The sequence below is a fragment of the Ursus arctos genome, unplaced genomic scaffold (genome assembly GCF_023065955.2).
Source record: "Ursus arctos isolate Adak ecotype North America unplaced genomic scaffold, UrsArc2.0 scaffold_19, whole genome shotgun sequence".
Taxonomy (NCBI): domain Eukaryota; kingdom Metazoa; phylum Chordata; class Mammalia; order Carnivora; family Ursidae; genus Ursus; species Ursus arctos.
Genome location: NW_026622863.1, coordinates 36,212,718 through 36,355,473, shown reverse-complemented (window position 1 = coordinate 36,355,473; position 142,756 = coordinate 36,212,718). Strand labels below are relative to the sequence as shown.

Here is a 142,756-nt window from a genome sequence, read left to right as displayed (position 1 = left end):
TCCGCTCTCTGCTTTACAAGGAGAGCGTGTGGGAAGCAGGAAACCCGCAGGCCCTGGAGAAGATTTCCGTTAGCACAGCTGTGCGGCGGGAGAGTCTTCGCGCTGCATCTGTGAGTGCAGAGCTCAGGGAAGGCACGTTGGGGTTCAATATCTGAGCCAAATGAAGACCCCATAAACCCTTGCCCCCCCACAAGGTGGGGTGGAGCGGGCACAAAGCCGAGCCGGTTCTGGCCCAAGCATGAATGTGCCCACTCGTCACGGCGGTGGACGTGCTCCCAGCAAGAGCACTAATCGAACCAACTAACTGAACCTTCCTTGTTTTCTAGGGGGGGCTGTCGGGGGTCTGTTAGGTGCATGGATGACAAGCGGGCAGTTCAAGCCGATTCCTCAGATCATAATGGAGCTGCCGCCCGCTGAACAGCAAAAGCTCTTTAATGAAGTCACCGCCATCGTCAGGCACCTGGAGTGGACAGACGCTGTGCAGCTGACCACGCTGGTCATGGGCAGCGAGGCCCTGAAGCAGCAGCTGCTGGCCATGCTGGTGAACTACGTCACCAAGGAGCTCCGGGCCGAAGTTCAGTATGATGACTAGGTGGCCCCCCCGGGAAGTGGGGGTGTCACTGAGATGATTCTCCAGACTCACAGAAGGGGACACAGGAGTGGGGGAAGCCCCACATCCTCAGTGCATTACCTTAAATGGCGTGAAAGCTGCCGAAGAGGCTACTACTGGGCTGTATCATGTTCTGGAAATTATTTATGAAGACGCTGTGTTTGGGGTCGTGTGCGCTAATAACGCGCAGTGACAACACTTTCGCTGGGAGGCTGGTGAAAAGCGAAGCTGTGCCTGCCGCAGACATGGGGTGACAGCTTGCTGAACCCACCGTCACTCGTATGGGACCCAAGCGGGAGGCCCTCGTGTTCCGTCTCCTCACCGTGAAGATGAGCCCTGTCCCAAGCACCTGTTACAGGACTGGTTCCCCGCCTGGGGCCCAGGGTCTCAGGACCTGAGAGCTGGCCCGTGCCGGAATCATGTTTACCTCATGTGCCCCTTCCCTGACCAGTGACTCTGAGCGGCCGCATGGAGGGGCAATCAGTCGCCTGTCGAGTGAAGCCACAAACATCCAGGCCCCCAGCCCTCCTGTACTCAGCACACCTGGGCTCTCACCTTCCCAGGTGTTCCTCTCCCCGTTGGACAAGTCGTGGTAGTTCTTGAGTTTTGCTTTTTAAATTAAATACTTCCAGCGAAGGAATTGCTCTTTGTGAAGTGGTAGGATCTAAGCAATGTGTCCACCCCAAATTTCCCCAATACTGTATTCACTTTGCTTTCGGAACCGTAACTGGACTAGCTGTCATCAAATTGCAATAAATGTTTTGTGAACAGGACTTTTCTCACATGTTTTGCGTTAAAGCATCTCTGACACCCAGGGTCGTACACACAGCGCACAACGGAGGGTTCTGGATTTGTGGCTTTCAAGAATGACAGAAGCCTCCCAAGACCAGTGTCTGTCCAGGTTTCCTGCTGTGGCCCCTCTGTGCTGCCAGTGTGTGCACGCCGCCCCAAGCCTCCCCTAGCACCCAGGAGGGCCCTCCGGTCCCCAGGCCCTGGGGCAGGGCAACAACTTAGGGCTCTCACTGATGGAAAACAGCACAGGTCTCCCTGGGGGTATGGAAGGAGAGTAGGTATTCTGACAGCTCTATGTATGTAACGAAAACTTGAGGACGAATTAGAACCCACGCTGATTAAGGCCAGGGGAGGGACTTCAGTGGACATCAGGGCAGGACCTCCGAACTAGGACCCCGTGTCCGCTGGGTCTGGGAGAATTGGGCCCAACACATGAACAATGAATGGATGAGCCTTCCCCCAACTCCCCGGTCACCTTCTATGAGAACTCATGGACACTGGGTCCTAGTTCAGAGGTCCTGCAGTGATGTCCCCTGAAGTCCCTCCCCTCGCCTGCCTGCCTGCCTTTATTCCTGGGAAAAACCCTGATCCAACTCCTGACCAGTTTCAGGTCAGACGGAGCAGGCCTTGCTCTGAGTGAAACCACCCTGGACCAGCTGGGTCCTGGAGTGACTGTGATGGGCGCTGGGCCCGAGAGGGCAGGCCAGACCTGGAGTCCTGTCTCCTCCAGCAGGAGAAAGCACGTTCCTAGTTTTCCCCTCGGTTCTCCTCTTGCCTCCTGTGGTTTTAGTATTCTTACTTCTGGGTCTCCTTGGCAAAAATCTTCGTTTATTTATTTTTGAATAGGTAATACCAGCCTGGTACTTAGAAGCCTCCAGAGGACACAATGGAAAGGCAGGGCTTTCTCCAGCATGAACTCTGCCCCAGGCCCCTCCCCAGAGACAGCCACTGTACCAATTTCATGTGCATTCCTAAACTCGGTTTTTTAAATAGTCTTTGAAAACAATTCATTTCCTTTTATTTCTCAGTGTGTATTGATGAAAGCATAGAAAAATCCAGAAAAGGATAGTGAAACCACAATAAATATTATCACCCAGAAAATCACACTTAACACATTTGGTATGTTTTGTGCAAACATTTAATGCAATGTAGGTGCATTTCCAATATATTTTCATTCTTCCTGTTTAGACCTCTTTGAACGCTTTTACCAATTAACATTAAATAACATTTGTGAGTTAATTTAAAATTCCTTGTAAACATGTGTCATGGCTGTATACTATTCCACCCTACTTAGCCCTTTCCCTGCTGCGGTTTTCATTGCTGCAGTGAACAGTTTTGTGCTAACATTCTTTTCGTATTTTAGACTCTCATAGACTTTTGGATAGACTCCTCAAAGAGAAATTGCTGGATTAAAAAGTATGCAGTATTTTTCAAGGTTGTTATATTCAGTCAGAATTCATTCTAGACAGTGATGTCGATAACTCACTCTCCCTGCCACGGGGTTTGGGGTACACATCTCACTGCACCCTCACCAAGAAATAGGATGATAGTGTCTTAAGCCTTTGTGGATTTGATGGGTGACTACCGACATCTTGGTTTGGTTAGTTTTTCTTTGCCAATGGGGGTGACAAGACCAAGGTCACCTGCTGATCGCCATCTTCCCAGGTGGTGTTGAAAGCCCCCCAGGCCCCCGGGGGCTGATTCCCAGCAGAGGGGGAGGGGGCCCTGGCCTGAGCAGAGGGCTAGCTGTGGGCTGGCCCCCTGTGGCTGGCAGGACGGTGGCTGGCTGGGCGGTGGCAGCGGGGTGGCCAGGAAACAGCAGGGGGCTGCCAGCAGGGCAAGGCGGCAGCTGAGGGGGAAGCCTTGGTGGGGGGACCCGGTAATTATAGAAAGAAGCCATCTGTTCTGGGCCGGTTATTAACCTGCTTTGGGTGTTGATGCGACAGCGACGAGCAAAGATGTTTCCAGGCAGATGGTGTATTTTCAGCTGGAATGAACTTTCTTATTTTTCTGTTTTTTGAGATGTCTGGCTTGGAAGTAAGCATGACTGGGGTGTGTTGCAATGCGGGGGTTGTCAGGACTGGGGCTCCAGGTTAATATCCAGGCAGCATCTGTTACGTAACAATTACTTGGCAAAACTAAATACAAATGCTGGAACCTATAAGTGGTAGGGCCTGAGGAAGAAGACACCGCACTGGCACGCAGAGCATATGCACACACACCCACGGCACGCGCACACATACGCACGCGGAGCACGCGCACACGGAGCTCGCACACGCGCACAGGGAGCACGCGCACACGGAGCACGCGCACACGGAGCTCGCACACGCACCCACAGCACGCGCGCACACAGAGCACGCGTACCCGCACGCACGTGCACACATACGCGCACAGGGCACGCGCACACGGAGCTCGCACACGCGCACAGGGAGCAGTGGAGAACGTACATGGTGATGCCGTCCGCCGGGAGGGTGATTTGAAGAAAAAAGTCACAGGAACCATAACTTTGTATATACTTTGCAGGCAACACATTTCACTGCAGGGAAAACACTGCCATAAAAGAAGATAAGGATACTCACAGCACGGCTGTTCACGGCAGCAGGAGAGAACGGAGCCGGCCTGGTGTGAGCAGCGGGGACAGAGTGACACCGCCTTTGTGCCGATGTCATAGCCAATCTAATAAGTAGTACACGGGATTGTATATGAACTTCGGTAGACTGCGCCACACCCATTATTCACCTCACAGCAATTTCACACGTACGTCCATGCGATGGGGGAATAAAGAGAAAGACCGATTGTAGCAGGTGCTGGGGACCCTACTGCTTCCAGGGCAATGAGATCAAGGCTCGGAGGAGGCAGTGCAGGCAGCAGAGAATCTCCAGGTGCGGGCATCTTGTACCTGGGGATTCCAGGGCTGAAAAATGGGCATTATTTACGTGTCCCTACACCAAACAAGACCCAGCCTGGTCCCCAGCTCCCAGGGGCTGCCTCCCCAGGACTGTCAGGCCGCCTGGACTGGGCTCCAGGCTGTGTCCTCATGGGCTGTGTCCTCACGAGCCTACCTCGGGGGCCCTAACTCCCCTGGGACACAGCCCCGCTGTAACACGCACCTGTGAGGCTCATCCCCAGACGGCGGCACAGGTGCCCATGGACCGTAGCAGGAGGGCCTGCCATGCTGGGGCCGCTTTGGATGTGGGGTCCTCTCACTAGCGTCTCTCCAACAGAATCTCATACAAGCCACAAATGTCAGCCACATGAACAATTTTAGATTTTCTAGTAACCACATTTTTAAAAAGTAAGAAGAAACAGATGAAATTCATTTAATAATATAATTTAACCCCAAATCCCAAAATATTATCATTTCAACATGTAATTGATATAAATGATTATTGAGGCATTTTCCTTTTTATAAATATTAGGTCATTGAAACCTGGTGCTTATGTTTTTACACATGCAGCACATCTCCATTCTCACCAGCCACGTGTCAAGCCACGTGTGGCCAGTGGCAATTGTATCAGGCCTCACAACTCTGTAAGATACATGATAGAAAATGTAAAGATGAAAGATTTTTCTTTTCCACATGGGTTGCCAGTGATGTGGACATCTCCCCGTAAGGGCCGGGAACCTCTTTCTGTCCCTTCTCTGTTCTGAAATTCAGCATCTGGGCTTCTTGGAGGTCAAGAGCCGCTTGGATGGTGTTGGAGAACAGAATTCTGTGTGCCCCAAATTCATATGTGAAGCCCTAACCCCCGGTGTGATGGCATTTAGAGGTGGGGCCTTTGGGAGGTGATGAGGGTAAATGAGGCCGTGCTGGGGACCCCCAAGAAGGGATTAGTGCCCTTATGAGAAGAGACACCAGAGATCTCACTCACCACCTCTCTGCCCTGTGAGGACAAAGTGGGAGAACAGCTGCCTGCAAGCAAGAGCTCCCATCAGAACCCAACCTTGCTGGCAACGTCTTCTGGGGCTTCCAGCCTCCAGACTGTAAGCTATCAATGTCCATTATTTAGTTAAGTACAAGTCCATTGTCAGGTTAAGTACCCAGTCCTTAGTACTTTGTTGTGGCTGCACAAGCCACTGAGACAGAGGGGGCACTGGGAGAGTCCAGGACTTACTGGTGACTCCCTCCCCACCCTCTCTAATTAGACTGAGGGGCAATGGCATTGTCTTCCTGTCCTGAGAGGACAGGCTGGCCTCTGCATGGCTGAAGACCTCCCCCCTGGATGACTGTGGCCATCCTCAGGAGAGGGCGGCTTGCTGCAGCCACTAGGAGCCAGCCTTGTCCTTCTGCCCCAGCGCAGGGAGCCCTCCGAGGACTCGGATCCCTCCACTCTCTCCCTCTGCACCTGTTCCAGGTCATCATCGCTAAGCTCAGAGGGGGCTGCAATGTAGCCGGCAAATATCCTGCATCTTCCCAGCCCACGTCCTCTCCGGCTCACCGCTTCTGCCAGCTCCCAACCCTCGTCTGCCGCTTCTCTGCAGTGCTGACTTGGTGCCTGTGTCACTGTGGAAAGCAGAGAAAGTTCACTGCTGATACCTGTGCCCATCTCTCCTCCTGGTACTACACACTGACCTTGACCTTGACTTGTGCCAGCCCCTCCACTCGGGACCCCTCTCCCTCTGGAGGCCAGTGCTCCAGTCATTCTCCTCCTTCCCTTTCATCACCATTCCCAGCTCTCTGCAGGGTGTGCCCAGCTGCAAGCACACCTGAGTTATTTCTCCCAGAGGAGAAAACAAGAAAAATTTCAACAGGTTATCAGGACAATTACACGGGGAGAAATTGTCTTTTCAACAGATGGTTCTGGGACAGGAGTATAACCACGTGGAAAAAAGTGAAGTTGGACAACCCCCTGTCTTATACCATATAAAAAATTAACTCAGAACAGATCGTTTCTTAGATGAAAACATGAGAATAACTCTTTATGACCTTGTATGAAGCAATGGTTTCTTAGATAGACACAAAAATACAAATGACAAGAAAATAGATAAATGGGATTTCATCCAATTAAAAACTTCTGTGCTTCGAAGGACACCATTCAAGAAAGTGGGGGGAAAAAAAAACGCAGGATAGGAGAAAATTACAAATCAGTATCTTATAAGGGACTAGTATCTAGAATACATAATGAACTCTCACACTCAACAATAAAGAGACAAACAACCCAGTTCAAAAATGGGCGAAGGATTTGCATAGACATTTCTCCGAAAATGATATTCAGATGGCCAATAAGCACACGAGAAGGTGCTCAACATCATTAGTCATGAAAACCACAGTGAGATGCTGCTTTTTTTCCTACTCTGATGGCAAAATATAAAAGGCAATGACAAGCGTTGATGAGGTTGGGAGGAAGTCCGGAACCTTTATATGTTGCTGGTGGAACGTGAAATGGTGCTGTTGGAAAACAGTTTGGCAGCTCCTCAGAATATTAAGCATAGAGTGACCATACGAGCCAGCATTTCCTGTCCTAGGTACGTACCCCAGAGGACCAAAAACATGTCCACCCAAACCGTGCATATGATTGCCCATTAGCAGCATTTTTGTAACAGCCAAAAAGTGTTCACAACCTGGATATCTATCATCTATACATTGTATACATTGTATAAAACATGCAAGGGGATATTATACAGCAATAAAAAGGAATTATATTCGGATACACGCTACAACATGAACCAACTTGGAAAGATGCTAAGTGGACGGAGCCAGTCACAAGAGAGCACATGGTAAAGGACTGCACTTGTGTGAAATGTCAGAACAGGCAAATCCGTAGAGACTGAAGGGACATGGCTGGTGGTCAGGGACTGGGGGAGGGGAGAACGGGCAGTGAGCTCTCACGGGTGTGGGGTTTCTGTCTGGGGTGGTGAAAAGCCCCTGCAGTTAGGTAGTGGGATGGTGCACAGTGTTGCGAATACACTAGCGATGGCCGAATGGCAAACTTTAAAGGGTGGATGGATTTTATGGGATGTGAATTTTATCCCAATGACGCTGTTTCAAAAGCAACTTTTCCATCTCTAGCCCTCGCTCCATGTCTGTCTTGCCCTTTGCAGTGACATTCCTCGGCTGATTCGCCATGCGGCTCCTGTTCTCTGGGTGCTTTCCAGCAGCCCCTGCTCCCACCGCCCCACTACATGGTCTCCGATCACGGTGGCCTCCTTGTAGGCGACCACTGCACCTGACGTCCGCATTACTGGTTCTCGGTCCTCCTGCCACCTGACCACCCCCTGGGCGGCGTCTGGCAGGCTGCTCCCTTATGCTCACCCCTGCTACTGCCCTGGCCGGGCCCTCCTCCGCCTGGCTGGCTGCTCCTCCTTCTCCACCACTGCTGCTCCCACGTCCAGTCTCTCTCGTCCCTCAGCCCAGACTTCCCTCCTGGCTCCAGTCCCTCCCACACCACCGCCTGCTTGGTCTCCAACTTCACACTCAGAAACTGAGCTCCTGGTACCCACACTGCCCACTCAAAACCACAACCAACAACCAACCACCACAACAAACCGGGCCCCGCTTCCTCTCCCCTGCCTCTGGGTCATCTCCGGCCACTGTCCCCCGCCCTCGCTCTGCCAGCCACACTGGCTCCTCCCAGCTCCGTCACCAGGCTGGGGCCACAGCCACCCCAGGGCATTTGCACTTGTTGCTTCCTCTGCCTTGGATGCTCTTCTCCCAAATATCTGCCTCATTTCCTGCAGGGCTTGACTCAAGTTCACCTTTTCAGGGACACCTGGCCACTCAATCTGGGATTGCAGCCACCCAGCCCTCACCGAGCCCCTCCCTGCATTGTTGTTATCTGTAGCCCTCAGTCCTTCTAACATCCTCCGTTATATACTTGTTCCCACCCCACCCCCACGGAGAGGATCCACACCAAGGAGAGCGATGAGATCATCTCTTCAGAAAACAAATAACAGACGAATGAATAAATAAGATGTGGTGTATATATATATACAATGCTATGTTACTCAGCCATCAAAACAATGAAATCGCCATTTACAATGATGTGGATGGAACTAGAGGGTATTATGCTAAGCAAAATAAGTCAATCAGAGAAAGACAATTATCATATGAGTTCACTCACATTTGGAATTTAAGAAACAAAACAGGGATCATAGGGGAAGGGAGGGAAAAGTAAAATAAGATGAAATCAGAGAGGGAGACAAAGCGTAAGAGACTCTTAACTCTAGGAAACAATCTGAGGGGTACTAGAGGGGAGGGAGATGGGGGGATGGGGCAACTGGGGGAGGGGCATTAAGGAGGACAGGTGGTGTAATGAGCACTGGGTGTCACATGCAACTGATGAATCACTGAGCTCTACCTCTGAAACTAATAATATACTATATGTTAATTCATTGAATTTACATAAAATACACTTTAAAAAAAGGGAAAAAATGGATAAAGGCACATCGAGGGAGCTGAGCTAACGAGGGGTAGGCACGAGTGTTGCCACTGTGCGCCCCTCTGGGTTGGGCATCTTCCTAGAGCTGGAAAAGACCCCAGAGATGGGAGAGACTACACTACCCTTTTCAGTTGTGTCTGTGGTCTGTCTCTCTTCACCAGCACGAGCTCCATGAGGGGAGGGATCTTTGTCTGTCTGCTTCATAGCTGTGGCCGCAGTGCTGCAGGTGCTCAGCAAACACCCGTGGAAGGAAGGAAGAAAAGTAAAGGGGGCGGGCAGGTTTCCTGGGGTTTCATTTTCCATCTCACCTGTGTGCGGGGCACCAGCTCAGTCTCCCACCCCTGGCTCTCCCAGCGCTGCAGGAAAGGCTGCCTCCCACCCGCCCGGGGAGGGGAGCTCCGAAGTCAGGCTGGTGTCTGAGCCCTTGTCCGCGTGGCCCTCCAGAGTCAGTGCAGTGAGAGCCCTACCGTAGCAGCTGCTGCTGGGGAGGGGAGCAGCTGCGGGCTCCTCTGCTGAGGGGTGCGAACTGGTGTAACTGCTGCAGGGAACGACCAGGAAGCACCCGCTAAAGCAAACGTGTGTCTGTCCTGTGGACACAATAGTGCCACCCCTACCATGCACCTGGAGGACTGAGAGCTTCGTCCACCAAAGACCTCTACGGGCACGGCCCCAGCAGCTTTCTTCGTGCCAGCTCCCGACTGGAAACAACCCAAATGCCCGCCCACAGTAGAGCGGACCCCCAGTTGTGGAGGGCTCCCTCAATAGAATATTCCACCCCTTGAAAAACACCAAGTACAGATGCTCACGGCAACATGGGGGCATCTGACACACATAATTTGAACAAAGAAGTCTGGGAAAAAATGCATACAATAGGATTCTATTCATAGGAATTAAAAAAAAACCAACAACAACAACAAGGGAAAACTTTGGTGAACACCAGTCACCCTCGAAGGCAAGACCCTTGGGGAGAGCCCGAGGGAGCTATCTTGCCCTAGGAGGTGCCCATGTGCTTGCACACTTCTGTGCGTGCGTGTGTGTGTGTGTGTGTGTGTGTGTGAGTGAAGTCTCACTAAGCTGAAGTCTCACTGACTTAAGATTCGTGCACTTTACTGGATATAGGTTAGACCTCAATAAAAAACCCCGAAGTCCCAGGGGGTGCCCCAGATGGCTGACTGCCCCCACTTATGAACTATGTGTCCCCCATGCTAATTTCGTCCTCCTAGTGCTCTGAAGACTTATTGATTTTCCTAACTGCTCACTCCTTGACCTTTGGAGAGGAGATCAATGTGCGAAAGACCTTGCACCGAACAGTGGAGGACCTGGGCGCTCTCAGGAAGCCCCTCCTCGCAGAGCTCGGTGTTTCTGCACCATTGTTGTCCTAACTGGACGACTGGATGGGCTTTGTTTCCCCAAATCAGGTTTGCATCTGAATTATGTTTGTTCCTCAGAGTTTTGACTCATGTGATAATCAGCTTGTGCCTGAGTGAGATGTCGCATTGTTTCTGACTTGAATAAAGGAAACAATCACTGTGGTCCATTGTGCTTTTGAATGCTCTGTTTTCATATCTTGGAGCCGTTCATCATTGGGTGGGTTTCTCCCTAATTGAATTGAAAGCTGCACAGTGTCTTTGCGACAGCCTCTGTCTGGGATGAAGGTAGGGCGCCCGAGCCCCTTCCCAGGACCCTCCTGAGAGCCAGGCTGTGACCCACTGCCACGTGACTCTGGACCACTCCTCTCTGCACAGGTGGGAGAAGTGAACATGGACCCTTACAGCCCTCAGTACGTCCCCTCAGTCCTACCAACTAGGCGGGTTGTTCTGATCCAGATCCTGTCCTCATGTCTAGAGCCAGGATGTGGATGGCTTAGCTGCGTGGGAGGAACAGTCCTGTGCTTGCCTTTATCCCCCCCCCCACCACTACCACATTCACACACTCCGACACCGCATGTGGGGGGCTCCCCCCACCAAGCAATTCTCCGCAGCCCCAGCTCGGGGTCCTACAGTCCAGTCTGGTTCTGACACAATCTCCCTGATGTTAGTGCAGATGCCACACACAAGACTGCCCCCACTTCAGACAGCAAGCGCAGTCCAGGGTGTCACCTGTCCTTGTCACTGACCAGCTATAAATCAGGGTTCCCGTGATGCCCTCCTTGGGCTTGATGATTTGTTTAAAGAGCTCACAGCACTCAGTGAGATACGCTGAGCAGTTTATCGTAAAGGATGGGATAAAGGCTACAGAGGAGCGGCCGGGTGAAGAGACACGTTGGGCAAGTTATGCCGGAAGGCTGTGAGCTCCCCCCCAGGTGCACCACCCTCCCAGCACCTCCCCGTGTTTGCCAACCCAGAAGCTCTCTGAAGCTTGTACTCCTGGGGTTTTTATGGAACCTTCATCATGTCTGATCATTAGCTCAGTTTCTGGTCACCCTCCCCTTTCAGGAGAATGAGGGTGGGACCGAAAGTTCCAAGCTTCTCATCATGGCTTGGTCTTTCTGGTGCCCACTACGTTCTGCCTCATTACGACACAAGGCACTCCAGTCACCCGGGAAATTCAGAGGTACTTGGGAGCTCTGTGCCAGGAATTGGGAGTAGAGACCACTGCTTTTTTTTTTCTTTTGTATTATTTCACGCCAGGGAGTACCAGGGTGTGAGTACCCGAAGGAAGAACATACAGAGAAGCCACAGGTGCCCAGCACCCCGTGAGCCCCCTCCAGCAGCAGGGGGCAAGGAGCTGGGAGCTGGGCTCTGTTTCAAGGTGAGCACATGAGTGCGGAACAGAAGGGCGTGGGGGGCCTGGGCCTGTCCTGGGGGTGATGACTACATCCTGGCCCCCAGCCAGACTCCCTCTCCCTGAGAGCCTCTGCCTAGACTCCATCTCTTAGACCAGCTCTAGCTCAAGCCTGGGGGAAAGAGCTAAGCAAGTGGCTAGCTTGGCCCACAGCTGAGAGGGTTCCAGACGTTCTGGGTGGGGGTGGGGACTCCAGGAGGCTTGGTTGGGATACAAAGGAAGGCATTTTGGCATTTTAAGAATGTTGGCAATTTGCAACTGCATAAAGTTTTCTTTTGCACAGACAAAGGGAAAATTGTGTGTGTGTGTGTGTGTGTGTGTGTGTGGTTTCAGAAGCCTGGAAGCCTGTTCCCACACCCCGGGTGTTGCTGTGGGCAGCGAGGGGTCGCAGTAAGCCCCAGAGAAACAGCAGGCAGCAGCACCGGTGATGGGCTCCAGGCACCCAACTCCCCTCCTCCTAGCTTGGGCACTTCTCTGAGCAGAACCGCTCTCCAGAAAGGCTGTGTTTTGGGGTCAGAACATCTGGCAGGACCCCCTAAAGTGACACTCCAGGGATTGAAATTTCCCCTTGTTTTTGCCCAGAAATGTCTGGCTTGGTCTTCCCTCCAGCCCCCTTCTCTCCCTCCCTGCCCGCCTGCCAGCCTTTCTGTTTTCAGCATTGGAACATTCCAGTCAGAGCTGGGCTCTGTGGTGGTGAGGGGAGCCAGCAGGACATAGGACTCTGGGAGGACACGGGACAGGGCTCTGGCACTGCCCCTGACTCGTGAGTGTCAGGGGTGCACCTGCCCCGGGGGCCACGGCTTCCCAGCCCCAACAGTGAAGGAAATGGGGAGAAGCACCTGAGAGCTTCCTGGATGTTCACTCTCCCTTCCTGACTGTGAGCCCCCTCCCTCACTCTCGATTCCTCCCTTCTAGACTTCTCCAAAAGCTAGTCTGATACCGTGACGGGGGGAGTCTGGGAGGGCAAAGTAGGAGGCAGGCTGAGAGAGGCGGGAGGGGTGTGTGCACGCGTGTATGCACAGGGCTCGCTGTCCGTTGGGATAAGGACTCTACCTCGCAGCCCTTGGCCCGGGCCCATCTCTGTGGTCTTGCCTGAACCACTCCCTCCAGGGCCCTACAGAAGCTCCTTCAGGGCCCCAGTGCTCCACAGTCTCCCCCAGGTTGGGCCTGGGTGGTCTAGGAAGGCGCAAGAGGGTGGGGGACAGGCAAGGGTCAGGAGAGCCCCCCGCCCCAATGCTGGGCTCAAAGGCATGGGTACAGGCACCAATGGAGGCAGGACTAGCTGGTTAGGGGAAGCTGATGGGGTCAGTTTGGACGCAGTGGCTTTGAGGTTCCGTGACCCCAGCATCTTGCCAACACCCCCCAGGAGCTGGGGAAGTCCCAAGGCCACCTTCCAAGAAAGGCATCTGCGGAACCCAGCTGAGAGTTGTGGGGGCTGCAGGTGAACGATGAATGAGTGGCCCCTGCCCTCGAGCAGCCCAGACTTGAAGGCCCACTCAGGCACCTCATGACGGAGGGAGGGTGGGAGCCAGAGCTGGAGCTGCAGATGCTCCAGGAGCACAGACGGGACAGCCACGCTGCCCTGGGCCAACCGGGAAGGCTGCAGAGGGGCGGTAGCGGCAGCACTGGGGCCGCAGGGAGGGCCGAAGTTCATGCACAGAGGGGGATGCTGCGTTCAGAGTCAGCAAGTAGCCCAGAGAAGCCCAGGGTCTGGCTATGTCCGCCTTAAATCCCTCCTCTTGCCCCAAGTTCTGTTCTCTGGGCCCAGGTCTCTCGCTAAGTCTGCCCAGGGCTAAGGCCGCGCACACACGTGGAGGCCGTGCGCCCCTTCACGGAAGGAGCCTGGCTGCAGACAGAGGCAGGGAGACAGCTGGCAAGCACTGAGGGAGGCTTCGGGCAGCCCAGAGTCTGCTGGCGCTCAGTGTGAAAAGCCTCAGACTCGGAGGCGGCCTCTCCCCTGCCCACAGGCCTCGGAGGGTTACTTCCTGCAGGCCTGGGTCAGAGGCCGGCCAGCGGAAGTGGCTGCCTTGGTTTGCGAGAGTGGCCTGAGAGCCCCAGGATCCTGGCTGAGAATTGGGTCAGTCTTGCAGTCACTCCCCACCTGCCCGGTAGCTGAGCCCGGCAGGGGCCCTGACTTCCCCTGCAGACTCCTTCTGGCTAAGTCCCCAAGAACAGGCTGGGGCTGGACAGAGGCCAGGCCAGCTGACATCCTCTAAGGCCAACCTGGATGATGTCCCCCTACAAACAGGTCTGACGTCACGTCTCCATAAAGCTCTGCCTGGGAGGGGGTGGATGGGCGCTTCCTGTCCCTGCTGACAGGGCAGCGGTCAGAGTCTGGGGGAAGGGGCTGCTCCCCAACCCTCCAGAAAGCCAGGGCCGCCAGTTCCTCATGCAGCACTTGACCAGAGGCTCCAGAGTTGAGGCTCAATTGCCATCTCATTATCATCTCTTCTGCCCCAAGGCCCCCAACCTCATTTCTTATTCGATTCATTTATTCAATTCACAAACGTTCAGTGTCAGGGGCAGGAGGGGATAGTGATCAAAAGACCCAGAGTCCCAGTCCTGGCGGAGACCACCGTCCTCTTTGACAAAGTCGTGCCTCCCTGGGGCTCAGCCAAACATCACCTTCTCCAGGAAGCCCTCCCTAATCACACTACTATTCTGGGAGCTCTGGCCATTGGCTTCGTCTATCCCTCTCTCAGGACTCAGGCCACATCCCCTTCAGACTCAGGATGGCCTTGTGTGTAACCTGGCTCTGCCTTCCTGGGACCAGCAGCCAACGGTCTCAGTAAGAGGCAGTCAGTGTCACCATCAGCATCACTGCCCCCCCCCCCCAAATCGTCATCAAGGAAGGATAAGATTCCTCCAGTCCCGTCAACCCCTTGTCTGGCTCCCTGCCTCTGACAGTGCCCAGTTGTGAGCAGCGCCCATGCCAGCCGGCCCTATTTAAGAAAACTCAGCATCAAAAAGTCCCAACAGTCAGAACTCCCAGGTAGGGGTCACTGGCTTAGTGCCTGCAGAGGCCTCCCTCAGTATCCGAGTCCCGCAGGACCACTGCAGCCCTGCCCTGCAGGGGCAGGTCAAACTCTAAAGGGAGGCCTGCCAGTCAGTCCATCCCCGAATGTCCTGAGGTCACTGCTGAGACTTCCCTTTCCACCTGGAGAGACTTCAGTCAGGACTGATGCCACAGGGGTGCTTCTGGCAATGCTGAGGTGGTAGGGGGCTCCAGTGCCCCTCAAATGCACGGGCCCCATCCTTGGACCCTCCCCGTGGACCCTCCCCTGGCTGGTCTCTACCTCCTAGGATGAGGGGCAGGGCAGGCCCCTCCCAGGGCTGGAGGTTCAGCCTCTGGCAGGAACACGGAGTCCGTGCACAGCTGGGAGGAAGGATCCCTGGGCTGTGGAAGGGAGCACTTGGCTGCCAGGACAGTGGGTTCCCGGTCCTTGCCAGGCCTTGTAAGCAAAGCCCCAGGAGAGAGCGAAGGCTGGGACATAGGCCCAGCAGACCCAGCCCTGCAGCCAGACCTCAAGCTTCATTCTGGGAAGAGGGAACATCACGAAGAGCAGAGGCATGACTCAGCTGAGAACTCGCGACCTCCAAGCGCAGGGGCGGCGTGGTGGCCAAGGGCAGGGGTCAACTGTGTGGCCTCAACTAGGGGCAGCTCTGGAGCCTCGCAGGACCACACCTGCTGGGGAAGTAGATGAGAGAAAGCAGAACCCCCAGCAGCCTGGCGGGCGGCCAGCCCCTTCTCAGAACAGCCTGGGGGGCGGCTGGAGGCAGGGCCTAGCCTGACCCATGACCCAAGCCAGGCTGACGAAGCTGTCCCTGAAGGGGACCAGACCTAAAGGAGTCGGAGATGGGGTCTCCTGAGGCAGCACCTTCCCTTCTCGGGCCCACATCTTCTTTTCTGTGAGGTCTTGCTTCCTCCCAACCCACTCCCCTCTGGGCTTCAGTGGCCGGGGGCGCTGACCATCACCGACCTCACACACGGGCCCAGGGCAAATGTTTAGCCCGTGGCATTTATCTTGCTTCCCGGCACACCATCTGCTGTCATCCAGAACAGGGGAGGGGCCAGCCCTTTAGGAGGAGATGGGGACAGCCAAGGCTTGCCATCCGCCACCCACCACCGCAGGCAGACGTGGCCTCAGTGGAGCCTAGCTCCCCTTTCAGGGATCCTAGGAGTCTAGGGAGGTTGTCCAGCCACTCTCCCTGCCTCAGCCATCTGCCCACAGCAGTCAGGCCAAGCTCTGGAAAGCAAAGAGCACACTTGCCGCCTTGTGGAAGGTTCCAGTGGCTCCCGGCTCATCTGAGCTGGCCCCACCACCTGTCTGGCCTCAGTCCAGCCATGCTGCTCGAGAACGCCTCCTCTCCTCAGGGCCTTTGCACTTGCCATTCCCTCTGTCTGGAACGCCACCTCCCCAGCTGGCATTGCTCGCTCTTTCTCACCATTTGCGGGGAGCTCACCTCCGTGGAGTGCTGCCTTCCACCTGCCCACCATGTCATGCCTCAGTCCCTGTCCCCAGGACTGACACCACCTGCTCCCATGCCTATTTGTCTCCTCGGCTAGAGGAGAAACCTTGAGTGGGGACCTTGTGTGTCTCACCCACGGCTGTGTCCCCAGCACCTGGCATGGCACAAAGCAATGCATCCGCATGAATGAAGGCCCCCCAAAGCTTGTTGCCACTCAAGCCCTTGAGTCCTTGCAGGCCCTAATAGGTGGGGGGTACAGGGGAAGCAGGCCTAAGGGTCCCGGGCTGAGGGCTGAGCCAGCAGCTGCCCAGTCCTGGTGAGGAGGGCATGGCTCTCCGCCACCTGCCCCACACGCCTAGGGTCTAGTCTGTGCCCCTGTGGCAGGCCCCTGCAGAGAAGGCTGGCAGGGCCCAGCTGCAGGCAGTCCTCCTTCCTGTCCACAAGAATGCTGCCCGGTGCTTCCTCTCCCACTTCACCAGGCACGGGAGGCTCCAGGGGAGTGGGGCTGTGACCAGGAGGCCAGGGGTTGGAGCTGGGCACTCCCTGCCCCAGCACCGGCCCTGGGGGGAAGGGATGGCACTGCCTGGCCCGGCTATGAGAGGGTATCTGATCCGTCTTCAGGAAGTTGCCCCTCACCCCGTGACCTGTCCTGCCCTGAGCCCTCTGCCCAGGCAGAACCAGCCTCGACCAGTTTGTGTGGCTCAGGGAGGCCAAGGGCTTGAAAACCAACCAGTTGTTCTTGGAAGCACCTCTGACCCTCCCCCGCCCGCTCCCTCTGCCCTTGCAGGAAGGCCACAGGCAGGCCCTGATGCCTGGCGCTTTACCCCTTCTGCCCTCCCTCACAGGGGTGGCTCCCCTAGCTGCCCCTGGGAGCCAGAGACCAGCTGAATCGGAGGTGGTCCTCTAACCAGAGCCTCAGGGTTCTGTCTGTACAAGAGGACTTGAGAACTGGCCAGAGGGCGATTCTTCCCCCAGGGCCTGGAGCCTGGTGAAGGGGTTTTGGGCATGGTGCCATGTGAGCCAGGGGAGGCTTTCCTGGTCCCAGAGTCACTACTTTCAGCTGACAGTGACTTCCCCCTCCGCCACGGTGGGCTCTGGCCAAGGTCAGCCCTGCAACAGGGAAAAACCAGAGCAGAAGCAAATCGGGAGACCATCAAAGGACCCACGACCATGTTGCCAGCTGTGGGCCAGGCCTCAGGAGGCTGGCATTCCAGCTCTAGCCCCAACACACTGGCTCTGAGCAAGGCCACTAACTGCCCTTGGGGCTTCCCCACTCAGCGACACCGTCCCCAGGGGCAGGCCAGGCAGGAGGCCGCCTGGGAGAGCTTTAAACCGGGAAGGCCCAGGCAGAGCCGGACAGGCGGCTGTGTGTGTACTCGCTGCCCATCCGTTTAGATGACTCACACCAAGGGAACAGGGTTACAGGTGCCGGGCCATGGGCAGAGCACGCAGGTGGACGGGGACGTGTCCTCGGGAAGCAGCCCAGGTGTGGCATGAATGTCTGACCCCACTGTGCTGCCAGTGTTCCTGGGACACCCAGTGTGGGGGACAGCTGTGGACATCTGCCACCTTGCATGGTTTCAGCCCCTGATGAGCTGTGTCTGAAGCAAGACACTCCTGAACTTTTTGACCACGTGAGTCAGTAAACGTTCTTTTTATTGTTAAATCAGTCTGGGTAGGGTTTCTGTCACTCTCAATGAAGGGTTCTAACAGAAAACACTGCTTTCCCCTGCCACAGGGCGAGACAAGGACAGGACCGAGGGGCATCAGACACCTTGAGAGAGGGGAGATGGGGCCAGAGGTCCGGGCACGTGCCCTGGACCCCGGGGAGCCAGGCTGCAGTCCCACGCCTGGCGGGCACGGCAGTCTCTTGCCTGGCTCAGGGCGAGCCCACATGCCTGGCCTGAGAAGGCCCAGCCAGCCGGGCAGGTGGGTGCCAGCAAGGTGCATGGGCAGACCTGATTTCCAGCACTCCCAGTCTTCGCTGGGGGTGTGCTTCTCTGGCAGGCAGGTGCTGGGGTGCACGGCCTCTGGCGACCTCCCCCAGTCCTGTCTTCCCTCTGGTCCTGAAAGGTGCCCGGGTTGTTTATTTCAAGGCATCCTCTGGGACCACAGCTCCTAGGGCCAAGAAAAGGCATTTATTGGCTCCTCAGAGGCCAAAGTGTTTGGAGTTTGCGAAGTGGAAAGAGAATTACCTGAAGTGAAAAGATGGGTGCCAAAGTCCAGCACAAAGGCACCCGGGTAGGAGAGAAAGAGCCATTCCCACGGCCCCTGCCACCCGCGGGGCCGGGTCCTCGGGGTGGAGTGGGGGGCAGCCCGGGAACTCCGCCCTCGCAGGGGCCTGGGCCATGGAGGCCGCTCGGGCACCCAAGGGACCGGGAGGCCCTGCCCCACAGCCACGGAGCCCGGTCAGCTGTGGAAGGCTGACCAGGAGACGCCCGAGGAGTAGAACTCCACGCGGCTGGGCCAGTCGCCGTCCCCACTGCCCTCCCTGTCCTCGTCAGAGTCCTCATCGTCCCCGCTGGACGCCCCACAGACGGCCCCCGTGAGGTAGGCGGGCTGCCCGGGGGACCCCACGCCCGGCTCCTCCTCCTCCTCCTGCCGCTTCTGGGCGGCCAGCTCACGGTAGCAGAGGCTGCAGACGCGCAGGGGCTTGGGCGACAGGCGCGGCAGGAGGAAGCGCTGGCGGGAGCACTCGGCACAGACCACGAAGCCACACTTGCGGCAGTGGTGGCGCCGCGTGAGCGCCGAGAAGCGCGTCTGCGTGCAGCGCATGCAGATGTCCGTGGCCTTGTCCGGGATCCAGGGCGCCGCGTGCTCCGTGCTGGGCTGGCGGCCCGTGGCCAGCAGCTGCCGCCGCACGCACTCCTCGATGTGGCTGATCCACTCCTGGCGCTCGGTGGTGGAGGCGGCTGACACCACGAAGGACTTCTTGGCCGTCTTGATCATCCAGCGGTTCTTGGCCTGCAGGGTCTCGGGCAGCGGCTCGAGCGTCACCTCCTCCAGCGGGATGATGTGCTGGCTGCGGTACTTGCGCTTGCTGAGCACGATGCTGCCGTACACCAGGATGTCGTTGAACAGGAAGAAGATGCGTGGCTTGGCCTTCTTGCGGCACTCCTTGGTCAGCACGCCCTCGCCCAGCAGCACCCGGCCTGGCAGGGCCAGCGGCTGCCCCGACGCCCCGAAGCAGCTCTCCACGGCCGCGATGCGCTGGCTGTTGATCTCCGTGTTGGCCAGGTAATCCACCATCTTCTCCGGCAGCCCGGCTGTGGGAGGAGCGGCAGGTGAGGGTCCAGCGGGGGGGGGGGGGGGGGGGGGCCCGGACCACACGGCCCACGACCCCCGCCCCAGCTCACTGTCTCTCCCCGCCTCCCCAGCCAGACAAACCACTCATTATCCCACTGTAACCCACAGGGCCCAGATGGCTAGCCAACCACACAAACTCGCTGCCCCAGAAGCCACGAGCCAACTCTTCTTCGACAAGGAGCAGCCAGAGATGAAGGGGGAGTCCCCGGTGAGGGGCACCTCGAGGATGGGGGGCGGCAGAGAAGACGTGTGACTGAGCCAGGCCACCACTGTGGCCAGTGTGGGCTCAACTCCCTGGGCAGCCTTGGGAGCCAGAGGAGAACACACCTCAACGCTGTCCACCCAAGGGGCAAGGCTACTGAGCCCCAGCTGCCATCCGGGGCTCCCAGGAGCACGAGAGACCGGGCACTTTGGGCCTGCCCCAGGGGGAACGGGCAGGTGCAGGTGAACGTACCGGGGCAGCGAGTGCCGGGCACCAGGTGTCTGCAACCCTAACCCATCACGGACTCCACCACCCACCAAGCCAAACCATCGCAGACCAGCAGCCTGCTCCCTCGGCCTGTGGCTCAGTGGTCACCACTGCCTGCGTCGCAGATACCACCTGCTGAGTGCTTCCTCCATGTCGAGCACGACTATCTTATTTAGTCCCCACACCAACTCGAGGACGCAGAATCCCCCAATGACGGGGGAGACTGAGGCTCTGTGAGTAAGCTCCCAGAACTTGTTCCTCGGGAGACAGCGCCTTCCTCATGGAGTGTGAGGCCCACTCTGTCCTCCTCTGCCAGGCACGAAATGTCAGTGGCCCAGATCTCATCCAGCACCCCCCCATTCTATCCACACACTCCCTTCGACCCTCTGGAAGACCACCCAAATACTGCTGACTCCCCAGGTCAAGCCTCCAGCCGTGGACGTCCACCTGCCCACGTGATTTCCCACCTGCTCATCTAAGAAGGTCCTCAAATTCAACAGGCCCAACACAAACCCAGCTTTTCCCTCCCATTCTTCTTTTCCATAAACAGAACCACCATTCACCCGTTTGTTTGAGCCCCAAATCTAGGACTCATCCTTGAATCTCCTCTTTCCTGTACCCCCCAACAGTCACCTCATGAGCAAGCGCCACCATTTTTGTCTCTCACAACTGGCCAGAGTTTGCCCACTTCTCCCCACACAGGTGTACTGCTGAATCACAGCAAGGCATCATCATGTCTTGCCTAAAATAGGCTGTCCCGTGCTGGCTCCATCCTGCGACTGGGCTCTCAGTTCTCACCTCCCTTCGGAAAGGGTCTCTGACAACGCCATCTCAAGTACAGGCTTGGCAAACTATGGCCTGAGGGTCAAATCCGGCCCGCAGCCTGTTTTTGTAAATAAAGTTTTATTGGAACACAGCCACGCTCATGCACTTAAAATTGTCTGTGGCTGCTTTCATGCTACAATGGCAGAGATGACTAGTGGTGACAGACACCATGGGCTGTAAAGCCTAAAATATTGACTACCTGGCCCTTTACACAAAAAGTTTGCTGTCCCTTCCTCTAAGATGTTACCTATTTTGTTTTTTCTTCCAGGACTTATCAGGGCCTACTATTTTCTTGTCTATCGATCATTTGCTTACATGTTTTCCATTTCCCTCACAGGGTTCTAAGCTCCATGAGAAAGGAGCCTTTTCTTGCTCACTACGGTATCCCCAGTGCTTGGAACAGTGCCGAGCACACAGTAGGTGTTCTGTAAGTCGCTAGCGAATGAAGGAACCTTTCCAAAGCTCCCCGAGGGCCTGCTGTGCATGAGTCAGCCTTACATCCAAGGAGGAAGCAGGTGAGTGAGAGCTGACCTCACGGCCACCGCCATGTGCACACGTGTGCACAGGCATACACAGCATGACCCTGGCCAAGCCAATCACGCACGTGGTATTTCTGGGTCACCACACTGCAGTTCTGTAAGTCAGACCACTTGTGGGAAGCCAGAGCGGGGCCCAGGGTGGGGGCGGGACACATTGCACAAGAGGGGTGCTCGGCCCCCTGAGTCACAGACCGCTTGCCCCCTTCAGACCACAAGGCATCCTGAGAATTGCTGCCCACACTACCTTATGTAAGAACCACTATTTTTAGGTTGCTAATCTTGGCTGTGTGTTGCAAACCTCGCTGATTATTGGTGACAGACCTGGGCTGTCCTGCTAGAACTGATCACGGGGTCCCTGCTGTGGACAATCTGGCAAAATTCCAGAGGCCCCAGCTGGGCTGAGTGCTGGGATGGGCCGGCTGAGGGCTCCGCAGGAGGGGCTCAGAGCGCGGCAGACCGAGACCCCCAAGAGCCGTTGAGTTTGTGACGTGCAGCGGAGACGACAGAGATGCCTAGCGGCGGGGGAGCGGGTCCCACACCCGGGCCACTCACACGCGGGAGGACTGCCGGCAGCTACGACGATTCACCCAATCTCTGTGGGTCAACGTGGAGTGACAACAGACATCAGACACTGTGGGGAAAAAGCAACCTGCCGGACGGTATGTGACAGCTTACGTGTACACATGACACAACGTTGCAAACGTGTTTAAGAACTAGATCTACGAATAAAGATGGAGAGGATGCAATTTCGCACTCAAGAGGGTAGCTACTATTAAAAACTAAATAAAAACCTAAAAGACCCAGGCCATAACAAGTGTCGGCAAGGACTTGGAGAAGCTGAAACCCTGGTGCACTGTTGGGGGAAATGTCAACGGGTGTAGCACTAACAAAAAGAGTATGGAGGCTCCTCGAGAGATCAAATTTAGAAATCCCATATGACCCAGGAATTCCATTCCTGGGTGTCTCCCCACCGGAAAGCAGGGTCTCCACGTGGTACAGCCCACCCACGTTCACAGCGGCATTATTCGCGGTAGCTGCGAGGCAGAAGGAACCCAAATGTCCATCGGTGGGTGAACAGCTGAACAAATGTGCAACAGAAGATTATTCAGCCATAAAAGGAAGGAAACTCTGACCCCTGCTACCACGTGGATGAACCCTGAAGACGTTTATGCTCCATGAAATAAGCCAGAAAAACGACAAGTACAGTATGGTTCCACTCACATGCGGCACTGCAAGTAGTCAAATTCACAGAGACAGAAAGTAGAAAGGTGGTTGCCCAGGTTGGGGGCCGGCGGAAGGAGGAAGAGCTGTTATTTAATGGGTACACAGTTTCGGTTTTGCAAGATGAAAAGAATTCTAGAGATGATTCACAACAATGGAGATTTACTTACTACCACGGGACTGCACACTCAAAACTGCTTAAGACGGGTTCAAAACCAATGATGGACCCCAGCCGAAGTCAGGAGAAAGTGGCCTGGAGACAGGGCACCTGGATGTAACCAGCTATGGGCGCGGGGAGTGGATCAAGGAGGACTTCACCTTTATCTAGAACATTCTTTCTTTTATTTAAAAAAAAGCAGCAGCAACGTGTTAAAATCACAATACCAGTCAATTGCCGGAAGTGGGAATGTGAGCTTCTTTTTAATTCTCTCTAAATGTAAGGTCCTCAAAAAGACAAGAGTCACAGGACAGAGTCTGCACCCAGAGCCCTGAGCTCCACTGGCTGGGAGCTCCACCCTGCAGGGCTCGCGGCGGGTCACCTGGCAGGGCCTCCCCTGACCGCACGGTGTCGGGGCTCAGGGACACAGGTGATGCTGGGAGGGAGCAATGAGGAAGGATGCCACTTGTTCCCTCCGAGCTGTGTGTCACCCAATCTGGCGGCCACGGACCGAAGCTTAACACATTTGGCTGCTCAGGCAGACAGACTATGTGCTGAGACGGAAGAGAGCAGACGGCCCCCATCTGGCCCTGGGGGGTGTGGTGAGCTCTAGAGGCCAGCTTGCCCAGGTCCCCCTCTGACCCGACGCTACCCAGGTGGGCAGCATGGAGGAAGTGAAGAGCAGAACCCAGGGAGGGGAGAGGTTTAGGCAAGAGAGGGCCTACAACACTGTCCCCTTGTCCCTTGTAGGGGGTACCGGGATACCCCATGCAAGACCCCCATGCTGCCTGGCCCCAGCCAATGATTTTCAGACCCTTTCCAGGCCCTAACTGCCCCCGCCCAGTTGCCGGCAGCAACAGGTGACCCAGGAAGGGTGGGGTATTTGTGAAAGGGGTCTGGGCTCTGAGCTGATCCCACACACGGACTGCGGTATCCAGAAGGCTCTCACGCCCCTCTCCTCCATGAGCCTATACTGGGTCCCAGGCTGGGTGAGGGCTGGGCAGACAGCATTCTCCCAGGGTTCCCCCCAAGTCTCCCCACCCTTCCCACAACCATAACTTCACACCTGGTTTGACACGGCCTGGAGATTTCTCTTGGTAAATACGGCATCCCTTCACCCAAGCAGTTATTGTTCTCACCAAAGAAGTGAACCTCCCTCCTTTAGGACAGGGGAGGAGAGAGCTGACCCGTTTCTCTTGGGACCGGCCTGCCTCAGGACAGCCTCCAGCCTTGGGACAGTGCCTGTGCTGCTTCCGGTGTGGTACCCAGCACCCGGGCTGCTGACAGACGGTGGACACTTGAGAAGCGTCAGTGTCTGGCAGCAGGGAAATGAATAGAGCTGCTTTTTGGGAAGGGTTTGGGGGGCTGCCAGGCTCCTGGGCTGGCCCTCCTGAACACAAGTGATCCCACCACCCGAGTGGGCTGAAGGTACTCGGTCAGCACTGGGGTGTGGGGAGCCATGCCGCAAGTGTTGCTGGATGGCCAGGGTTCTGTACGTGACAGCTGAGGGGTCACACGTGACCTACACCAGGGCTGGCCAATCCGCATCAGGTCGGACCCAGTGCCGGCTTTTCTAAATCCAATTCATTGGAACACGGCAACAGACACTGGCTTGCAAAGCCTCAAACACTGACCATTTGGCTCCTTACAGAAGTTTGCAGACCCCTGATCTGCATCTCATCTATACCACCCCATGCTGTCAAATGCAGAACGCACCTACTCCGGGACCACCTGACACAGGGCTGTGTCCCGAGGGAGCTTGCTCTCTCCTCCACTCAGAAACAGGCTGTGTGATTTGAGAGAGATGTCTGGGGCCCCACCCTGGGAACCCTGGAAAGTAGGACCTAGGAGGGGAATCCAGGTCCACCTTTCTGGGAGAGCTACAGTCGGGGACACTGCTTATCAGAGAGGGAGGTACCTGGCCAAGATCACAGAGGCGGGGAGTCAGGATGCTGGCCCCTAGTACTGTCCTTTGGCTTCTTCTGACTGGGGGCAGGCTGATTGATCGCCGCCCCTCCTTCCCTCCAGCCCCAACCAGGCCCACTGTGCCCCCATGCCTGCTGGATTTCACCTTCCAAATGTGTAGTGTAAGTCCCGTCATGTGCTAGACACGGTCCTCCTGCGCTTGGCACCAGGTGACAGCAAAGACGTAGGGACCAGGCCCTTTAGCAACAGACTCCCTGGTGAGACAGTCAGACTAGGAAGTAAATCAACAAGGTAATTTCTGATGGTGCGTGCTAAGTGCCGTGAAGCAAAAGGCCGATCTGCCTGGCAGAGCTGGGGTGGGGGTGGGGGTCAGGCAAGGCCTGGTGAGGAAGTAACCTTGCACCAAGCTTAACACTGGGAAAGAGCCAGTCATGCAAAGGCCGGAGGAAAGACTGTTCTGGGCCTTGGGAACAGCTCAGGAATCTGACCTGTGGAGGCCATAGAGGAAGGAGTGAGGGGTAAGAGGTAAGGTCAAAGGGGCCAGCAAAGGCCAGTCTTGAAGGTTCAGAGGCCAAGATGAGGATTTGAGGTTTTCTCCAAGTACCCTGAGGAGAGTGCCATGATCCAAGTGTCCTTTCCTTCCAGAGGGGCTGCCCCTCAGCCTTGTCTAACCCTGTGCTTCCTGGAGGCCCTTCTCCATGAAAAAAAAAAATAGTAATAAGGAAAATAAACCTGAGGTGCTATTAACTGGAGCTTACAGCTCGCCAGTTACAATAGTAAGCACATTGTAAGTATTCTCTCACTTAATCCTCCAGAAAGCCCCACGGGGGAAGTACCACCCCCATCATCAAAATAACCGCCCAAGGGCTCCGTGCAGTGATGGGGGAGCCCAGCTCCAAGAAGGCGTTCTTGACCAAAGACAGAATCAGAAATCCTCAAGTCCAAAGGGCGGGGCCGCTCTCCAAATGCCTGATCCCCTGCCCCACCCCCAACCCCATCCCAACCCAGGAATCCCTTCAGGTGGCCTGGGCAGGTCCCTTAGCTAAGCTGGGCTGCCTCACCTCCTGTCTTGGCAGCCCTTTGGGCTGACGTGTGCAGAGACACAGGCCTAAGTCAGAGTCATCTCTCGGCCCGCACAGACCCCAGTGGAAATCATGTGCCCAGGAACAGCCCAGTACTAAGTGGAAACTCTGTGCCAAAAATGGCCCCAGCAATGATCCTCACCTCCTGGCTGGCTTCTGACCCTCTGGGGTGAGATAAGAGCTTTGTTTAAATTGCAAACCAATATTTTCCTTGCACTGTGGAGATCAAGTTTCAGAGTGCCTCAGAACTTTGGAACCTTTGGAACCAACCTTCTCCCCCCTGTAAAGGGGGCTGAAGACACGGCTCCCCTGCTTAACTCTTTCGTGTTCAGGAAGAGAAAGGGAAGGAGATTCCAGCTGATTCCAGGTTGGGAAGGAACTGCCATCCCTAGGGGCCTGCCTTAGTGACTTCCTCTGTGAAATCGGAGATGAAGCCCAGCTTTGACAACTCCTACCAAAAATCACAAACTCCAACCCTTGGGGGCCAGGCTATTTCACAGTGAGAGAGGCCAGAGAGGACCACGGCTACCCAGAAAGCACGGCCACCCTCCCCGGGTACACTGGGGCTGCTGACTTGGCTCACTTGTGCAGACCCCGAAAACTGGGAGCAAGGAGTGAGGCCCCCCCGATGGCGGCGGCAGGCCAGGACTCTCCACCAAGGGACTACAAGTGTGCGGAGATCCCTGCCACCCCGGGGGGCAGCACCCGCGGGCGCCTCCAGATGTCCTCCGCGCACAAGGTGCACATCCCCGGGGATCCGGCTTCGACCCCCAAGCTCCCTTACCTGTGCTCACCCCGCTCTCCCTGGAGCCCCTGCAGTCTCCACCTCGCCTCCAGCACCCCCAACCAGCAGTAAGTGCCCTTCTCCGCGCCTCCGCTCCGCGTCAGAGTCCGAGGTGGCTCTTGCTGCGCGCCTGTCCCGCCCGAGCCCCGGAGCCACCTCGGAAGGGCGGCCAGGGGAGACCGGAGGCGGCGGGCAGGTAACCTCCTTTCCCCGCGCACCCCTGCCTGGCCGGAGGCCCTTACCTCCTCCGCCGGGTCCCGACGCGCCTGCGCCCCGCCCGGCACCCCTCAGCGAGTCTGTCCTGGGCCGCGGCTTTCCGGTCAGGCTCTAGGCTACCCTGGCGCCGCCCGCGCGGCCGCGTTCCCACTCTCGCCGGACACGCCCCCCGCGGCGGCTCCGCCAATCGCAGCCCCGGCGCACGGGCGGGGGCGGAGCCTGAGCTCCAGGCTCCCGGGGTCTGAGTGCCTGGGAAGTGTGCGCGGGCGGGCGGAGCCGCCCCAGTTAGAATGGGCTGGCGGTGGGCGGTCGCCGCAGGCAGGACCTGGACCGAGTTACTTTTCTGAAACTCCCGGGGCTGATTCTCCAGTCTGACTCCCCCAGGCCCCTGCCCAGTTTCCCCTGCCGCCCGCTGCAGCCCCGCACCCTTCCTGCTCGCACCTCACTGGAGACCATCCTTGCAGGACTCTGAAGGGAGGCCCTGGAATTAGTAGTGTGCCTTGTGCTGCCTGTGGCTGGCCTCCCTGCTGCTCGCTGACCGTCATCTCCTCTAGGCAGCCGGATATTAAAAATCAGCAGCATTTAATCCTTTTTATGTTTTAAACTTTTTCTAGTGGAAACTTTCAAACCTGCATCGAAGGAGAGCCCAGTTCAGTTGGGGTCCACTGAATGTACTCCCTGTGCTGCAACATTCCCAGCAGGTTATGCTGCCCCCCATGGGGGCCCTCCTCTGCCTCCTGGGACACTGGAATGAAATTCCAGGCCTCACCACTCCAGGAGGCCCGTCCCAGCCTCCCTGTGGTCCCCTCCCCGCATTTCATCTCACACTGGCTTCTTCCTGTTCCTCAAAACCCCAAGGTTGTTCCCACTTCTGGGCCTTTGCACATCCCGTCTCCAGATTTTCCCACGGCTGCATTTTTGACATTGAAGAGTCAAACTGCCATGTCCTCAGAGGCTTCCCTGACCACCCAAAGCAGCTCGCCGCCTCCACCCCAGCACCCTCAACTACCTCACCCAGTTTTATGATTTTGTCAAGTATTTCTCCAACCTGAAGTCATCTTATTCAGTCTCTTGTTTACGTGTTCACGGCTTGTCTCCCCCACCCAGGCAGTGAGTCCCATGGACTGGACGATATTGATCGTGTGCCTTTCTGAATCTCCAGTGCTGAGAATGGAGTTCAGCACTTAGTAGAAACGCGGTCACCGTCTGTCCCACAGAGGCAGTTTGTCTTGCTAAATACGGCAGACACTGGGCACTTTAGAGAGGAGCCGGCTCGGGCCAGTGCGGTGTCTGCTGGCCAGGACCGAGGCAAGAGACAGCAGCAGGAGCAAGAGCTGATGCGGCCTGGAGGCTGGAGGAGGAGGCCTGAGCTGAGCAGTGGTGACCTGCCCTCCTGGGCGCTGTGGGCAGAGCCTGGGAGATGGGGCGGTGCCTCTCCCAGCCCAGGCAGAGTGAGGCCAGGATGGGCTAAGAAGGGAAGGGGATGAGGCAAGGGAGGAGAAGGCAGGGAGAGGCCCTGAGAAACAAGGGGGGGGAGGTGGTAGGTGAGTGAGAGGGCCACCCATTGTGGCCTTGGAGAGCCCACCTCCCCACCACCGCCACGTGCCCCCTCCACCTTGTCTGCTGTTACCTCCGCAGCAGGACAGACAGTGCTTACTGAGTGTCCCACAGAAGCCACGGCCTCATCAAAGTAAACACGTATAAAATGCGTTCCCGAACTTCATATGGAGAGCTTTCACATCAAAATCAGGTTTTTTACCTTCTCGTAAATCAGAGGATTTGAAAACACGGTCCCCCCTCTCCTCGTGGAACTGTCCCTTTCAGACTGGGCACATGACCCCATTCGTGACAGTCCCACTTCTCTCTGTGGTTTCCCTCTTCCCCGCTTGACCCATTTATGTGCTTCCAGCTGACCGCGCCGAGTCCTGATGGTACGGCCGGGCCTCTACACCATCAGAGGAGAAGGAGACAAGGCCCAGGCATCCCAGAGGCTGACGGAGAACGCTGGGACACCGAGACGCCGGGAAATGCCATCCCCGGGTACACACTGCTTGTTCCCCGGGGGGCGGGGGTGCTGGAGGGGGACACCGAGCTGAGCCTTCAAGGCCGTGTTCCACGATTGCTCCAGGGCCAGGTCCCCCACCTCCCTAGCAAGAGGGGCTTCGTAGGGAAGGTAGGCGACGCCTGCGGTGAGCGTGCCACGGAAGGGAGCCAGAAAGCCTTTGAAGGCAGGGCTGTCGGGTTTGAGACAGCACCTTGCCTTTTCCATGGTTCTGGGAAACCAGAGGGAGGCGGCACAGCCCGTGGGCCTGGAGGTGGGAGACCCCAACTAGCCTTGTCTCTCTGCTGGTCCAGGACCCACTGAGGCCTCCGTCTCCTCCTCTGTCCTTGGTTCCAGCGCTGACATTCTGTGCCGTGGGTGCAGCTCTGGGAAATCCCTTGGAGGCCGCAGAGACGCTGCTTCTCTAGCTGTCCGCCCCTTCCCAACAGGGACCGGCTGTGGGTGGAGGAGACCTGGGCGGAGGGCCTGCTCCTCCAAAGAAGAGGAAAAACTCGTGACTCAGGGAACGGCAGAAGTTGACTCAGCCAAGCCACAAACCGTGGAAAAAATGAGCTCTCGCTGAGGCTTTTCTTTGCTCCTGGGGTAAGAAGCCCTTTCTGAGGGAAAGCTGGCTTCCAGACTTCAGGAACCAGGCTTTCAGGAAACTGCCAAGGCTCACGATTGTCAAGCTAGGAGTTGCGGCAAACAGCTCGGGGGACGGCGCCAGAAATGTGTATTGGATCTGTTTCTTAAGTTTTGTCTAAGTGCCAAGCGTTGTGTTAAATGCTTCATGTTATCATATGTCTCCTCAGCCTTGCCTGTCGTTCCCCGCCTTGGGCTTAAGAAAAGCGAGGCAGACGCAGAGCGTGGAGGGAGAAAGATCGAGACCAGCACAAACGTTGCAGCAAGAGGGAGGGAAAACAAATGGGCAAAGGAGTAACAGCGCCTGACTCTAGGTCAGAGGTCGGCAGACTTTCTGTAAAGGGTCCAATAGTCAACAGTGTGGTCTCTGTGAGCCTGGAGCCCTGGCAACCCTGCAGCTCTGGTTGTGCCCAGGGCAGCCCTCGACGGGGCGCCAGCCCCGGAGCGAGCTTCACTTAGCGACGCTGACGTCTGACTGTCCCATCAGGTTCGTGGGTTATGAAACATGATTCTCCTTTGCATTTTTTTTCCAGCCACTTAAAAGTATAAAAGCCATTGTGAGCTCAGGGGTCATGCCAAAACAGGCCAGGGGCTGGAGTTTGCTGACCCCTGACCTACAGATGTCCGTCATCCCTTTCTTACAACTCTTCCGCTCAGCCGAAAATATTCAAAACAGAAAGTTGGGCAAACAAGTAAGGGGAAAAAAAAGGAAACAGTGGTTGTCCTACTTATCACGGGCGGGTCGTGAACTCGACTTCAAGTTGGCTCGCTTCCCACGACTCTGCAGGCTGCTTTCTTTATCAGCGATACCGCTGAGGCTGAGTGTGCAAGCCGTGGAAATGTGGACATTAGGGAAAGGTCTCTCGTGCAATGGTTATGAAGATTAATTTTAAAGGAGGAGCCCCTGAGACGTTTGGAAACTGATTTCACAACAAAATCTCCCAAGATTGTTGAATTTTTTTTTATTTTAAAGGATTGTTGGATTTTGGATCGCTGATGTATCCGATTAGAAACCGAGAGGAAACCTGCCCTCTGTGCAGCCACGGAACAGCAGTGGCTTCCCCTCCCCCCGCCCCACTCCTGCCTCTGCAGTGTCAATATTGACTTCTTCCTGTGCGTGTGTTTGCCCGTGCTCGTCGTTCCAAGTCTGCACATCCTTGTCACGTTTGCGGGCAGTAGAGGGCCTGTTTTCCATGGGAGTCCCCATGAGGCTGTGACCAGGCCAAAGGGGAAAACAAGAAACACGAGAAGAGAAACACTGCCCTTTGAAAAATGCTTCAGATGGGTGAATAAATGTTGCGTCCAAAGATGATCTTCAGAATGATTTAGATACACCTACTTTCTGGAAAAGGGTAGAGCCAAGAGGCCTCTGACAGCCCTGGATTGACGAAGTTCCATCCGGGTCATTCATTCATTCAATAGTTACTGTTCACGGTGCCTTGGGAGGCACACCGTCGAGCAGGGGGCAGACCTGGGAGAACATATTCACCCATAAGGAGCCAGAACCGCTCACCCAGAGCAGAGGGCCGAGGCCACCTCCGATGAGAACTGTCTGGGTTGGATACCACGTCTTGGAGCACAGTTGTGGCCCCCAAAAATCAGCCTTTGGGGCCTGGCTGGCAAAGAACTCTTCACCTGCTGCGTGTAAGGCAAGAACAGGAATTTTAGGGACCAGGAAGATGCAAGCTAGAGGGAGAGAAAGGCCCCGCACGCGGTGTGGGAGAGGGCCAGGGGAGGCTTTCTGGCTGAGGAGTGGGGCTGGGGCAGCCGAGAAAGGGCTTCCAAGGACAGGGATGGGTGATGTTCCATTTGAATTACGTGCTGGGCTGCCCGAGATGCCCCATGTTTTTGGCCACGACCCCTCAAAGCGTCATGAAATCCACACGTTTGCTGGCAAGGATGCAAATTATTATATCCAGCTTCCACGGCGGGCAATGTGGCAACATCTGTCACCTTGAGAAAGGCACGGGCCCTTCTGTCCAGCTAGTCCCCTCCTAGAAACTTAGTTTTAGACATTATTTATTTGTGCAAAAGGATATACAGGTATCTATTCACTACAGCTTCAGTTACAACAGGGAAATAATGGGACAACCCAAATTGCAATGGGCAGGGGGCTAGTTAAATCACGGAACCCATCCTGTGGCAGGGCTTACGGCAGTTAAAGGGAGGAAGGCAGGTCTCTATATCCTGATGTGGAAGGATTTCCAAGATCTATTGAGAGAAAAAAGTAAGGTGCAAAAGTGTGTGTATACGTGTGACTTCCTGGATGAGTATGTGTGAAAATTATTGCAGACACAGTTCGTGAGAAACTGGTCCCAGCGGTTGCCTCCAGGAGGGCAAATGGGTGGTGTGGACCCGTGGCAGAGGGACTCACATCTTACACCCTTGTCTAGTTCCCTCCCACACCGCACAGATGAACCTGTGTAATGGGCGGAGATTGTGGAAATGACAGCGTGGGACTGTCCACGCTTCTGCCTTGCTGTCTTGGATCACTGGCTCTAGGGGAAGACATGTCGCTCCTCCGTCCTGAGGCTGGTTGAGCAGCCCTGTGGAGACGGCCGCGGAGAGAGAAGCTGAGGCCCTCTGCCAACACCAGCACCAGCTTGCCGGCCCAGGGAAACCCCGAGGTGACTGCCGCCCAGACTAACATCTTAACGGCAACCTTCTGAGCCATCTTGAGACAGAAGCATCCAGCTAAGCCCCTCCCCAACTCCTGACCCACAGAAACCATGTGACATGGCAGATGTTTATTTTCTCAAGCCAGCAAATGCTGAGATAACCTGTGATGCAACAATTTGTTGTACATCCTTTTATTTCTTCTAGACTTTGTACTTTGTGCATTTGCACATGTCCGAGTAGTGGTGGTGATGGTGAGGGGCCTCATAACCCTCCACACGGCATGGACTGCGGGCAGTACTGCGGGCTATCTGCGCTGGGTAGTTGTGGGGTGGAGAGGCGGGAACCAGCGCAGGGTAAGGAGCCCTGCCTAAGTAGGACTCCTCGAGAGTGCTCGGAGAAGGGGAGGAGGAGCCTGACTTCCAGGTGTGTGTGTGTGTGTGTGTGTGTGTGCGGCACATATGCAGAACGTGAACAACCCTCAGGTGCAAAAGTTTCACACCAGCTGCCTTTCCGTTTGGCCCGCACACTGAACTTTAAAATATGAACTGGACACCACCAAAATTGTGAAAATTAACAATGTTGACAATGTCAAGTGTTGGCAAAGATATAGAGCAAGTGGGTTCTCCTTAGGTTGCTGGAGGGATCGTAAATGGTTACAAGTTCTTTGGAAAACCATTTGACAAAGTCTACTGAACTCCACATGTGCTATCCTAGGGCCCAGAAAGTCTACTCCCAAGTGTATACCCAAGAGGAAAGAGGGCATGTGTCCACCAAAGTCAATGTAAGAATGTTATTCATAACAGTAAATTAATCAAAGCCAAAGAGGGGCTCATTGAAACCTCTGATCTATAACCAATCAGCCAGCACAGGTGACAACCTGAGTTTGTGACTGGTGTCTGAAGTGGGACGGGGTCAGACTTCTGGGACTGAGTCCTTAACATGTGGGACCTGATGCTCCCTCCAGGCAGATGGTGTGAGAACGGAGTAGAATTGTAGGACACCCAGCTAGTGTCGGAGAATTGCTTGCGTGTATGTGTGTTGGGGGGAAATCCATATATCGGAACTGGTGCAGAAGCTTCCTCCTGCTGCAGGGAGCATGGTGGAAGGATGGTCCAGAAGTTCCTTCCAGGCCAAGCCCCTACTTGATCCAGGCTGCTCCCAGCCCATGTCTCAGCATGCAGGGTGCTGATACTGGTCCGTTCCTGTAAGATGCAGGACCTTGGGCAATGTCTTAGTTTGGGCTGCTATCGCAAGTTATAGACAGGGGAGCTTAAAAAGTAAAAATTATTTCTGACCCTCCTGGAGGCTGGAAGTCTGAGTCAGGGCACCGGCATGGTTGGGCTCTGGCGAGAGCCCTCGTCTGGGTTGTAGGCAGTCATCTTTGCCTTGTACCCTCACATGGGGGAAAGAGAGAGCTCGCTAGCTGTCTGGCCTCTCCTCGTGGGGGCACTAAACCCTTTCATGAGGGCCCCACCCTCATGACCTGTGTCGCTCCCAAAGGACCAAATCTTGTCACACTGGCATTAGGTTTCGACATATGAATTTTAGAGGGGACACACTCAGTTTGTGTCAGGCTCCCTTGGCTCAAGGATTCCCCATTGGCCTGGCGAAGCTTTCCTGGAACTGCTCTGTGGTGTGAGACTCTTTTTACCCAAGTCTTCCTTCTCCGTCTCTTTCCGGGTGTCCCACCAGCGGAGTAGTAAGCAGGCTCTCCCCACCTTTCCTGGAAACCTCTTCTTTATCCTTCACGGGTCTTCCCTCCAATTCGTGGCCCGCATGTCTGCTTCTGTCTTGGTGTCTGCTTATTGGAAGACCCCAACTAGACACGGACGTACCAGTGGTGCTCCCACCACCCAAGACCCCAACCTCCACACACTTTAACGTCTCCAGACTCCCTGCCTCTGCTCTGCCCTCCCTTTACCTCCTGTTTCCCCAAACCCTCATCTCTCTCCTCCTTCCCACCTGAGGTGATGAAGAGCTTTATTTCACCCTCTCTTCACATCTTACGGAAACTTCTTTTTCTTTTTTTAATTAGAAATTTTTTAAAAATATAGTTTTTTATTTTATTTTTTAATTGAGATATCATTGACATGTAACATTGTTAGTTTCAGGTGTACCACATAATGATTCAATATTTGTATCTATTGTGATCAACACACTAAGTCCCACCTGTTTATTTTTGCTTTTGTTGCCTTTGCTTTTGGTGTCTGATTCAAAAAATCATCAGCAAGACTGATGTCAAGGAGCTTAGCACCTATGTTTCCTTCTAGGAATTTCATGGTTTCAGGACTTACAGTCTAGTCCTTAATCCATTTTGAGTTAATTTTTGTTTATAGTGTAACATAGTGGTCCAGTTTCAGTCTTTGGCATGTGCCTGTCAATTTTTCCAACACCATTTATTAAAGAGACTGTCTTTTCCCCATTGTATGTTCTTGGCTCCTTCATCATAAAATAAGTGATCGTATATGCATGGGTTAATTTCTGCACTCTCGATTCCGTTCCACTGATCTATATGTCTGTTTTTATGCTACGGCCATACTCTTTTGATGACTGTGGTTTTGTAATATAGTTTGAAATCAGGGAGTGTGATGCCCCAGCTTTGTTCTTCCTTCCCAAGATTTCTTTGGTTATTGGAAGTTTCCTGAAACAGAAAAATCATCACCTTTTTCATGATGCATTCTATTCCTGTTTTTTGAGACAAACTCCAGCAGCATCCTCAAAAATGCCCCATCAAACTTCTGTGCTTAGACTCCATAAGGAGGATGAGGAAGGACAGTGTTTTAACAAATGGTGCTGAAATAACTAGATGTCCAAATGCAAAAACCTCAACTTCCAGCTCTCATATCTTATACAAAAGTTTACTAATGATGAATTGGTGATCTAAATATAAAACATCAAACTACAAAACTTTTAGAAGAAAACTTTGGGGAAGATCTTTGAGCTTGGGTTAAGCAAAGAGTCCTCGATAGATACCAAAAACATGATCCAGAAAGACAAAAAAATGAAAAATTGGACTTTATCAAAAATTAAACTTTTGTTCTGTGAGATATGCTTTTTAATTATAAAGAAAAGCCACAGGCTAGGGGCATGTATTTGCAAATCACATATCTGACAAACAGATATAGATTCAGAGTATATAAAAAATTCCCAAAACTGAGCAAAAAGGGAACAAACTGTCAAATGGTCAAATATTTCAGTAGATGCTTACCAAAGAAGGTATATGGATGGCAAACAAGCATGTAAGAAATGACCAATATCATTAGACATTAGGGAAATGCAAATTAAAACCATAACGAGATGCCACTACACACCTAGTCGAAGGGCTATAAAAACCAAACCAAGGGGCGTCTGGGTGGCTCCCTCAGTTGGGCGTCTGCCTTCAGCTCAGGTCATGATCCCAGAGTCCTGGGACGGAGCCCCGCGTCAGGCTTCCTGCTTGGTGGAGACCCTGCTTCTCCCTCTCCCTCTGCTGCTCCCTCTGTTGTGCTCTCTCTCTCTCACCAGCCCCCCTCCGTCAAATAAATAAATAAATAAATAAAATCTTAAAAACAAAACAAACAATGATAATACCGGGTGCTGGGGAAGATGTAAATCAACTGATTCTCTCGTTCTTGCTACTAGGATTGCAAAATGGTACAACCATGTGAGAGAGAGTTTGACGATGTCTGGAGAAGTTAAACCTACTCTCACCCTATGGCCCAGCGATCTCACTCGTGCTTACGCAGGAGAAAGAAAGACACCAAACCTGTTAACAAATGCATATTGCAGCTTTATTCATAAAAACCAAAAATTGGAGGGGCGCCTGGGTAGCGCAGTCGTTAAGCGTCTGCCTGCGGCTCGGGGTGTGATCCCGGTGTTCCGGGATTGAGTCCCACATTGGGCTCCTCCGCTGGGAGCCTGCTTCTTTCCCTCCCACTCCCCTGCTGTGTTCTCTCTCTCGCTGGCTGTCTGTCACATAAATAAATAAAATCTTTAAAAAAAAAAAAAACCAAAAATTGGAAATGGCCCAAATGTCCTTCAAGTGGTGAGTGGATGAACAAAGTATGGCATATTCGTGCAGTGGAATGAAAACGAGCTCGGTCCTACTAAGGCGCAAACCGCTACAGACCCAGCCACAAGGCTGGATTGCAAATGGGTTGTGCTGGAACCCCCCCAGACTCAGTGGCTCCATGCTGCACGTTTCCACTGATAGGACTCCTGAAAGGCAAAGCTGTAGAGATGAAGACCAGACCGGCGGCGTCTCTGGTTGGTGTGGGCTGACTGCAAAGCAGCAGCATGAGGGTAACTTGGGGCTTTGGAAGCGCTTTGGGGTTCTGATTGGGGTCGTGGTTGCAATGTGTACATTTGCTGGACCACGTGACACTGCAACTTAGCAGAACGACACTTAGTGTCATTTAAAAAATACAAACGAGTATTAGTAAAATACGTAATTATGTAATCTGTGATTTAGACTCTCCTAGCACATAGAGCATTTCCCACATTTGTTCTTCACATGGTTGCCAATTACACCGGAATTTGCGAGCGTGTTTCAAAAAATGTATCAGATTTAAAAAAAAAAAAAAAAGGCGAAGTCTGGGAGTTGGGGTTTGGTGGCTATCTAGGTATTAAAGAAAATCATGCTGGGTAACTTCCAAGTTATGTATGGTTAGAGAGGAAAACAAACAAACAAACAAAGCAAGCCAGGTCTTCCACTGTCAGGAACTTCTTACTTTCAGCTAGGAATTCTTCAGCTGTTTCCTGGTGGGGAGGCCAGGGTAGGAACTAGCCCTCCCCTTCCCAAAGCCCCAGGGGAATTTCCCAAGGAAAGCACCCAACTCTAACGTGCAGAACTCAGAATAAATCAAAATAAATCAGCAAAACCAAGGACATATGACAGCAACAAAAACAACCAGCAAAACCTTGGACACCAAAGGAAAGAAAATACAACTAGGAAGAAACAACAAAGCAAAACAATACAAAACCAATCTAGGCACAGAACCGGCCTTACACAGGCCTGGGCCAAGGAGCACGCCGGAACTCCTTCTGAGAGTTATGAGAAACAAGATTTCAGAAATGAGCCTGGCTCTTAATGCTGCCCTGACCCCTCACCCCAACCCCCAAAGCTGTAAGGGGGAAGATGGGGGGCAGGATCCTGCTGGGACAGTAATACCTTCCCATCAGAGACAGATAGACTGAGGTCCTGAGCGGCTCTGGGAAGAGCTGTGGAAATTATTCGTGGCCTCCACGCCCCCATGGTCTCCAGGGTCTTATGGGGGCAGGTCGGACCACCTGGCCTTGCGTCGATTTTTCCTGGCTGGGGAGCACAGCTAGAGACGGAAGACAGAACAATCATGTCACATCGCTCTAATTTTCTCCAGCCGCAAATTCCACAGGGACTCGGGAAACGGAAGGCTGCTTCTGGGTGTGACCAAACCTCAGAACGTCTTCCCCTCTAGAACTGTCGAGTATTCTGATTTCCTTTGATTGCAATGAAAAAAAAATTTCTAGACCCCAGAGGCAAAAACTGTTTCTATTTCCCATCAAAGTCAGCTAAGCTGTACGCAGAACCTGCGTGCCCTTGTCCTGCCCACGTGTCGATGGTGCATATCTCACCATCCCACCTGCTTTGCCAGCCAGAGCAGACATTGACAATTTGGTACCCAGGGGTTTTGCCTGGAGCCTATGGCCAGGCCCCTGCAGGAACTATGGGGTATTCAAGTGTCCCCCAAATGGAGAGACATTAACCCCTCCCCTAAACCCCCTCTCCCCAGGCTGTAAGAGCTCACAGGGCTGTCCTGACAGTCTGGCATTAATAGAAGAAAGTACAGAGAACGTACAACAGCCAGTGTCAGGATTGGCCTTTGCGTTATAAAGGACCCTTTAAATCCTGTGTGTGTGTGTGTGTGTGTGTGTGTGTGTGTGTGTGTGTGTGTTAACAAAACTTTAAAAGATTTACTGTAAAACAAACAGATAAAAAAAAATAGCAAAAAAAAAACTCCCAAATGCTTCATCAAATTAAATCTCAAGGTTTAAAAAAGCAAACAGAACAGCACCCGGAGGCTTACCTTGAAGTCCCTCCCCCATCTCCTGTCCTCCCCCAGCCAACCACTGGATCTCTTTTGGCTGATTTGTCTGCACCATGCAGGCTTGTTAAAGCCTTGTCGTCAGTCTCCACCAGAGCTGGGGGTTCCTGAGCCCCTCGAGCCCAGGGGACTGTGCGTGAAGTTAACAACTGAATTGACAGCTTCTTCGCAGAAGAGATCAGCCCCCCGCAGAGTGTGTGGACTCTTGCAGCAGAAGCGTCTAAGGCCGGGCAGGCACACAGCAGCTCTCTGCATCGCGACCGCGAGTGATTTTGGAGTATCTATTTTCTGTTTAAGAACGTGGGTCCCTTCTGGTTTTCATACTCTGGTGTTAAAACTGCCCTGAACCCCCTGCACCCTTGCCCCCAACCTCCCTGACAGGAGCATTGTTCACATGGGCCTCTGGCTACAGTCAGGGTCACTTAGGGACAGGGTTTCACCTGGCCAAAGGGTGTTTGACTACCTAGAGTCTAAACCTTGCTTGGTTTACATTTTTCCTGAATGCATCCTTTAGAGCATAGAACGGACTTTCCCAATGGGCTGTGCTGTATCTAACTAAAACCTGGAATGTATTTATTTGCCTTTGGTTTGGAATATTTCCCAGTTCTGAGCCCAGAAGGCAGTTTTCCTTTCAAGGTCATAGCATACAGTTGAGTAAGTTGTTCACTGCACAAAGATGATCAGCAGAGATGAGAGAAAGCCAACATGCAACCTTCACTCCACTTTACTGGCTGTGTCCTATAGACTATTCCAGCCCAGGGGGGACACCCTTTCTAAGTTGTTGGTCTAGAAAGGGAACTTGCAGAGGATGGAGATTCTTTTTCTCTCCACTGCCCACAGTACAACCCCCTTTGCATTCTTACAGGCTTTCTCATTCCAACCCTTGATGCTTCTGTGGGCGGGTCAGTCTCCTGGGTCTCTTGGAGAACAGCCTGGAGATGGTCTTCATGAAATCCATCTTTAGCATCAGTGGTTCTCGACTGTAGGCAGTTTCTCTCCCAAGGGACATTGCCCAATGTCTGGAGACGTTTCTGGTTGTCACAACTTGGGGTACTCCCGGCTTCTAGTGCGTGGAGGCCAGGGACGCAGCTAAACCTCCCACAATGCACAAGATGGCCCCCCATAACCTAAAATCGTGCAGCCCCAATGTCAACAGTGCCACTGTTGAGACACTCCATCCAAAATGAACATAACAGAGCCGTCAACTAAAGCAGATTGTCCTGTTGCCATTCCGGGAGTGCCTGGCTCATTGCCAGCTGCAGCCACAATGGCAGCTGTCCCCACGCCTGCGTCTCTGCTTAGTTCCCATGTGCTCCTGCCCAGCTCTTGGGAAGGTCTCACCCCAGTGTTGGAGCCTCAGCCTGTGTCCTTTCTCAGGTCAGAGCTCAGGGGTGACCAGGGCCCTTCCTTACTTCCATCGCCGGCAGAGAGGGGCTGCAGGAGACAGTGAGGCCCCGCAGAAGGAGGGGAGCCCCAGGGCACGGGCCCTGCATCCACCTTGCGTCTCCCGGGTCGGGCAGTCAGGGGGAGCTGTGGTTTCCACACGTACCTGTAGACCCGCAGGCTGCCTCTTCCTGAGCCCTCAGAGGCTTGGAAGCCCAGAAGCCTGATGCTGGATGTTGGAGGGGTCCTTTGTCATTAGTGTCAACATCCAGGTCATCCTTCTGTCTCAGTGTGCAGGCTGGCCGCTCCCTGGGGCAGGTGGTCTCTCTCTGTCTCATATCTGAACTTCCGCTGTTTTCTGGAACACTCTTCCCTTTGAATTTCACCTGGGAAATCCAGTCTTCAGGCCTCAGGTGGACTGTCCCCCCACCGCAAGTCTTCTCTGACCCCCAGAGTGAGATGCAGGCCCTTCACACTTTTCTTTTCCTCCCACAGCACCCCTGATGGTCCCTGATCCTGCTCTGTGGCTCAGCATCCCGAGTCTTTCTGTGACCCTGCCTCCCTGGAGACTAAGGCCTGAGGACAAAGGCCTTGGCCTCAGTCCCCATGTGCACACCCACAGTAATTGCTCAATACTGGTTTTTGTTGATTTGAGTTTCCCCTCAGAAGTACAATTAGAGTCAGAACATAATGGAGATGTTCTGAGGCCAAGTGCCTCATGTTCAGCCACACTCCAAACATGCAGAAGCTGTTTTCTCTGAGAGCGATCCCTTTGGACTCTGGACATCACAGCTGTATTTGAAAGCACTGGCGTGTGTCGGCTATTTTGGGGACCTGCCTCCCTTTGAGGTCTTCTGCTGGAGAAAGAAACCTCACATCCACACCTCGGTTCATGGTATGTGCAGATGGTCCTTCTTATCTGAGGACAACAAGTCTCAGAGAAAAATCCCTTCACGTGAGTCAACTCACAATCAGAGAGAAAATTTAAAAAAAGGAAAAAGTGACTTGACCTTCAAAAATGAAATAAAATTAGGAAAGTGTTTATCTTCCATTTAACAAAACATAGGTTATGCTTGCAACTGCCGAACATTCTTAGAATGAACAAAGCTTGAGTCATGTGGGTTTGGACAAGGCACACATTTCAGACACAACGTGTGATCGCTTGATGTGATAGCCTTTGCTTGATGTGTGACTCTTGCTTCTTAGTCATAAGAGTCAGCTTTGCAAAAACATTTAATTATTTTATCAATTTTTTTAACCCCTCGAAATTCAAATCATTCTCTTTTGAAGCACCTGTCATATCATTAACCTAGTTGATGTTCTCCAACTGGTATCCGGTATATTATATTTTTCTTGATGAATGAGACATTTTTTTAAAAAGCATTTTACCTTGAATTCTATTTTTTAATGCTAATAGCATTATACTCCTCCCCTCACATTCTTAGTGTTTGCTCAACAATCTCTAGGGACACAAATATTGCCAAAACAATCTTATCTGTTGCTTTTACGTTTTTTCCTCGCATGAAAAGGTACAGTGAATTCCTCATGGAAAAGCCGCCTTCTCCATCCCCGTTCTCCACCCTGGTACCACAGAGCACAGCACCAAGGGAAAAAGACTCTTCCTAAACCCATCCATCTTCAGGGGAGTCCCAAACAGGTCTCATGGCCTTAGAGGTCACATAAGTGTGACCTCTGACTTGCAGGTCTGAGTTTGGGGCCCCTTAAAAATGGTGTTTGAGCTGAGCAGCTCTAAGTTAACAATAGTAACAGCCCCGAGCACTTGCTGGGCGTTGTCTGTGCTCTAGGCCCTGTGCTGAGCGCCCTAGGCCGTGTGCTGAGCACCCTAGGCCGTGTGCTGAGCACCCTAGGCTGTGTGCTGAGCGCCCTAAGCCGTGTTATGAGCGCCCTAAGCCCTGTGCTGAGTGCCCCCTCAGAGAGTCACTCGAGCCTGGCAACATCCCAAGGAGGGTGGTCCCATGATCGACCCCATATTTAATCTCATTTTGCATGTGGGAAAAGGGAGGCTCAGAGTTTACAGGACTTTGCAAAGCCACCGTGCTAGAAAGTGGCAGGATGGACGCTCTCATCCAGGGCTGTCTGACTCCAGAACTCTTGTTCTTGGCCATTTACACGTACAGAGGAGCCCTTGCCTTCCCTGGGTCTGCCTCTGCTTCTTTCTGACCATTCGTGTCTGACTTTGTATGGAAGCCCATCCTAACCCTTGTCCTAGGGATTCCTGTGGCCGGCCCTGCAGTCCCTAGGTCTTCCCATTCTGCCTTCATCCTTGTTCGTGGAACCCAAAGGTAAGTGGGGTCCCACGTGGCTGAGTCTGTGTGTGTGTGTGGGGGGGCGGTCACAGAAAGACAGAACCACAGTCACAAAGTACTTCAGAGAACTTCCAAATCTAGGCTCAGTCTCCGGAGGAAATGCCGCAGGAGAAAACAGTCTCACGGGCCAGCAAGGGTTCAACACTCCTTCTCCCCAGCAGCTCTCCTGTCTGCCTCCTAGCCGACAGTGACAGCTCTCCGAGACTCCCTTTCTGCCCCACTCCTGTCTCCTGGCCCTCCAGACCCTCCCTGACACTCAGCCAGGCCGCGGCTCTTCCTTTTCTTCCTCATCTTTTCCCATTTCAGCTCTTCTCCTGGGGACCAACCTCACCTCTCTGGTGTCTTTAGTTTTCTGTTTTCCTTTGTCTACTGTCCAGATCCAGCATGTCCAATGATAGGTCTTTGTAGGACTCAGAAAGTGAGAATCCTTTCCCCTGGGAAGCGAGAGAGAGAGAGAGAGAGAGAGAGAGAGAGAGATATGGAGGAAGGTGAAAATACTTTCCATCTCCGTGGCATTAGTGAGATGCATTGAGCTGGCCTGGGAGTGAGGACGATGGCAAGTTGCTTTCGCAGGAGAAAGCGTCTCAAAGTCAGATTTCCTCGCATCCTTCCTCTGGCTTCTCTGTTGAGACATCCAGCTCCCCGTGTACAGGGACCCACTTATTTTGAAGGATGCTAGCATCCACCCAGCCTGGCGGGCCACCCGTGGGTTCCACCGTGAGCAGGTGCGGCGGGGGTGGGACGCTCAGGCCCCACGGCTGCCCTGACAGCGTTTACATCTTCTCGAAGCAGCAAAGCTCCCCTCCTGCCGGCAGACTTTTTATAATGGCAATAAGACAACTCTGGGGAAGATCATCTTGTACGAGCTCCGGGGAGTAATCATCTAATCACATTCCGGGCTGATTTGAGGCACTCATCTGGACCAAATGCCTCCCCACACCCCGGGAGCGGCTTTATGAGGCAGCAGCCAGGCCCCATCGAGCCTTATTGCTTAATTAAAAACAAATTCCTGAGTAATTTATTTTTCTGTTTTTTATTATTTTTTTATTTTTTGTCTTCCCATAAAACCACCAGCCGCACAAGGGTGAGGGAGAGGCCCAGGAGTTGGGAGAGGAAGCTGAGATTTACAGCCCTGGCTGCTGAGCTGGCCATCTCGTCGTCACTCGCACGGGGTTGACGTTAAATGGAAAACCATGCTGTGGGGCTGGGCCTCCAGGGTCTTAGCGAGTGAAGGGCACAGCAGCAGGCCCCTGGGCGGGACCCCTGGGGTTCTTAAGTGATATCATCCCTCAACCCCTGTCTCGGGTGTTGGTACGGCTGCTCTGGACTGTTCCAGACCCTCCAAAGGGCCACCACCTAACTGGGCCTTCATCTGCTGGTCTAGGGCCATTGGAGAAGCCGGTGGTGCCGCCCAGGCCCTGCTTTGGACCCTACAGAGGCAGTCTGCACCCTAGGAGAGCCTGCCCACCACTGCTGAGATGACTCCGGCCTTGCTTCCCTGCCCTGAACTGGGGGGACACACCCCACCTGCATCCCAAGGTCATGGGGGGATCCGAGTGGACGGTGGGGCCAGAGAAGCTGGTGTTCCCTCCCACTTGCAGGGGATGAGGAAGACCTTTTTGGTGCAGTTTTGGTTTTAAACAAGGAGACGAGAGTCCCAGCTTCCCCAGAGAGGCTTCGAGAAGGGAGATATTCTCTCGCTTCTTTGCACCAGGACTCGCAGGGGTGCAGAGCCTCGGGGAGAGCCAGCACATAGGACCGTGTGTGCTTATGCGTGCAGGAGTGCTGGGAGCGGGTGTGCATGTGTGCAGGTGGGGGGGTCAGTGTATGTTTGCAGAGGCCCAAGGGTCTCTGTGCCACATACTCGGGGCCAAGCTGCAGGGGTTCAAATCCCAGCTCCACTCGTGCAAGTGACAACCTCTCTGGGCCTCAATTTTCTTATCTGCTAAATGGGAATAACGACAGCATTGACCTTACCAGGTTGTTGGGAGGATGAAATTAGTTGATATGTGCAAAAGGCTCAAAATAGTGCCTGACAAGTGCTTCCTAAGTGTTCCTACACCTATGAGCATGTGCACGTGACTTCTTAAAAATTACATATATAGAAACTTCTCCAACTCAATTCACATTTCCCATAGACTTTAATTTCAAAAATTAGGGGTGAGACTTCTAGAAAGAATTTTGTCCCTATGTTAAACCAATATCACCAAGAAACAGGGGCAGATCTTTATATGACAAGTCAGGACTTATGCAGGAATGAGGGTGGCTTATACTGGGGTACAAAGCAGGGATCCATTGTGCTTAGAGCTGAAAAGAAAATAGAGTTCTTTTGTCTATTCCAGTTCTGATAGCCGAACCCCTGCCTCTGGAATCACGGTGTCTATAGGAGAGCTGAGCCCCGAATGCACCCCTGCTCACTCTCCTCTCCTCCCACGTCCATCAACACTTCAGAAATAAGAGCCAAGTGGCCAAAATCAGCTCTGGGAAGATTGCAATCAAGATCGGAGATCTTAAGCCACTTCAGAAGGAGGGAGCCTTTCTGGGAAATGTAAGGGTCATTCATTAGCGTCTGCAGAAAAACATGCCTGAGAAGAAAGTCTGCAAGAATCTGGGGTCTCAGAAGGGAAGGCCTGCCTGTTGATCCCAGAGGGGACCCCACAGAGTGACCATCAGCAAAGGGGGGCTGCTGGAGGGTCACCAAAGTGGCCGCTTGCTTTCCTCGTCTGGGAAGCCACAGGGACTGGTGGTGGCCTACAATACCTTGCTGGATCTGTGGAGGTTGGTGGAGAAAGCGAAGCCTCAGAGCCAGTCTTCTGGGGTCCAAATCCCTGCCCTTTCATCTTGCCAGCTGCAGGCCACTGCCTGGGGCTCCTCGGGCAATTGGGAGGTTGAGAGATGCCAGACGTGCCAGAGAATCAACCTGCTGGGATGGTTCACCAGCTGGCCTTGGTGCGTAAATACCCCGACTCCCTCACCCTTCAGTGGGACGCGCCGAGGTGGGCTCCCCCGCGCTGCCCCCCGCTGTCCTCCTGTGAGAGATGGAGCTGGGTACTCCGAGCTCCACATGCCCCATGGCACACCCTTTGTTGGCTGCCTTCCCTTTCCTGTCTCACCCCCAGCCTCCACCCCATCGCCAGTGTTTAGCTTCACCTCCCAAATCAACTACTTGCATTGAGATCCCAGTTTCTGGCCTTTACCCGGGTGAACCCAAACAATGACCGTTCCTCCCCCTGGTCTTATCCCTCCGCTCCCGGCTGCTGGATTGGTGAGGACTGGACAGAACCATCACATCACCTCTCCCAAGCCCAGCCTTTTCATTGAAACCAGGCACCCCAGGCCTGCCTATGCTTACACATCTTTATCTCCTATTTTTGTCAGCCTGGGAATCTTTCTCCCTTCTGCCAGAAATACCTGTTATTTTGGGGGAACTACCCTTTTCTTTCTCTCCAGTCTTTTGATTCAGGGAGGACTGAACCCAGTGATAGACATGAACAGAGTCTGGCCAACCAGAACACCATGTTCTCTAGTCACGGTGGTACAGGGATGTATGCATGATCTGGGCTAGGCCAATGGCAATGACATATCCTTGCACCGGAAAGTTCAGGCTGCTCACATGGGAACCAAATACACCATCAGTTGGTGGGAGGCTGAGTGAGAGTAAAGCAGACATGGAAGAAAATATATCTGAGAAGGAGAAAGGCAGATTCCTGACAACACCTTTGAGTCCCTGAAACCAGCCATGTCTGAAGTTACAATTGCCCCCACCCTTTCCAGTTGCAGGGACGAATATCCACCCCTTCCCCCCACCGTTTCTTCATAAGCCAATTTTGAGTTTGGTTTCTGCCCTTCAACTGATGAATGCAGTTGACCCCCGAGCAATGTGGGGATTAGGGCCGCCAAATACCTGTGCAGTTGAAAATGTGTATAATATTGATTTCTCCAAACTTAGCTACTAATGGCCTGCTGTTGACCGGAAGTCTTACATAACATAAATAATTGAGTAGTACATATTTTGTATGTTTTATGTATTTTATGCTGTATTTTCATAATAAAGTAAGCTAGAGAAAAGAAAATGTTATTAAGAAAACATAAGGAAGAGAAAATACATTTACAGTGTCGTACCATATTGATGGACAAAATCCACATGTAAGTTGACCCACGCAGTTCAAACCCATGTTGGTCAAGTGTCAACCTACATAATTCAATCCTGCTTCAGTTTCTGATTTGGAGGAGAGAATGTGTATCTTTGTCTCCGGAGTGTAGGTGCTTCATGGGCAAAGTTGGTTTAAAACCCTCCAGGGGTTGCCTGAGGAAGAAATGTGTCCATAACGTTTATCAGTTAAGATGTTTTCAGCTGCAAGTAGCAAAAACTCAAACAAAATTGGCTTAGACAAGAAGGAATTTGATTTCATATACCAGGAAGTCAAGAAGTAAAAAAGTTTGCAGGGTTGTTGACTCAGGAGTTTGGCCATATCTTCAAGGATCCTGGTTCTCTCCAATCCCCTGCCTGGGGTCTTCAGGGTGGGAGCTTTCCCTCAGACTGGCTTCTGGTCTCAAGATGGCGGCTGAGCTCCAGCCTGTACAGCACCGTCTAGAGGAGGAAAAGGGATTGCTTGGCTGTCTTTCTCTGCTTCATTCCTAAAACAAATGGCTCCCTTACCACCAGGAAAATTTTGTGACAGCATAAATGAGGTTACACAGCCGTAACAAGAAAATCTCAGTGTCTCAGTGACTTTAAACAACAGAGGTTCACGGACGCTACAGGCCGTAGCAGGTCAGTCAGGGACTCTGTTCCCAAACTCACTCAGGAACACAGACTGAGGCATCAGGTGCCATCTTGAATACTGTAGGTGATTGTGTCCAAGGGAAGGAGGTCTGGAGGGTCTCACACCCGCAGTTAGACACTCTGGCTGAGAATGACACACATGGCTTCCGCTTATGACTCATTGGCTTGGGTTAGTTTTATGGCCTCGCCTGACCACAAGGAGACCAGGAAATAAATATTTCGCTGCCCAAAGTGGGGAGAACTGGAAATACTGGGCAGACAAGCACGGACAATCACAACAACTGCTCTCATGGTCTGGGATGGGGCCACATGCCCCTTTCTACACCAATGCCTGGCCAGGACAGCAGGATGACCGTGCTTGGCTCAGAGCAGCTGTGGGGACGGGGCACGGAGGCTGGCCAGGCAACACAGAGGCCTCGACAGCCTGTGACCGCATCTGTAACTAGTGAGATACACACGATGAGGGTATTTCGTTGGTAGAAGCCAGAGAGGGGCTGTGGGGAAGATGGCGTTAGCCTACATGACCTGTGTCCCGATGGGGGCGACTCTACTCCAGGCTTTCAATGAGGGGGAAAGCTACTTCCAAAATGCAGTCGGGGGCCTGGCTGAAGTCGACCCCCTGATGGCGCCTGGGGTGGTCCTGGGAGTGCCCACAGCAGGGGGAGCAAGGCTGCTCCTGCCATCAGTCTACAGGTCACGCCTGTGCTCGCCAGGAGGTTTCAGAACAGGAAGCTCAGGGACTGTTTCTGTCAGGCTTCCATCAGAGCAGCAGAGCTGCTAGGAGACTTTATGTCCTAAAGGATCCATTACAGGGATTCGACCTTATCCCATTGTGGAAGCTGGTTGAACAGTCTACACGAAGCCACTGCTTCTGTCCCTGGTCCTGGAACCCGCAGCCTGAGGGGCAAGAATTAGAGAAGGGACAATGGGTGTGGAGGACACAAGGACAGCCGGGACCTGAGAGGCTGGCATTGCATCAGCCCCTCCCTGTCTCCCAGCCTCTGAATTCACCCACGACAGTGTCCTCCAGGAGGGGCTGGCACTCTTCTTCATGGCCCAGGACCAGAGAAGCTGAGGGAGGCTGCAGCCAGGGCTGGAGGTGCTGGGGGCCTGGCTGCTGCCCACACCAGTCCGGTGAGCCAGCAGATCTGCTCGATGGGAGCAGCAACAGCACCTTGAACTCTGTACTGACCTCCAGAGTCCCGAGAAGGAGCCAGCTGCCGCTGCACTTCCATCTCCCAAATCTCAGGTCAAGGGTCCCTAATGGCCCACCCATGCTAACTGGGAACTGGGCATGGGAGGGAATGCTGGTAAGTGTAGTTCCAGCTCAGGTGAGTTGCCATGATGTCAGTGCATCCTGGGAACCCTTTGCTACATTGCACTTGTTCCCTCCTTTGAGACCTCAGTGCAGTAGACATCTATTGTTATTATTATTATTATTATTGCCACCATGATCCATCCTCCCTTCTTTAAAAAATAGCACCTTGGTGCCTTTGGAGGAACGATCTTTTTCCCACAGTCAATTCATGTGTTATCAGGGCAGAAGCATGTGATCCAGTCCTGGCCAATCAGCCCCTTGGACACCTCAGCCACAGTCTGATCAAAGGGTCAAATGAGGGTGAAGGAATTCTGGGAGCGAAGGAAGGGTACCAGGAAGAAACATTTTTCCTTCCAGCTAGACTTCAGCTAGACTCCAGCTAAATAGTGTGAGTCTTGAACACGCACCTTGCTGCTATGAAGGGAGAGAGCCTGTCTGAGCAAGGTGGCAACACAGAGCAAAGATACAGCAAGAAATATCCTGAAGACATTGCTTTGTCCTCTGGATCAAGCCATTCCTGAAGGCAGCCTACTCTGACCCTTCAATTATAGAGGCCAAAAAATTCTGCCCCCATCTTAACCAGTTTGCATTGGGTTTTCTGTTACTTGCAACCAAAGTAGTCCCAACTGATGCATTTAAAGGCTATAGGTAAACACAATGTCTCTCGGAGTGACAGCTGAGAGACCTGAGTTCATGGGACCACAGTGGAGAAGAAACACCCACCACAGTGCTCCTGAGCCAGAGAAGATCATAGGCTTCTGTATAGAGGTAGATGAATCAGGAACTGGGGAATGGAGAAAGAAACCAGGCTGGAGTCCAGCTCTAAGCCTGATGATCCGTGACACCTTGGCCAGGTCCCCTCACTCCTCTGAGCACTGTTTCCTTATGCATACACCTGTCATCATCTCTTATGCCAGGTGTTGGTACAGAGCTCCCTAGCGTAGACCCAATCTAGTGCTCCTTGTGTCTAGAGAGGCCCATTTCTACAGATAGCCGCAATAAAACAAGGAAATAAAATGACCTGACATGTGCCATCGCTTTGGTATTTTATTCTACAGGCCCTTTTACTTCATTAAAAAAGAGAGAGAGAGCGCGTCGATCACCACCTGCTATGACTGCAAGACTCACTGAAGTTGTTTGGAAATGACTTTTTGGAAACAGCCCCATGGACCCTCTGCAAGGCATGCTGGGAGGGGCTCCAGCCTGCGGAAGGGCCACCAGGTAGGTGTGTCAAGAGAAACCCCTTAGGAGCACAGTCCTGCCACAGAGGCGGCCCCGAAATGACCACGCCAGCCGTGGGCACATTCACTGCTTCACTTACTCATTCTCTAGACACCGGCATTGAGCCTGCCTTTGTGCTGAGCCTGGGACTCAGGGGTGGGTTTCTTGGATCCCTGGTCGAGGGGACAGGTGTGTGTTTGCAGCGAAGTAGGAAGGGTGTGACAAACCGAGGCGCCCGGTATCTGGGCTCTGGGCTGGCCCTTGCCCAGCCTCAAAGACTGGGGCCACATGTCTGCGATGGCAAGGCACTAATGTTGGCAAAGCCCAAGCTCTCAGGCTGGTTCTTGGAGCTCACGAACTATCCGTTCAGCAACAGAAAGAGCCAGGACAGAGCATATCCTAATGAGACTTACTCTATGCCTGGCCCTCTGGGCTTCTTACAACATGGGATAGACATTCCTATTTTACAACAAGGAAGCTTGGACCCCAAGAGGATGACTGACTAGCCCAGGGCCATGCAGTGTCTGAGCTGGGATTTGAACTACGATTTTTCTACCACTGATTAAAAACCTACAGACACCTGGGTCCCACCCCCAGGGATGCTGGTGTGATTTTAGGGGAAGAGGTCTGAGCTTTGGTACTATTTGCAAAACTTGCTACCTGGTTCTACTATGCAGCCAGGGTTGAGCAGCAGGAGGGGACTAAGACGGGCGGCCTGGGAAGGACTGAGAAGGTGGCATTTAGTGTGCTCCTTGTCCCCCCCCCCCCCCCGCCCAGGGGCTAAAAGGAGCTGGATATTGAACCAGAAAGACCATCCTAGTAGGGCTGGGGGAGGATGGCCAACTGCCCCGCTTTGCCTGGGACGGTGCTAAAACCTGAGTGGTCCCGGGCAAACCTGGCCTACAGCTCCAGGACCGGAGGGAGGCTGGAGCTGGGGCTGGAGGGAGGGGGCCGGGCCATGCAGGCCTCAGAGGATTGCATTCCATGCAGGGGACCGACAGATGGGGGACCTACAGACATGCTCCTTTGCCTCCCTGCCGGAAGGCCTAGGATCTCTTGCCACTTGGGTTTCAGGGAGCGGCTAAGGCTTTGGGTCTGAGAAAAGCTGCAAGGGAACACCTCTGATTCAGGGACTGGAGCCTAAGCTGCCTGACTTCTGGGGGCCCATTAGCACTCCGTCTTCATTATTTAGGGCCGTGACTTACCTGTAACTCAACCAAGCCAGAATGGGGCTGCCACCATAAACGGCCCGGGAATGGGGCCCGGGTGGCTGGCAGGGCCTCCTCGGAGAAGCATCAGCCTCGGTGAGCGGACGGTAACTCTCATTTACATTAATTAGGCAGCCGGGTAATAGGGTGTTCAATAGTTATTGTGGTCTTTAAATTCCGCAGCAAGCGCCGCTAGGAGCCAGCAGCTGGCAGGGGTTCCTGCCTTGCAAAACAGAGACCTGTCCTCACCCTGGCAGGCAGCAGGCTTGAAATTCTGGGGGAAAGGGAGCCTTCCTCGGGCTCTAATTTGGGGAGGGGGCCCTAGCCACAAGATCCAGCCTTGGCTGGGTGAACCTGGGCCAGGTGATCTCTGTGTCCTCGGCCAGCGCACAGGCCACCAGGGCTGACTTCTTGAGGATATTCTGAGGTTCCACCAAGAGTGTGGCCTTGGAGGGGACAGCTTTGACAAGCGACAGGTCCCATGTGTTTGGAAGATGAGACCATACACTGTCCAACTCCAAGTTTTCAGGTGAGACCACACAGTAACTCTTGTTCCTTGTGCTGTATTCAGGACACTTATTTAAGAGATGAGAACACTGAGGCACTGGGACGTGGCGCCTAAGCTCGCAGAGCCAGGCCACGTAAGGACAGCCCGGGGACGTGCCCCCACCACCCCCCGTCCCTGGCCCGGCTTTGTTCACCTTCCTCATTTCTGACCCTGGACCCAGGGCTCCTTCTTCCTCTCCCACCTGCCCATCTGTCCACCTGCCCCCTCTTCCTTTCTCTGAGGAGACCTCGGCAGCTGCCCCCACCTCCCCGGCCCTGCCGGCCTTGCTCCCACCCCCTCCGTTCACCAGCCTGGCCAGCTGGGGCTTCAGCCTCACAGGCCACTTGGCTGTGGGTGGAGGCTCAGGTGGAGATCTGGGGGGAGGCTTGTGAACCCAAGATCTTGTTTGTGGGGTGGTATGTGCACTCCTCAAGCCTCTTTCTGCGTATCCCTGAGGCCGACACCCCTGGTCAGGCCACAGACGGCCCTCGCAAGCCTCGGCCTCCTTGCTGGTCTCCAGCCCTCACTCTGGCCCCTCCCGCCCTGGCTTCCAGTCACCCCGCACAGTGCCCCAGGCGCTGGCTGCCAGTGCCAGCTCTCCCCTCCAGGCTCTACTCCTCACCTCAGGTTTCTTTGCAGGGGTCCCTTTCCTGCCTGAAGCCCGCTCAGCTCTCTGGCCTCAGCTTAAGGTCACTTCCCGAGGGAAGCCTGCTCCACTTCCAGACCAGCCAGGTGCCCCTGGCGTGGGCCCTGTGTCCCTCCCCAGCCCACCCTGCACACCCGATGGCCGCTGTCATCACAGTTCGTTGGGAGCCTGGTGGGCACCAGGTCTGTGGCAACCGCTCCTTTGTGACGGATTGCTGACGTCATGGTCCCCGGAGGTCCAGGGCAGAGAGGTGGGACATGTTCAGATGGTGAATTTGGTGACATACCGCCCCTGTGAGCACTTTGGGTGACCTTGCTTGAAACCCCTGATTCCGGGGCAAGAGCCGTGAGGGTAACGGGCACGGCCATCCGGAGGAGGACGCCAGGGCAGGGAGATGCTTCACTTTCAGATGCTTAGTAAGCACCCACACCGTGGACTCAGGGGTTCCTTGACAAGCACATTTTTAATAGAAGTATAACATACACAGAAAGATCGTGGATCCTGAACTTAACAGCCGGATGAGCTCTCCGCCAGGGAAGGGCTTGTGCTCACAGCCCCCAGCCGTGGGGCCACCTTCCCAGCGCTGCGTGCCCCGAGGCAACCCTCGGGCTCAGGTGGCACCCAGCGACAAACACCCCTCCCCACTGCCCCCATGCTGCGGAGGTCTCGCTCCCAGGGCTGGAACTTGGCTCAGTGTTTCTCCCGAACAGCGGGGCTGACATGCGTTCGGGGCTGGGGGTGCTGGTCCGTGTTGGACAAGCCCGGATTCCCAGCGTGGTGTGAAAACTCCCACCATGGCCAGTTTCCAGCTGCCCCCAGGAGTAAGAGGCAGGAAGAGGGACACACACTTGCTCTCCTGAGCCCTCACCACACCACTGGTTTAGGGGCTGTGTAACTAGGAACGGCATTACGGTTACACATTTTGGGGAGACGAAGAGCAAGTAGGGGTGCTTTTCCCCCTCTCGGCCAGCACAAGGTAAATGTCTACGGAACGGGGGCGGGGGGGGGGCACCAGCAGCTCCCTCTCTCCCTCCCTCGTGGCAGGGGCTGCTGTTTAATTGGTGTAGATTAAATGAATCTACCATAAACACCACACTCCCTTCATCATGTCATTTGTGGTTGAAAATGAAGGTCAAGAGTAAGCTGGGCCTTGAACTGGATTTCCTGACTGAGCGCCAGGCTCTTCACCGAGCTCAGCCTCTCCAGGCCGGGTGGCCCAGCACCAGCCACGCCTGCACCCCCCCGGCACCCTGGGTCCAGTGGTGAAGCTGGAGAGGACAGAGAGGTGCCTGCCACGCCCGCTGCTGGGCACAGTGGCTCGTGGCCTGTAAGCTCACGTGGCTGGGAAGCCGGAGGGGCAGGGCCACCACAGCACCCGGGCACCGCTGCTGTCTGGGGCGCCTGCCCGCCTAAAATGCTGAGGTGGCCCGGGGGTCTCAGGACGCGGTGCCGCTCCGCTGTGGAAAGCCGCAGTGGGGCAGGCGTCTGCCGGGGCCAGACGAGGGTCACCGCGGCTGTGTGCGGCCACCCTTACCCACCGTGGGGCCCCACCCTTGGCGCACTGTGTTCAGTCAGACAACAAGCATCTAAGGGAACGCTTAGTACGTGGAGGGCAGTGCTCTGGACGGCACTGAGGTTACAGCGGTCACAGTGCTGGACAAGCCAGGCCACGTCCTGGCGCGCACGGCGCTTACGTTCTGGTGGAAGAAAACGACAATGAACCACCAGGGAAGGTTACGGACAAGTGCTGCGTACACTGTGAAATGAGGTCCCATGCTAAGGGCCCGCTGGGGTGCTGCTGAGAGGGAGGCCAGCCAGCAGCAGAAAGCTGAGTGCAGGGGAAGGCGCTGCCTTGGGGTCGGAGGTCCCAGAAAGGTGCCAATGGTCTGAGTGGGACAGAGCTATGTAGAGAAGGCACGGGGGAAGGACACTGGGGAGCTGGGAGAAGCGGGCTGGGGTTAGGTCTTGGGGGGCCCTTAATGACCCTGGTGAGATGCCGCGTTTAATTCTAAGCATACTGGGAAAGCACGTGTGGGTTTTGAGCAGAAAAGTGACACGATCTGAGCTACGCTTCGCAAAGGTCACCTGGGCTGTGGTGGGGCCACACATGGGGGCAGGGAGGCCGCCAGGGGCTGTGGGTGGGTGGCTGAGAGCAGCAGCAGAGAAGACGAGGGAGAGCTACCAGGACTTCATGAGAGGTCGGATGGGGGGCAGGTGTGAACACCAGGCAGGGGTGAAGGAGGGCTCCTGTGTTTCTGACCCAAGTAAGCAGAGAGACAGAGGCTGTTCACCGAGGTAGGGGTGGAGGCGGAGCGCACTTGTGGGGAGTCCATGATTCTTTCCCAGCCACGGCAGGTCAGGATGCTGTTGCATATCCATGTGGAGAGGTCAACGAGCAGTGGTTTCCATTCCCCCAACGAATGTTCACCGAGCACCCATTCCAGGTCAGTGAGTGCTTCTAGATCACCGGGGACACATCGGCATCAAAACAGTCATCGTGAACTCAAAGGAGCTCCCACTGGAGGCAGACGATAATGTTCCAGATTCTGGAGAGGGCTTGGGGAGAAGCAGGGCTGCCAACAGGATCTCCTGAGTCGAGTGTGTTGGACGTGTGTTGGACGTTGTGGGTGAGACCGGCTAAGGGGAGAGGGGAGCAGTCCAAGGATCGAGTTCAGGGCATGCCAACATGTACCAGCTTAGAAGAGGAGGAGGGTCCATGAAAGGACAGAGAGGGAGTGGCCAGGAGGCAGGGGACCGCCAGGGGGTGTGGGGACACAGAAGTGCCTCAGGAGGGAGGGAACGGTCAACCGTGTCAGGCGCCCTGAGAGGCCACCTGAGATGTGGAGATGGGGAGCCGAGCCGGGGCTTTGGTAGTATAGTTCACCTGAGTGAGACTGCTCCGAGGAGTGGTAGGGGCAAAATGGGCATGCTCCCCACTTCCTCCCCTCACCCCACTCCACCCCCCAGCCCTGCCCATCCTGCCCCATCCTCCTCCGTCCAGTCTCACGTCTGCCCCGTCTCAACGCGAGCCATGCGGCGAGCTGGGATTTAGGCCCATCTTCCTCCCTCGCCACCCTCTCCTCACCCAGAGCTCGGTCTAACGGACCAGGCCAGCAAGCATCGTGTGTGGGAGGCACACAAAGGGGAGGCCAGGACGCAGAATGGCTGAAACGCACCTGGGGCTTGCTGGGGACGCCGGGCCCCCACACGCCTCTGTGCAGCCCATGTTTGCGTCTGTCTACTTAGCAACGCTAGTCCTTCACAGCTCAGGAAAAATTACCAAGAATGTTATTGACTCTAATTTTAATTTGTCTAGCACTCTTGTTAATGATGTCTATTTAAGACATCCATTAAAGGCCCACGAGGTTAATTAAATGGACATTTCCAATACAGTTCTATTAGAACCCCCCTATTAAATTAATATTATAGACATTTAACAGATGTCTTAATTAGGCATTATAGCTAAGAAATGCAAACTAAATTAAAACAAAAGCCATTGTCCAGAAAGCAAGCTTTTTACCATAATTTATGGCTTGTGGGGGGAATGTTCATGTTTACTCTTCAGAACCTGAGAGATCAGTCATCTGACAATCTTTTCCAGCATCCGGAAAACACCATCCCGAGAGTCCCAAATCTTAAATCACAGTCCAGACGTCAGAGCTGGAAGACACTTTAGACACCATCTGGAGTCCGTGAACCTCACACTTCAGCGATTGGAGGAGCCAGCTGGGGTCTGAGAGACACACGAAGCTGTCTGGGCCCCAGCCCTGGAGTCTGACTGCAGCCCAGGAGCTGGCGGCTTTTAGCAGGTGTCCTGCTGATGCCAGTGCAGATGCACGAAGTTCCAGGAGCCCCCTTCAGGAAACCCTCATCTGGCCTCACGGCCCCACTTTGCCAGATGGTGATACGGAGGCCCCCAGATGTCAGCACTGGGCGACCGGGTCAGCAGGATTCCGCACCCTGACCCGTGGCTTAAAACCTCTAGCGCCGCTCTCCTCCCACTGAACTGGGCAGGACCTGACGCACCTCCTATGGGTTTGGGAGTGGCAGCCAGAGCCCTGCCACCCCTTCTCACCTTCCTTCCTGCTGGCCCTGAGTCTCACGGGCAGCTGATGTCCTGGGGCCTCCACGACTGGTCCGCTGGGCCGGTCCTGAGCCTCAGCGTCACTCTTCACATCCCACAGCTGCCTGGATCGAGCCCCCTCCTCCAGGGAGCCTCCCTGTCCACCCTGCCACCTGTGTGCGGTTTCCTCTCCCACCACTGTGCCTGGCCCCGATGGGAGGGTAAGGGAGGAGCTCAGTGGTTCACAGAAGTGAAGGGGAAGCTGGCAATGGAGGGGCCGCGGGACCTACATTCCTGCCTGAGCCAGTCATGGAACCCAGTGGTGAGGGGAGCTCAGCGTCCAGCAGCGGGGCTGACTGAACCGGCTAGTGGCGCAAGCACCCTGAGCAGGGGTGTGGCCAGGCCCGTGTCGGCGGATGGGAGCCGGTGGGTCTTGCAGCCTTTCTGAGGGGCTCCAACAGGGGGTTCCTGTCCTGGGTGGGGCAGCTCCATGGCGATTATGGACGGAATTATGTCCCCACGAACTCCTGTCAAAGTCCTCATCCCCAATGTGACTGCACTGAGAAGGAGAGCCTTTAGGGGGTAATTAAGGTGAAATGAGGTCATCCAGATGGAGCCCTAACCACACGACTGGTGTCCTGATAAGAGGAGGAAGAGTCACATCTCTCTCCGCAGGTGTGCACTGAGGAAGGCCACGTGGGGACACAGCAAGAAGGTGGCCAAGGAGAACGCTCTCACCATGCTCCAACCTTGAGGGCACCTTACTCTTGGACTTCCAGCCTCTGGAGCGGTGGGTAGAACGTTCTGTTGTTTGGACTGCCCATCTGCAGTGTGTTACGGCAGCCCACGCTAAAACACGGTGGCCATGGCCCGTGCCGCCCCTCACCTTCCCCACCAGCTGCTTCGTCCTTTTCTTCCCCTGGAGAGGCTCTGGCCTGTCCCCGGCGGGCCCTGCACTAAGGCCCCGTCCTCCACATGGAGTCGGCTCTGGGGAATAATGCTTTTTGGAGAACAGCGGGTCCCCGGGCTGCTGTCTGCTGGCCCTGCGGCTCCTGAGTCTCGTCCTGAGCTGGTCACCACTCTGCTGCTGCGTGGGCCTCTCTGGTTTCTCCGGTGCGGGAAGACTGACACGTGAGGCCAATGCAGCTGTGTCTCCCACGAGCCAACAGCCCCAAGGCCGCAGCTCTACTGGGGTCCTGGACTGCAAACTACCACAGCGCCGTCCACAAGCGGCCCTAAGCCACAGCCGCGGGAACGTGGCCAGCCCCGGGGCACCTCCGGAGGCCTCGGCCTGGTTCTGGGGAGTAGTGAGTGCCACTTCATCAGGACGCTCACCGAGAGCCGGCGTCCTGCCGGGCCTGGGCCCTCAGAGGATGGCACGTCCTCAGGGCACAGACCCAGTGGCCCCGGGTGGGCTGTGGGGACAACAGGGCATCCTGGACACAGGAAGGAACAGTGGCAGCTTCATGGCAGGTGAGTGTTCTTGTCAAGTGTCCTCAGGCAAGGGGGGAGAGAAGGCTACCAATGAAACAGCCATCCACACAGAAACGTGAGTCTGTGCCATGAAAAACAGATTTCACGAGCCAAGTGGCACCAACAGCGTTTCTGGAAAGCAGCTGTATATTTACACACTGGCCGCCTTTTCCATTACAGGGGGTGGGCACGAGCAGCATGGTTCAGGGAACTACAGCACCCCGGCCGTTACCGGAGAGGCACATTCAGATGGTTGGAAGAATGAGCCACTCCACGTAGAAGGCAGTGACCTCCTCAGTGGGAGCCCAGTGCTAAAGGGACCACGTTACACACTTAGAGCAGAATCTTCTCATCCCGTGGTCAAAAGCACGGCTCTGCAGCCAGACCATGGCGGTCAAATCCCAGCTCAACCCTCTCAGGTGGTGAGACCCTAGGCGAGCGAGCACTGAGGCTGTCCACTGTGGCAAAACCAGGCTGTCAGAGCACAGGGCTCAGTGGCCGGGCCCGCTGCCCTGTCCCCGGTGGGGCTGGGATCTGAGACCTGCAGCACAGGCCGTGACGGCGGCAGCAGGAGCGCATCCGAGCCGGCCCTGGACCAACCTGACGAGCCATGGAGCCCGCACGGAGGGACGCGGGTGCAGCCCCAGGCTCTGGGAGGCGCAGCGGCACCCAGCGCGGCCTTCCTGTGCCCCCGTCAGAGTCAGAGTTTACATTCCTGGCCCAGGGCTCCTCTCCTCCAGTGCGGGCCAGCGGGACACACGGACAGAGGCCAGTGTCCTGCGCTGCTGCTTCTCCTGGAGCAAAAGAAAAAGCTCACGGATTTGCAGCCGGTTTGTTCCCAGCAGCGTTTCTGCCTCACCTGGCCGGTAGGCAGACGCTGACTTCTCAAAGGAACAGAGCCGTCGGTCCCTCTGAGCCATGCGGCTTTCCAACCACCACAGACTGGAAGCCCCGTCCCCATTCAGGGCTGCTTGCGAGCCCCTCCCCTAGTGGCCCGTAGGCACATGCCACGTGGGCTGACTCAGACCCAAGAGCCAAGGCTTCTGGCAGCAGGGGGCAGTAGGGACCAGCGGAGCTGCCACTGCTGGGAACTCGGGCTCTCCTAGGATGTGAGCGCTTGGAAAGAGCTGCAGTCTCGTTCCCCGTCAGCTGACCTGCCCTGGAGCCCAAGAGCCACGGGATCAAGAAGGCTCCGTCGTCCAAGCTCCGCGTACCGAACGCCCACGGGGAGCAGCACCTGACCGGGCAGCCTGCCTCCAGGCCCGTCCCAGTGCTCATTCCAGAGCCCATGAGCCCAAAGCCCCTCTGCGACCTCACCGCTCACTCCGCACTTTCCTGCGACAGCACAGAAGACCGCCGTTCGGTCCCAGAGTTCCACAGGGGGCGTGATGTAAAGCAACACCTCAGATGGGCCGAGCCCCTGCCCTCGGGAAGTTCTGTCTACAGGGCAGAAGTGGGGCCCCTGCCAGGCTCAGCCTCGGGCCACTTCCCTTCCGGCTTGGCTCTGTCGCAGGGCTCGGGCCTTCGCCAGGAGCCTCTTACACCGACACGTGTGTTTTATTATTACATAAGCCACGGATTCATCACAGAACATTCAGGAGACACAGAGGAGGATGAGGAAGAAATAAAAACCTCACACTGGCACCAGTCAGGGCAACCTGTGCGGGTCCTGCCAGAGTTTCCTCTCACGGGAGCAGAACATGCCTGTCATCACCTAGAAACATATATCCCTCTGTTCCCGGCCTTCTTTGCTCAATACGGATGATGAATTGTTCCTAACTCTGGTGTTAATGGGCTGGGGGGGGGGGGGCTCTAGAACCAGAACCGACCCGGCCATCTGTTTGCTGACATGTGGGCACTCAGGTGTTCCTGATGCTTGGGGTCAAAACAGTTGGGTCCACGGCAAACAGCTCACAGGTCAACTGTTCCCTTGGCTTTGAACTTCTTGACAGATCACTCACTTGACCGAACCTGGAATTTGCTTCCATAAATGTAGGAAATGAAGCCATCGATTTCTACTGTGAACACACAGTTTAGCTTGGGGATAATTATTAAAAAAAACCCAGGAGAAAAAAGACCACGAAAAGAGAAATCAATGCAGTTAAGTTCACATTAATGCATAATACTATTCCTAGAATATCTGTATTAGAACGGAAGGAAGCAGCAAGAAAAACCAAACTCCAAAACTAAAGGAACAAAAACCTCCCACTGTGGTTTTGCAATCTCAGATTTGCGAGCAAGGGGTGTGGAAATCTCGACAGACCGGCTGCGTACGCTCGTCTCTGCTAGAACAATGAGCTCTGGCCCACCCAGAGGGTGAGCCCGCGCTTGCGTTCCTGGAACCCCAAGGGTCAGCAGAAAGGGCAAGATCCTGGAACTCCAGGGACAGGCACTACCCTAGCTCCCTTGTCTGTCCTGTCCACTGCTCTGGGGGGCAGCGGCTTTGGGGCAAGGGAGGGCCTCAGGCATGGAAACAGACCCAAGTATCTGCAAGCGTAGCCGGGCAGCCCTTCCTCCTGTCGTATCTGGCTGTGGCTGCTGGCTGGGCTCCACGCTGCCTTTGGGAGAGCTGTGGGGGCAGAGGGTATTCTGGGCAGGCATGGAATGTACGGTCAGCAGGCATCTGCAATCTCTGCTGATGTGAGAGACCAACCTGAGCCGCTGAAGCCACGAGAAGAGGGCTGACGAAGCCGGGTAGGCTGCAGGCCACGACACCGAGACACAGTTACACACCTTTCAGGTGGTCTTCTTTGGTGACGATTTTGAAGACGTGCTTACTTTCCTGTAGAAGGATTCCTGTAACACCCACATAGGAGGGGCATTTGGATTTTGTGACTGCAAAGGAAAAGGGCATTCAAGGCCTCAGCCTCAGTGGTGCTGGGGGCCGCACAGCTAGCTAGGTGGGGGCAGGGGGGAGGGGCTCCTCAGCTGGCCAGGGACCAAAGTGCATGAGAACTCAAGGTCCCAATCCCCTGCCTGTGGCTTTATAGCCTCTGGGCTGCTCTGACAAGGTGTCCTTTGGAGGGCCTGCAGCCACGGGGGTCTTGGGAAGGACTACGGAGCCAAGATCACGTGTATATCCAGCACCACCAAGACCCACAAGTTGCTGGCACGGGGCCAAGTCTCACGGATGGGATCTGAAGGAACACCTGTCCACCATGGCCTTCCCATGACCTCCCAAACTCTGGCCAGAATGAAATCTTCCTACAGGCTGTGGAGCAGTGAGTGGGGCGAACGGCCCCTCAGCTCTCCTGACCCATGCCCCCGTGTGTCCTGTAGACATTCACTGAGCACCTGCTATGTGCCTGGCACTGTCCGAGATTGGTGCCAGGCACGGGAGTGAACAAGACTGTTCTAGGTTCTGCTCTCAAGGAGCTGATGTTCTAACGGTAGGAGGGGAATGTGTACCAAATCAGATGATTGCATTTTCTGATAGTGGTAACTGTTAAGAAGAAAAAACACAAGGTAATGGGGGGGAAGGTCACTTTCAGTGATGGCAGGCCCTCGGGGGAAGTGACATCTGAGTAGGGACCTGAATACTGAGAAGCCGTCAGTCTGTGAACACACAGAACTCTGGGCAGAGGGAAGGAATAAATCAAAGGCCCCGAGGTGGGTTCAAGCCTGATGTGCGAGAAGCAGAAAGCAGGCCGATGTGGTCAGACCTGGTGCTCAGCAGAGTCGGAGAGGCCTTCTGATCACAGTAAGGAAGCAGAAGACAAACATGGCCCTAGGTTTGGTATAAGACCTTCCCTCTGGCTGGCCGGTTGGGGGATAAGCAGTGCGTCAGCAGGGAGAGGGTTAGGCAGCTTCTCCAGGAATCCAGGGGAGATGGTGGTGACTTGGATTCGGGGGCGTGCACGTGCTGACAGACTGGGAAGAAGAAACGTGATCCCACCCAGGTTTTTGGCCTGAACGACCAGGGTAAACGCTGGTACCACGAACGGAGCTGGGGAACACAGGGCAGGGGCTGAAGTGAGGAGGTGGACTGGTTTTGGATATGGAAAGGTTGTGACACCTACTGGACGTGTGGGCGGCTGTGTGCAGTGGCAGCTGGATGAATGAAGATGTTCAGGGGAAGGTCTGCCCTGGAGAGGACACTGGGAGCTGGGAGTCCACAGCTGAGATTGAAACTATGGGGAAATGGATGGAAGGGACTTTCTGTTCAGGGCTGGGGGCGCGTGCCAGCAGCTTCTGTGCCCCTGGGGAGAGCAGCAGGGGTCCCTGTGTGGAAAGGCACACAAAGACCATTTAGGGTGTATCCAAAAAGGGGCCAGAACTGGCTCGGGTAGCTACTCCATCTCCCACCCCAAAAAGGGGCCAGAACTGGCTCGGGTAGCTACTCCATCTCCCACCCTCAATGTCAGTGATCTGGAAATATCCACGTGACCAGGAGTGTGTCTAGCCCTGTAGCACAGAGACACCTGCCACTGAGGGACGGTGCGGGCGTTCGCGTGACCGCGGGCTCCTAGGCGAGTTACCTGAAACAACAGCCCCATGAAGATCTGCCTTTAACAGCTTGGCCTGAACCATCTGTGGCTGCCTAGGAAGTAAACAGAAGCCCTCAGTGTTGACCACGATCAAGATTCTGAAGGGAGCACACAGGTCTACAAACTCCTGCAGCCGGCTGGCTCCGAAGGCTGCATTTACAGTGATTGTAAGACTTGGGTTCTGCCCCGAGGGGCAAGGCTTCAGAAATGCAACTCACGTGTCTGGCTTGACTCCCCCGCACAGGTCCTGGATGTACTGTTTCCAGAGTTTATGCAGAGGGAGAAAAAGACTGTATCTGTGGCAAAGGTAGAAAGAAGTAAAAAGTGAGACGACATGAGCATGGGATTATAATGTCAGCAGAGCACAGAGCGAGGCCTGGTGCCAAGGACCCCGACCTGGGTCACTAGGGACTGGATGCGGATCCTGATTCTACAGCCAATAACCCGACTGACGACAGTCAAGTGCTTCCACCTCCTGAGGCTCGGTTTCCACTGCTAGAACCCTCCTGAGGCTAAGGTGGGGAGGAAGGAGGTGCCCTCCATTGCCCTCCATCCTTCCCGCTGGCTATATGCAGCCTGGATGGCTGGTGCCCCAGCAGGCCCTCAGACTGTGAGGCAGCAGGCACAGGGAGCAGCCAGGGAGCTGCCAGGGAACTCCGGGGGCGGCGCTGCCCGAGGCTCTGCCCCACCAGCCCGGGGCCGGGGTGGGGGGGGGGTTGCTCATCTGGTCTTTTCAAGCAATAAACTTCAGTCTTGCTGAACCACTGCTCTCTGCAGACTCCTGCTACAAGAGCTGACCCTGGGGAGGGGCGTGAACAGGAGACGCTGGCTGCCGTGCATGTCCCCACGTATGGGAACAGTCTGAGAGAGCAAGTGGTGGGACAAAGAGGAGGGACCAGGTGAGGGCGGGGCTCAGAGGCTTTCCTCTGCGGTCAGTATTACTGCGCTGGTGCCTCACCGGCAACCTGTTACAGGAAACGGCAGGTCAGACTAAGGAGAACCTCAGGCTTGAACTCGAAGTGGGCTCCACTGGTGCAGACACCAGCGAGGGAAACTGGGCACCAGCCGCCCCTTGCTGCACTCAACGCCCAGCCTTTTTGCAAGCGGGGTCACGGACAAAGCGACTGACTTTGTCCTGTGGGATGTGGGAGGCTATTCAGCTACAGATCTTGGAGCAGAAGTCTACAAACAGTCCGAACATGAGCATATGCAGAACTGTGGCCAAGGCAGGATGCAGTGTCCGCTGGAGGGAGGAACATGTCCTCCCACGTAGTGATGCGTCCCTTTCAGAAACTTCTGAAACACGGGGACAGCACACTCTTTGGCAATAAAACTCCCGTGGATGATCTGTCTAGTGCTATTCAAAACTATAAAGAGCATATATTAAGATATACCAGCTCCTCTTTCTCTAGGAAAGCTGAAAGACAAACAGCCTGTTGCCATGGGTAACAGACTGGCTTGTGGTACAGATCTCATTAGTTCAGGACAGAAGCCAGACAATAACACAGCAAGAGCCTCAGGGTGCCCTGCTTTAAAAGCCAAGTGCAAACCTAGCCTGAATTGGTAACGGAAGGCTGCCCCCTTGTGGCAGCAGTGGGAGAAGCTCCCTTAGCTTCAGGGAAAAGGGGCTCCCATACCTGCTGCTGGGCTTCCCAAATCCACACCCATTCCAGGAAGATGAAGCTGCCTTAGGTAGAAAGGCAGGAAAGGCTTGGCTTACCTCTGCTGCTCCGGCTTAGTGTCAAAGAGGCGCAGCTCCCTCCTCTGTCTGGCAGAGAGGCTTTTGGATTTTTTTTTCTTCTCTTTTCACTTCCGGCAAGTGGAGTACTCCAGGACCACAGCCTTGAGCTGCAGCTGGTGCTTGCAGGCTTGCTCGCTCACGAGGGGCGTGCTTCGCTTCAGGAAGGCCCTCATGAAGGCCTCGGCCTGCTGGGCTCCCGGAAGCTGCATGGGGACAAGGTGGCACAGGGCCCACTGCTCTGGTGGGGGGCGCTCCAGACCCCAGGTCCTCCTACACACCACAGAGGGGATGCCTTCACTGACCCATCTGTCTCCCGACTGAGCCTCACACAGCCTCTCACTGCTGAATGTCGGCTACCCACAGCTGTCCAGATGTGAAAGTCACGTTCAAATACCAATTCGTGACTGCCACACAAAACAGCCACGTCCAAATTCAACTCCCTACTCTATTTCGCTGAGGTTATTTTGAGGAGGATTGTTAAAAAACCCCAAAACCCTTTACATGAGGAAGCAAAGACTTCTCTGCTCCTTGGCAGGGAGGAAAGCCTGAGAAATGCATGACAACAATATTTAGTCAGTTGTGACCAGATGAAGGGAAGCTCGCAGTAGAACCAAGCGATGGCCTTGAAGGACATGCTCCTCACACTTGGGTAATGGTACCACCTGGTGCCCCAGGATGGACCACACCTTGCGGGGTAGGAATTTTGACACGGTGCCCATGTTGCAATCCTCTTTCCTTGGGTTTGGCCCCGAGGATGCGTCACGGCTACTTGCTAGGTCTGCTCCCGCAGCGCGTGGGGAAGGAACGTGCCAGTGCGTCTCAGCCTCCTGTGCTCACTCTCTCCCACACAGAGCAGAACAGCATTTGACCGTGACTTAGCACAGACTCCTAGGACGTGGGGGCAAAAGAACTGTCCTAACTGTGTGTAATTCCTGAGAGAACTCCAATGTCACGGCCTCTCACGTTGGGAGCTCCACCGGGCTGCTCCGCATACAGCTGCCCGTGTCCTAGGTCGGCCACAGCCCAGGCGGCACTGTCTACACAGATCATTCCTCTTGACTGGGGATTTCCTGAACCCCTGTTATGCTAACCAGGCTGCCAACGCTGTGAAGCTAATGTGTCAATACTCCCGCTCCCTTATGGAGAAGCGGGGCTGGAGGGGGTGTGATGGGATACACTCAATCTTCAAGGCAGCTCCCAGTAAGGATGGCAGTCAGCGTCAGCCTTGCCCCTTTAGATACTCACTAAAGATCCATTATCATCACTATTACTACTGTGACAGGACAACTAGCTGCTTCTTTTAAATTCCTAAGTGGCCCTTCTTCATGAAGAAACCACATAACGGTGTACCAGTCTCTTAAAATCTTGATTTCAGGTGAACTCGCTCATTAGCAGCCCCCAGTGGAGCTTCTGCCCAGCTGAGAAAGCATGTTTGGCAGCACCAGATATAATCCATACATTCCCCTGAGGAAATGTGACTGCCTGCCCTCTTTAAGAGGCAAGGGGGCACAGTGACAAAGACAAATGACAGTGCTCACCAGGGCAGGTGGGCACAGCCCAGCGTCCCCTACACAGTGGGAGACGACACAGGATCAAGAGGTCCCAGTTAACCGAATGAGGAAAACAGCGGCCGGCATATGGAAAGAGGCCATTAGAACAGCAGATCGTGACTGAGCTGAACCCACCTACTGGAAGGATGAGGAGTGAGATGTGGGAAAGGACATCTAAAGCAGGACTGGGGTATCGAGCCATCTTTGCCATCACCTCCGCTGCTCCCAGACTTCCTGCCATGCACTGTACCTCTGCATCCAACTCCTTGGCCTCTTTCTGAGAAAAGGCATGGGAGACCACACCCAGGGATTCAAACAAACAACAGGAAATGATCGATTCCTGTTGGGCATGACTCTAAGACCCACGACCTTTCTAACTGTGAAACTAACTATGCTTATTTAGAGATAGGAGAAGATGGGCTGCTACAAAGAGCACAGGCTTCTCAGCTTTCTTGGATGCCTCTTACTCTACCCTCTGGCCACCCGTCCTAGAAGGTCCAAGAGTGTGCTTTCAAACAGTGCTTCTCGGGGTGCCTGGGTGGCTCAGGCAGTTGAGTGTCCGACTCTTGATTTTGGCTCAGGTCATGATCTTGGGGTCCTGGGATCGAGCCCTGTGTCTGGCGCATTGCTGAGCGGAGAGCCTGCTTGAGAATCTCTCTCTGTCTCTCTCTGTCCCTCCCCTCTGAGTGCGCGCGCTCTCAATTAAATAAATAAATCTTTAATAAAAGTTATATGATAGAGCTTCCCTGGTTGCAGTTGGTTAGAAATATTATTTTGTTTACTATAAGATGTTTTAAGGCGGATTTTTCAGATATTTATATCTATGAAATTAGGGTCTATCATACAACAGGTGGTGTCCCACACTGATAAAACATAGTAGGTCTTTCTTCAAGCACAAGATATATATATATCGATCAATGTAGTTTCAACCTTAAAAACCTCCACACTCCTCTGTTCCTTACTTAACTTTCTGATGAAGAAAAATATGGCTTTTGGGGACAGAATATGGGTGTAAATGGAATAAGTGTAAGACAAAGGCCTGGTTTAAGGGTCAAAAGACTAGAAAATGTGGTTCACACAGCACTGCAAATTCCACCCTAGCTCCTTTGTGTTTCCCTGAGTGCTCGTGAACAAGCAAACCAAAGTGTTTATATTATACAATATATTATATTATAATATATTATATTATATTCAGAGTCTGGTTCTCCTTGAAATGCAAGAATGGCATTAAAACCTGTTGCTAAAGAGCAACCCCAGGAATGACTGTGCTTCAACTGTCACAGGTGTGTCCACTAGACTTGAAAGTCTTTTCTGGAACAATACACATCTAACAGTTATTGAGCACTCATTACTTATGTACCTGGCTAAAAGCTGCACATTTTATCTCATTGTATTTCCTGAGCAATCCTTTAAAGTAGATATTATTCCTATAACCCACGTGAGAAAACTGAAGCTCAGATATGCTGAGACACATAACTTGATCACAGAGATAGGAGTGGCAGAGGTGGAAATGAACATACTGGTCCAAAAACCAGTTTTAACAGTGTCTACCGTTACTCCCTAGCTTATAACCGCCCTGGGTGCTTGCTCCCTTCCTTGGCATAGCTATTCTCCGCTCAACTCCCAAAGTCCTGGATATCATTCCTCAGCACGCTCCCAGCATTCCTCAGCACGCTCCCAGCGCTTTCCACCAGACAAGGGCCCTTCCCAAAACAGCAGGCTGGGCAGGCAGCACTATCAGTAACCTCACAGAATGGAAACCAGGTTGTAGAGAGGCTCAGGGCCTTAACCACTGTCACCAGGTAGTGGCCAAGTCGGCCCCAGGCCGTAGGCCCTCCTTTAGCACCGCTAAGCAGGCCCCTTGGAGACCTGTCTCCAGCTCTGACATCCTTCCATCTCTAGGTCAGGGACTCAGCCAGGCCACCGAGACTCTGGGCCTCGGGTTCACTTATGTACTGCGGGACAATGCCCCCAGCAGTTTCATTCGGACTCCGCTGCGACCCTGTTCACCTACCAGCACCAAGTCCCCGACCCTTTACATCCCACCCCTCCAAAGGTTTGAGACCTTCAACCCCGCTTACTCTTCATCCTCGAGCCGCTTCCGGTGCGCTGTGATGACGTTTCCCGCAGGCGACACTCACTCTTTACCTCTTTTCACTTTCTTCAGCAGCCCTCGGCCATGAGAACATCTCTCTTCAAAGTTTGGGCTGAAGAGACTTCTTGCGCCCGAGCTGGCGCGCCACGCTACGTCGCCAGACTGACGCTCCAACTCTCAGCTGGGGTCGCGGGCGCGCGGGCTCGCAGATGGCGCCCTTGTGACGTCACTGACGCGCGCGGACATACGGTGGCGCATGCGCCTGGAAGGCGGCTTTGCTACACCCGCGAATGTGTCGCTAGTCTTGAGGGTGTCTCTGCGTGGTGGGGCTTTCTCAGCTTGCGTGTTCTGTAGACGCCGGGAAGGCCAGAAACCGTGGGGATGCGGTTAGGGCGTGTGGACTGCTTGTGGAGAGCTGGAGTAGAGCGGGGCGAGCCGACCTGAAGAGGACCGCGGGGACCTTGGGTATCAGGGGAGGACAGAAAGGGGTCTCGGATGGTGGGAATGAGGTACGTGGGGTCTCCAATCAGCATTCTCTACAGATTGGCCAGGGCACTGACGTTGGGATGGAAGGTTTAGGCTCTAGTTTTGACCTCGCTTAAGGCACTTCCCATCACCAGGCCTCCCTTTTCCCGCCAGCTGTGAGTGGGTTGGGCCTGATCGTCTGAACGTTTTCTTGAGACCCAGAACGTTAGTTTCTGTCAGGCAGTTAAAAGGCAAGGAATTGATGCTCATGGTTCTGGGGAAGGGTCCAAGAATTGTGGCTGGGAGGCCTGGTGCAGACCTCTCAGAACTGGCCTGGTGTGCAGCACTGTGCAGCCTTCCTTTCTGCGGAGTGCGGTTCAGGAGAGCAGTATAGCCCCCCCACTTTAAGTCAGTGGGTCTCAATTTCCAGTAAGGTATAGAAACCTTTTAAAGGAACAGAAATTCTCTAGGAGCCCTGAGGTTTTATGGACACAGATCCTAGTTCGGGTAACATTGATTAAGTTTTGGGTGGTGACCTTGTGTCATTTCATCGTAAACATAGGACTGCAGGCCCTGTAATTCAGTGGCTATACCGTGGCTTGTCCAGGTGAACGTGAATGTATGTATATTACCATCAAAGTGGAATTACAACATTTAAATGTATTGCGCTTCAAGATGCCTGAAAATAGTCAGGAGTTATGGGACTAAGCTTGAGAAACTGCTTTTGGGGATCCATACCATGTAAACTACCAATGTGAATTTAAAAATAGCAACGTGAGACAGCAGAAGATAGTAAGAGCCAATTTCAGTGCTATAGTCTCAAGGGGACCCTTTTGAGCAGGACCTTTGTGTTTATGGTGACAAGGGAGAAGGCAGACCTCTGTCTCTGAGAGCTGCTTTTTTTAGGGTTGCATGCACTCTCTGTCTCCCAGTTGATGCCTTCTGAAGTAGCCGTGTCCCCTCAGATGACTGCCAGTCTTCCATGGAGTTGCCTGCTTTTGTTGGGGTGAGCACTGAGAACTGCAGTTACTTTGTAATTCCCTGATCACTACATGGTTTTTTAAAAAACAAACCACTTTATTATCCTCAGGAAACAAATGTCTGTGTATGCAGAGTGGCACTTGTCCTTACAAATATCCGTATTATTGTGATTGTTGTTTATAATAGTAAAAACTTGGAAACCACTCTATATTCAACAATAGTGGATTAAATAAATGAAGTATGTGTGAATTAAGTACGTAGGTTAATTCAATTGCATTGCAGTCAAAGGGTAAGCTTCAAAAATTTAGGTTCCTTAGCATCCCTGGAGATTCTTATTTAGTATGTGGGTCTTAAGAATCTGTATTAAAAAAAAAAAAAATGTTCCCAGATGAGTTTGTGAGTAATTAGTTTTGGGAACTATAGTATGGTACATTTATAGAACATAATATGATAGAGCACCATACAGCCATTACACAAATTATAATTTATATTATAACAAATTAAAAGGTTACAATATTTAAAAGGTTATAATGTTTTAAAAATTATAAATTTTTATAAGGTTTAAAAGGTTTAAAATATTAACACAAAACTAAATGTATACACAAAAAGGATTGAAAAGACAGACTAATATAGAGGAAGTTTTTAACGGCTGCATAAGTGAGCTTATGAGGGATTCTTTCTTCCTTTTTTCTATTTTCTAAATTTTGTTCAGAGAAAATGAGACTTTGTTAATTTTTTTTTTAAATCTATAAATGATAAGCTTTCAAACATGGCTACACATGTGTTTTCCCACTAGTGGCTTTGTGAAAGTTCCGTAGGAAGTCAAAGTTTGAGAGCATCACTGCAAATGATCATCCCCCTCAGCCTGAACAACTTGCGAAAAGCTTCAAAAGTGCAGAAACATGGTAAGAATTCTACAGTGAACACCCACATGCTTTTAAGTTCTACAGTTCATATTTTGCTCTCTTCAGACAGGTTTCTTTTGATTGCTGCTTTAAGACATTCAGGCTGTTAGGTTGAGTATGCAAAAGTTTCATGCCTCAACTACTGTTAAATAAGTGCATTTCTATGAAAGTCAGGACTTGCCTTATAAATAAATGTACAGATATGGCCTAGAGTGAGCTGATGCCTCTGTTAAAGCAGAGCCTGGCACAGACGACACAGTTGGACAGGACAGCCATCATTATCTGCAGTCTCATAAAACTGGCACAGTCCCTGAGGCTCAAGATTAAGAATGTCTCTCGTCCCTTGATCTGTATGCTGGTCCAAACGTGTCATATTGATTGACAAGGGAGCTGGGAGTGTTGGTGGCGGGGGATGTGGACACAGTGGCACCAGCAATCATTCCTCAGGCTTGACAATGCTGTAGGAGACTCCCTGTGTGACAGAGAGTGAGGAGAGTAGGCAGTAAGGTTCCGGTCCTAACACTGGACTTCCCTGCCAGACAAGCCCTTTCCTGCTGGGCGATTGGGTGTTCTGGCTACAAGAATCGAAAAGCTGACGCTCACAAGAGGAAGACATACCACCCCTCTGGTCAAGACACAGCACTGAGCTCTAAGTCAGTTAAATCCGATCATTAGGATTCCAAGCAGCACGAGGGGGTACAACACTTAGCATGTGTGGCCAAATATCAGTTTCTGAAATCGAGGTTTGTCAGTCTTTCAAAATCGAAAAGTCATTCTTCAAGGCTAACTTGATCCCCGATGTCTAAAATGCAACATTATAGATTCTTCCAGTTCCCTGAAGAAGTTTCCCTCTCAGCTGAACGCACCGAGGAAAGCTCATTCTTGCTTTTCGTGATCAAGTGTCTAAGAGGAGGCTCTTTGGGATCCTGAGATCTCCTTCACGGGACTTAAGGGGCAATTCCTGCAGCATCTGAAGGATTTGCAGGGAAATCACCGCAGGCTTCATGGAGCGTGTGTGCATGCGGCTCACACTTCCCCTCCCCTGTTGTGATCTGTGCTCAGTGTTGGGGAAGCAGCCCAAAGCTATGTGTTAACATATCTATGAATCCTTCTGGGCCAAAATATGGGAAGGTGGGTGGGAAAACGGAGCTGATATAAAATCACCCCAAACTGGAATTGGGGTAAGACCAGAAAGCAAAGAGACCTGGGTTTCGTGCTTTTTGAGTCCCAAGGACCTGCTGGAAGTTGGGGACAGACTTCCCTTTCAAGATATTTGAAGCCAGAAGGGCACCTGAAACTGTTTAAAAATCCAATTTAGTGAAGAGGTCAGGCCCTCAGCATAGCTGCCTGAGAGGAAAAAGTGTGACCTTTCTGAGAGATGGTGCTACTTCTTAGTTTCCTTCAGTCTCTGTTCTTTAATACACAACATACAGCTTAAAATTTGAAAAGCAGTATATCTGACATGGAAAGAAGCAGGAACTGTCACCCGTAATCAGGACAAGAAATGTCACCAGAATAGAACCATAGATGACCCAGATGTTCGAATTGGAAGACAATACTTTAAAATACTTTTATAATACTTTAAAACTTCTACAATGCTATTACAGGAGGTGGCGTCCTCGGGGGCAGCATAGGACGATCCTGAACTCACCTTTTCCCATGCACACACTGAATCCATACCTACACATAGAAAAATTCTTCCTGAAGAAGCACCTGAGGGCTGATGGAACAGTTGTTACATGACACAGGATAGAGGGACCACATAGGAAATGGCAGGAGAAATGGAGACACATTAATGTTGGGCACCCCACTCCTGATGCTGTGAACTATGATAGGGAGAGACAGCACTGAGGGACCCAGGTGCAGATTCGCCTAATCTGCAGCAAAGCAACCCCCCCCCCAACACCCCAGTGGTTTAAAGGGCAACTAGACTATGAGTAAGGAAACCCATTTATTAACACTAGAGGGTCCACCAATATTGGGGGGAAACTTCTGGAACTCTCTGTGGGTTCAGAGGCACTGGCAAGCACCATTGTTTATGTTTCCTCCGTGTCTTGGTGGCACAGATGGGAGCAGGGCCCAGGCATTCTGCCTGGCACACCATCTTAGTGAACGTTGGCCCTTAGCCTACACTGGCTCTAGCCATTCCCCCTAAGAGGCCTGCCTGCCCATGCTCTGGCCAGTTCCAGCCATCCCACCAGGGTGGCTGAGGCATGGAGCACCCTGAGGCCCACTGGCCCATGCCTGCTTCAGCTGCCGTGGTCCCAACAGTGTACCCCCTGCATGGAGAGTCCCAGCCTGCACCCACCCCAGCTCTAGCCATACTGCCAGGGTGGCACCAGCCTGGAGTGTCCTAGGACCACCTGGGCCATGCTTGCTCCACTTTCAGCTGTTTTGCCAAAGTGGCTTCAGTATGGAGTACCTTGGAACTCCTACCAGCCCACATCCTAGCTCCAGATGTTCTGCCAGCATGGCCCCATGGAGCATCACAGGAGTACCTGGCCTGTGCTTACTCCCATCTCCGGCTGTCCTGCCAGGGTGGCTCTGCTCTAGAGCCCCGGAACCTTTTGGCTCATATCTATCTCAGCTCCAGCCGTCTCACCAGGGTGACCCTGGATGAAGTGCCCTGAAACCTCCAGCCTCTGCCTGTTCCAGCTCCAACCAGCCAGCCAATGTTGCCAAGCAAATGAAATCTACACAGGGGACATTCCTACACAAGGCTACTCCTTCAAAACTGGTAGGTTAGCTGTTCTGCTTAATTCACAGAAACAAAATGAGGAGACAGAGGAATATGCTGCAAATGAAAGAATAAGACAAAACTTCAGAAAAAGAACGAAATGATACAGAGATAAGCAATCTACCTAATAAAGAGTTCAAAGTAATGGTCACAATGATGCTCACCAGACTTGAGAGAAGAGTGGATGAACTCAGTGAGGACTTCAACAAAGAAAGAGATACACAATATAAAATAAAATCAATCAGAATTGAAGAATACAATAATGGAAATGAAAAATACACTAGAGGGAGGGCACCTGGGTGGCTCATTCAGTTAAGCATCTGCCTTCAGCTCAGGTCATGATCCCAGGATCCTGGGATTGAGCCCCACTTGTGACTCCATGCTCAGTGGGGTGTCTGTTTCTTCGTCTCCCTTTTCCACTTCCCCTCACCCTGCTTGTGTGTGCTCTTTCTCAAATAAATAATCTTAAAATAATAAAAATAAAAGAAAAATAAACTAGAGGAAATCAATAGTAGAATAGAGAATGCAAAAATGGATCAGAGGCCTGGAAGACAGGGAAGGCCACCCAAGCTGAACAGCAAAAAGAAAAAAGAATTTTAAAAGTGAGGATAGGTAAAGAGACCCCTGGGACACCATCAGGCATACTAAAATTCACATTAGAGGAGTCCCAGAAGAAAAAGAGAGAGAAAGGGACAGAAAACTTATTTGAAGAAATAATAGCTGAAAATTTCCCTAACCTAGGGAGTGAAACCAATGTCTAGGTACCGGAATCCTAGAAAGCTTCAAACAGAACGAACCCAGGAAGGGCTGCACCATGACACATAGTAATAAAAATGGCAAAATTAATGATAAAGAGAGAATCTTAAAAGCAACAAGAGGAAAGCAAACAGTTATGTACAAGGGAAACCCCATAAGGCTTTCAGCTGATTTTTCAGCAGAAACCTTGTAGGCCATATGGCAGTGGCAAGATACATTCAAAGTGCCGATGGGAAAAATCCTGCAACCAGGAATACTCTACCCAGTAAGGTTATCATTCAGAATTAAAAGAGAGATGAAGTTTCTGAGGCAGACAGAAGTTTAAGGAGATTTAACCACTATACCAGCCTTACAAGAAATGTTAAAGAGACTTCTTTATTCAGAAAAGGAAAGGCCATATGTAGAAATAAGAAAATTATGAAAGGGAAAAAAAAACTTCACTGGGAAAAGTTAACAGAAAGGTAGTAGATCAATCACTTATAAAGCTTGTATGAAGGTTAAAAGACAAAAGTAGTAAAATCAGTTATTCCTAAAAAGATTTAGCTAAGGAATTCACAAAATAAAAAGATGTAAAATATGATATAATCTAAACAATGGGGGGGGGGACGTAGTGCTTTTAGAATGTGTTTGAACTTCAGTGAGTATCGGCTTAATACAGGCTACTATATACTTAGCATGTTCTATATGAACCCCGTGGTAAAACCCAGAACCTATAATACATAAGCAAAAAGGGGAAGGAAAAGAATCCAAAAATAACACTAAAAGTCATCAAACCACAAGGGAAATAGTAAGAAGAAAGCAACTCCAAAAACAACTGTAAAATAATTAACAAAATGGTAGTAAGTACACGCCAATCAATAAATAAATGGACTAGATGCTCCAATCTAATGACATAGGATGACTGAATGGATAAAAATGCAAGATCCATCCATATGTTGCCCACCAGAGACTGACTTCAGAACTAAAGACACAGATTGAAAGTCAAAGGGATGGAAAAATATATTCCATGAAAATGGAAATGAAAAAAGCTGGGGTAGCAATACTTATATCAGGCTAAATAGACTTTGAAAGAAAGACTGCAACAAGAGACAGGGCATTACATAATGATAAAGGGTTCAATCCAACAAGAGGATATAACAATAGTAAATACCTGTGCATCCAACAGGGAAGCATCCAGATACATAATGCAAAAATTAATATAAAGAGAAAATTGACAGTAATAAAATAATAAAGTTCCCAAAAAGAAAAGTAAAATAACGTTTAACACCACCCTATGTACATCAATGGATAGATTATGTAGACAGAAATTCAATGAGTAAGGAAACAGGGGCTTTGGACAACACCATTAGTCAGATGAATTTAACAGATATATATACAGAATATTCCATTCAGGGTGCCTGGGTTGGGCGTCTGCCTTTGGCTCAGGTCATGATCCCTGGGTCCTGGGTTCTTGTTCCACATCGGGCTTCTTCCTCAGTAGGGAATATGCTTCTCCCTCTCCCTCTGCCCCCCCCCCAACATGTGCTCTCTTGCATGATCTCTGTCTTTCAGATTAATAAATAAAATCTTAAAAAAAAAATTCCATCCCAAACCAGTGGAATACACATGGAATATTCTCTAGGATAGATCACATCTTAGGCCACAAAACAAGTCCCAGGACGTTCAAGTGGAAGGAAATCATACTATCTTTTCTGATCACAATGTTATTAAACTAGAAATCAATTATATGAAAAAAATGGAAAAACACAATCACATGGAGGCTAAATAGCATGCTACTAAGCAACCAATGGGTCTATGAAGAAATCAAAGAGAAAATTAAAAAAATACTGTGAGACAAACGAAAATGGAAATGCAATAGTTCAAAAATCTTTGGGATACAGAAAAGGATTTCTAAGAGGGACGTTTATAGCAATACATGCCTACCAAAAAAAAACAAAAATCTCAAACAATGTAACCTTACACCTAAAGGAATTAGAAAAAGAAGAACAAACAAAGCCAAAGGTCAGCAGATAAAAAGAAATAATACAGATCAGAGTGGAAATAAATGAAAAAATAATAGAAAAGATCAGTAAAACTAAGAACTAGTTCTTTGAAAAGAAAATTTATGAAGCTTTAGCCAGACTCATAAAAAAAGAGAGAGGACCTAAATAAATAAGACCAGAAATGAAAGAGCAGTTACAACTGACACCACAGAAATACAAATAATTATGAGACTACTATGAAAAATTATATACCAACAAATTGGACAACCTAGAAATAATGGGTAACTAGAAACATATAATCCCACAAGACTGAATCAGGAAGAAATAGAAAATGTGAACAAATCCATCACTAGTACCAACATTGAATTAATAATGAAAAATCTGCGAACAAACAAAAGTCTAGGGCCAGATGGCTTCACAGGTGAATTCCTTTTTTCCCAAAAATTTTTATTTAAATTCAGTTTATTAACATATAATGTATTAATAGTTTCAGAGGTAGAATTTAGTGATTCATCAGTTGCATACAACACCCAGTGCTCATAACTTCAAGGGCCCTCTTTAATGCCCATCACCCAGTTACCACATCCCCCCACCCACCTCCCCTCCAGCAACCCTCAGGTTGTTTCCTATAGTTAAGAGTCTCTTATGGTTTGTCTCCCTCTGTTTTCGTCTTACTTTATTTTTCCTTCCCATCCACTATGTTCAATTGTTTTCTTCCTTAAATTCCACATATTAGTGAAATCATATGGTATTTGTCTTTCCCTACTGACTTATTTTGCTTAGCATAATACCCTCTAGTTCCATCCACATCATTGTAAATGGCAAGATTTCATTGTTTTTGATGGCTGAGGAATATTCCATTGTATATATATACACACATATATATGGAATGTATATGGGATAATGGAATATTTCCGTTATCTTTATCTCTACCTATGAATGAATGAATAACATATACATACAAGCACACCACATCTTCTTTATTCATTCATCTGTCAGTGCACATCTGGACTCTTTCCATATTTTGGCTATTTCACAGGTGAAATCTACCATTTAACGAAGTGTTAATACCTATTCTTCTCAAACTATTCCAAAAAATAGAAGAGGAAAGAAAACTACCAAAGTTATTGTAGGAGGCAAGCATTACCCTGATTTCAAAACCAGATAAGGACACCACACACACACACACACACACACACACACACACAAACAACAAAACAACAAAACAAAGCAAAGCAAAATTACAGGGCACATCTGTGATGAACATAGATGCAAAAATCCTCAACAAAATTTTAGCAAACTGAATTCAACAATGCATTAAAAGGATCATCTGCCATGAATTAACGGGATTTATTCCAGGAATGCAAGGATGGTTCAATATCCAGAAAACAAACACTGTGATACACCACATTAATAAAATGAAGGATAGCAATCACTGAACATCTCAGTAGATGCAGAAAAGCATTTGACAAAATTCAACATCTGTTAATAAAAAAAATAAAAACTCAACAAAATGAGTTTAGAGGGAACATACCTCAACAAAATAAAGCCATATATGACAAAGCAGCTGCTAACATTCAATGGTGAAAAGCTGAAAGATTTTCCTTTAAGATCAGGAGTAAGACAAGAATGTGCACTCTTGCCACTTTTACCCAACAGAGTACTGGGACTCTTAGCCACAACAATCAGACAAGAAAAAGAAATAAAAGGAATCCAGTTTGATAAGCAAGAAGTAAAATTGTTACTATTTGCAGACGATATGAAACTATATATAGGAAACTAAAGACTCCACCAAAAAACTATTAGAGATAATATTTAGAGATAATAAAGATTTCAATAAAGTTTCAGGATACAAAATTAAAGTACAGAAATCTGTTGCACTTTGACACACTAATAAAGTAGCAAGAAGAGAAATTTTAAAAATCCTATTTATAGTTGCATAAAGAAGAATAAAATACCTAAGAATAAATATAACTAAGGAGAGGGTAAAGACCTTTGCTCTGAAAACTATAAGCCTTTCATGAAAGAAATTGAAGGTGACACAAACAAATGGAAAGATATACCATGCTCATGGATTAGAAGAATTAATATTGTTCAAATGTCCACACTACACCAAGCAACCTACAAATTCAATATGCTGCCTATCAAAATACCAGTAGTATTTTTCACAGAACTAAACAAAGAATCCTAAGGTTTGTATGGAACCACACAAGACACTGAATAGCCAAAGTAATCTTGGGAAAGAAGACAACACTGGAGGTATCACCATCGCAAATTTCAAACTTTATTATTAAACTACAGTATGCAGTAATCAAAACAGTATGATACTGGCACAAAAATAGACACATAGGGGTGCCTGGGTGGCTCAGTCGTTAAGCATCTGCCTTCAGCTCAGGGCGTGATCCCAGAGTCTTGGGATCGAGCCCCACATTGGGCTCCTCCACTGGGAGCCTGCTTGTGTTCCCTCTCTCACTGGCTGTCTCTCTCTGTCAAATAAATAAATAATCTTAAAAAAAAAAGACACATAGATAAATGGAACAGAATCGGGAGTCCAGAAATAAATCCACACTTACATGGTCAATCTACAACAAAAGGGGCAAGAATATACAATCGGGAAAAGGCCTCTTTTCAATAAACGGTGCATATTTGTGTTTGTAAGCCATACACAAAAATAAATTCAAAATGGATTCCAGATCTAAAGGTAAGACCTGGAACCTTGAAAGTCCTAAAAGAAAACATAGGCAGTAATCTCATAGCTATTGGTCATGGCAATATTTTTCTAGATCTGTCTCCTCAGACAAGGGAAACAGAAGCAAAAATAAACTATTGGGATTACATCAAAGTAAAAAGCTTTTGCATAGCAAAGGAAACAATCAACAAAATGGAAAGGCAACCTATTGAATGGGAGATGTTTGCAAATGATCTATCTCATAAGGGCTTAATATCCAAAATGTATAAAGAACTCATACAACTCAACACCAAAAACAAATAATCCAAGTAAAAATGGGCAGAATTCCTGAATAGGCATTTTTGCAACAAGACATACAGGTAACAAAAAGAATGATACATGGAAAATGCTCAACATCATTAATCATCACTGAACTGCATGCACCTCAAAACCACAATGCAATGTCACCTCACACTAGTAGGAATGGCTAAAATTAAAAATACAAGAAGAAACAAGTGTTGGCAACCATGTGGAGAAAAGGGAACCCTCATGGATTGTTGGTGGGAATGAAAAATTTTGCATCCATTATGCAAAACCACTATGGAGTTTCCTCAAAAAATTAAAAATGGAAATACCATAGGAATAAAATTAAAAATTAAAAAAAAGAAAAGAAAAAGGGGAGGGACAGAAGGACTATAATCTCTTAGTGTGGACAAAGCAGGGTGTTCCACCTGTTCATGGGTGAATTTTGGTCTGTGTGTTAGAAGACACTACATCCCAAAATTGCAAGGAAAGTAAAATTTATAAAAAATAATATATAAATACATATAAACACACATACACATATAAAGATAATATTGAGTAGAGTGAAAAAAGGACTAAAATAAAGCATACATTGTGAAAAATACAAGTTAAAAAGCAACTATGAGATGTGAGCTGATATAATAAACATCTGGTTGAAATGGGAAAAGGTAAAAAGAATAAAAAAGAAAAAGCATAAGAAAAAGAAAAGGATAACTTTATCTGAAAAATAAACAAGTTGTGAGATGACACCTGGAGCTCAATATACTATTTTCCCCTGGCGTTGAAATTTTACAGTCTTATGGGATCCATAGGGTTGTCATCCCCCTGTTCTTCCAGACTCGCTTCTGGGGGAGGGGCCTGCCGTGCTGTTTCTCAGGTATCTCTGCCTGGGTGGAGTTGCCCCACCCCCTTTCATGGAAATGGGCTCAGTCAAGCAACATGATAGATCACATTAACAAAAAGAAGAGATGAGAACCACATGATCCTCTCAATGCAGAAAAACCATTTCACAAAACACAGCATCTGTTCCTGATTAAAACTCTTCAAAGTAGAGGGGTAGAGGGAACATGCCTCAATATCATAAAAGCCATCTAAGAAAAGCCCACAGCGAATATCATTCTCAATGGCGAAGAACTGAGAGCTTTTCCCATAAGGTCAGGAACACAACAAGGATGCTTACTCTCATCACTATTGTTCAACATAGTACTTGAAGTCCTAGCCTCAGCAGTCAGACATCAAAAAGAAAAGGCATTCACATAAGCAAAGAAGAAGTTAAACTCTATTTTCACAGATGACATGATACTTTATATGGAAAACCCAAAAGACTCCAACCCCAAATTACTACTCATACAACAATTCAGCAATGTGGCAGGATACAAAATCAATGCACAGAAATCAGTTGCTTTTCTATACACTAACAATGAGCCTGAAGAAAGAGAAATTAAGGAATCAATTCCATTTATATTAGCACCTAAAACCATAAGATACCAAGGAATAAACCTAACCAAAGAGGTTAATGATCTGTACTCTAGAAACTACAGAACATCTATGAAAGAAATCGAGGAAGACACAAAGATATGGAAAAACATTCCATGCTCATGGATTGGAAGAATAAACATTGTGAAAATGTCTATGCTGCCCAGAGCAATCTACACTTTCAGTGCAATCCCTATCAAAATACCACTGACGTTTTTCACAGAGCTGGAACAAACAATCCTAAAATTTGTTTGTAACCAGAAAAGACCCTGAATCACCAGGGGGATGTTGAAAAGGAAAACCAAAGCTGGGAGCATCACAATGCCTGACTTCAAGCTAGATTACAAAACTGTGCTCATCAAGACAGCATGGAACAGACACAAAAACAGACGCATAGATCAATGGAACAGAATAGAGACCCCAGAAATGGACCCTCAACTCTATGGAAACTAATCTTAACAAAGCAGGAAGGATTATCTAATGGAAAAATAAAAGTCTCTTCAAAAAATGCTGGTGGGAAAATTGGACAGCTACAGGTGGAAGAATGAAACTGGACCATTCTCTTACACCAATCACAAAGATAAACTCAAAATGGATGAGGGACCTAAATCTGAGACGGGAATCCATCAAAATCCTAGAGGAGAACACAGGCAGTAACCTCTTTGAACATCACCCATAGCAACTTCTTTCAAGACACGTCTCTATAGGCAAGGGAAGCAAAAGCATAAATGAACTTTTGGGACTTCACAAGATAAGGAGCTTCTGCACAGCAAAGGAAACAGTAAAAAAACAAAACAAAACTAAGAGGCAGCCCATGGAATGGGAGAAGATATTTGCAAATGACACTACAGGTAAAGGGCTTGTATCCAAGATCTATAAAGAACTTCTCAAACTTAACACCCAAAAATGCAGGAAATAACTAATGTTGGCGAGGATGTGGAGAAAGGGGAACCCTCCTACACTGTTGGTGGGAATGCATTTGGCACAGCCACTCCAGAAAACGGTATGAGGTTCCTCAAGATGTTAAAAATAGAGCTACCCTTCAACCCAGCAATTGCACTACTGCATATTTACCCCAAAGATACAGATGTAGTGAGAAGAAGGGGCACATGCACCCCAATGTTCATAGTAGCAATGTCCACAATAGCCAAACCGTGGAAGGAGCCAAGGTGTCCTTCAACAGATGAATGGGTAAAGAAGATGAGGTTCATATATACAATGGAATATTACTCAGCCATCAGACAGGATGAATACCTATCATTTGCATCGACATGGATAGAACTGAAGGGAATTACGCTAAGTGAAAAAGCCAAGCAGAGAAAGACAATTATACTGTTTCACTCATATAGGAATAGTGGAACAGAAGGAATAGTGCAGAGGACCACAGGGGAAGGGAGGGAAAACTGAAGGGGGTGACAGCAGAGAGCGAGACAAACCATGAGAGACTCTGGACTCCAGGAAACAAACTGAGGATTTCAGAAGGGATGGGGATGGGAGGATGGGTTAACCGGGTGATGGGTATTAAGGAGGGCATGCGTTGTGATGAGCACTGGGTGTTATATGCAACTGGTGAATCATTGAACAGTACATCAAAAACAAATGATGTACTATATGTTAGCTAATTGAACATAATAATAAGAATAAATACCATAGGACACAGTATTCCACTTTTGCATATTTACCTAAAGAAAACAAAAACACTAATTGAAAAAAAGTCATACACACTCCTATGTTTATTACAGCATTATTTACAATAGCTAAGAAATGGAAGCAACCTAAGCGTCCGTCAGTAGGTGAATGGATAAAGAATATGTTCAAGTTGACCCTTGAACAATGTAGGGGGTTAGAGAGGCTGACCCTCTGCACAGTAGAAGATCTGCACATAACTCTTTGCAACCCCAAAACTTAAATACTGAAGTCCACTGTTGTCTGGAAGCCTTACTGATAAAATAAACAAAGTCAGTTAACACATATTTTACATGTTATGTATAGTGTATACTATCTTCTTACAATAAAGTAAGCTAGAGGAAAGAAAATGTTATTTAAAAATTAAGGAGTAGAAAATACATTTACAGTACTTCATTGTATTTATTGAAAAAAAATCCATGTATAAATGAATCCATGAAGTTCAACTCTGTGTTGTTCAAGAATCAACTGTGTATACAAAGGAATATTACTCAGTTATAAAAAAGGATGAAATATTATCATTCTCAACAAGATGGGTGGATCCTAGGGTACAAAGGTAAGTGAAATGACTGAAAAGAAAAAGAAAAATGCTGTGTGATTTCACTTATATGTAGACTCTAAAAAACAAAGCAAACAAACGAACAACAACAACAAAAAAAGCAGAATTAGCCTCTTAAATATAGAGAACAAACTGGTGGTTCCCAGAGGGAAGAGGATGTGGGGAGGAATGGGCAAAATAGATGAAGGAATTTTAAGAGGTACATCCTTTTTTTTTTTTTAAGATTATTTATTTATTTATTTATTTATTTATTTATTTATTTATTTATTTGATAGAGAGACAGCCAGTGAGAGAGGGAACACAGGCAGAGGGAGTGGGAGAGGAAGAAGCAGGCTCCCAGTGGAGAAGCCTGATGTGGGGCTCAATCCCAGAACGCTGGGATCACGCACTGAGCCGAAGGCAGACGCTTAACCACTGAGCCACCCAGGCGCCCCCTAAGAGGTACATCCTTCTCATTATAAAATGAATAAGTTATGAAGATGGAAAGTACAAAGTAGGAAATATACCCAATAATACAATAACTTTGTATGATTACAGATGGTGACTACACATATCATGGTGAGCATTTTGTAATGTATGGAATTGTTGAATCACCATGTTGTACACCTGAAACTAGTATCATATTGTATGTCAAGTATACTTCAATAAAAACACCATTATAAGTACATTGAATAACTTAGAAGAAAAGAGGGACAAAATGGGTAAAAAGAGGAGGAATTTCAGCAGAGAAATTCTGTAGCTGAAAAATGTTTTCAGGGCTTCCTCTAATGGTAGTGACCTACATGTGCATACTTAAACTTTTTATAACTACTGAGAATATTTCCCAAGATCACACACACTTTCCTTTTTATTCATCTGATAAACATATATTTATCTGTCAAGTGCTCTCTGGGCCCCTGTGTCTTGCTTATTAAATGAGAGGTGCCCTGGGGACTCTTAGCCGCCCCCCTGAAGCCTCTATTGCCCTACTGGAGAGGGGTCATGTCCTGGGAAAGGTTCTCTGTGAGCTCTGGGCCCTGAGGGCTGCGTCCCAGAGCCTCAAGCATGTGGGGAGCTGAGATGTGGAGCTTGTCAGCTGGAGAATGGCTTCGGGGCTAGACTGGACTCAGTCATTTTCCATCTTCGCAGTAGCCAAGTCAGACCTCGTTAATGAGGGTCCGTTCCCGCTTGTCAGTGAAGTTATATGGAACACTGGCTCCACTTTATCCCAGGTGCTGGCCTAGAGGAGTCAGGGCCTGGCTGGGGACAGCAGGGAAAGGGCTAAGGTAGGATGGAATAGTATACAGCCATGACACGTTTACAAGGAACTTTAAATCACAAATGTTATATAATGTTAATTGATAAAAGCATTCAAAGAGGCCTAAACATGAAGAATGTAAATATGCTGGAAATGTGCAGACATAGCATTAAAATGTTTATAGGATACATACCAAATGTGTAAAGAACGACTTCCTAGGTGTTAACATTTGTAGTATCATTATCCATTACTAGATTGTTCTAAGCTCTCATCAGTAAATGCTGGCAATTGGAAATGTTTTTCAAAGACTATTTAAAAACCAAGTTGAGGCTGCCTCTGGCGAGGTGCCTGGGGCAGAATTCATGCTGGAGGAAGCCTTGCTTTTCCATTTGTACCATCCTGAGTCTTCTAAGTTTTGTTCCAGGCTGTTGTTACCTATTCAAAAATGAATAAATAAATAGTTTGCAAAGGACACACAGAGTAAAAATACTAAAACCACAGAAGCCGAGAGGAGAGCCTGAGGGGAAAGCCAGAAAGTGCTTTCACCTCCTGGGGGAGACAGGACTCCAGGTCTGGCCTGCCCTATTGGGCCCAGCGCCCATCACAGTCACCCCAGGACCCAGCTGGTCCAGGGTGACTTCACTCAGCAAGGCCTATTCCATCTGACCCGAAACTAGTCAGGAGTTGGGTCAGGGTTTTTCCCAGGAATAAAGGCAGGCAGGGCAGGGGAGGGACTTCAGGGGACATCAGGGCAGGACCTCTGAACTAGGACCCCATATCCCCTGGGTCTGGAACATTTGGGCTCAATTCATGAGCAATGAATGCGTGAGGCTTCCCCCAAGTCCCCAGTCACCTTCTGTGAGTTGGGAGAACCGTCTGAACGGCCCGCCACCATGTAGGTCAGCAGAATCCTCTAAATGAGACCCCCGCTTCTCCGGAGAACCTTCATAGTCAATGTACTGAACCTTAGCCTTTGAGGAACTTTACCAGCAGGGCCAGCAGCTGCTCCTTCAGGCTCTCATTGTCCATGACCTGCTTGGTCAGCTCCACAGTGTCCTTCCACTTCAGGTCCCTGAGGATGGCGGTGGCTTCATTATAGAGCTTTTGCTTCTTATCAGGCGGCAGCTCCATTATGATCTGAGGAATCGGTTTAAACTGTCCGCTTGTCATCCATGTATCTAATAGATCCCCAACAACCCCCCCTAGAAAACAAGGAAGGTTCAATTAGTTGGGCCTTATTCATAAATCATGGCCTCAGGCTCTTGCTGAAAGCACATCCACCGCCATGACGAGTGGGCACATTCCCGCGTGGGCCGGACCGGGCTCAGCTTGGTGCCCACTCCACCCCATGGTATGGGGGGCAGGGGATTATGGGGTCTTCAGTTCATTTGCCTTAGATAATTGACACCCCAATGTGCCTTCCCTAATGCAGAGAGCGGAGACGCAAGTGTGTTTTCAACAGGTATCATCTCAGTGGTGAGGCTGAGTTGTCTCCATAGTATGCTTTTTGCCCCTGAACTTTGGAAATTTCCAGGGAAATCGTTTGGCTAAAGGACCCTGGGGACAGAGGAGGAGACCTTCACTCTGAAGCAACGGTTTCTCATGCCAGCCCTCCAGAGCTGTATGATGGTAACTACCAAATACAACTTCCTCAACTACTTCTCTTCCTGTGACCCTGAAAAGGCATAACCATTATTATTAAAGGTAAAATTTATGATCAAATGTAAGGTGCATGATGTTGGGACTTGAAGCCCTTATGTCAATGGAAAGTTCTATGTGACCAGGTGGGTCCAGGTCGGCTACAGGAAGGTGCCCTGGGGCAGGGGTCTCAAACTTAAGTGCTTTCAGGGGAAGCTGGTACTTGAGAGGAGTGAAGAGGGTTGAGTGGGCCTGTGAGTGATGGAGAACTGGGTCGTTGTCTAAACAGGTGGTGGCACTGTTGTTCAACAGAGTACTAGAAATCCTAGCCTTAGCGATCAGATAACAAAAAGAAATAAAAGACATGCAAATTGGCAAAGAAGAAGTCAAACTTTCCCTCTTTCAAGATGTCATGATACTTTATGTGGCAAACCCAAAGACTGAACCCCAAAATTGCTAGAACTCATACAATTCAGCAACATGGCAGAATACAAAATCAATGTATGGAAATCAGTTGCATTTCTATACATTAACAACAAGCCTGAAGAAAGAGAAATTAAGGAATTGATCCCATTTACAATTGCACCAAAACCATAAGATACACAAGAATAAACCAAACCAAGGAGGTAAAGGATCTGTACTCTAAAAAGTATAGAACACTTATGAAAGAAATTGAAGAAGACACCAAGAGGTGGAAAAACATTCCATGCTCATGGATTAGAAGAATAAATGTTGTTTAGATGTCTATGCTACCCAGAGCAATCTACACATTCAATGCAATCCCTATCAAAATACCACCAACATTTTTCAAAGAGCTGGAACAAAAAAGTCCCATGATTTTAAAATATTGATGATCAGATATTAAAAGAGGCAGCCCGGCTGGAGTTAGTGACTCTCTCCGAAAGAGCAGAGTATGGAAAGGGGGACACTAACTTCACAGTGGGGAAAGCTGGCACAGACCACCTTAACCAGGTGATCAAGGTGGACATCGCCAGGGTGGCCTGTGGATGTCTCACGTCCCCGGAATGGTGCTATGAGACAGGCGTCCACCTCTGTCCTCGGTAAGCTTTCCAAAGGTCCCCAACCCCGGGCTAAGCACGAGAAAGCCCTCATGCAGACCCAAACAGAGAGGCATCCTACAAATACCCGCCCAGTACTCCTCAAGGCCATGAAAGAAAAGTCCAAGAAACGGTCACAGACCCAGGGAGACGAAGCAGGCATGAGGATTAAATGCACTGTGATAGCTTGAGCTGGTTTCTGGGACAGGAACACATCAGTAATGCAAAAACTGGCAAAGTACAAATAAAGCCTGGAGACCAGTTAGTAGTGATGCATCAGTGTTGGTTTCTTACTTTGACAAGGGCACCTGGTAACAAGATGGTAGCGTCAGGGGAACAGAAGCGGCAAGGGATACACAGGAGTTCTCTACACGGTCTCACCAGCTTGTCTGTAATTCTACTATTCCGGAATAAAAGGTTTATCTGAGAGAACAGAGCCCCAGCAGAGAGAACCCGGGTGTGGGCTGGAACCCGCCGACAGGCAGTAAAGCCTGCACCCTCTCCGGAAGCCGAGTGTGGAGGCATCTGAGCACACAGCTCCCCTGGGGCTGAGCCCAGGCCAGCATCGGGCCCTGGAGGCTGAACACCGCCCCTGGCCACACTTCCCCTCCGCTCCAAAAGCAGGGAGGATTCAGGGAGGGAAAACCAGTGTTTTGAAGTTTTACTGAACTTTTCCTCATGACACCCGTGAAGCGCTTAGAGCCCAGAGTTGCCCTCATCTGCACTAAACCGTTAGGAGAACATCAAGATTTGATTTAGAGCAGCACTTAATGCAAGAAGTCACCAGGAATATCAACCAGCAAATTACTAACAGTTTGGAGAAGAGAAAATTCCTTGGTTTTCTGGGTAAAATGATGTTCCCGCCCACAACTAGGGGCTGCAAGTAGCGAGTCCCCTGGTTCTCCTGGCAGACATCGTGTTCTCCACCAGCGCTGACACAACCCAGATAAAATAGATGCTCCCACAATGGCATCTGGGAACAGCTATATGATAAAGGACCCATCAGGCCCTCCCCTGAGCACCTTAATGGGGGGGACAAAGATGTAGACTGTCACTGAGTAAGGAGGAAATGGCCTTGTCTCCTACCCTACTGGCTGGTGCTTGGATGGTGAGAATTGAGGTCAGGACTCACTCATTCACAGACTGCAAAGGGACACGGACAGGTGGACGGTCTGGGGCCCCCCCACATGCTGACTTACTCCCCAGTGTGACCTCAGCGTCATGGAATGTCCCTGTGTGCCAGTCCTGCCACAGAAACACAGAGCAGAGCAGGAAGCCATGCCAGGAGCTGGAAACAGAAGCCAACCTGGGCAGATAGGCCATCACCGCTCCAGCCTGTATGGTGGGAGTACTGCAGGCCGGACTGGGAGCTCTCCCCTGTCGCCAGCACAGACTGCCCGCACAGAGCAGCATCCAGTGATGCATCTGAGCCCAGTGCGTCCGAACACGTGGCAAAGCTCCCTGTGTTGCAGGGTCCATCTGAGGCACCTCCCGGGAGAACTAATCCAGCCCCTCTTCAAGTGAGGTCCATGCAGCAGCCCTGACCCATGGTCAGACTACACAGGAACCCTTCCTGCTCCCAAGCCAGAGGAAGTAACCCTTCCTGGCTCCAAGAATGATGGGAAAGTCAGCCAAACCTCCATTCATTGCTGGAAACTGGCTGTCAAGGAGGAGCAGGTGGCAAAAGCGGGAGGCAGGAACGACCCCTCTAGGATATTTGTGCTTTTTCTGCCTGAGACTGTTTGCTTTCAGAATGGGGAGTCGCTCTGAATGAGCTCATGTAAAATGGCCAGACAGCGTCTGCTCCTAGAGGTTGCTCAGCAAACCCAGCTTCCTCCCGGGTTCCCTTCTGCAGTGACCTGTAATGGGGACGGGGAAGGAGACCATCCAAGGGACCCAGGACACCCTTTAGTCTTCAGATGCCCGGACACATCTCTGAGAGGAAAGGCGCCCTCCAGGTCTGCATGACACGGATGCCATTTCGGGAAAACCCTGCATTTCCGAGACCTTCACACTCAGAAGCCTGTGTTTTCAGTAGGAGGAATTAGGGACACAAATCATGTCACCGAAGCAACCTCAACTCAACCAACATCTCCCACAGGACAGAGACTTCTGTGAGGTCTCTGTGGTTTCGTAGGTCTTTGTGACAACACCCCCGAGGCTGACCGTCTCTCCGAGCCTCACCAGCAATTGCTCCAGTTACGCCTCCGAGAAGACCACCAATGAAGCTCCCAGAATGCTTGAAGCCCCCCTTCATTTTCCTCTCCTCAGCGATGGAAATGAGCAGCTTCATGACGTCATCCACCGAGAGGGGCTTCTTTTTGAACCTCAAAGGAAGCATTTCAAAGGGAGAGTTTTAATGAGCGTCAGAGTATCTGCACCCAAATGTTACTCTGGCTGGTGTTCCGAGGAACAGTCCTCATGTAGAGAACGGGAGCTCTGCCGTACGCGGGACAGACGGCACCAGCCCTGTGGTTGGGTCCTTATCACGGACGAAGCCAGGAAGCATTTAGTTCATATGCAACACAGTCCGCAGAAGGGACAAAAGGTCTTCCTTGCCCTCTGCCTCGCTTCTGATTTGTGCCGGGTTACGGAGCAGGCCCGGCCCCTGGCTCCCACGGGTCATCACTAGTGAGGCAAGCGAGCCCTCTCTTGAGTCTGCGCCCTTCCTGCTGCCTCAGGCCTCCCCAGGGCACAGAGCCTGGCGGAGAGCAGGACGTCCCAGCCTCCACTCCTCTGTCGTGGGATAGGGAACGGAGCTCATGCCAAGCCAGAAAGGGGGCAAGTACTGACTCCATGACCACACTGGCCTTGTGCCCACCCCTGCCCGCCTGTGACCCTGAGCAGAGCGTCAGAGTCCTCACCTGTAAAATGAGACAACCCACCTACAAGCTGGATTTTGGAAAGGTCTGGGCAGAATGGATGCAAGTACCTGGTATGAGTGTGGAACACTGCGGCCCGCAGACATGTTGGCTCTAAATGAATATTCTGTTGCTGAGACAACCACTGGCTTTTCCATCAGCAGCCACTCCTAAAGCCTGTCCAGTTCTGCATGGGGGATGGTAACAGCAGGACAGGTTGACCCTAAGGAGGACCAGTAAGATGGGACAACCAGAGAATAAACCAAACCACGGTATTCCAGGGCTTTGCATCTGTTCGGATAGAGAGACAGATGGACCTTTGGACTAATGACCTTAGAACAATTCTCTGAGGTCACAAACTGTTTGCTGCACTGGTGGGAAACTGGCAGGCAGGCAGGGCTGGGGCAGGGTGGACTCTGCCCCAGGGTCAGTGGGCATGGAGACCCACAACACGGACGGGCCACCTGACAGGCCCCGGAAGTAAAATCAAAGTGGCCACGAGCTGATGCTTCTCCTTCTGGCCTCAGCTGGACCCAAGACTCTAAGGGCACTTCCTTCCATCACTCCGCTTTTCATACGTGCAGTCCCTAAAGGAACTTAACAAAGCTTGGGGCAGACCTTGTTGCTCAGTAACTCTTGGATACATTTCTTTCTGACCCAAGGAGAATCCAGAACCAGCCTCTCATGTAAAATCATCCTCCCAGTCCTGAGAGAGACTTCTGAGCCCCTAGAATGAATCTCTGGGTTGCAGGATCACCACAGTCAGGGTTCAGGACCTCTCTGCCATCCCAGCAGAGGTAAGGGGTGTCCTGTGCTCTGGCCCCTGCCGTGTTCTGAGATCCGTGGTTCTCCACAAGTGCACAGAATCACTGATGACCTTGGGAAATGCAGCCCGCGTGCGTGGGCTGAGATTCTGCGTGGGGACAAGCTCCAGCTGGTCTCTAACCCCACCTCGGACAGCAAGACTCTACGAGAGCATGACCCAGACATCAGACATCTGCTGCTTGGTGCTCGAGTTCAGAAAGTGCAAACAAGCCTCCCCCAATGTGTCTCTTTGACCAAGTGGGGTGTAGAGGCGATGGAGGGACAGGCCCTGCAGGGGTGCTCAAGGGACGAAGAAGGAGGAGTCAGGGGTGCCTGCCCCCTCCTCTGGCCCCATGTGTCCTGGACCTGCCAATACACCTCCAGCTTCCAGCACCTTTGCTCACTACCAGCAGCCCCTCACAGACAGAGTCCATGCTGCCCCTCCACCCTGGAAGAGAGCCCACGTGAATGTCAAGACTCATCCACAAAGGTCACAATAATCAGATAGCATTACAACAGCAAAGGGACTGCACATGGCAGAAGTCACTAAGAAATGAGGGGATGGAGGGTGTGACTTGATTTACCCAGTAGCCATGGTGCTGTGAAGCTACGTAAATGAGTTTTCTTTCAGATACTAATGTATTTCAAATATTGATAACCAAAGGCGTTACTATCATAATTAAACCTTTCAAAAAGCTAATAATCCTCTTGTAAAACATCTATTCGTGGCATAGTTTATATATGGTTTATATGCAGCTTTCTATCTGCCAGTTATGCTGGGAAAAGGGGAGTCGAAGCTCGATCCTGGAAGGCCTATCTGGAGGCTACAGTGAGCTCCCCATAACCAGGCACATGAAGACCCCAAGCATGGTCTGCAAGGCGGGCTTCCTGGCCAGGGCACTCTGCCCAGACACCACTCCTAATACAGGGTTTCTGCAGGATTATGGACCTGCACCCTGGAAACACTTTCTGCGTAACAAGAAAATGCATGGCCAGGAGGCAGGACACAGCCACTTCATACTCTATTGTGCATCTAAAAACCTAGCTTCCCACGGGCTCTGAATGACTTCCTATAAACCCACAGGGGCTAATAAGGCATCATCGTGCAAAGGCTACTCCTAACCTCCACTCAGCCCAGGCAGCCCAGCACAAGGCAGGAGCCCAGGGCTCTGCAGAACTGGAGGGCCAGCAGGGGTCACGGTGTGTGGGAGGGCAGGGGATGACGTGGCCCACCTCTGGCCGGGTTTAACAGCTCCACACCACAGGAAGAGGTGGCATTGTGGCTGCCTCACTCCAAGACAAACCTGGTTTAATTTCCTTGTGAGAATCATTTTAGACGTTAGAGCATCAGTAGACTCTTGTGGAAGGAAGGTTTGTCACCCCATCTCCTGAGTCCTTGCTAAAAACCCTGGCCTCCTGACTTCTCCGGGCTTGCCAGAGTGAGCAAGGAAGCCAGTCCTGCTTCTCCTCCCACTGCAAGCTTGCCTTTGTCTGTAAGCAACGAGCACGCCAGTAAGGAGGGAGGAGGGAGGAAATACTCTGATGGGGACAGACTTCAGAGGGTGGGAACGGGGCCTCCCCTCCCCATATCACACCTATTTCACAATCAGATTTGTCCACAACACGGGCTCTGGTCACAGCAAGCCCATCGCCAGCCACAGAGAAGGCAAATACCAACTTGCAGCCCTGGTTTCTTGCACCACCAGGCTGGTCTGCTGATGACAGCAAGGTTCTGGGGAAGAGGGAGGTGTGCCCATCCCTGAGAGTGCAGCCCGGCTTTTTGAGATGGACCAGATTGTGAGAGAGCTGGGAAAGGAAGGCTTCAGAGCTAAGACAGACCCCCATGCACCCTTAAAAAAAAAAAGAATGAAAAAAGAAAAACAAAAGCAGAGCCTCTGAAGGAGTCAGGGTGATCTTGCTCACCTGCCATCTTTCTGCTTCTCTGCTGGAATTTATAAAATCCCACTGTGTGGCCTGGCTCTTGTAAGCCTTGTCTTCCCAGCTCTGTAGGCCCCAGTGCGAAGGTCTCACGTGGACCCCACCAGCACTGTCAGATGAGCCCACAGATTTTAAGACTGAACTGTTGCTAGTATTTGAAAATCAGATTTCACATACATCTGATTTCTTGATTTCTCTTGAAAACTCAAAAGAGCGAGCCCCCCTGGACCACCTTCCCGTAGCCACAGAGGCAAAGCTAAGCCAGTACTGCCTTCTCTCTGCCATAGGCCCTGGCTGGGCGACCTTCCCCACCCACGGGCCCATAAACAGGTCACTCTGCAGCCTCTCAGAGTCTCCCTGCTTCGTTTTCTAAAGGTAAAGAAGCTACCAGTCCCCAGCAGAGGAATGCTACCCTCCGAGATCCTTAACCCCCATTCCTGGTCATCTCTAACTTACCCCGCAAGGCCAGGCCGGGGGTGCTGACTCACCGGGCATCCTTCCAGGACTTTGTCCTGCATATGTAACCCCTGCCGCCCTACCCACGCGCCTGGGACCCAGAGGAGGGTGACGCACACCTAAGGTTACTGAGGAGGGTGCACACATGTGGGTACCTGGGGAGGTCATACACACACCCAGGGTCACTATGCAGCGCGGCGCTGGGTGCAGGGCCCTGAGCGCGGCTGCAGGTTCTGACCCCAGCTGGGCCGCTGCCGCTTATTTCTGGCGTGATGTCAGCCTCTCCGTGCCACAGTGTCTTCATGTGGCAAATGAATACCCTTGAGGCCTGGGGTAGATCTGCAGCCTGCAGGTCTCCCTGCACTCCAGCCCCGGCAGGGGCCTCACCCCTGCAGTGCGGCGCACTGAGCCCTTCACCTGCTGGGACAGGGCCAGCAGAGCTGGGGAGACCCAGGCCCACGCTTCTCCGGCCCCGCCCCACCCAGGGTGTCCCCGCCCTCCAGCCGCCCCACCCCGCACAGACCCCGCCCCCTGCCACCTTCTGATCAGTCACCTGCCAGTGCACGCCCCCATAGCCGGTGCCCCTGCCTTGGCTGCCACCTGGGCTGCCACGTCTACTGGCACTGGAGCCACGAAGTGCTCCACTGGTTTCCGATGTCTGGCGGGAACGAGAACGCGGGGTCCTAGCCCAAGGAATCAGCCGGAGTGTCTTCTCTTGGTCGGAGTCTAGGCCTGGCTCTTGAGTCTGGAGTAAAGTCCCCGCGGCCCTCAGGCTGCGCTCCTTCGTGCCCACCGCCAGCGCTCTACCGCCGCCCGCACACGCTCTGGACGGGATTCCCTTGCACCTTCCTCAACCCCGAGAGACCTCTCCCTTTGGCCTTTGATTCAGGATCTCTGACCCTGAGGCCTGTACACCTTCCTCCTTCCCCTCAGTGGGCAGGGAAGGGAGCCCAGCAACCTGGAGAAGTCCCAGGTGCAAAGTTCATGTTTGCTGAATGTATGGGCCCAAGGCCAACACAGGCTGTCCCCCAAGGTACCGGCACCAGGGGCCTCTGGGTCAGGCAGGGTGTTTGAAAGGCTCAGCACTGGCTTTACTGCTGGGGTTCCAAGGGAAGGGGGAGTCCAGCTTCCAGGACAAAGCTGAGGTTGGGAAGCATCCTAGGAGGGGGCAGAGGTGGAGGAGTGACGTCCAAGGAATATTTTACAGGGAACACCCCCCACCCTGACACACACAGACACACACAGACACACACCCACACACGGGTTGGCCTTGAGCCATCTCAAATCTGAAAAGGGCTCTGGGGGCTTTCCATGGCGTAGCCCACTAATCCTGACAGCGTCCTCCCACCTCGGCATGGCGGCCACTGCCGTGTTACACATAGGAGCAGTGAGGTGCAGAGAGGTTGGTCTGCCTGAGGCCACCCAGGTAGGGAGTGTCAGGGTCCAGACTCTAATCTGGGTCCACCGGGCTCAAAGCCGTCCCTGTAACCAGCCCTCTGCCTGGCTTTCCAGGAAGCCAGACACACCCAGACGATGGGCCTCTTTCACACTGCCAGAGTCCTTTTGTTTTGTTTTCTTCTTTCTCCTCTCTTGAATGGGAAAGTACTTGGGAGGTATATATGCCATATATACTCACACATACACATCGTATACATACAACACATAAATATGCACACACATTGCTGAATTCCTGTATCAGTTTTAGCAATTCTGGGGTAGAGTCTTTTGGGTTTTCTACATAGAGATCATGTCATCTGCAAAGAGTGAGAGTTTGACTTTCTTTGCCTATTTGGATGCATTTTATTTCTTTTTGTTGTTGATTGCCGAGGGTAGGACTTCTAGTACTATGTTGAACAATAGTAGTGAGAGCGGGCATCCCTGTTGTGTTCGTGACCTTAGGGGGAAAGCTCTCAGTCTTTCCCCACTGAGAATGATATTGGCTGGGGAATTTTCTATATGGCTTTTATGATATTGAGGTTTCTTCCCTCTATCCCTACACTGTGGAGACTTTAAATCAAGAAAGGATACTGTGATTTTTCAAGTGCTTTCTTTTGCATCAATTGAGAGGATCCTGTGGTTCTTGTCCTTTCTTTTATAAATGTGATGTATCACATCGATTTGCAAATGTTGAACCACCCTCGCAGCCCAGGATTAAATTCCACTTTGTTGTGGTGAATCATCCTTTTAATGTACTGTTGGATCCTATTGGCTAGTATCTTGGTGAGAATTTTTGCATCCGTGTTCATCAGAATATTGGTGTGTCATTGTCCTTTTTGATAGGGTCCTTTTTTTGGCGTTGGGATCAAGGTAATCCTGGCCTCATAGAACGAGTTTGGAAGTTTTCATTCTTTTTTTTTTTTTACCAGCTTCAGAAGAATAGGTTTTCATTCTTCTTTAAATGTTTGGTAGAATTACTCTGGGAAGTCATCCAGCACTGGTCTGTTGTTTGTTGCAAGATTTTTGATTACTGCTTCAATTTCCATGCTGATCGTGGGTCTGTCCAAGTTTTCTATTTCTTCCTGTTTCAGTTTTGCTGGTTTATAAGTTTCTAGAAATGCATCCATTTCTTCCAGATTACTTAAATTGTTGGCATATAATTGCTCATGATATGTTCTTAAAATCGTTTGTATTAACTTGGTATTAGTCGTGATCTCTTCTTTTTCATTCATGATTTTATTAATCTGGGTCCTTTCTCTTTTGAATAAGTCTGGCTAGGGGTTTATCAATCTTATTAATTCTTTCGAAGAACCAGCTTCTAGTTTCATTGATACTGTTCTACTGGTTTCTATTTCGTTGATTTCTGCTCTAATCTTTATTATTTCTCTTCTCCTGCTTGGCTTAGGCTTTGTGTGCTGTTCTTTCTCAGATCCTTTAGGTTCAAGGTTAGCTTGTGTTTTTGAGATTTTTCTAATTTTTTGAGAGAGGCTTGTATTGCAGTGTACTTCGTAGGACCACCTTTACTGCATCCCAAAGTTTTTGAAGGGCTTTGCTTTAATTTTCATTAGTTTCCATGAATTTTCTTAATTCTTCTTTAATTTCCTGGTTGACACATTCATTCTTTAGTAGGATGCTCTTTAACTTCCATGTGTTTGAGTTCCTTCCAAATTTCCTCTTGCGATTGGGTTCACTTTCAAAGCATTGTCCTCTCAAAATATGCAGGGAGTAATCCCAGTCTTTTGATGCCAGTTGAGACCTACATGACTTGTGACCCATATGTGCTCTATTCTGGAGAATGTTCCATGTGCACTGGAGAAGAACGTGTATTCTGTTGCTTTAGGATGGAATACTCTGTGTGTATCTGTGAAGTCCATCTGGTCCAGTGTTTCATTCAAAGCCCTTGTTCCTATTATATGTCCAGGGGTTGGTCTATTTTTATTGATTTAGGAATGGACCTCTCTAACTCTTGGACATGAATGCCTGTTTCCTTCCCCAGATTATGGAAGTTCTCAGCTATGATTTGCTCAAATACACCTTCAGGTGCTTGCGTGCTCACTCTCTCTCTCTCCCTCTCGCTTTTCACCCTCAAGGACCCCAATAATTGTGATGTTGGTTTGTTTTATGTCATCACGGATTTCTCAAAGCCTCTCCTCATGGTCTATTAGTTGTTTTTCTCTCTTTTCCTCAGCTACCTTCCTTTCCATCAACTTGTCTTCATTGTCACTGACTCTCTCTTCTGCCTCATTCACCCAAGCTGTTAGAGCACCCAATTTAGAGTGCATCTCAGAGCATTTTTAATTTTGGCCTGGTTAGATCTCATTTCTATACTAAGAGGTTCTCTAGTGTCTTTTATGCTTTTTCAAGTCCAGGTAGTAACTTTTTCATTGTTATCCTGAATTCCAGCTCTGACATTTTCTTTATATCCATATTGATTAGATCTGTGGCAGAGAACATTACCTCTGGTTCTTTCTTTTGTTGTAAATTCCTTCTTCTAGTCATTTTGCACAGAGAAGAATAGATGAATGAGTGAACAAAACCAAAAATATTGGCCACAACTAAGCAAAATACACACTAGACAAATCCAAAGAGATCAAGAACCAAAAATAAAGGAAAAAGAAAAAAAAAGAAAAAGGTAAATAAAAAAGTGAAATTAAAAAGGGGGAGGAGGGAATATAATCTCACAGGGTGGACAAAACAGGGTGATCCACTTGGTCTTGAGTGTATTTTGGTCTCTGTGTTAGAAGACACTGAATCCCAAAATTGTAAAGAAAGCAAATTTATATATATACAAAGCCCTTGTTTGCTTGTTGATCTGCTTAGATGATCTGTCCATTGCTATGGGGGGGGGTGTTGAAGTCCCCTACTATTCTTGTATTATTATCAGTTTGTTTCTTTATTTATTAATTGGTTGATTTATGGCTGTTCCCAAATTAGGAGCATAAATATTTATAATTGTTAGATATATATATATAGCCTGGGTTCCCTGCCTCCCTAAGACAGCCTGAGTGAGTCAGTTCAGCAGCCTGGACATCGGAGCCCCTGGAAGATCAAAGTCCGCTAGCAAGGACCTCTGGGGAAGGCACAAGGCATATGCTTCAATAAGGTCCAGGCCATAAAAGAAGTCTCAGTACATTTAAGTAGAAGGAAATCATACTATCTTTTCTGACCACAATGTTATTAAACTAGAAATCAATTATATGAAAAAAGATGGAAAAACACAATCACATGGAGGCTAAATAGCATGCTACTAAGCAACCAATGGGTCTATGAAGAAATCAGAGAGAAAATTTAAAAAATACCATGAGACAAACAAAAATGGAAACACAATAGTTCAAAAATCATTAGGATACAGCAAAAACATATTCTAAGAGAGATATTTATAGCAATACATGCCTACCTAAAAAAACAAAAATCTCAAACAATGTAACATTACATCTGAAGGAATTAGAAAAAGAAGAACAAACAAAGTCAAAAATCAGCAGATAGAAGGAAATAATACAGATCAGAGTGGAAATAAATGAAAAAATAATAGAAAAGATCAGTAAAACTAAGAGCTAGTTCTTTGAAAAGAAAATTTATGAAGCTTTAGCCAGACTCATAAAAAAAAAGAGAGGACTTAAATAAGACCAGAAATGAAAGAGCAGTTACAACTGACACCACAGAAATACAAATAATTATGAGACTACTATGAAAAATTATATACCAACAAATTGGACAACCTAGAAATAATGGGTAACTAGAAACATATAATCCCACAAGACTGAATCAGGAAGAAATAGAAAATGTGAACAAATCCATCACTAGTACCAACACTGAATTGGTAATGAAAAATCTGCGAACAAACAAAAGTCTAGGGCCAGATGGCTTCACAGGTGAATTCCTTTTTTCCCAAAAATTTTTATTTAAATTCAGTTTATTAACATATAATGTATTAATAGTTTCAGAGGTAGAATTTAGTGATTCATCAGTTGCATACAACACCCAGTGCTCATAACTTCAAGGGCCCTCTTTAATGCCCATCACCCAGTTACCACATCCCCCCACCCACCTCCCCTCCAGCAACCCTCAGGTTGTTTCCTATAGTTAAGAGTCTCTTATGGTTTGTCTCCCTCTGTATTCATCTTACTTTATTTTTCCTTCCCATCCACTATGTTCATCTGTTTTCTTCCTTAAATTCCACGTATTAGTGAAATCATATGGTATTTGTCTTTCTCTGACTGACTTATTGTGCTTAGCATAATACCTTCTAGTTCCATCCACGTCATTGTAAATGGCAAGACTTCATTGTTTTTGATGGCTGAGTAATATTCCATTGTATATATATATATACATATACACATATTCCATTGTATATATACACATATATATACACACATATATACATATATATGTATATATATGTGTATATATATGGAATGTATATGGGATAATGGAATATTTCCATTATCTTTATCTCTACCTATGAATGAATAATATATACATACACGCACACCACATCTTCTTTATTCATTCATCTGTCAATGCACATCTGGACTCTTTCCATATTTTGGCTATTTCACAGGTGAAATCTACCATTTAACAAAGTGTTAATACCTATTCTTCTCAAACTATTCCAAAAAATAGAAGAGGCAAGAAAACTACCAAACTGATTGTAGGAGGCCAGCATTACCCTGATATCAAAACCAGATAAGGACACCACACACACACACACACACACACACACACACAACAAAACAAAACAAAACACTACAGGGCACATCCGTGATGAACATAGATGCAAGAATACACAAGAAAATTTAAGCAAACTGAATTCAACAATGCATTAAAAGGATCATCCGCAACAAATTAATGGGATTTATTCCAGGAATGCAAGGATTGTTCAATATCCAGGAAACAAACACTGCGATACACCACATTAATAAAATGAAGGATAGCAATCATTGAACATCTCAGTAGATGCAGAAAGGCATTTGACAAAATTCAACATCCATTAATAAAAAAAAAAACTCAACAAAATGAGTTTAGAGGGAACATACCTCAACATTTTTTTTATTAAGCCATATATGACAAAGCAGCAGCTAACACTCAATGCTGAAAAGCTGAAAGATTTTCCTTTAAGATCAGGAATAAGACAAGAATGTCCACTCTTGCCACTTTTACCCAGCAGAGTACTGGGATTCTTAGCCACAACAATCAGACAAGAAAAAGAAATAAAAGGAATCCAATTTGATAAGGAAGAAGTAAAATTGTTACTATTTGCAGATGATATGAAACTATATATAGGAAACTAAAGACTCCACCAAAAAACTATTAGAGATAATAAAGATTTCAGTAAAGCTGCAGGATACAAAATTAATCATATTTTTTTTATTATATTATGTTAGCATACAGTACATCCCTGGTTTTTGATGTAAAGTTTGATGATTCATTAGTTGCATATAACACCCAGTGCACCATGCAATACGTGCCCGCCTTACTACCCATCACCAGCCTATCCCATTCCCCCACCCTCCTCCCCTCTGAAGCCCTCAGTTTGTTTCTCAGAGTCCATAGTCTCTCATGCTTCATTCCCCCTTCTTTTTTTTTTTAAAGATTTTTTATTTTTTTATGTGACAGAGATACAGCCAGTGAGAGAGGGAACACAGCAGGGGAGTGGGAGAGGAAGAAGCAGGCTCCCAGCGGAGGAGCCCGATGTGGGACTCGATTCCGGAATGCCGGGATCACGCCCTGAGCCAAAGGCAGACGCTTAACGACTGCGCTACCCAGGCGCCCCTCATTCCCCCTTCTGACTACCCCCCTTTCTTTATCCCTTTCTTCTCCTACCGATCTTCCTAGTTCTTATGTTCCATAGATGAGAGAAACCATATGATAATTGTCTTTCTCTGCTTGACTTATTTCACTTAGCATTATCTCCTCTAGTGCCGTCCATGTTGCAGCAAATGTTGAGAAATCATTCTTTTTGATAGCTGAGTAATATTCCATTGTATATATGGACCACATCTTCTTAATCCAGTAATCTGCTGAAGGGCATCTCGGCTCCTTCCATGATTTAGCTATTGTGGACAATGCTGCTATGAACATTGGGGTGCATATGGCCCTTCCTCTTCACTACATCTGTATCTTTGGGGTAGATACCCAGTAGTGCAATGGCTGGATCATAGGGTAGCTCAATTTTTAACTTTCTAAGGGACTTCCACACTGTATTCCAGAGTGGCTGTACCAACTTGCATTCCCACCAATAATGTAGGAGGGATTCCCTTTCTCCACATCCTCTCCAACAATTGTTGTTTCTTGCCTTGTCAATTTTTGCCATTCTAACTGGCGTAAGTGGTATCTTAGTGTGGTTTTGATTTGAATTTCCCTGATGGCTAATGACTTTGAACATTTTTTCATGTGTCTGTTAGCCATTTGTATGTCTTCATTGGAAAAGTGTCTGTTCATATCTTCTGCCCATTTTATGATTTGTTTATTTGTTTCTTGTGTATTGAGTTTGAGAGGTTCTTTGTAGATCTTGGATAAGAGTCTTTTATCTGTAGTGTCATTTGCAAATATATTCTCCCATTCCGTGGGCTGCCTCTTAGGATACAAAATTAAAGTACAGAAATCTGTTGCACTTTGACACACTAATAAACTGGCAAAAGAGAAATTTTAAAAATCCTATTTAAAGTTGCATAAAGAAGAATAAAATACCTAAGAATAAATATAACTTAGGAAGGGGAAAGACCTTTGCTCTGAAAACTATAAGCCTTTCATGAAAGAAATTGAAGGTGACACAAACAAATGGAAAGATATACCATGCTCATGGATTAGAAGAATTAATATTGTTCAAATGTCCACACTACACCAAGCAACCTACAAATTCAATATGCTACCTATCAAAATACCAGTAGTATTTTTCACAGAACTAAACAAAGAATCCTAATGTTTGTATGGAACCACAAAAGACACTGAATAGCCAAAGTAATCTTGGGAATGAAGACAACACTGGAGGTATCACCATCCCAAATTTCAAACTATATTATAAATCTACAGTATGCAGTAATCAAAACAGTATGATACTGGCACAAAAATAGACACATAGGGGCGCCTGGGTGGCTCAGTCGTTAAGCATCTGCCTTCGGCTCAGGACGTGATCCCAGAGTCCTGGGATCGAGCCCCACATCGGGCTCCTCTGCTGGGAGACTGCTTCTTCTTCTCCCACTCCCCCTGCTTGTGTTCCCTCTCTCGCTGGCTGTCTCTCTCTGTCAATAAATAAATAAATAATATATATAAAAAAAAGACACATAGATAAATGGAACAGAATAGAGAGTCCAGAAATAAATCCACACTTACATGGTCAATCTACAAGAAAAGGGGCAAGAATATACAATCAGGAAAAGGCCTCTTTTCAATAAACAGTGCTGGGAAAACTGGATATGTATTTGTGTATGTACACCATACACAAAAATAAATTCAAAATGGATTCCAGATCTAAGGGTAAGACCTGGAACCTTGAAAGTCCTAAAAGAAAACATAGGCAGTAATCTCATAGCTATTGGTCATGGCAATATTTTTCTGGATCTGTCTCCTCAGACAAGGGAAACAGAAGCAAAAATAAACTACTGGGATTACATCAAAGTAAAAAGCTTCTGCATAGCAAAGGAAACCATCAACAAAATGGAAAGGCAACCTACTGAATAGGAGATGTTTGCAAATGATCTATCTCATAAGGGCTTAATATCCAAAATGTATAAAGAACTCATACAACTCAACACCAAAAACAAATAATCCAAGTAAAAATGGGCAGAATTCCTGAATAGGCATTTTTGCAACAAGACATACAGGTAACAAAAAGAATGATACATGGAAAATGCTCAACATCATTAATCATCACTGAACTGCACCTCAAAACCACAATGCAATGTCACCTCACACTAGTAGGAATGGCTAAAATTAAAAATACAAGAAAAAAAAATGTTGGCAAGCATATGGAGAAAAGGGAACCCTCATGGATTGTTGGTGGGAATGAAAAATTTTGCATCCACTATGCAAAACCACTATGGAGTTTCCTCAAAAATTAAAAATAGAAATACCATAGGAATAAAATTAAAAATTAAAAAAAAAGGAAAAGATAAAAGGGGGAGGGGCAGAAGGACTATAAGCTCTTAGTGTGGACAAAGCAGGGTGTTCCACCTGTTCATGGGTGAATTTTGGTCTGTGTGTTAGAAGACACTACATCCCAAAATTCCAAAGAAAGTAAAATTTATAAAAATGTAATATATAAATACATATATAAATGCGAACACATATAAAGATAATATTGAGTAGAGTGAAAAAAGGACTAAAATGAAGCGTATATCTGTAAAAAAATACATTGTGAAAAATACAAGTTAAAAAGCAACTATGAGATGTGAGTTGATATAATAAACATCGGGTTGAAATGAGAAAAGGTAAAAAGAATAAAAAAGAGAAAAAGCATAAGAAAAAGAAAAGGATAACTTTATCTGAAAAATAAACAAGTTGTGAGACAACACCTGGAGCTCAATATACTATTTTCCCCTGGCGTTGAAATTTTACAGTCTTATGGGATCCATAGGGTTGTCATCCACCTGTTCTTCCAGACTCGCTTCTGGGGGAGGGGCCTGCCGTGCTGTTTCTCAGGTATCTCTGCCTGGGTGGAGTTGCCCCACCCCCTTTCATGGAAATGGGCTCAGTCAAGCAACATGATAGATCACATTAACAAAAAGAAGAGATGAGAACCACATGATCCTCTCGATGCAGAAAAACCATTTCACAAAATAAAGTATCTATTCCTGATTAAAACTCTTCAAAGTAGAGGGGTAGAGGGAACATACCTCAATATCATAAAGCCATCTAAGAAAAGCCCACAGCGAATATCATTCTCAATGGCGAAGAACTGAGAGCTTTTCCCATAAGGTCAGGAACACAACAAGGATGCTTACTCTCATCACTATTGTTCAACATAGTACTTGAAGTCCTAGCCTCAGCAATCAGACATCAAAAAGAAAAGGCATTCACATAAGCAAAGAAGAAGTCAAACTCTATCCTCACAGATGACATGATACTTTATATGGAAAACCCAAAAGACTCCAACCCCATATTACTACTCATACAACAATTCAGCAATGTGGCAGGATACAAAATCAATGCACAGAAATCAGTTGCTTTTCTATACACTAACAAGGAGCCTGAAGAAAGAGAAATTAAGGAATCAATTCCATTTATATTAGCACCTAAAACCATAAGATACCAAGGAATAAACCTAACCAAAGAGGTAAATGATCTGTACTCTAGAAACTACAGAACATCTATGAAAGAAATCGAGGAAGACACAAAGATATGGAAAAACATTCCATGCTCATGGATTGGAAGAATAAACATTGTGAAAATGTCTATGCTGCCCAGAGCAATCTACACTTTCAGTGCAATCCCTATCAAAATACCACTGACGTTTTTCACAGAGCTGGAACAAACAATCCTAAAATTTGTTTGTAACCAGAAAAGACCCTGAATCACCAGGGGGATGTTGAAAAGGAAAACCAAAGCTGGGAGCATCACAATGCCTGACTTCAAGCTAGATTACAAAACTGTGCTCATCAAGACAGCATGGAACAGACACAAAAACAGACGCATAGATCAATGGAACAGAATAGAGACCCCAGAAATGGACCCTCAACTCTATGGAAACTAATCTTAACAAAGCAGGAAGGATTATCTAATGGAAAAATAAAAGTCTCTTCAAAAAATGCTGGTGGGAAAATTGGACAGCTACAGGTGGAAGAATGAAACTGGACCATTCTCTTACACCAATCACAAAGATAAACTCAAAATGGATGAGGGACCTAAATCTGAGACGGGAATCCATCAAAATCCTAGAGGAGAACATAGGCAGTAACCTCTTTGAACATCACCCACAGCAACTTCTTTCAAGACACGTCTCTAAAGGCAAGGGAAGCAAAAGCATAAATGAACTTTTGGGACTTCATCATGATAAGGAGCTTCTGCACAGCAAAGGAAACAGTAAAAAAAAAAAACAAAAAAAACTAAGAGGCAGCCCATGGAATGGGAGAAGATATTTGCAAATGACACTACAGGTAAAGGGCTTGTATCCAAGATCTATAAAGAACTTCTCAAACGTAACATGCAAAAAACAAATAATCCTGTCAAGAAATGGGCAGAAGACTGAACAGACATTTCTCCAAAGAAGACATCAAATGGCTAACAGACACATGAAAAATTCCTCCACATCACTAGCCATCAGGGGAATACAAATCAAAACCACAATGCGATACCACGTTACTTTACTTAGAATGACAAAAATTAACAATGCAGGAAATAACAAATGTTGGCGAGGATGTGGAGAAAGGGGAACCCTCCTACATTGTTGGTGGGAATGCAAGTTGGTACAGCCACTCTGGAAAACGGTATGGAGGTTCCTCAAGATGTTAAAAATAGAGCTACCCTGCAACCCAGCAATTGCACTACTGCATATTTACCCCAAAGATACAGATGTAGTGAGAAGAAGGGGCACATGCACCCCAATGTTCATAGTAACAATGTCCACAATAGCCAAACCATGGAAGGAGCCAAGGTGTCCTTCGACAGATGAATGGGTAAAGAAGATGAGGTTCATATATACAATGGAATATTACTCAGCCATCAGACAGGATGAATACCTACCATTTGCATCGACATGGATAGAACTGAAGGGAATTATGCTAAGTGAAAAAGTCAAGCAGAGAAAGACAATTATACTGTTTCACTCATATAGGAATAGTGGAACAGAAGGAATAGTGCAGAGGACCACAGGGGAAGGGAGGGAAAACTGAAGGGGGTGACAGCAGAGAGCGAGACAAACCATGAGAGACTCTGGACTCCAGGAAACAAACTGAGGGATTCAGAAAGGATGGAGATGGGAGGATGGGTTAACTGGGTGATGGGTATTAAGGAGGGCATGCGTTGTGATGAGCACTGGGTGTTATATGCAACTGGTGAATCATTGAACAGTACATCAAAAACAAATGATGTACTATATGTTAGCTAATTGAACATCATAATAAAAAAGAATAAATACCATAGGACACAGTATTCCACTTTTGCATATTTACCTAAAGAAAACAAAAACACTAATTGAAAAAAAGTCATACACACCCCTATGTTTATTACAGCATTATTTACAATAGCCAAGAAATGGAAGCAACCTAAGCGTCCGTCAGTAGGTGAATGGATAAAGAATATGTTCAAGTTGACCCTTGAACAATGTAGGGGTTAGAGATGCTGACCCTCTGCACAGTAGAAGATCTGCACATAACTCTTTGCAACCCCAAAACTTAAATACTGAAGTCCACTGTTGTCTGGAAGCCTTACTGATAAAATAAACATAAAGTCAGTTAACACATATTTTATATGTTATGTATACTATATACCGTATTCTTTTTTAATAAGATTTTTTATTATATTATGTTAGTTACCACACAGTACATCCGTAGTTTTTGATGTAAAGTTCCATGATTCATTAGGTATATACTGTATTCTTACAATAAAGTAAGCTAGAGGAAAGAAAATGTTATTTAAAATTTAAGGAGTAGAAAATACATTTACAGTACTTCATTATATTTATTGAAAAAAATCCATGAATAAATGAATCCATGAAGTTCAACTCTGTGTTGTTCAAGAATCAACTGTGTGTACAATAGAATATTACTCAGTTATAAAAAAGGATGAAATATTATCATTCTCAGCAAGATGGATGGATCTAGAGGGTACAAGGGTAAGTGAAATGATCGAACAGAAAAAGAAAAATGCTGTGTGATTTCACTTATATGTGGACTCTAAAAAGCAAAACAAACAAACGAACAACAACAACAAAAAAGCAGAATTAGCCTCTTAAACACAGAGAACAAACTGGTGGTTCCCAGAGGGAAGAGGATGTGGGGAGGAATGGGCAAAATAGATGAAGGAATTTTAAGAGGTACATCCTTCTCATTATAAAATGAATAAGTTATGAGGATGGAAAGTACAGAGTAGGAAATATAGCCAATAATACAATAACTTTGTATGATTACAGATGGTGACTACACTTATCATGGTGAGCATTTTGTAATGTATGGAATTGTTGAATCACCATGTTGTACACCTGAAACTAGTATCATATTGTATGTCAAGTGTACTTCAATAAAGAACACTATTATAAGTACATTGAATAACTTAGAAGAAAAGCGGGACAAAATGGGTAAAATAGGAGGAATTTCAGCAGAGAAATTCTGCAGCTGAAAAATGTTTTCAGTGCATCCTGTGATGGCAGCAGCCTACATGTGCAAACTTCACCTTTTTATAACTACTCAGAATATTTCCCCAGATCACTCACACGTTCCTTTTTATTCATCTGATAAACAGATATTTATCTATTGAGTGCTCTCTGGGCCCCTGTGTCTTGCTCGTTAAATGAGAGGTGCCCTGGGGACCCTTAGCCACCCCCCTGAAGCCTCTATTGCCCTACTGGAGAGGGGTCATGTCCTGGGAAAGGTTCTCTGTGAGCTCTGGGCCCTGAGGGCTGCATCCCAGAGCCTCAGGCGTGTGGGGAGCTGGGATGTGGAGCTTGCCAGCTGGAGAATAGCTCCAGGGCGAGGCTGGACTCAGTCATTTTCCATCTTCGCAGTAGCCAAGTCAGACCTCGTTAATGAGGGTCCGTTCCCGCTTGTCAGTGAAGTTATATGGAACACCGACTCCACTTTATCCCAGGTGCTGGTCTGCAGAGCAGTCAGGGCCTGGCTGGGGACAGCAGCCCTCTTCGTGAGCTTGGAGGGGCTCCTCTCTTTGACATGGTCCTCTGGACTCAGTGGGGACACCCGGGAGCTATGAGGGTGTTGATGGCAGATCCATCTCTAGCACACTCCTGGACGCCTGTTGGTCTTTGCTTTTGGAGCACTGATGGCCGTGAGGGAAGCCCGCACGCCTGGCTCATAGCCAAGAAGATGGCCCAGCCCATCTGACACAGGGTTGGGTGGTGAGGAGAACGTGAAGGGGGCGGTGTCTGAGGTGCCAATGTCAGGACACACTTTAGATTTCTGACGAAGTTTGAGTCAGCTGTGAAATGTTTTCCTATATAATGAGGTTCCTTGATGCCTGAAGAACTGGCTTTAATATTAATTCAGCCATTTAGGCTAAGAGAGGTTGTATTGGCATTTATTATTTATTGGTTTACATTTGGGGAGGGAAAAGGTTTTACAATGTTAGACATAAATGCTGCCTTGGGTCCTCAGCTGCACATCCCAGTGTGTCACAAGATGGCAGCCAAACACAAGGATTGAATCGGTGGCTGGCGGCCTCCCCCAGAGTCTTGGCGTTATTTTCCTCCCAGCCTGTCAAAACCCCAGCTTACCATCCACTTCAAAGAATTGCAGCCCTGGGTACTAAAAACCACGACCGTCCAGGAGATGGGGTTATTTCTCCCTAAACAATGTAACTTGATTTTGATCAACACTTTCCCTGCCTATCATGGATGATGACCGAGTTAAGTGGTTTAAACAAGATGGAGGTTAAAAGGAAAGAGGCATGATGAGACCCTGGGGAAGAGGCGTGGTTGTGGCTGACATTCAGAAATTGGTGGTGCGTCAATGAGGTGGAGGGAGAGGAGGGAGAAGAGTGGTTCTGCTGGCTGGATCACGGGTAGATTGCAGCCCGTTCCAGATGGGGCTGCTTAGAGGAAGGTGAAGGAATTTCCACTATGGTGGGCTTTGTTTGCTTTTGGAAGTTCCCTTTTTCTTTTTACTATGAAATGATTTTCTGCCCAGTGACTTGTTATTACCACGGAGAGAGACACTCCTACCCACAGAGTAAATAATACAACACAGGGCAGTGATGTATACACATGAGCTCATGAATTTCATGAGACAAGTGTCCTTTTCTGTCTACATGGAGGTAGAAATCAAGACAAAGGGAGCTGAAGCTATTTAGCAAAATTGCAGATTAAGATAGATTTATTTGTTTATTTTTTTATTTATTTTGGCGTTGGACACTATCTGGTGACAATTATTCGTGACATCTGGGTTAGGAAGCACTTGATTGTAGTTTTCCCTCCTCCTTATCAAGGGACAGCAAGTGCTTGTGGAGGGGAGATGGAAGGTGGCGAGGGCAGGAGAATGGGGTGCTGCCCCTTGTTATTCCAGGCTGCCTGTGGGAATCATGGGATCCACAGCGTGGGAGCCCCACGGACATGCAGAGAGCGTCTGTGAAGGTACCCACGAGTGACTGCATGTCTGCAATCCACTGAGGGGCACAGAGAGGGGCCTCATGCTTAGGCAGAAGAGGTTATGTCTTCAGCTGTGTGAGTCCAGAGGCACCATAAAACACCCCTGTCCCCCACCCCCACCCTTACAGTAACAGGAATGCTCCTGCCCCAGGAACCAGGGTGCTTGGAATTCCAATAAGAGAGTCATTCCTTCGGGGGGAGCATTGCTTTCTCCAGAGGTTTATTTTGAAATACAAACACTAATTGAGGGTAATAAAGAAACACTGCCATGTGAGAAGTGAGCCCCTCAACCGGCACTGTGCAACGTCTAAGGAGTCAAGTTGGGGACAAGGGAGGAGATAAAAAGTGAGTGGGCTCATTTCACCCTTTTGCCTGGACTTAGCATTTCATCTGATGGCACAGTCCTGAGAGCTTGGCTTATCTTGGTTGGCTGTAACTGAGGAGAAGTAAAATGTTTTCCTTCTTTCTTATTTCCTGGCCTTCCTTCCTTCCACGGAGGATCTTGATAAAGCTGTATGCAAAGACCACTAGAAGGGCAGGTGTGGGGAGCCCTCCTGTGCCTGCCTTTCTGTAAATTGAGCCACTTTGCTTCACCTAGCTATGCCAGACACTAAGTTGTGTTTGCCCAGAGGCTGATTGCCACAGGAGGTGATTTCCCCTCCCTCTCCGAAACACACATCCTTTCCTAGAAAGCACAGAGCACAAATTTCTCAGTGTGCATGAAAGTTATCTCTTCTTAGTGCAGAGTCCTGAACAGAGAACCAGTCCTGAGTTATAGGTGTGCTGCCTCGGAGGTATATAAATTCATTCTGATGCCAAGGAGGTCCTTGCTTCATTTTTCTTTCATTAGGTGATTGATCAGTAGCATGGATCAGAAAAAATTATGCCTTGTTAACCATATTCTCAGATGAAGATCAATGAAGTTAATTTTTAGTACATCAATTCCTGCATCGGGCGCTAATTAGAAGGGATAAAGCTGTGTGATGAGACCCGGGACAGCCACACCCTCAAAAGGCAACCAGGAAATTTGATTTTACCAACCTGCAATAAAACGTGAAATTGCACCCGATAGATGGAGGTTTAAAGCTGTTCCAGTGCTAGGAGTCCAAGATGGCAGAGGAGTAGGAGCCCTAAATTTTGTCTGGTCCCAGGAGTTCAGCTAGATAGCTATCAAACTATTCTAAACACCTACGAACTCAACAGGAGACTAAAGAAAGGAATAGCAGCATCCTATGAACAGAAAAGTGACCAATTTCTGCAAAGTAGAATGTGTGGAGAAGTGAATCCGAGGCAATATATGGGAAGAGAGACCATGGGGGCAGGGAGCTGCCATCAGCCAGCTACCGGCAAGTGAGAGAGCAGAGAAGCACAAAATCAGAACTGTTAGAAGTCTGCTCCACGGGGGGACGTCACTCTGGTGGCTAAGACAGGGGTGGACCCCTTGCTGGGACAGTGTGGTCTCAGGACTCTCGGGGTCACAGAGAGGCTGAGGGTGCCTAAGTGTGGCAGAGCCCCCAGGTATCAGAGCAGGGAAGCCAGCTGCAAAGAGTGAGCCGAGGAGTGGGCTTTCCGCTCAGGGTGGCCATAAACCATGATCTGCTGCACAGTCGGGCTGCTGTTCTTCGAGCCGGGGCCCAATAAGCGGCAGAAGTGGGGAGTCTCCCTTTCCTCCCCCAGGAGGAGTAGCATGGGAGCATGTTGCAGGAATCTGCTGGGTTTGGAGGCTCCAAACAGGGCCTTGTACCTGAGATAGAAACGCTCGGTCATAGGCCCAGTGAGCACAGAGTGCGGCCAGAGACCAGGGACACAGGAGTGATTGACTTCTTTTCTCTGAGGGCGCACTGAGGAGTGGGGACCCAAGCTCTTGGCTCCTCCAGGGCTAGAGATTGGGAGCCACAATTTTCATTCTCATCCTCTAAAGCTGCACAGAAAGCCTTCAGGGAACAAAAGCTACAGAGAGCAAACCTGTGCAGGTGACTTAGTCTGGCCCCTGGCAGGGGGTGCAGTTCAGCCCGGGGCAAAGACATTTGAGAATCACTGCAACAGGTCCCTCTCCAGAGGATCAGCAAGAACATGCAGCCAAGACCAAGTTTACCGATCAATGAGAACTACAAAACTCCAGCGCTAGGGGAATACAGCCTGTAGAATTCATGGCTTTCTCCCCCATGATTCTTTAGTTTTTGAACTTCAATTGTTTAAATTCTCTCTTTCTTTTTTCTTTTTTTCATTTTTCCTTTTTTTCAACCAACTTCTTATTTTATCAATTCCTTTTTAAAAATATTTTTTAAATTTTCATTTTTATAGTCATATTCCATCCCTTCATTGTATTTAACCTTATTTTTGTATGTATGTAAGTTTTTCTTTCATTAAAATTTTGGGATGCAATTTCTTCTAACAGACCAAAATACATCCAAAATCTAGTGTATGGCTCTGTCCTATTCACCAGCCTGATCATATTCTTTTCTTTTCTTTTTTTTTTTTTTTTACCTCCCCCTCCCTGGTTTCAGGTCTCTTCTGATTTGTTTAGTGTATATTTCTCTGAGGTCATTGTTACCCTTTAAGCATTTTGTTCTCTCATTCATCTATTCTCTGGGCAAAAGGACAAAATGGAAAATCTCCCCTTGAGAAGAAGAACAAGAGGCAGTACTGACTGCTGGGGATCTAATCAATATGGACAATAGTAAGATGTTAGAACTACAGTTCAAAATAATGTTTATAAAGGTACTAGCTGGGCTTGAAAAAAGCATAGACAACACTAGAGAATCCCTTTCTGAAGAAATAAAATCTAACCAAATCAAAATCAAAAAGGCTATTAATGAAGTACAATTAAAAAAAATAGAGGCTCTAACTGCTAATATAAATGAGGCAGAAGAGAGAATTAGGGATATAGAAGACCAAATGATGGAGAATAAAGAAGCTGAGAAAAAGAGATAAACAACTACTGAATCACAAGGGGAGAATTCGAGAGATAAGTGATACCATAAAGTGAAACAGTATTAGAATAATTGGGATCTCAGGAGAAGAAGAGAGAGGGACAGAAGGTATATTGGAACAAATTATAGCAGCGAACTTCCCTAATTTGGGGGAAGGAAACAGGCATCAAAATCCAGGAGGCACAGAGCACCCCCCTCAAAATCAACAAAAATAGGTCACCACTGACATCTACTAGTAAAACTTGCAAATCTCAAAGACAAAGAGAAAATCCTGAAAGCAGCTCAGGACAAGAGGTCTGTAACTTACAATGATAGAAACATTAGTTTAGCAGCAGACCTTCCACAGAGACCTGGCAGGCCAGAAAGGACTGGCATGATATATTCAGGGTACTAAACGAGAAAAATGTGCAGCCAAGAATACTTTATCCATCTACGCTGTCATTGAAAATAGAGAGATAAAAAGTTTCCAGGACAAACAGAAACTGAAAGAATTTGCAATCACCAAACCAGCCCTACAAGAAATATTGAAAGGGGTCCTCTAAGCAAAGAGAGAGTCCCAAAGTCACATAGACCAGAAAGGAACAGAGACAATATACAGTAACAGTCACCTTCCAGTCAATACAATGGCACTAAATTCATGTCTTTCAATAGTTACCCTGAATGTAAATGGGCTAAATGCCCTAATCAAAAGACACAGGGTATCAGATTGGATGAAAGAGCAAGACCCTTTGATATACAGTCTGCAAGAGACTCATTTTAGACCCAAAGACATATCCAGACTTAAAATGAGGGGGTGGAAAACCATTTATCATGCTAACGGACATCAAAAGAAAGCTAGGGTGGCAATCCTTATATTAGACAAATTAGATTTTAAACCAAAGACTGTAATAAGAGATGAGGAAGGACGCTATATCATAGTTAAAGGGTCTATCCAACAAGAAGATCTAACAATTGTAAATATATATGCCCCCAACATGGGAGCAACCAGTTATATAAGTCAATTAATAACAAAATCAAAGAAACACATTGACAATAATAGTAGGGGAGTTTAACAATCCCTTTGCTGAAATGGACAGATCATCTAAGCAAAAGATCAATGAGGAAATAAGGGCTTTAAATGACACACTGGACCTCACAGATATGGATTTCACAAATACATCCAGAACATTCCATCCTAAAGCAACAGAACACACATTCTTCTCGAGTGCACATGGAACATTCTCCAGAATAGATCACACCGTGTGTGACCAATTGGATCTTAACTGGTACCAAAAGAATAAGATCATTCCCTGCATATTTTCAGACCACTGTGCTTTGAAACTGGTACTCAATCACAAGTGGAAAGTTGGAAAGAACTTAAATACATGGAGGCTAAAGAGCATCCTACTAAAGAATGAATGGGTCAATGAGGAAATTAAAGAAAAATGAAAAAATTCATGGAAACAAATGAAAATGAAAACACAACTGTTCAAAATCTTTGGGATGCACAAAGGCAGTCCTAAGAGGGAAGTATATAACAATACAAGCCTTTCCCGAGAAACAAGAAAGCTCTCAAATATACAACCTAACCCTACACCTACAGGAGCTGGAGAAGGAAGAGCAAATAAAGCCTAAACCCAGCAGGAGAAGAGAAATAATAAAGAGAAAGTGTCTCCATTCCCAACACCTTGTTCATGGATCAAATACTCAGTATTGTTAAGATGTCAATTCTCTTCACTTGATCTATCCATTGAACATAATCTCAATCAAAATCCTAGATTTTTCTTATATAGAGGAGGCAAGTTGGCAGAGGACCAGGAGACCCTCTTTCAACTGGTCCCCTGAATTTAGCTGGATATCTATCAAACCACTTTGAACACCCACAAAATCAGATCAGCCTGATATGTAAGAATATGTCTCTGGATCTCTTCACGCAAGAAAGTGACTTTTTGCAAGGTAGGACGTGTGGAATCGTGAATCTGCGGGGAGATATCGGAAGATAAACAGAAGGGGGTGGGAGCCTCCATCAGTTGGCTCCTGGAAAATGATATAACACTGGAGTGCAAAAGCAGAACCCTGAGAAATCTGCTCTAGTGAGAAACATCCCTCTCTGAAAGGGGAAATGAAAAGGCATTATTCTAGGCAGCACAGTGTGGTCTTGGGATCTGAGGTGTCACAGAGTGAACGGGGGTGCCTGAACATGTAGAGTGCCCGAGCAGTGGAGCCAAGAAGCTGGTTATGGTCAGCAAGCCCAGGCGGGGACTCTCAGCTCAGGTCATCTTAAACCAAGAGCCAGCCAGTTGGTCATCACTCTTTTCCTGAGCAGCCTGAAAGAGACTAGAACCTGTGCCTCGGCAGGAGCTTGCAGGGCAGTAGTGGCCTGGAAAGGACATTAAGGTGGCACCCAGACAGGATCCAGGAGCTTCGGGCGTGCGTTCAAGCCCGTGGCTGCTGGTGGTTTTAGAGTCACAAAGGACAGAGGCACCCCTGGAGCTACCTCTGAGAGAGTTGCAGTGGGTGTACACTGGGGGAGGCTGCGGTTTTCAGTGCATACAAAAGTGGAGACTGTTTGTCCCAGAGGGTTTGTTAAAGAGGGCAGATAGCGATGTTTCTGCTCTGGGCCAGAGGTTTGGGCACAGACATTTTTGCTCTGATCCTCTGAAGAGGCACCGAAAGCCTCCAGGGAACAAAAGCCACACAGAGGACCAGTTTGCAATGAGACCATCCCCCTGTCATGGAGAGGGACAACTCCACCCAGGCAGGGATCTTGAGAAACAGCATGGCAGGCCCCACCCCCAGAAGACAGTCTGGAAGAACAGGTGGGCAGCAAGCCTATAGATACCACAAGACTATAAAATTCCAATGCCAGGGGGAAATAGCATATTGAGCTCCAGCGTACATCTTGCTTGGGTCGTGGTTGATATTTTGGACTCTGCTCATTTGCTCACCCATAGTTCTCTGGACAGAATGACAAGAAGGAAGAACTCACAAAAACAAAACAAAACCAAAAAACAGAGGCAGCAGTCTGTGCCACAGTGCTAATCGATATAGATACAAGTAAGATGTCAGAGACAGAATTCAAGATAACATCATAAAGTTAATAACTAGGCTCGAAAAAAGCATAAATGGCAATATAGACTCTCTAAGGGCAGAAATGAAATCTAATCAGGCCGAACTTAAAAATGCTATGAATGAGATGCAGTCTAAACTGGATACTCTATCAGCTAGGGTCAATGAGGCAGAATAGAGAATCAGTGATCTAGAAGATAACCTGGTGACAAGGAAATTGAGGAAAACCGAGATATGCAGCTTGTAGCCCATGAAAAAAGGCTTGGAGAGATAAATGATGCCATGAAATGTTCCAATGTCAGAATTATTAGGATTCCCAAGGGGGTTGAAATAGAGTGATAGAAATAGAGAGAGGGCTATAAGGTATATTTGAGAAAATCATAGCCGAGAACTTCCCTAATCTGGGGAAGGAAACAAGCACTCATGTCCATGAGACAGAGAGGATGCCTCCCAAAATCAATAAAAATAGATCAACACCCCGACATATAATAGTGAGGCTTGCAAATCTTACAGCCAAAGAAACTATCCAGAGAGTAGCTAGGAAGAGGAGGTTCCTAATGTATGTATGGAGGGAGGAATATCAGAATAACATGAAACCTATCCACAGAAACCTGACAAGTCAGAAAGGGCTGACAAGACATATTCAGGGCACTAAATGAGAAGAACGTGCAGCCAAGAATACTTTATCCAGCAGGGCTGTCTGTTGTTCAGAACGGATGGAGAGATAAAGAGCTTCCAGGGCAAACAGAAACTGAAAGAATATGTGATCACCAAGGCAGCCCTGAAAGAAATATTAAGGGGGATTCTGTAAGTGAAGAGAGACCCCGAGAGTAATATAGACCAGAAAGTAACAGAGACAATCTACAGAAACAGGGACTTTACAGGAATATAATGGCACTAAATTCATATATTTCAATAGTGTCTCTGAATACAAATAGGCTAATTGTTCCAGTTAAAAGATACAGGGTACCTGATCCATATGCTGTCTACAAGTGACACATTTTAGACCCAAAGACACCTCCAGGCTGAAAGTAAGAGGGTAGAGAACCATTTGCCACACTAATGGATCTGAAAAGAAAGGGGTAGCAATCCTCCTATCAGACAAATTAGATTTTAAACCAAAGACTATAGTTAGAGATGTAGAGGGATACTATATCATACTCAAAGGGTCTATCCAAAAAGAAGATCTAAGAATTATAGATATTTATGCTCCTGACTTGGAAGTAGCCAATTATATAAACCAATTAATAAATGAAATAAAGAAACATATTAATAGTGGGAAACTTCAACACCCCACTGATAGCAATGGACAGATCATCTAACCAGAAGATCAAAAAGCAAACGAGGGCTTTGAATGACACACTGGACCAGATGGACTTCACAGATATATGCAGAATATTCCATCCTAAAACAATAGAATACTCATTCTTCTCGAGTCCACATGGAACTTTCTCCAGAATAGATCACATATGGGTCACAAATCAGGTCTCAACCTGTACACAAAGACTGAGATTATTCTCTGCATATTTTCAGACCACAGTGCTTTGAAACTGGAACTCAACCACAACAAGAAAAATTTGGAAGGAAGTCAAACACTTGCAGGTTAAAGAGTATCCTGCTAAAGAATGAATGGGTCAACCAGGAAATTAAAGAACTTAAACAATCCACGGAAACCAATGAAAATGAAAACACATCGGTTCAAAACTTATGGGATACTGCAAAGCGGTCCTATAAGGGAAGTACATGGCCAAACAAGCCTCTCTCAAAAAAGTAGAAAAATCCCAAATGCACAAGCTAACCTTACACCTAAAGGATCTGGAGAATGAACAGCAAATAAAGCCTAAACAAAACAGGAGAAGAGAACTAATAAAGATTAGAGCAGAAATCAATGAAATAGAAACTAGAAGAAGAATAGACCAGATCAACAAAACTAGAAGCTGGTTCTTTAAAGGAATTAATAAGATTGATAAACCTCTGGCTAGACTTATCCAAGAGAAAAGAGAAAGAACCCAAATTAATAAAATCATGAATGACAGGGGAGAGATCACAACTAATTCCTAAGAAATAGAGCCAATAGTTAGAACTTATTACCAGCAGCTACATGCCAACAAACTAGGCAATCTGGAAGAAATGGACACATTCCTGGAAACTTATAAACTACCAAGACTGATGAAACAGGAATAAATAGATAATCTGAATAGTCGAATAACCAGCAAGGAAATTGAAGCAGTAATCAAAAACCTCCCAAAAAACAAGAGTCCAGGGCCAGATGGCTTCCCAGGGGAATTCTACCAAACATTTAAGAAGAAATAATACCTATTTTACTGAAGCTGTTTCAAAAAATAGAAATAGAAGGAAAACGTCCAAACTCGTTCTGTGAGGCCAGCATTACCCTGATCCCAAAACCAGACAAAGACCCCATCAAAAGGAGAATTACAGACCAATAACCCTGATGAACATGGATGCCAAAATTATCACCAAGATACTAGCCAATAGGCTCCTACAGTACATTGAAAGGATGACTCACCATGACCAGGTGGGATTTATTCCTGGAATGCGATGGTTCAATATTCACAAATCAATCATCATGATAGATCACATTAACAAAAGAAGAGAGAAGAACCATATGATCCTCTCAATCGATGCGGATAAAGCAATTGACAAAACACAGCATCTTTTCTTCATTAAAACTCTCCAAAGTATAGGGATAGAGGGAACGTTCTTCAATATCATAAAAGCCATCTAAGAAAAGCCCACAGCAAATATCATTCTAAATGGGGAAAAACTGAGAGCTTTCCCTTAAGGTTAGGAACATGACAGGTATGCCCACTCTCACCACTATTGTTCAACATAGTACTAGAAGTCTTAGCCTCAGCAATGAGACAAGAAAAGAAATAAAAGGCATTCAAATTGCCAAAGAAGAAGTCAAACTCCTTCTCCTCACAGAAGACATGATACTTTATGTGGAAAACCCAAAAGACTCCACCCCCAAGTTACTAGAACTCATACAGCAATTCAGCAATGTGGCAGGATATAAAATCAAGCACAGAAATCAGTTGCATTTATATTTATTTTTTATTTATTTTAAATTTTTAACTTCTTAATTTTTTTAATTTTATTTTATTTTTAAATTTTTAATTTTAATTTTTTAAGTTTTTTCAAATTATTATGTTAGTCACCATTCAGTACATCATTAGGTTTGGATATACCGTTCCATGATTCATTGTTTGCATATAACACCCAGTGCTCCATGCAGTACATGCCCTCCTTAATACCCTTCACAGGCTAGCCCATTCCCAACCCCCTCCCCTCTAAAACCCTCAGTTTATTTCCCGGAGTCCATAGTCACTCATGGTTCATCGCCCCCTTTGTTCCCCCCGCCTTCATTTTCCCCTTTCGTCTCCTAATGATCTCCCTGCTATTCTTTATGTTCCACAAATAAGTGAAACCATATGATATGGTCAGACTTATCCAAAAGAAAAGAGAAAGGACCCAAAATAATAAAAAAAGAATGAAAGGGGAGACATCACAACTAACACCGAGGAAATAGAAACAATTATTAGAAACTATTATCAACAACTATATGCCAATAAATTAAGCAACCTGAAAGAAACGGATGCCTTCCCGGAAACCTATAAACTACCAAGACTGAAACAGGAAGATATTGACAGCCTAAATAGGCCAATAAACAGTAACGAGATTGAAGCAGTGATCAAAAACCTCCCAAAAAACAAGACTCCAGGGCCTGATGGATTCCCTGGGCAATGCTACCAAACATTCAAAGAAGAAATAATATATATTCTCCTGAAGCTGTTTCATTTTTTTTAAGTTTATTAATTGTTTTTATTATTTTTTTAATAATTTTTATTTTGTTACATTAGTCACCATACAGTAATCCCCAGTTTTTGATGCAATGTTCCGTGATTCATTATTTGCCTATAACACCCAGTGCACCATGCAATATGTGCCCTCCTTAATACCCATTACCGGCCTATCCCAATCCCTCACCCCCCTCCCCCCTGAAGCCCTCAGTTTGTTTCCCAGAGTCCACAGTCTCTCCTGAAGCTGTTTAAAAAAAAAAAATAGAAACAGAAAGAAAACTTCCAAACTCATTCTATGAGGCCAGCATTACTTTGATCCCAAAACTAGGCAAAGGACCCCATCAAAAAAGGAGAATTACAGACCGATATCCCTGATGAATATGGATGCCAAAATTCTTGATAAGATCCTAGCTAATAGGATCCAACAGTACATGAAAGGCATTATCCATCATGACCAGTTGCATTTCTATACAATAACAATGAGACTGAAGAAAGAGAAAGTAAGGAATGGATCACATTTACAATTGCACCAAAAACCATAAGATACCTAAGAATAAACCTAACGAAAGAGGTAAAGGATCTGTACTCTAGAAACTATAGAACACTTATGAAAGAAATTGAGGAAGACACAAAGAGATGGAAAAACGTTCCATGCTCATGGATTGGAAGAATAAACATTGTGACTATGTCTATCAGGCCCAGAGCAATCTACACTTTCAATGCAATCCCTATCAATATACCATCGACATTTTTCACAGAGCTGGAACAAACAACTCTAAAATTTGTATTGAACCAGAAAAGACCCCGAATTACCAAGAGAATGTTGAGAGAGAAAAAAAAACCTGGGGGCATCACAATGCCAGACTTCGAGCTATTTTACAAAGCTGTGATAATCAAGACAGCATGATATTGGCACAAAAAAGGCATATAGATCAATGGAACAAAACAGAGAATCCAGAAATGGACCCTCAAATCTATGGTCAGCTAACCTTTGAGAAAGCAGGGAAGAAAATCCAGTGGGAAAAAGACAGTCTCTTCAATGAATGGTGCTGGGAGGATTGGATGGCCACATGCAGAAGAATGAAACTGGACCATTCTCTTACACCATACACAAAGATAAACTCAAAATAGATGAAAGACCTCAATGTGAGACAGGATCCATCAAAATTCGAAAGGAGAACACAGGCAGAAACCTCTCTGACCTTGGACACAGCAACTTCTTGCAAGACACATCTCTAAAGGCAAGGGAAACAAAAGCAAAAATGAAAACCTTCTGGGGTGCCTGGGTGGCACAGCGGTTAAGCGTCTGCCTTCGGCTCAGGGCGTGATCCCGGCGATCTGGGATCGAGCCCCACATCAGGCTCTTCTGCTACGAGCCTGCTTCTTCCTCTCCCACTCCCCCTGCTTGTGTTCCCTCTCTCGCTGGCTGTCTCTATCTCTGTCAAATAAATAAAATCTTTAAAAAAAAATGAAAACCTTCTGCACAGCAAAGGAAACAGTCAACAAAACTAAAAGGCAACCTACAGAATGGGAGAAGATATTTGCAAATGTCATATCAGATAAAGGGCTGATATCCGAGATCTATACTGAACTTGTCAAACTCAACACACAAAAAACAAATACTCTAGTCAGGAAATGGTCAGAAGACATGAACAGGCATTTCTCCAAAGGAGACATACAAATGGCTAACAGACACATGAAAAAATGCTCCACATCGCTTGGCATCAGGGAAATACAAATCAAAGCCACAATGAAAATGAAGGAGGGGGGGAAACAGAGGAGGAGATGAACCGTAAGAGACTATGAACTCTGGGAAATAAACTGAGGGTTTTAGAGGGGAGGGGGTGGGGGGATGGGCTAGCCCTGTGAAGGGTATTAAGGAGGGCATGTACTGCATGGAGCACTGGGTGTTATATGTAAACAATGAATCATGGAACTTTACATCAAAAACTAATGATGTACTGTATGGTGACTAACATATCATAATAATAATTTAAAAAAACACAATGAGATACAAACTTATGCCAGTTTTTAGTTTATGCTAAAATTAACAAGACAGGAAACAACAAATGTTGTTGAGGATGTGGAGAAAGGGGAACTCTCCTACACTATTGGCGGGAATGCAAACTCATACAGCCACTCTGGAAAACAGTATGGAGGTTCCTCAAGAATTTAAAAATAGGGGTGCCTGGGTGGCTCAGTTGGTTAAGCATCTGCCTTTGACTCGGGTCATGATCCCGGGGTCCTGGGATCGAGCCCCACATCGGGCTCCCTGCTCATTGGGTAACCTGCTTCTCCCTCTCCCACTCCCCCTGTTTATGTTCCCTCCCCCTCTGTCTCTCTCTCTGTCAAGTAAATAAAAAATAAATAAATAAATAAAAATACAACTAGGAAGAAACAAACAAACAATACAATATGAAACCAATCTAGGCATAGAAATGGCCTTAGAAAGGCCTGGGCAAAAACCACGCCAAAAATCCTTCTAAAAGGGCAACTGCTGTTATGAGAAAGAAGATTTTAGAAATTAGCCTAGTTCTTAACACTGCGCTGACCCCTCACCCCAACCCCCAAAGCTGTAAGGGGGAAGATGGGGGGCAGGATCCTGCTGGGACAGTAATACCTTCCCATCAGAGACAGATAGACTGAGGTCCTGAGCGGCTCTGGGAAGAGCTGTGGAAATTATTCGTGGCCTCCATGCCCCCATGGTCTCCAGGGTCTTATGGAGGCAGGTCGGACCATCTGGCCTTGTGTTGATTTTTCCTGGCTGGGGAGCACAGCTAGAGATGGAAGACAGAGCAATCATGTCACACTGCTCAAATTTTCTCCAGCCGCAAATTCCACAGGGACTCGGGAAATGGAAGGCTGCTTCTGGGTGTGACCAAACTCAGAATGTCTTCCCACCTAGAGCTGCCACATATTCTGATTTCCTTTGATTGCCGTGAAAAAAAATTTTCTAGACCCCAGAGGCAAAAACTGTTCCCATTTTCCATCAAAGTCAGCTAAGCTGTACGCAGAACCTACGTGCCCTTGTCCTGCCCACGTGTCGATGGTGCATATCTCACCATCCCACCTGCTTTGCCAGCCAGAGCAGACAATGACCATTTGGTACCCAGGGGTTTTGCCTGGAGCCTATGGCCAGGCCCCTGCAGGAACTATGGGGTATTCAAGTGTCCCCCAAATGGAGAGACATTAACCCCTCCCTTAAACCCCCTCTCCCCAGGCTGTAAGAGCTCACAGGGCTGTCCTGACAGTCTGGCATTAATAGAAGAAAGTACAGAGAACGTACAACAGCCAGTGTCAGGACTGGCCTTTGCGTTACATAAGGACCCTTTAAATCCTGTGTGTGTGTGTGTGTGTGTGTGTGTGTGTGTGTGTGTGTGTGTTAACAAAACTTTAAAATACTTACTGTAAAACAAACAGACCAAAAAAATTAGCAAAAACACTCCCAAATACTTCATCAAATTAAACCTGAAGGTTTAAAAAAGCCAAAAAACAGCACCTTGAAGTCCCCCAGCCAGCCACTGGATCTCTTTTGACTGATTTGTCTGCACCATGCAGGCTTGTTAAAGCCTTGTCGTCAGTCTCAGCCAGAGCTGGGGGTTCCTGAGCCCCTCAAGCCCAGGGGACTGTACGTGAAGTTAACAACTGAATTGGCAGCTTCTTCGCAGAAGAGATCAGCCCCCCGCAGAGTGTGTGGACTCATGCAGCAGAAGCGTCTAAGGCCAGGCAGGCACACAGCAGCTCTCTGCATCGTGACCACGAGTGATTTTGCAATATCTATTTCCTGGGGCTCCTGGGTGGCTCAGTCGTTAAGCATCTGCCTTTGGCTCAGGGCGTGATCCTGGAATTCTGGGATCGAACCCCGCATCAGGCTCCTCTGCTGGGAGCCTGCTTCTTCCTCTCCCACTCCCTCTGCCTGTGTTCCCTCTCTTGCTGGCTGTCTCTCTCTCCGTCAAATAAATAAATAAAAACTCTTAAAAAAAAATCTATGTCCTGTTTAAGAACGTGGGTCCCTTCTGGTTTTTATTCTCTGGTGTTAAAATTGCCCTGAACCCCCTGCACCCTTGCCCCCCATCCTCCCTGACAGGAGCACTGGTCACATGGGTTCTGGCTACAATCAGGGTCACTTAGGGACAGGGTTTCACCTGGTCAAAGGGTGTTTGACTACCTAGAGCCTAAACCTTCTTGCTTGGTTTACATTTTTCCTGAATGCATCCTTTATTTATTTATTTTTATTTATTATTATTATTTTTTAATATTTTTATTATATTATGTTAGTCACCATACAGTACATCCCCAGTTTTTGATGTAAAGTTCCATGATTCATTACTTGCGTATAACACCCAGTGCTCCATGCAATATGTGCCCTCCTTACTACCCACCACCAGCCTATCCTATCCCCCTCCACCGAAGCCCTCAGTTTGTTTCGCAGAGTCCATAGTCTCTCGTGGTTCATTCCCCCTTCTGTTTACCCCCCCTTTCTTCTTCCCTTTCTTCTCCTACCAATCTTCCTACTTCTTATGTTCCATATATGAGTGAAATAAGTCAAGCAGAGAAAGACAATTATCATGTGAATGCATCCTTTAAAGCATAGAACAGACTTTCCCAATGGGCAGTGCTGCATCTAACTAAAACCTGGAATGTATTTATTTGCCTTTGGTTTGGAATATTTCCCAGTTCTGAGACCAGAAGGCAGTTTTCCTTTCAAGATCATAGCATACAGTTGAGTAGGTTGTTCACTGCACAAAGATGCTCAGCAGAGATGAGAGAGAGCCAACATGCAACCTTCACTTCACTTTACCGGATGTGTCCTATAGGCTGCACCAGCCCAGAGAGGGCACCCTTTTTAAGTTGGCAGTCTAGAAAGGGAACTTGCAGAGGATGGAGATTCTTTATCTATTCTTTTTCTACAACTACCTTGGAATTATTATAGGCTCTCTCATGGCATAAACCAACCCTTGATGCTTCTGTGGGCAGGTCAGTCTCCTGGGTCTCTTGGAGAACAGCCTGGAGATGGTCTTCATGAAATCCATCCTTAGGGGCACCTGGGTGGCACAGCGGTTAAGCGTCTGCCTTCAGCTCAGGGCGTATTCCCAGCATTATGGGATCGAGCCCCACATCAGGCTCTTCCGCTATGAGCCTGCTTCTTCCTCTACCACTCCCCCTGCTTGTGTTCCCTCTCTCACTGGCTGTCTCTATCTCTGTCGAATAAATAAATAAAATCTTAAAAAAAAAAAAAAAGAAATCCATCCTTACAATCAATGGTTCTCGACTGTAGGCAGTTTTGCTCCCAAGGGACATTGCCCAATGTCTGGAGACATTTCTGGTTGTCACAATTTGGGGTACTCCCGGCTTCTAGTGCCTGGAGGCCAGGGACACAGCTAAACCTCCCACAATGCACAGGACAGCCCCCCATAACCTAAAATCGTGCAGCCCCAATGTCAGCAGTGCCACTGTTGAGACACTCCATCCAAAATGAACATAACAGAGCCGTCAACTAAAGCAGATTGTCCTGTTGCCATTCCGGGAGTGCCTGGCTCATTGCCAGCTGCAGCCACGATGGCAGCTGTCCCCACGCCTGCGTCTCTGCTTAGTTCCCATGAGCTCCTGCCCAGCTCTTGGGAAGGTCTCACCCCAGTGTTGGAGCCTCGGCCTGTGTCCTTTCTCAGGTCAGAGCTCAGGGGTGACCAGGGCCCTTCCTTACTTCCATCGCCGGCAGAGAGGGGCTGCAGGAGACAGTGAGGCCCCGCAGAAGGAGGGGAGCCCCAGGGCACGAGCCCTGCATCCACCTTGCGTCTCCCGGGTCGGGCAGTCAGGGGGAGCTGTGGTTTCCACACGTACCTATAGACCCGCAGGCTGCCTCTTCCTGAGCCCTCAGAGGCTTGGAAGCCCAGAAGCCTGATGCTGGATGTTGGAGGGGTCCTTTGTCATTAGTGTCAACATCCAGGTCATCCTTTCTCAGTGTGCAGGCTGGCCGCTCCCTGGGGCAAGTGATCTCTCTCTGTCTCATATCTGAACTTCCGCTGTTTTCTGGAACACTCTTCCCTTTGAATTTCACCTGGGAAATCCAGTCTTCAGGCCTCAGGTGGACTGTCCCCCCACCGCAAGTCTTCTCTGACCCCCAGAGTGAGATGCAGGCCCTTCACACTTTTCTTTTCCTCCCACAGCACCCCTGATGGTCCCTGTTCCTGCTCTGTGGCTCAGCATCCCGAGTCTTTCTGTGACCCTGCCTCCCTGGAGACTAAGGCCCTAGGACCAGGGCGTTGGGCTCAGTCCCACGTGCACACCCACAGTAATTGCTCAATACTGGTTTTTGTTGATTTGAGTTTCCCCTCAGAAGTACAATTAGAGTCAGAACATAATGGAAATGTTCTGAGGCCAAGTGCCTCATGTTCAGCCACACTCCAAACATGCAGAAGCTGTTTTCTCTGAGAGCAATCCCTTTGGACTCTGGACATCACAGCTGTATTTGAAAGCACTGGCGTGTGTCGGCTATTTTGGGGACGTGCCTCCCTTTGAGGTCTTCTGCTGGAGAAAGAAAACTCACATCCACACCTCGGTTCATGGTACATGCAGATGGTCCTTCTTATCTGAGGACAACAACTTTCTTAATGTGGGTCAACTCACAATCAGAGAGAAAATTAAAAAAGGAAAAAGTGACTTGACCTTCAAAAATGAAATAAAATTAGGAAAGTGTTTATCTTCCATTTAACAAAACAAAGGTTATGCTTGCAACTGCCGAACATTCTTAGAATGAACAAAGCTTGAGTCATGTGGGTTTGGACAAGGCACACATTTCAGACACATTGTGTGATTGCTCAATGTGATAGCCTTCGCTTAATGTGTGACTCTTGCTTCTTGGTCGTAAGAGTCAGTTTTGCAAAAACATTTAATTATTTTATCGATTATTTAACCCATAGAAATTCAAATCATTCTCTTTTGAACCATCTGTCATATCATTTACCTAGTTGATGTTCTCCAACTGTTATCTGGTCTATTATATTTTTCTTGATGACTTGTTCATTTTTTTAAAAATGAGACATTCTTTTAAGAGCACTTTACCTTGAATTCTATTTATTGCTAATCTATTTATAGTCCATCCCTCATATTGTTAATGTTTGCTAAACAATCTTTAGGCACACAAATATTGTCAAAACAATCTTTTCCTTTGATTTAATTTACTTTTTTTTCTAGCATGAAAAGATACAGTGAATTTCTCATCTAAAAGCCACCTTCTTCATCTCCATTCTCCACCTGGTACCACAGAGCACAGCACCAAGGGAAAAAGACTCTTCCTAAACCCATCCATCTTCAGGGGAGTCCCAAATGGATCTTATGGCCTTACGTGTCACATAAGTGTGACCTCTGACTTGCAGGTCAAGTTTGGAGCCCCTTAAAAATGGTGTTTGAGCAGGATCATCTTAAGACTTGGAGAGCTCTAAGTTAACAATAGTAATACCAGTGAGAACTTGCTGGGCATTTTCTGTGTACTAGGCCGTGTGCTAAATGTCTGGCAGATAGTTCCCTTGAGCCTGGCAATATCCCAATAAAGGTAGTTCCTTTTGCACATGGGAAAATGGAGGCTCAGAGAGTTTACAGGACTTTCCCAAGTCACCCTGCTGGAAAGTGGCAGAATGGTCACTCTAATCCAAGGCTGTCCAACTCCGAAGCTCTTGCTCTTGGCTATGTAGATGTACGAATGAGCTCTTACCATTCATCCATCCATCCATTGTTCTATCCATGTATCCATCCATCCCACATCCGTTCATCTAACCTTTCATCCACACATCCATCCATCCATTCATCAATCCATCCATCCATTGTTCCATCCATGTGTCCATCCATCTACTCATGATGAATTCATCTATCCATCTATCTATATGTCCATCCCTCCAACTATCCACTGTCCATTCATTCATCTGTCCCTCCTTTCAACCATCAATCCCTCCCTCCCTCCAACCAGCCATCCATGCATCTATCTATCCATCCATACATCCACCCTACATCCATGCATCCATTCACCCATCCATCTATGCATCCACAAATCCATCGTTCCTCCATCCATCCATCCACCTGTCTATTGATCCATCCCATCCATCTGTCCACCAATCCACTCAACTTTTCATCCATCCATCTATCCATCCATCCATCCATCCAAAAGAGCAAACTGAGGTAAAGAGAAATTGAACGACTTTCCCAAGGTCACCCTGCCAGACCTCAGAACCCCACTGTGCACCTATCATTCACAGGACCCACTCTGCAGGAGGCCTGGCTTCTACTAGGAGACTGTCCTAACGTGTGTTACATTGATGGGCTTTCATGTGTGCAGCCATTTTATCACTTCATTCAAACAGAATGTAGGTCCCAGGTTGCTGACAGGTGCAACATTGGCTGGACTTCTTACAGCTCACCTTCTCTGGAGGGCCACGACTTTGCAGTTTCCTTCCCTTCAAGCATCTTTCCTGCCTACCAGGACTCCCCTTCCCACCTCTGGGGGACTCAGCATCCCAATTCTTTAAGGAGATGCCAGAGGGAGCTACCCGCAGAGAAATGAAAGAATCTCCCCCAGGCCTGAGCCTGGAGATGGTTGTCACCCAAACTCAAGCAAAATTTGGAACTAGATGGGGTGATTCACTGTGCCCAGGGAACCTTGGTTAATGCTTGAGGCCCCTTCTCAGAATGAGGACAGAAGGGAAACAGAAGTAACAAAATGATGATAGGTAAAGAAACAAAGTTTCGGTCTGTAAGACAAACAAATGCTGGGAATCTACACAGCACACTGCCTGTAGCTACTCATATTGTATTGTGTGGTAAAGGTATACTAAGGGGGGTAACTCTTACGTTCAGTGGTCTTACCACACACACACAAACACACATGCACAGTGATAATAATAAAAAGGGCAGGAAGAAACTTCTGGAGTGATGGATAATTTTATGGTATAGATTGTGATGATGGACTCACAGGTGTATACTTATCCCCAAACTCATTGAGTTGTCTACATTAAATATGGACAGCTTTTTGTAAGTCAGCAAATACATCTCTTTTTTTAAAAAAAAAAAGACCTTATTGGGATATGTACATACTATAGGATATGCATATATATGTATATGTGTGTGTATATTTAGATGTGTGTGTATACATGGTATATATGCATGTGTGTGTATTCACACATACTCCCGTTCAAGAGAGGAGAAAGAAGAAAACAAAATGACTCTGGCAGTGTGAAAGAGGCCCGTCCTCTGGGTGTGTATGGCTTCCTGGAAAGCCAGGCAGAGGGCTGGTTACGGCGACGGCTTTGAGCCCGGTGGACCCAGATTAGAATCTGGACCCTGACACTCCCTACCTGGGCGTCCTTGGGGAGACCAGCCTCTCTGTACCTCACTGCTCCTATGTGTAATACGGCAGTGGCCGCCATGCCGAGGTGGGAGGACGCTGTCAGGATTAGTGGGCTAGGCCATGGAAAGCCCCCAGAGCCCTTTTCAGATTTGAGGTGGTTCAATGCCAGCCCTTCTGTGCGTGTGTGTGTGTGTGTGTGTGTGTGTGTGTGTGTGTGTGTCGGGGTGGGGGGTGTTCCCTCTAAAGTATTCCCTGCACACCACCCCCACCTCTGCCCCCTCCCAGGATGCTCCCCAACCTCAGCTTTGTCCTGGAAGCTGGACTCCCCCTTCCCTTGGAACCCAGGAGTAAAGCCAGCGCTGAGCCCTTCAAACCCCCACACCCAGAGGTCCCCGGTGCCAGGACCTGAAATGGGGTGCAGTTTATGTTGGACTTGGGCCCATACGATCAGCAAACATGAACTTAGCACCTGGGACTTCTCCAGGTTGCTGGGCTCTCTTCAGTGTGCACTGAGGGGAAGGAGGAGCTTCCGCAGGCCTAAGGGTCAGAGATCGTGAATCAAAGGCCAAAGGGAGAGGCCTCTCCAGGCTTGAGTAAGCCCATCTAAAACGTGTGTGGGCTGAGGTAGAGGGCTGGCGATAGACGGGAAGGAGTGCAGTCTGGGGGGCACGGCGACCAGCCCAGGTACCGGAACGAGGGCCAACAATTTGACTTGGAGAAAGAGAAGCTCCTCTGGAGTCCTTCTGCTTGGGGACCTAGGTGAGCCCCGGACAAGCAGTCGAAGCCAGCGCAGCACAACCAGATGGCCGTGGCAGCGACTGTGTTGGCTGTGGTGGCTGTGCTGGTTGCAGTGGGGCCATGGTGAGTGGAGACCAGAAGGCCCCCCTCTGCGGGAGAGCCAGTAGGCAGGGGAGGGGAGGGCGGGACCTGTGCACTGGGACAGCCAAGAGGCCAGGAGACACTAGGTAGGGCAGGGGCCAGAGAAGCACCGGCCTGGGTCTCCCCGGCACCACAAGCCGCATCCCAGCAGGTGAAGGACTCAGTGCCTGGTGCTGTGCCTGTGAGACCCGGTGCCCGGAGTGCAGTGCGGGGAGGCCTGCGGGCTACGGAGCCACCCCACGTCGCTAGGGTATACATTTGCCACATGAAGACACTGAGGCACGGAGAGGCTGACATCAGAAGTAAGCAGAAGTGGCCAAGCTGGGGTCAGAACCTGCAGCTGCGCTCAGGGCCCTGCACCCAGCGCCGCGCCGCATAGTGACCCTGAGTGTGTGTATGACCTCCCCAGGTACCCACATGTGTGTGCCCTCCTCAGTAACCCCAGGGTGTGCGTCACCCTCCTCGAGGACCCAGGCGCGTGGGTAGGGCGGCAGGGGTTACATATGCAGGACAGAGTCCTGGAAGGATGCCCGGTGAGTCAGCACCCCCAGCCTCCCCTGCGGGGTAAGTTAGAGATGACCAGGAATGGGGGTTAAGCATCTCGGAGGGTAGCATTCCTCTGCTGGGGACTGGTAGCTTCTTTACCTTTAGAAGATGAAGCAGGGAGACTCTGAGAGGCTGCAGAGTGACCTGTTTATGGGCCCCTGGGTGGGGAAGGTGGCCCTGATAGGGCCTATGGCAGAGAGAAGGCAGTACCGGCTTAGCTTTGCCTCTGTGGCTGCGGGAAGGTGGTCCGGGGGGCTCCCTCTTTTGATTTCTCAAGAAAAATCAGAAATCAGATGTATGTGAAATCTGATTTTCAAATACTGGCAATAGTTCAGTCTTAAAATGTCTGTGGGCTCATCTGACAGTGCTGGTGGGGTCCACGTGAGACCTTCGCACTGGGGCCTACAGAACTGGGAAGACAAGGCTTACAAGAGCCAAGCACATAAGGGCAGGTTCAGAGTACCCTTTGCACAATGATGCATTATTAGCCCCTGTGGGTTTATAGGAAGTCATTCAGAGCAGGTGGGAAGCTAGGATTTTGATGGACAATAGAGTATGAAGTGGCTGTGTCCCGCCAGGAAGCCCGCCTTGCAGACCATGCTTAGGGTCTTCATGTGCCTGGAAATGGGGAGCTCACTGCAGCCTCCAGAGTGGCATTCCCCGGATTGAGTTTCGACTCCCCTTTTCCCAGCATAACTGACAGATAGAAAGCTGCATATAAACCAGATATAAGCTATATGATGACTAGATGTTTTACATAAGGACTGTTAACTTTAGAAAGGTTTTATCATGAAATTAATTCAATGGTTATCAATATTTGAAATAAATTAGTATTTTAAATAAAACTCATTTGCGTAGCTTCACAGACCATGGCTACTGGATAAATTGAGTCACACCCTCCATCCCCTCATTTCTTAGTGACTTCTGCCATGTGCAGTCCCTTTGCTGTTAGAATGCTATTTTACTATTGTAACCTTTGTGGACAAGTCTTGACCTTCACATGGGCTCTCTTCCAGGATGGAGGGGGCGGCGTGGACTCTGTCTGCAAGGGGATGCTGGTAGTGAGCAAAGGTGTGGGAAGCTCAGAGGTGTGTAGGCAGGTCCAGGACACATGGGGCAAAAGCGGGGGCAGGCACCCTTGATTCCTTCTCCGTCCCTTGAGCACCCCTGCAGGGCCTGTCCCTCCATCGCCTCTACACCCCACTTGGTCAAAGAGACACATTGGGGGAGGCTTGTTTGCACTTTCTGAACTCGAGCACCAAGCAGCAGATGTCCGATGTCTGGGTCATGCACTCGTAGAGGCTTGCTGTCCGAGGTGGGGTTAGAGACCAGCTGGAGCTTGTCCCCACGCAGAATCTCAGCCCACGCACACGGGCTGCATTTCCCAAGGTCATCAGTGATTCTGTGCCCTTGTGGAGAACCACGGATCTCAGAACACGGCAGGGGCCAGAGCACAGGACATGCCTTACCTCTGCTGGGACGGCGGAGAGGTCCTGAACCCTGACTGTGGTGATCCAGCAGACCCAGAGATTCATTCTAGGGGATCAGAAGTCTCTCCCAGGACTGGGAGGATGATTTTACATGAGAGGCTGGTTCTGGATTTTTCATGGGTCAAAAAAAGATGTAACCAAGAGTTACTGAGCAACAGGGTCTGCCCCAAGCTTTGTCAAGTTCCTTTAGGGACTGCTTGCATGAAAAGCGGAGTGATGGAAGGAAGTGCCCTTCGAGCCCTAGTCCAGCCGAGGCCAAAACGAGAAGCATCAGCTCGTGGCCACTTTGATTTTACTTCTGGGGCCTGTCAGGTGGCCCGTCCGTGTTGTGGGTCTCCATGCCCACTGACCCTGGGGCAGAGTCCACCCCGCCCCAGCCCTGCCTGCCTCCCAGTTTCCCACCAGTGCAGCAAAAAGTATTGTGACCTCAGAGAATTGTTCTAAGGTCATTCGTCCAAAGGTCCATCTGTCTGTCTATCGGAACAGATGCAAAGCCCTGGAATTCTGTGGTTTAGTTTATTCTCTGGTTGTCCCATCTTACTGGTCCTCCTTAGGGTCAACCTGCCCCCGCCTTTACCATCCCCCATGCAGAACTGGACGGGCTTTAGGGGTGGCTGCTGATGGAAAAGCCAGTGGTTGTCTCAGCAACAGAATATTCATTTAGAGCCAACATGTCTGCGGGCCGCAGTGTTTCAGACTAAACCAGGTACTTGCATCCATTCTGCCCAGACCTTTCCAGAATCCAGCTGGTAGGTGGGTTGTCTCATTTTACAGGTGAGGACTCTGACGCTCTGCTCAGGGTCACAGGCGGACAGGGGTGGGCACAAGGCCAGTGTGGTCATGGAGTCAGTACTTGCCCCCTTTTGGCTTGGCATGAGCTCCGTTCCCTGTCCCATGACAGGGGAGTGGAGGCTGGGACGTCCTGCTCTCCGCCAGGCTCTGTGCCCTGGGGAAGCCTGAGGCAGCAGGAAGGGCGCAGACTCAAGAGAGGGCTCGCTTGTCTCACTAGTGATGACCCGCGGGAGCCTGGGGCCAGGCCGGCTCCGTAACCCGGCACAAATCAGAAGCGAAGCAGAGGGCAAGGAAGACCTTTCCTCCCTTCTGCGGACTGTGTTGCTTATGAACTAAATGCTTCCTGGCTTCATCCGTGACAGGGACCCAACCACAGGGCTGGTGCCGTCTGTCCCGCGTACGGCAGAGCTCCCGTTCTCTACATGAGGACTATTCCTCTGCACACCAGCCAGAGTAACATTTGGGTGCAGATACTCTGACGCTCATTAAAACTCTCCCTTTGAAATGCTTCCTTTGAGGCTCATGATGAAGCCCATCTCGGTGGATGACGTCATGAAGCTGCTTGTTTCCATCGCTGAGGAGAGCAAAATGAAAGTGGACATTGGGAAGGGCGCGACGATCGCAGGGTCTGGGGCCTTCATCGGTGGTCTGGTCGGAGGACCACCCGGACTAGCTGCGGGTAAGCGCAAGCTCGCGGGGACAGTCAGCTCGGGGGCATTGTAACAAAGGCCTACGAAACCACAGAGACCTCACAGAAGTCTCCGTACTGTGGGAGATGTTGGTTGAGTTGAGGTTGCTTCAGTGACATGATTTGTGTCCCTAATTCCTCCTACTGAAAACACAGGCTTCTGAGCGTGAAGGTCTCAGAAACGCAGGGCTTTCCCGAAATGGCATCCGTGTCATGCAGACCTGGAGGGTGCCTCTCCCCTCAGCGATGTATCCGGGTATCTGAAGATGAAAGGGTGTCCTGGGTCCCTTGGATGGTCTCCTTCCCCATCACCATGACAGGTCACTGCAGAAGGGAACCCGGGAGGAAGCTGGGTTTGCTGAGCACCCCCTAGGAGCAGACGCTGTCTGGCTGTTTTACATGAGCTCATTCAGAGCGACTCCCCATTCTGAAAGCAAACAGTCTCAGGCAGAAAAAGCACAAATATCCTAGAGGGGTCGTCCCTGCCCCCCGCTTTTGCCCCCTGCTTCTACTTGACAGCGAGTTTCCAGCAATGAATGGAGGTTTGGCCCACTTTCCTATCATTCTTGGAGCCAGGAAGGGTTGCTTCCTCTGGCTTCGGAGCAGGAAGCATTCCCGTGTGGTCTGACCCGTGGGTCAGGGCTGCTGTGTGGGCCTCACTTGAGGAGGGGCTGGGTTAGTTCTCCCGGGAGGTGCCTCAGATGGACCCTGCAACACAGGGAGCTTTGCTGCATGGTCGGACGCACTGGGCTCAGAGCATCACTGGACGCCACTCTGTGCGGGAGCCTGTGCCGGCGACGGGGGAGAGCTCCCAGTCCGGCCTGCAGTCTTCCCACGACACAGGCTGGAGAGGTGACAGCCTGTCTGCCCAGGTTGGCTTCTGTTTCCGGCTCCTGGCATGGCTTCCTGCTCTGCTCTATGTTTCTGTGGCAGGACTGGCACACAGGGACATTCCATGACACTGAGGTCACACTGGGGAGTAAGTCAGCGTGTTGGGGGCCTCAGACCGTCCACCTGTCCGTGTCCCTTAGCAGCCTGTGAATTAGTGAGTCCTGACTTCAGCTTCTCAACATCGAAGCAGCAGCCATTGAGGGAGGAGACAAGGCCATTGCCTCCTTCCTCAGTGACAGTCTACATCTTTGTCCCCCCCCATGTAAGGTGCTCAGGGGAGGGCTTGATGGAATCCTTTATCATATAGCTGTTCCCAGATGCCATTGTGGGAGCATGTATTTTGTCTGGGTTGTGTCAGCGCTGGTAGAGAACACGATGTCTGCCAGGAGAAGTGGGGGACTCGCTACTTGCAGCTGCTAGTCGTGGGCGGGAACATTATTTTACCTAGAAAACCAAGGAATTTTCTCTTCTCCAAACTGTTAGTAATTTGCTGGTCGATATTCCTGGCGACTTTTTGCATTAAGTGCTGCTCTAAATCAAATCTTGCTGTTCTCCTAACGGTTTAGTGCAGATGAGGGCAACTCTGGGCTCTAAGCGCTTCACGGGTGTCATGGGGAAAAGTTCAGTAAAACTTGTAAATGACTGGTTTTCCCTCCCCGAATCCTCCCTGCTTTTGGAGCAGAGGGGAAGGGTGGCCAGGGGCGGCGTTCAGCCTCCAGGGCCAGATGCTGGCCTGGGCTCAGCCCTAGGGGAGCTGTGTGCTCAGATGCCTCCACACTCGGCTTCTGGAGAGGGTGCAAGCTTTACTGTCTGTCGGTGGGGTCCAGCCCACACCCGGGTTCTCTCTGGCCGGGCTCTGTTCTCTCAGATAAACCTTTTATTCTGGAATAGTAGTAGAATTACAGACAAGCTGACGAGACCGTGCAGAGAACTCCCGTGTATCCCTCACCGCTTCCGTTCCCCTGACGCTAACATCTTGTGTTACCAGGTGCCCTTGTCAAAGTAAGAAACCAACACCGATGCGTCACTACTAAGAGGTCTCCAGGCTTTATTTGTACTTTGCCAGTTTTTGCATTACTGATGTGTTCCTGTCCCAGAATCCAGCTCAAGCTATCACAGTGCATTTAGTTCTCATGCCTGCTTCGTCTCCCCGGGTCTGTGACAGTTGCTTGGACTTTGCTTGCTTTCATGGCCTGGGTAGTTTTGAGGAGTAACTGGGCAGGTATTTGTAGAATGCTTCTCTGTTTGGGTCTCCCTGAGGGCTCTCTCATGCTTAGCCCGGGGTTAGGGACCTTTGGAAAGCTTACTGAGGACACAGGTGGATGCGTGTCTCATAGCACCATTCCAGGGACATGTGACATCCATAGGCCTCCCTGGCGATGTCCACCTTGATCACCTGGTTAAGGGGGTCTGTGCCAGCTTTCCCCACTGTGATGTTAGGGTCCCACTTTCCACGCTCTGCTCTTTCGGAGAGAGTCACTAAATCCAGCCAGGCTGCATCTATTCATATCCGATCATCGGTATTTAAAGATCGAACTTTTTAGGGATGCCCGTGTGGCTCAGTCATTTAAGCATCTGCCTTCAACTCAGGTTGTGATCCCAAGGTCCTGGGATCGAGCCCCGCATTGGGTGCCCTGGTTGGCGGGGAGCCTGCTTCTCTCTCTCCCCTGCTTGTGCTCTTTGTCTCTCTCTCTCTAGCTCTCTCTCTCAAATAAATAAAAATCTTTTAAAATTTTCGTTTTAAAAATCATGGGACATTTTTCAGGATACAGATCTGGCATTCCGTGTGGTAGCAATGGACAGGCGAGGGGTAGCCACTGCCCCTTAGACAGGGACCCAGCTCTCCGTCACCCACGGGCTCACTCAGCCCTCTTCCCTCCTCTCAACCTCCTGCCTGCCCCCTGAAAGCCTTTGAGTTTGAGACCCCTGCCCAGGGCACCTTCCTGTAGCCGACCTGGACCCGCCTGGTCACATAGAACTTTCCATTGACATAAGGGCTTCAAGTCCCAATATCATGCACTTTACATTTGATCATAAATTTACCTTTAATAATAATGGTTATGCCTTTTCGGGGTCACAGGAAGAGAAGTAGTTGAGGAAGTTGTATTTGGTAGTTACCATCATACAGCTCTAGAGGGCTGGCATGAGAAACCGTTGCTTCAGAGTCAAGGTCTCCTCCTCTGTCCCCAGGGTCCTTTAGCGAAACGATTTCACTGGAAATTTCCGAAGTTCAGGGGCAAAAAGCATATTATGGAGACAACTCAGCCTCACCACTGAGATGATTCCCGTTGAAAACGCACTTGCGTCTCTGCTCTCTGCTCTACCAGGAGAGCGTGTGGGAAGCAGGAAACCCGCAGGCCCTGGAGAAGATTTCCGTTAGCACAGCTGTGCGGCGGGAGAGGCTTCGCGCTGTATCTGTGAGTGCAGAGCTCAGGGAAGGCATGTTGGGGTGTCAATATCTGAGCCAAATGAACTGAAGACCCCATAAACCCTTGCCCCCCGCAAGGTGGGGTGGAGCGGGCACGAAGCCGAGCCCGGTCCGGCCCACGCGGGAATGTGCCCACTCGTCACGGCGGTGGACGTGCTCCCAGCAAGAGCACTAATCAAACCAACTAACTGAACCTTCCTTGTTTTCTAGGGGGGGCTGTTGGGGGTCTGTTAGGTGCATCAACGACCAATGGACAGCCTAAGCCGATTCCTCAGATGGTAACAGAGCTGCCGCCTGATAAGAAGCTAAAGCTGTATAATGAAGCCACCGCCATCCTTGGGGACCTGAAGTGGAAGGACGCTGTGGAGCTGACCAAGCTGGTCATGGACAATGAGAGCCTGAAGGAGCAGCTGCTGGCCCTGCTGGAAAAGTTCCTCGAAGGCTAAGGTTCAGTACATTGACTGCGAAGGTTCTCCTGGGAAGTGAGGGTCTCATTTAGAGGATTCTGCTGACCCACAGGGTGGTCGGCCGTTCACACGGTTCTCCCAACTCATAGAAGGTGATTGGGGAGTTGGGGGAAGCCTCACTCATTCATTGCTCATGTGTTGGGCCCAACTGTTCCAGACCCAGGGGACACAGGGTCCTAGCTCAGAGGCCCTGCAGTGATGTCCCCTGAAGTCCCTCCCCTCGCCTGCCTGCCTTTATTCCTGGGAAAAACCCCAACCCAACTCCTGACCTGTTTGGTCAGACGGAGCAGGCCTTGCTGAGTGAAGCCACCCTGGACCAACTGGGTCCTGGGGTGACTGTGATGGGCACTGGGCAAGAGAGGGCAGGAGAGACCTGGAGTCCTGTCTCCCCGAGGAGGTGAAAGAACTTTCCTGGTTTTCCTCTCAGGCTTTCCTCTTGGCTTCTGTGGTTTTACTATTCTTACTTCTGGGTCTCCTTTGCAAAAATTTTATTTTATTTTTCAATAGGTAATACCTGCCTGGTACTTAGAAGACTTAGAAGACTTCAGATGGTAGAAATGGAAAAGCAAGGCTTCCTGCAGCATGGACTCCTGCCCCAGGCCCTTCCTCGGAGACAGCCAGTCTACCGATTTCTGGTGCATTCCTTAACTCGGTTTTTATATAGTCATTGAAAACAATTCATTTCCTTTTATTTGTCAGTGTCTATTGATGAAAGCTTAGAACAATCCAGAAAAGAATAACAAAACCACTACAAATTTTACCACCCAAGAAATCACTCTTTACACATTTGGTAAGTTTTTTGTAAAAGTTTTAATGCTATGTCTGCAAATTTCCAACATATTTACATTCTTCATGTTTAGGCCTCTTTGAATGCTTTTATCAATTAACATTAAATAACATTTGTGAGTTAATTTAAAATTCCTTGTAAACATGTGTCATGGCTGTATACTATGCCATGCTACTTAGCCCTTTCCCTGCTGTGGTTTTCAATGCTGCAGTGAACAGTTTTGTGCTAACATTCTGTTCCTATTTTAGACTCTCATAGACTTTTGGATAGACTCCTCAAAGTGAAATGCTGGGTTAAGAAGTAGGCAGTATTTTTCAAGGTTCTTATATTCAGTCAGAATTCATTCTAGACAGTGATGTCGATAACTCACTCTCCCTGCCACAGGGCTTGGGGTACACATCTCACTGCACCCTCACCAAGAAATAGGATGATAGTGTCTTAAGCCTTTGTGGATTTGATGGGTGATTACCGACATCTTGGTTTGATTAGATTTCTTTGCTAATGGGGGTGACAGGCCGAGGTCACTTGCTGATCACCAATTTCCCAGGTGGTGTTGAAAGCCCTCCAGGCCCCCGGGGCTGATTCCCAGCAGAGGGGGAGGGGCCCTGGCCTGAGCAGAGGGCTGGCTGTGGGCTGGCCCCCTGTGGCTGGCAGGACGGTGGCTGGCTGGGCGGTGGCAGCGGGGTGGCTAGGGAACAGCAGGGGGCTGCCAGCAGGGCAAGGAGGCAGCTGAGGAGGAAGCCTTGGTGGGGGGACCCGGTAATTATAGAAAGAAACCATCTGTTCTGGGCCGGCAATTAACCTGCTTTGGGTGTTGATGCGACAGCAACGAGCAAAGGTGTTTCCAGGCAGATGGTGTATTTTCAGCTGGAATGAACTTTTTTATTTTTCTGTTTTTTGAGATGTCTGGCTTGGAAGTAAGCATGACTGGGGTGTGTTGCAATGCGGGGGGGCTGTCAGGACTGGGGCTCCAGGCTTAGAAGGAAGTGTCCTCTCCCCATTCATTACTGAGAGGTGCCATCTGCTGGGCAAGTAGGGGCATCCTCCCCCTTTCCCTCCCTGCCTTCCTGGCTCACCTGCCAGCCCAGGATGTGGCTCCACCAGGAGGCCCTTTTATGAGTTCCCCTGGGGAGGGGGCCTGGGGTCTTCCTGGGGTCTTAATAAGCCATGAACAGAACATCAGCCACGTCTCCTGCCACCTTTTTTGCAGATACACCAGAATGTGTCTCACCCTGAACAATCAACATGTGGCCATTAGGAAGTGCCAGGATTCGTCTACACCACACAGGGAAGGGGGACTGACTGATGCATTTTCAGTTGTTGGAGGAGGTAAATGGCTTTATTAGCCGGTGGAGGCTCCCTGGACAATTGTGGTCACTGTGGGTCAGGAGGTGAAGCTGGGGTCTGGCCAGCTGACTCGCAGCCTCAGGGCGGCTGTGGGTACCCCAAATGCTGACAAGTAGAGGCACCGGAAAAGCGTTTCTCTGAACTTTTCAGATGGTGGCTGTTTCTTTAATTTGTGTGAGTTTTAAGGGAAGGACGTTCCTCATTCTCATCTACAATTAAGCAAATTCCAGGTTAATGTCCAGGCAGGATCTGTTACGTAACAATTACTTGGCAAAAATAAATACAAATGCTGGAACCTATAAGTGGCAGGGCCTGAGGAAGAAGACACCGCGCACACATGCAGACGGATGCTCACTCACACGGAGCACGCGCACCCGCACGCACGTGCACACATACGTGTACGGAGCACACACACGGAGCTCGCACACGCGCACAGGGAGCAGTGGAGAACGTACATGGTGATGCCGTCCGCCAGGAGGGTGATTTGAAGAAAAAAGTCACAGGAACCATAACTTTGTATATACTTTGCAGGCAACACATTTCTCTGCAGGAAAACAGTGCCATAAAATCATTCCAATGGGAAGAAGGTAAGGATACTCGCAGCACGGCTGTTCACGGCAGCAGGAGAGAATGGAGCCGGCCTGGTGTGAGCAGCGGGGACAGAGTGACACCGCCTTTGTGCCGATGTCATAGCCAATCTAATAAGTAGTACACGGGATGGTATACGAAATTCGGTAGACTGCACCACACACATTATTCACCTCACAGCAATTTCACACGTACGTGCACGTGACGGGGGAATAAAGAGAAAGACCGACTGTAGCAGGTGCTGGGGACCCTACTGCTTCCAGGGCAATGAGATCAAGGCTCGGAGGAGGCAGCACAGGCAGCCGAGAATCTCCAGGTGCGGGCATCTTGTGCCTGGGGATTCCAGGGCTGAAAAATGGGCATTATTTACGTGTCCCTACACCAAACAAGACCCAGCCTGGTCCCCAGCTCCCAGGGGCTGCCTCCCCAGGACTGGTCAAGCCGCCTGGACTGGGCTCCAGGCTGTGTCCTCATGGGCTGTGTCCTCACAAGCCTACCTCGGGGGCCCTAACTCCCCTGGGACACGGCCCCGCTGTAACACGCACCTGTGAGGCTCATCCCCAGACGGCGGCACAGGTGCCCATGGACCGTAGCAGGAGGGCCTGCCATGCTGGGGGCCGCTTTGGATGTGGGGTCCTCTCTCTAGCGTCTCTCCAACAGAATCTCATACAAGCCACAAACGTCAGCCACATGAACAATTTTAGATTTTCTAGTAACCACATTTTTAAAAAGTAAGAAGAAACAGATGAAATTCATTTAATAATATAATTTAACCCGATATCCCAAAATATTATCATTTCAACATGTAATTGATATAAATGATTATTGAGGTATTTTCCTTTTTATAAATATTAAGTCATTGAAACCTGGTGCTTATGTTTTTACACATGCAGCACATCTCCATTCTCACCAGCCACGTGTCAAGCCACGTGTGGCCAGTGGCAATTGTAGCAGGCCTCACAATTCTGTAAGATACATGATAGAAAATGTAAAGATGAAAGATTTTTCTTTTCTATGTGGGTTGCCAGTGATGTGGACATCTCCCCGTAAGGGCCGGGAACCTCTTTCTGTCCCTTCTCTGTTCTGAAATTCAGCATCTGGGCTTCTTGGAGGTCAAGAGCTGCTTGGATGGTGTTGGAGAACAGAATTCTGTGTGCCCCAAATTCATATGCTGAAGCCCTAACCCCCGGTGTGATGGCATTTAGAGGTGGGGCCTTTGGGAGGTGATGAGGGTAGATGAGGCCATGCTGGGGGCCCCCAAGAAGGGATTAGTGCCCTTATGAGAAGAGACACCAGAGATCTCACTCACCACCTCTCTGCTTTGTGAGGACATAGTGGGAGAACAGCTGCCTGCAAGCAAGAGCTCCCATCAGAACCCAACCTTGCTGGCAACCTCTTCTGGGGCTTCCAGCCTCCAGACTGTAAGCTATCAATGTCCATTGTTAAGTTAAGCACAAGTCCATTGTCAGGTTAAGTACCCAGTCCTTGGTACTTTGTCTTGGCTGCACAAGCCACTGAGACAGAGGGGGCACTGGGAGAGTCCAGGACTTACTGGTGACTCCCTCCCCACCCTCTCTAATTAGATTCAGGGGCAATGGCATTGTCTCCCTGTCCTGAGAGGACAGGCTGGCCTCTGCATGGCTGAAGACCTCCCCCCTGGATGACTGTGACCATCCTCAGGAGAGGGCGGCTTGCTGCAGCCACTAGGAGCCAGCCTTGTCCTTCTGCCCCAGCGCAGGGAGCCCTCCGAGGACTCGGATCCCTCCACTCTCTCCCTCTGCACCTGTTTCAGGTTATCATCCTAAGCTCAGAGGGGGCTGCAATGTAGCCGGCAAATATCCTGCATCTTCCCAGCCCACGTCCTCTCCGGCTCACCGCTTCTGCCAGCTCCCAACCCTCGTCCTCCGGTTCTCTGCAGTGCTGACTTGGTGCCTGTGTCACTGCGGAAAGCAGAGAAAGTTCACTGCTGACATCTGTGCCCATCTCTCCTCCTGGTACTACACACTGACCTTGACCTTGACCTTGACTTGAGCCAGCGCCTCCACTCGGGACCCCTCTCCCTGTGGAGGCCAGTGCTCCAGTCAGTCTCCTCTTTCCCTTTCATCACCATTCCCAGCTTCTGCAGGGTGTGCCCAGCAGCACGCACACCTGTGTTATTTCTCACAGAGTAAAAAATAAGAAAAATTTCAACAAGTTATCAGGACAATTACACGGGGAGTAATTATCTTTTCAACAGATGGTTCTGGGACAGGAGTATAACTACATGGAAAAAAGTGAAGTTGGACAACCCCCTGTCTTATACCATATAAAAAATTAACTCAAAATAGATCATTTCTTAGATGGAAACACGGAAATAACTCTTTATGATGCGATAGTGGTTTCGTAGATATGACACAAAACACAAATGACAAAAAAAATAGATAAATGGGATTTCATCAAATTAAAAACTTTTGTTCTTCACCATCCACAAAGTGAAAAAAAAATACAGGATGGGAGAAAATTACAAATCAGGTATCTGATAAGGGACTAGTATCTAGAATATATAAAGATCTCTCACACTCAACAATAAAGAGACAAACAACCCAGTTCAAAAATGGGCGAAGGATTTGCATAGACATTTCTCCAAAATGATATTCAGATGGCCAGTAAGCACACGAGAAGGTGCTCAACATCATTAGTCATGAAAAGCACAGTGAGATGCTGCTTTTTTTCCTACTCTGATGGCGAAATATAAAAGGCAATGACAAGCGTTGACGAGGCTGGGAAGAAATCAAAAACTTTATACGTTGCTGGTGGGACGTAAAATGGTGCAGCCACTTTGCAAGACAGTTTGGCAGCTCCTCAGAATATTAAGCATAGAGTTACCATATAAAGAAGCAATTCGCGTCCTAGGTACGCACCCCAGAGAACTGACAACACGTCCACAAAAACCCTGTATTGAGTGTCCATTAACACCTCTTTTTGTAACAGCCAAAAAATTGTTACCAACCTAGATGTCCATCACGGTGTGGTCTATACATTGTATAAAACATGCAAGGGGATATTATTCAGCAATAAAAAGGAATTATATTCGGATACATGCTACAACATGAACCAACTTGGAAAGATGCTAAGTGGATGGAGCCAGTCACAAGAGAGCACATGGTAAAAGATTGCACTTGTGTGAAATGTCAGAACAGGCAAATCCGTAGAGACTGAAGGGACATGGCTGGTGGTCAGGGACTGGGGGAGGGGAGAACAGGCAGTGAGCTCTCATGGGTGTGGGGTTTCTGTCTGGGGTGGTGAAAAGCCCCTGCAGTTAGGTAATGGGATGGTGCACGGTGTTGCGAATACACTAGCGATGGCCGAATGGCAAACTTTAAAGGGTGGGTGGATTTTATGGGATGTGAATTTCATCCCAATAAAGCTGTTTCAAAAGCAACGTTTCCATCTCTAGCCCTCGCTCCATGTCTCTCTTGCCCTTTGCAGTGACATTCCTTGGCTGATTCCCCAGGGTGACTCCCGTTCTCTGGGTGCTTTCCAGCAGCCCCTGCTCCCACCGCCCCACTACATGGTCTCCGATCACGGTGGCCTCCTTGTAGACGACCACCGCACCTGACGTCTGCGTTCTGGAACACAGGCTGGTTCTCGGTCCTCCTGCCACCCGACCACCCCCTGGGCGGTCTCTGGCAGGCTGCCCCCTTATGCTCACCGCGGGCCCTCCTCCGCCTGGCCATCTGCTCTTTCTTCTCCACCCCTGCTGCTCCCACATTCCGTCTCTCTCGTCCCTCAGCCCAGACTTCCCTCCTGGCTCCAGTCCCTCCCGGACCACTGCCCGCTCGGTCTCCAACTTCACACTCAGAAACTGAGCTCCTGGTACCCACACTCCCCACTCAAAACCACAACCAACAACCAACCACCACAACAAACCGGGCCCTGCTTCGTCTCCCCTGCCTCTAGGTCATCTCCGGCCCTGTCCCCCGCCCTCTCTGCCAGCCACACAGGCTCCTCCCAGCTCCGTCACCAGGCTGGGGGCATCCCCACCCCAGGGCATTTGCACTTGTTGTTTCCTCTGCCTTGGATGTTCTTCTCCCAAATATCTGCCTCATTTCCTGCAGGGCTTGACTCAGCTTCACCTTTTCAGGGACGCCTTGCCTGGCCACTCGATCTGCGATTGCAGCCGCCCAGCCCTTACCATCCCCATCTCTGCCTTGTTGGCGTGTGAGTGAGCATCCGTCTGCATGTGTGCGGTGTCTTCTTCCTCAGGCCCTGCCACTTATAGGTTCCAGCATTTGTATTTATTTTTGCCAAGTAATTGTCACGTAACAGATCCTGCCTGGACATTAACCTGGCATTTGCTTAATTGTAGATGAGAATGAGAACGTCTTTCCCTTAAAACTCACACAAATTAAAGAAAGCCACCATCTGAAAAGTTCAGAGAAATGCTTTTCTGCTCCCTCTACTTGTCAGCATTTGGGGTACCCACAGCCGCCCCGAGGCTGCGAGTCAGCTGGCCGGACCCCAGCTTCACCTCCTGACCCACTGCTACCACAATCGTCCAGGAATCCTCCCCTGGCTAATAAAGCCATTTACCTCCTCCAACAACTGAAAACACATCAGTTGGTCCCCCTTCCCTGTGTGGTGTAGACGAATCCTGGCACTTCCTAATGGCCATATGTTGATTGTTCAGGGTGAGACACATTCTGGTTTATCTGCAAAAAAGGTGGCAGGAGATGTGGCTGATGTTCTGTTCATGGCTTATTAAGACCCCAGGAAGACCCCAGGCCCCCTCCCCAGGGGAACTCATAAAAGGGCCTCCTGGTGGAGCCACATCCTGGGCTGGCAGGTGAGCCAGGAAGGCAGGGAGGGAAAGGGGGAGGATGCCCCTACTTGCCCAGCAGATGGCACCTCTCAGTAACGAATGGGGAGAGGACACTTCCTTCTAAGCCTGGAGCCCCAGTCCTGACAGCCCCCCGCATTGCAACACACCCTAGTCATGCTTACTTCCAAGCCAGACATCTCAAAAAACAGAAAAATAAAAAAGTTCATTCCAGCTGAAAATACACCATCTGCCTGGAAACACCTTTGCTCGTTGCTGTCGCATCAACACCCAAAGCAGGTTAATTGCCGGCCCAGAACAGATGGTTTCTTTCTATAATTACCGGGTCCCCCCACGAAGGCTTCCTCCTCAGCTGCCTCCTTGCCCTGCTGGCAGCCCCCTGCTGTTCCCTAGCCACCCCGCTGCCACCGCCCAGCCAGCCACCGTCCTGCCAGCCACAGGGGGCCAGCCCACAGCCAGCCCTCTGCTCAGGCCAGGACCCCCTCCCCCTCTGCTGGGAATCAGTCCCCGGGGGCCTGGGTGGCTTTCAACACCACCTGGGAAGATGGCGATCAGCAGGTGACCTTGGTCTTGTCACCCCCATTGGCAAAGAAAAACTAACCAAACCAAGATGTCGGTAGTCACCCATCAAATCCACAAAGGCTTAAGACACTATCATCGTATTTCTTGGTGAGGGTGCAGTGAGATGTGTACCCCAAACCCCGTGGCAGGGAGAGTGAGTTATCAACATCACTGTCTAGAATGAATTCTGACTGAATATAAGAACCTTGAAAAATACTGCCTACTTCTTAACCCAGCATTTCACTTTGAGGAGTCTATCCAAAAGTCTATGAGAGTCTAAAATAGGAACAGAATGTTAGCATAAAACTGTTCACTGCAGCAATGAAAACCACAGCAGGGAAAGGGCTAAGTAGGATGGAATAGTATA

At 49.4% G+C, this 142,756-nt stretch overlaps 3 protein-coding genes, 1 long non-coding RNA gene and 1 pseudogene across 28 annotated transcripts in view; 3 read left to right on the top strand and 2 right to left on the bottom strand.

Moving 5' to 3' along the window:
- CUNH19orf12 (chromosome unknown C19orf12 homolog) overlaps positions 1-1,383 on the top strand; it is an 8,817-nt gene extending 7,434 nt beyond the window's left edge. For all 5 annotated transcript variants that reach the window (XM_057314293.1, XM_026484247.4, XM_057314292.1 and 2 more), the window contains exon 3: positions 327-1,383. In XM_057314293.1, the coding sequence (XP_057170276.1) occupies positions 327-592 (266 nt within the window). In that variant the 3' untranslated portion in view covers positions 593-1,383. The remainder of the gene's footprint in view (positions 1-326) is intronic.
- Positions 1,384-2,522: 1,139 nt separating this feature from the next.
- Positions 2,523-29,126, bottom strand: PLEKHF1 (pleckstrin homology and FYVE domain containing 1). 6 transcript variants are annotated; one of them, XM_057314289.1, is made up of 2 exons: positions 27,609-29,126; positions 2,523-19,301 (listed from the first exon to the last, which is right to left on the bottom strand). In XM_057314289.1, the coding sequence occupies exons 1-2, from the start codon at positions 27,679-27,681 to the stop codon at positions 18,445-18,447; spliced, it is 930 nt and encodes a 309-aa protein (XP_057170272.1). In that variant the 5' UTR covers positions 27,682-29,126; the 3' UTR covers positions 2,523-18,444. The 6 variants fall into 6 exon arrangements, with proteins under 6 accessions (XP_057170272.1, XP_048079805.1, XP_026340026.1 ...); XM_048223848.2 differs by having other exon boundaries at positions 28,895-29,126; XM_026484241.4 differs by having other exon boundaries at positions 28,320-28,426.
- Positions 28,514-35,416, top strand: LOC113244702 (uncharacterized). 2 transcript variants are annotated; one of them, XR_008960132.1, is made up of 2 exons: positions 28,514-28,600; positions 28,916-35,416. It is a non-coding gene; the product is annotated as an uncharacterized LOC113244702 (long non-coding RNA). The 2 variants fall into 2 exon arrangements; XR_007191040.2 differs by having other exon boundaries at positions 28,522-28,600; positions 28,959-35,416.
- A 19,232-nt stretch (positions 35,417-54,648) lies between these two features.
- Positions 54,649-67,002, bottom strand: LOC113244749 (ribonuclease P protein subunit p29-like; annotated as a pseudogene).
- Positions 67,003-67,020: 18 nt separating this feature from the next.
- LOC113244699 (protein C19orf12 homolog) lies at positions 67,021-135,209 on the top strand. Of its 15 annotated transcripts, none has more exons than XM_026484238.4 (5): positions 67,021-67,278; positions 68,167-68,240; positions 69,012-69,120; positions 134,031-134,267; positions 134,795-135,193. In XM_026484238.4, the coding sequence occupies exons 2-4, from the start codon at positions 68,217-68,219 to the stop codon at positions 134,264-134,266; spliced, it is 369 nt and encodes a 122-aa protein (XP_026340023.1). In that variant the 5' UTR covers positions 67,021-67,278; positions 68,167-68,216; the 3' UTR covers position 134,267; positions 134,795-135,193. The 15 variants fall into 15 exon arrangements, 5 of the variants coding, with proteins under 5 accessions (XP_026340023.1, XP_057170269.1, XP_057170268.1 ...); XM_057314286.1 differs by lacking the exon at positions 68,167-68,240 and adding an exon at positions 130,332-130,492 and having other exon boundaries at positions 67,028-67,278; positions 134,795-135,208; XM_057314285.1 differs by lacking the exon at positions 67,021-67,278 and adding an exon at positions 130,332-130,492 and having other exon boundaries at positions 67,286-68,240; positions 134,795-135,208.
- Positions 135,210-142,756: the final 7,547 nt, after the last annotated feature.

Excerpts from the sequence above, each read along its gene's own strand:
- LOC113244699 (XM_057314284.1), top strand. The coding sequence starts at position 126,909 with ATGGCCGTGGCAGCGACTGTGTTGGCTGTGGTGGCTGTGCTGGTTGCA. Across the intron at positions 126,968-130,331 it reads CTGGTTGCAGTGGGGCCATG|GCTCATGATGAAGCCCATCT; the intron begins GTGAGTGGAGAC and ends GCTTCCTTTGAG. Across the intron at positions 130,493-134,030 it reads ACCACCCGGACTAGCTGCGG|GGGGGGCTGTTGGGGGTCTG; the intron begins GTAAGCGCAAGC and ends CTTGTTTTCTAG.
- PLEKHF1 (XM_057314289.1), bottom strand. The coding sequence starts at position 27,681 with ATGGGACTCACTGCCTGGGTGGGGGAGACAAGCCGTGAACACGTAAAC. Across the intron at positions 19,302-27,608 it reads ACTGAATAAGATGACTTCAG|CCGGGCTGCCGGAGAAGATG; the intron begins GTTGGAGAAATA and ends CTCCTCCCACAG.